This window comes from Papilio xuthus, unplaced genomic scaffold, assembly GCF_000836235.2.
Source record: "Papilio xuthus unplaced genomic scaffold, Pxut_1.1 DF826949.1, whole genome shotgun sequence".
Lineage (NCBI taxonomy): Eukaryota > Metazoa > Arthropoda > Insecta > Lepidoptera > Papilionidae > Papilio > Papilio xuthus.
Window position 1 is genome coordinate 4,019,872 of NW_013531700.1, and position 144,179 is coordinate 4,164,050.

Below are 144,179 nucleotides of genomic sequence, written 5' to 3' on the forward strand. Positions count from 1 at the left end.
AAAAGTGATAAATTGACGTTTTCACTACTATAAAGTTTTTATAAACGCTGTTCTTAGTACTTGTAGAAGGTTTACTTGAAGTTATATTTTTATGCAATTACTAGCTGTCGCCCGCGAATCCGTACGCGTGAAATGAAAAAAATCTTAATTAGTTCCCGAAAATTATTTGAATTTTTCTCACCTTTTAAACCATCCCTAGACCTCTTCGAACATTTCAAGACCAAGATAAAATAAATCCGTTCAGCCAATCTCGAGTTTTAGAGAGACTAACGAAAAATTCACCTCAAAGGCCGGCAACGCATCTGCGGTTCCTCTGGTATTGCTGATGTCCATGGGCGTCGTTGAACACCTCGGTGTTCCCGCTGCTCGTTTGCCCCCTTCTGTTATAAAAAAAATCCCCGTTTTTGCAACATTTCTGATTGACGCTTCGCTCCTATTGGTCGCAGCGTAATGTTATATAGCCTAACGCCTTCCTCTATAAATGGACTATTCAACAAAAAAAATAATTTTTCAAATCGGTTCAGAAGTTTCGTCCTGAGATTAGCGCGTTTAAACAAAAAAACCTCCCGCTTTATATTATAATATTAGTATAGATGTGTTGGCTAAAATCTGGATACATAAGAAAATATAGGAGGATAATACATTGAGAATGTCCTTAAAAATATTACTGGATGAATTCACTATGGTAGTTCAACAGACGCCCAGTGCCACGTTTTTTTCCTATGATAGTTTGATGATTCTGTGGCACTGAACGTGTTAAATCTTAGCAAGAGAGTTATAAACATTTTATATCAGTTTTCAATTCTTTCCCCTGTCTTACACTCGAGTGCAGCACACGATAGTAGCATACTAAATGCTGGCCTAAAATGGTCCGCGCAGGTGTCCGATCGACTATTGGAGATTCACAACAATACCGTTAGCCATATCGGGGGCACAGTTCTTATTGTTCTATAATCTATTCTACGCTGCAACTAAGGGCTATGACCAGGGTTGTCACATGTGAGAAATAACCATTTCTTTTTTTAATTTGTACTTTTCAAGATTTTTGCCTTGTGATAATTTCTCTCACCATGAATTAAATATCCAGGTCCTACAGCTTGCAAGTCAAGTGCTTAATACCTTAAGTGTTAATCACCCCTAACTTGGCTAGGCTCCGAGCCCATCGGTGGGAACTTGTAGTGAGCTAATGCAGAATTAAATACATAGACTTATCGTATAGCAATCATCTTTTATAGTCAGTGTAATAAAATATTTTTTTTAAATAATGTTATTTGGAATTAACTTTACCAATCATTCTTCTGTTGTCTTAATTTTTTTTATATCATAATGTGGCAAACGACCGAGCGGCCACCTGAAATCGCTGAAATAGCGAAGTGACCGTTGCCCGTTTAAATAATTTATTTAAAAGTAACAAAATATTTTATACTTAAGTACAATTTTAAATTACTGTCAACCCTAACGATGCAGCTTCGTATAGCCTGTATGGTGAATAAACAGAACTGTGTTGTAATTTGTTGAAACAGGTTTTGATGTTTACAGCCGACAATACTTTACACTTATAATACAAGTATTTATCAAAAATGTATTATTTACGGAAGGTTTCCACTGTCCAAAACATATACAAAAACATAGAGTTCTCTTTACTTTGTTATAGAGAATGCAAGGGATAATATTTGCGTGTTCTATAATTTTTAATTTATGTCCTAATACGGTCAGCAAAAAGAGATTGTTTTTTAGCTCCGAAAAGGTTCATTGACTCGAGAATTTTTTTAATAATTTTCTAAAAAAAAATATTCTTTTCATAATATATTTTTCATTATTAAGACGATATATTGGTGTACTTTGCTTATTTACTATCTTTTTAATCCGTTATTAACACATTAATTTATTTATTAAATAAACTGACACTACGAAGACTGCATAGTATTTTAAATGCAAAATTATGGATGAAAAAGTCGTGAGTCACCTCTTGTCGTACGTGGAAAAATGTCACTGGACATAATATGATAAATATTATATGCTATGTAGAAATCGTTTTAATTGTTAATTTTTAAAATTATCACATACTGGCTTTTAAATCATAGCTTTCACTTGACCTTTTTATGAGACTCCGCAAGCGCGCAATTAAAAAAAAATTACTAAATAGGCCATGTATTCTTCAAGACTATGTTCTACATCTGTTCCAAATTTAAACAATATCCGTTGAGCTGTTCCGGAGATATCTTTTAACAAATATCCATCTAAACATTCGCATTTATAATATTAGTAATATGAAGTATGAATATTAAGTGTTATATAGGAATAATATACTGTTATTTACATTTATTTTGTGTTATTTCCAATGTGGTCATGTATACCATATTTTATCTTTCTTATGTATTCAGTGGACCTTGACCTATCAAATATCTTTACAAATACAATTGTAAATAATTCACATACTGTATTTGTTTCTTAATTTCAATGAATTCAACCTTTACCCAGTTAACATAACTGCGATATACTCGTGATTTTCCATTAAAATACATATATTTGAAAAAATGTTTTTCTAACAAGTTTTTTTAATGAGAATAAGTATTAAACTGATATATAAACACGGCTAAACACTCACGTATATACGTCCGGTGGCGGCACCGACTAGTTTCGAGCCCATCGGGGGCCCTTCATCAGGATGAGAATGTCTCACGAGAGAATAAGTATGGCAGTATGTTTATATCTGTAATGCCTTTATATGTACCTTATTTTTTTACCATGCCTAGGTTATGTGAGACTGTAATTTGCAGACCTGTGACGCCCCTGGTCGGCCATCCACGCCTTATCCTAACGCCGGCCCTGGTTTATATCAGTATAAACCCACGGCAAACTGTTTACGTTGATGTTAGGATGACATCACGCGATTCAATTGTTTTACCTGGTTATTGATGTCTAGGTATTACAATCTGAATCATGATACCTTGGAACCGGTCTGTTTAGTTTGCTGGACAATGTACAGTCGACAACACAGAGTTAAATTTAAAAAAAAAACTGAAAAGTATTGTGGTTTTTAAGATTTTTATGACATAATTCTTTTCCATTGTCCGTAGAATATTTAATTTGTCATTTAATATTTCACACATATATACAGACACTAGCTGTCGCTCGCGACTCCGTCCGCGCGGAAAAAAAAACATAATTAGTAGCCGATGTGTTCTTCCAGACTATGTTCTATATGTACGCCAAAATTTCCATCCAAACATTCGCATTTATAATACGAGTATTATTAAGATTGATTTTTATCTATGTAGATTATTATCATTATTCGTAAAACTAATGACAAAAACTGTAAAGTTGGCTTAGTAATTAATGATATTTACGTTAACTTTCTTGTACAAGTAACAATCACATTGTGGTCATCATAGTATCGTGGGATAGGATTGTTCTACTTGCATAGTAAAAGCCTTACTGGGAATTGAACCAAATAAAAACGTAACACATTAATCGTCGAGTACCCAGACCTAGCGTAATGTAAGAAAATTGCATTGGAACATGACGATCGATTCTGCAACAATTGAACGTCGCAGATAAAATACACATAAGTATAATACACATACAGACTACCTATATATTGCATACTAGCGGTGGCCCGCGACTTTGTCAGCGCGGAATATAAAAATAGCCTATAACATGCCAGCATACATCATCTACCGTCCCGTTAGAGAAATGTCCAAATCGGTTTAACCGTTCCAAAGATTTCCCGGAACAATCGTGGCTTTGCTGACAGACAGACAATTTTTTTTCGCCGAAGTTACATAGAGACACTAAAATTTTATTAATTTGTTTAGCTAGACGGAACAGCTGATATGTATGAGTGGATAGTAACTTGTTACTCTTTTAATTTAAAAATAAAACAAATGAAGGCTAAGTTTTCCTTATTGTATTGTTCATTTCATAGGTTAAATAACCAGTTATTGTCCATTCTTGTCGTAATTAATTTTAATATTACACGTTAATACTAAAGAATCTATAGTTTTTTTTACTACAACTTCTACAAATAAGATAGCTTTAAATAAACTAAGCCAAATGAACCAAAGTAATTTTACTTCTTACTATTATTATAAATGCGAATGCTTAGATTGATGGATGGATGTTTGTTTGAAGGTATCTCCAGAACGGCTTAACGGATCTCGGTGAAATTTGGCATACATATAGAAAATAGTCTGGAGGAACTCATAAGCTACCAATTACGCTTTTTTTAATCCCTCCGACGGATTCGCGGGCAACAGCTAGTCCTGGAATAAAAAAATACCTTATAAGTATCAAGGCAATTATTTGCAAACAACAATTATATTCCAAGAAAAAAATAAACAAAGGATAAAAATTGGCCTGTAATTCTTACAAAGAATAAAATTACATTTAAGTAGATGCAGTTTACAATGATGCTATTGTTGTTTGTATGTCATTACATTTATGTACAGGGCCGGTTTTAACATTTCCGGCGCCCTGGGCGAGATGTTGTGGCGCCGCGTTGTTGGTGTCTGAGAAAATCTTTCAAAGAAAGGGTCACTTACGGGGAAATGCAGTCGGCCCCTTTTTATCTGGCACTGGCGCCTGCTGCGCCCCCTTATGTCCGGCGCCCTGGGCGGTCGCCCCACCGGACTCTATCGCCCACTTTGGGAAAGACTGCTCTAGAACAACTATCATCTCGTTTATTAACATAGTAGTAGTACATAGTCTGGAAGAACACGTGAGTTTTTTTAGTTCCAGGAAAAATTAAGGGAGAATAACAATATTGAATAAAGAAGTTGTAAATTCTCTTACAAATGATAATAGTCTTAGTTGATGGCGTGTCAGTTACGTGTTTGTTGTCATATAGGATGAGCAAAGAGGCTAAATGACCAAACATTAGTTGACTTACGCCTTCAGCAAAGAAATGAGGTAATGTGCGTAATACACGGACCTTGAAATGCGACCTAAATTACAGTTAACTAGGGTTGCCTACTACAAAGATTTACTTTGTTTTTTAAATAGCACACCCCTACACACATTAGATGTGATTGCTGTAGATTAGTATTATGATAAATAAATAATAGACAGTTTTAACTAACATTAAAACTTACCTTTTATTTTTCCAAAGATATCCGGAATGCATCTTGAGTCAAGCACCTGTCTTTTTCACGTTTTTCGTCCTAGCAACTTCCTCTCTTCTCTTTTCTGGATCGATTCGCTAGCTCTCTTTGATAGTATGTTCTAAAAGTATGTTCTTGCCGCCAATTTCCAGTCTGAAGAATCTGATCAATAGGAAACTTTTCTAGCCAATTGAGAGAGAGGCTACGGCAGAGCGTACTGAGCCTGGCGTGGCATCGACACCCGCTTCCTTTATAACAGATTTAATCCAACCACTGATTACAGTTCTAGAAGCTGGTTTTGGATCACCACTAGCAGTTATAAAAAGTTCCGACAGCATACCTGATTTCCGACGATCTTGTGAAGTACCGATTAATTGACGAGTCCAAAATACACAGTCGAGATTTTTGTTCGGATGTGCTTTTAGTTTCCATCCAGATTGCCTGTTGTTCGCATCATCCGTCTTCGATCCAAAACAAGGCCACATGACAATAGAATTGCCCTCATCTATATATTGGTCGGCATTGATCCTCAGCAGTGTCAGGTCGTGTACTCGTCGTCCTGCCGCTAGCAAAAGTAATATAGCGGCACGTCTGGATACTTGGTACAAATTATTTTCATCTGGTGTATTATTTTCTAAGTATTATAATACATTCCTTACATTCTAAATAGGTGGTTTCATTTTCTTGTCCTTTGCAACTGAAATAGCTTTTAAAATATGTTTTATAAGAAAGTTAGATGCCAATGTAGTATTACTTGATAATTTGGTAAAAGTAGAAATAACAGATTTATGGACTAGTATAGTTCGATAAGCCAGACCTTCGCTGTTGTGTAAATACGCCAGGTAACGAGCAACTTGTTCTGGACTCGCATCTCTGTAAGAAGAATTGTTAGAGGAGCACCATAACTTCCATTTGTTCCATGCTGGCATGTAGGTGTTTATTGTAGATCGCCGCCAACTTGACACTAACAGTGATCTTTCTTCTACTGACCATTCTTTGATTTCGTCTGTCCACCCAAAATCAGCCAGGCTTCCAAATGAATGTCTTGAATCTCTGGCGGGTGCGTTCCGGTTTTCGTGTCGATCAGAAGTTGTGGAAGGCGCAGGATGTGATAAGGTTTTTGAATGACCCGGGCTTGTAGGTCTGCTCGCCAAAATACCATCTTCCACTTCGGAGCGATCAAGATGTACTAACCTTTCGCTGTGTTCAGGTGAGACAATACTTGGGGTATTAGGTTCGGTGGAGGAAATAGCCACGCAAGTTCGTAGTCCCACTGGTGAAGGAATGCGTTGTGAAACAGAGCCTGCTGGTCTTGCGTGTCCAGCGATACATACCTCATTACTACGTGAGCTGTTTCCGACGCAAATAAGTCTACTTGCGGTGTGCCCCACATCTTGAATATGTTGTCCGTTGCTGTAGAGAGTAGGTGCCACTCGGGGCTGACCTTGCCGCGTGATAGGGCATCCACTTTGCAATTGAGTCGGCCCGAAATTGCAGGGTTCGACAATGTAACCTCCCTCTGCGTATTACAAAAGAGGCGAAGTTGAGTCTCCCCAGAAGGGACTGGGCCTGTCTGAGGGACCAACTGCCTCTGGACATCTGACTGAGAAGTGCTTTGCGTAGCGTTTCACACTTCGGTCCCGACAGGGACTTCGTGTTAGTAACTCCAGGCGTTGTGTCGGAACCAGTACAGACTTGTCCATATTGATAGTCCAGCCAAAGTGTCTCATTAGGTTCACCATAAATGTAATGTGTTCGCGTAAAACTTGACAGGACTGATTCACTATTAAAAAATCTTCTAGGTATACCACGCACCTCATATTTCGCCTTCTCAGGAACTCGGCTATCCAGTTCGTCAAGGATGTGAACGTTCGTGGCGCTGATAAAAGGCCGAAAGGAAGGCAAGTCATTTGTAGAAGTTGGCCTTTGTAGCCGAGTCTCAGAAATCGCCTGTGTTCTTCGGCTATGGGAAGGTGAAAATATGCCTGGCTGAGATCTACCTTCACCATCCAATCGTTGCTCTGTAAAAAGTGTAAGCTTGGAACTCGGAAATGACTGAAAATCTGAAAACCTTTTAGTTTGACAAAACGGTTTAGGCTCTTCAAATTGAAGATTGGGCGAAACGATCCGTCCGTTTTCGGAACTAGAAAAAATGTTGATAGGTAGCTGGGATTGATCTCGGCTTTTTCTAGTACATGCGTGTCTATCATATTTTTTATTAGCTGTGTCATATGATAACTCTGCTTTGTCTCGTAATTTATTATGACAGATTGATTTGGATATATAAGGGGCGGCTTCATCACGAAAGGAATACGTATTCCCTTGAGAAGTTTGCATATGTGGTTGGGCGCACCTAAGTTCTCCCATGCATGTATATATTGCTTTAGACAGCCGACCCGAAATGATTGCGAGTCATGATCGATTGTTTCTATTTGATGAGTTGTAATTTGATTTCTTGACGAATTGTGGTGTTTGTTCTTGCCATTGGACGTTTTGTTGCCGGATGCCCTCGAGTGACCCTTAAACTTATCTTTCGACGCTGAAGTATTTTTACGAAAAAAGTTTTCACTCTCTTGCTTGCTTGTCGATGGTTTCGACTGGTTATCGTACGCACGCCTCTGGCCGGTAGCTGTAGCTGCAGCTGCAGTTTGCTGTGTTGGCTGGAAGCAAGTGGTTAGTTTTTCGGACCCCCCCCAATTTTTTGAAGGTAGGCTGCAAGCATATCGTTGTGAAACAAATGTTCAGCACTGGGTGGAATTTTTTGCAACGCCCCACAGTGATATTCCTCCCAAATTTTCTTAATTAATAAATCTCTGCGCATGCTAATGCAGTCGGCTCGACGGCCGCAACATATTTGTAAAATATCATCGGTCACTTTTGTATAGCTCGAATCTTTATAAAACATTTGTTCAATCTTATCGAAAAGAGATCGTGGTGTAAGCGTTGTACTCTTATCATTAGACCAATAGACTAAACCTTGCAAAGTTGTGCGCAATTCGTCTTTCCGAGTCAGTATAGCATTGGATAAAGCTGCAAAAGTTCTCTCTCTATCAAGTACAAACGATCATCGTTAGACTTAGACGCATCATCATCTCAGTTCATCGTTTACATTGAGTTCTACAAAACCCGGAGTAGTGACGTACTTTTTCTGAGCTTCAGAAAAACGAATTGCATGCCAGTCATTACATTTAAAGCGCTGAATTTGGGTTATTTTTTCTTAATGTTTATCATTAGACTTAGGGAATGGCGGATCTTTTAACGTAGTTGATAGCTCCGACAATTGGAGTTGTTGATTATCCGCATCACTCGTGCTTGGCGGTGGGCGTAGACCCAACTCGTTTGTTGTATCATTGTTAGGTCCATTTATTACCTCGGCAACCAACGAAGTACTCGTTTGAGGCTCAGTGTTTTTGCGAAATCAAATTCGTTAGAAAAGCCACTTGATGAGAAAGGATTTCAAACTGTGCGTCACTTACTTGGTTAGACCGCCTGTTTCTCCTCTTATCCGGACTAGAGTCCTCCGATGATGTACTGCTCGACCTTGAAGAACGACTTCTCTTCCGTGACACATGTTCACCATCACTTTGTTTTTTATCAAAATATATTTCGTCTTCCCTTACGAGAGGATTTCACTACGTATTCAATTTACATTAAGTTATTCGATTTATTTAAATGAAAATTAAAATAATGATTGCTAGACGTGTTAACGCTACGAAAAACGACGCTGTAATGAGGTAAAAGTCGAGCGCCATGCGGATCGCCGCCACCCTAACCCATAAAACGAGGCGACAGTGGCGCCGGAAGTCGAAGAGAGGAAGTTGCTAGGACGAAAAACGTGAAAAAGACAGGTGCTTGACTCAAGATGGATTCCGGATATCGTCACGGAACAAATAATATTTGTTTGTTCCGGGTTAACATAGAAAACACTGAACAGAATTAAACACTTATAGATAGCGAGTATCCTGGACTATAGAGTAGGGGTCTTTTAGAACTTTTTTCATTCTATATATTTTCGAGAAGCGAAGGCCTAAAAAAGGCTTTGGAGCTACAAGAAGAATTTTTTGTATGTGCTTAATAAATGAAAATACAGTGGGGTTAATTTTTTTTTGCTGCACTCAATTATTTGTACTTATATCGCAACAGTTTTGTAAAGCAAGAAAACAATAAAGTTTCTCTAACGCTTATAGAATTTGTAAGCAAACATGAGTAAGTTGAGTGAGTCAGGTAAGGCCATGTCAGTCACTTTTCTAGTTTGGTTGGAGACACATCCTTTTGGTTTCTATTATGTTTCGCGTGTTGTGACTTGTGCGTTTGTAATCCGGCCGATTGTATTCATTGTTGATACAGGTGTGAATCGTTAAATAGGTGAGTTTTGTCGGTTTACTATTCATATGCTTATGATACGTGAATCTGTAGGTACTTCGTTTCCTCCTGAGAGTCGCCGCTCTTGACCCTCTCGATGACTCGTTCTTTGCAAGGATGAAATTATATAGTTAGTAATCATTATATGTATTTGATTAAAATTAATTATTTGATTACGATAAATTAAATCATACTTCTTACTATTTGACTTTATATATAAATGCGAATGTTTGAATGGATATTTGTTTGAAGGTATCTCCAGAACAGCTGAACGAATCTCGACGAAATTTGGCATACGTACAAGGTCTGGAAGAACACATAGGCTACTAATTATGTTTTATTTTAATACCGAGCCGACGGTGTCGCTAGCGACTGCTAATCCAAAGTATACAAAAGATTATAGGTAATATTTAATTAAATTGTATAATTGTGCTCCACAAATTCTTCATCATATTACCTCAAACATTCTGGGTAAAATACGAATCTAATGATACCTAACTCTTTGAAATTCGTCCAACCGATAAGGCTATAGGAAGTAACAAAAACGTCGAATAAATCAGTACTGTGGACATTTAGTATTCCGTTCAAAAGCGCCTTGCTGTCTACACTTTTAAGAGTAACGTTGAGAAACAGCATTGACAAATCCGTGTCTCTACTATGAATACCAATTGCTAAACGTTCACGAAAAGATTACCACAAGATCTGTTGCACTTTCTACCACGAAGCGACAACAGACAGACTGAAGACGAAAGTTGTTTGTGAACTTAAGTACTCGTATCTGATAAAACTGTTCGATTATTTTTTATTATAAATGTAAGTAAAGAAATTAATTAAACCTTTAATCAATAAAAAAAACGAATTATGAACCTCCTTATGTGGTTCTCGGTACGTCTGTATTTTTTTTATTTTTTATAGATTTTTTTTTAAACTTGTTCGCTTTTACTTTTTATTGAGACGTAACAACAAGAATATAGTAATGAGTGCTTATAATTTTGGGCGTCCTTCGGATTTACGAAATTTTAAAAGCTTAAATTACGATTGTGCTTACCCTTATCTTACAAAAAATTACTAATCGAGGGTAAACCCCTTTGGTAATATCTTTTATATATATCTAGAGTAGCATAGCTATCCGTAGTGTGCCAACATACAACAATAAAAGCCTGTACTTTTTTAAATCCTAATTAATCTTTTTATTTTTTTATGTCTCATAAATTTATTATTTATTTCCAGCGGCAGTGTACATAGCGGGTGTGGTGGCAGTCATCGGCGTGACTGTACTGGGCGTGTTCTGCATACTGTCAGTACTGCAACTAGCGATGATCTCTTCAAAGGAGAAAGTGGGAATAAAGTACACACATCTCGTCATGATGAAGTTAGCGCTCGCGTTACTGGCAAGTAAGTATTGTAACAGACTAGTTTTATCGTGTAGTTTGACTCGATAGATGAATGTTTGTTAGGAACTCAGCAGCAAGTCTCCAGAACGGCTGAGCGGATCTCGAAGAAATTTGGCATTAATGTAGAAAAGAGTCTGAAAGAACACATAAGCTACTTATTAAGTTTTTTTAATTGAACGCGGACGGAATCGCGGGCAATAGCTAGTGTCTGGTAAAATTGAGAAACTTACCTGTGCAGTTTTGTCGTTCTCGATTAAGTTTTTATATTTTTTCATTACTTTTTGGTCAAATCTTTATAAAAAGTACCCCTATATTCTTCCTCAATAACTATGGGTATATATCTTGTATTGGGGGTGACCAAAAGTTCAAACAACAATATTCCTTGCACTCGTTTGTTCATCAAACCGTTTTAGAATGATTACGTCAATTGCCGATACTTATCACCTTAGAGTGCTTTTCAGTTGTCGACTATTCAACTAATGAATCCGTCTCCGTGGTTGTTTTCACATTTATACCTTCACTCTATACACCAATCCAACGGAACCGGACGTTCGTTCAGTTGTCGTATTAAAATAGTAAATAATTTAGTAACGATTCAACAATATAATCTAAAATCATAAAACCGATTATGATTAATTTACGAATGATTAAAACAATTATGTATTTTCAACTCGATACAAATAAAAGTAAATTATTAAGCTTAAGGAAGCTAATCAATTGCGCAACTAGTCTTGAGTCAATGCAAATACCATTACTACATGAATTACGCCGTCAATGACTATTTAATTATAAGATAGGCACGAAGGACTCACTTGTTACTTTCTAATTATTGAAGGAAATTCGTTTAACAATAAAATACTAAAGTGAATTTTATGTTTATGTGAAGATTATGGTTTACGATTTATTAATCAAAATTAATAAATATTAATTTGAATTTCAGCATTGCTGTCAATAGCAGCGGCGGGTCTGTTCGCTGTCCAAGTCGATGACAGAGGATTTTATCAAACGAGAGGAGAAGCGTTTTATGTTCAGGTAATAACTTTGATATATTATCGTTATATAATAAAGTATCCAGAGCATTCATCAAATGCAAAGCATTTCTCATAAGATTTCGTAGTCTTTTATGTAAGAAAAAAAAGAAAAATTAGTTGAAGATTTTCTTCTAAGTTTTATGTTCTGATATTTCGTGACCTGATTTAATTTCTTTAAAATAACATAACTCTATTTTATTTCAATACTAAATATCTAAAAATTAACCAAATCTATCCATATCAGGAAGTTTACAAAAAACTTGAGCACAATAATTGTAATTATAATATTTTCTCCAACTTTATATCTTAATAATATTATAAATGCGAATGTTTACATGAATGGATGATTGGAAGAAGCTCCAGAACGACTGTATGGATCTCGCTGAAATTAGGCATAGATGTAGAACAAAATTTGGTTTTTATTTTCATTCCGCGTGGACGGAGTCGCGGGCGACAGCTAGTAATATTATAAATGCGAATGTTTTAATGTTTGGATGTTTGTTAGAAGATATCTCCAGAAATTAGGCATAGAAGTACAACATAGTCTGGAAGAACACATAGGCTACTAATTATGTTTTATTTTTTTTTACCGCGCGAACGGAGTCGCAGGCGACAGCTATAATATGGTGTAATTTATATTTTTCCAGATCGTTTCCATAGTAATAAACTCTGTGTTGTTCATAATGTCGCTATACGACACGTTGTTCTCGCGGCGCGCGGGCGGGGACCCGACCAATGCGCACGCGCATCCTGAAGGAGGAACTACTATAAATAATCCAGGATTTAAGGAGGGTAGAGGTTAGTAAAACTAAATACTGTGTTTTTAAAACTGGTCATTCATCACTAGAGCGTCGGTGGCTCAGGGGTTAAGCACTAGGCTTGTGATCTGCAAATCTTAGGTTCGAACCCCACGAAGTACCAATGTGTCTTTCGATTTACATATGTATATTTATCCGACGTTCTTACGGTGAAGGAAAACATAGTGATGCAACCTGCACATATCTGAGAAGAAATTCAAAGATATGTGTGAAGTGAACCCGCACTTGGCCAGCGTGCTAGCCTAATCAAACCTAAATTAAGGTAGGCTCCGAACCCCTCACTGGTACCGTATAGTAAGCTGATGATGATAATTCACTCCTAACTTAATCTGAATTGCATTGAACATTTTTTCTAACTAAGATAAGAATGTTGCTTTAATTGCCTCAAATTCTACCAAAATTTCCTCGAATACAAAATAAATAATACCAGTTTGAATTCAATCTAAAGTTGTAATTTGAAGAATAATATTATATCTTATATCCCTAGGTATATCAATGACGGATGCATCAGGCAAACCGTACAGTACCAACGGTCACGGTAGCGTGGCCTCCATGAATACAACCGCAACCACATTGACTGGTCTCTCTGACGCCAGCACCATCACCAGATCCCCACTAAGGTCCTCGCTAAAGAAGCCCAGGCCAAGAGAAGGGGAACCCGGAGGTCTGGGCATACACAACCCAGGGTACTCTGGACATTCACCACCCTTGAACAGGAATGGTAGCCAGAAAAAAGTACGTATACAAACTCATAGTACTGAAGTATGATTTAAAAAAAAAACATTTGTTAAACTTAAAAAATTATAAGTTTTTCATTTTTTTTAATTAAATGTGAATTTCACTTGTAAAAAAATATTTTTTCGTCTCTAAATGCTGGTTATAGCTTAAAAAATTCTTAAAACTAGTTTTTTGGAATTTCTCGAATAAGAATTGGAAAAAATAAGTGTGACCCTTGATTTACAAACATTGTCTTGATGTAGAATAACTTACAACATATACATAGTGTATATTATTTACTTTCACTTACAAATATATAAATTTTTTAACACATTTAATGCCACTGCCAAAATAGTTATTACATGGACTCGCAGAGCGAGTGAGTAGCATTGAATGTGTTAACAATGACATAAAAAGGATTCCCAAACAATATTACATACTGTGAAATTTCTCTTGAATTTAAATTGTGTAAAAAATAAAATGTGCAACTTAACCTTTCCGCAGCCAACTCAAAAACATATAACTAACAACGATATGTTATTTTAAGTGTTTTGGAAGTGGAAATTACCTTAAGTTTGCCTGAAAATGCAAGTTTGGGGTCCTTAAGTTTAATAATATTAGTAAATAGTAATTTATCTCAAAGTAGATTAAAAAAAATTGTTCAAAAGTACTGTTCGCACATACATTAAGTAAATGGTATATACACCATGTATAGTCAAGTATATAAAATTATATAGTTAATGTTTATTTGAAAATTAAATTTAAAAATGTTTGTTATTGTCTATAACATCACAGTGGTTGTATTTTTTTTTTGTTAAATGTCATAAAATAATTGAAAAAAAAAGGAATTTTTTATAGAATTTTAGAAAAAATTTCTCCATTATTATTTGTTACCAAACTTTGAAAATTATCACAATTTTATAGTAACATTTTATTATTCCTTTACACTATTTTATTTGATTAAATGATTTCATAATAATTTATGACTTAATTGAAAAAAAAATAAAAAATAAGCATCACAAAAAGTTAAATCAATCTATAAATAAAATACAAAAAGAATTCTATAGATTTTTGTGGATTTATTTCTTTACAGAAATTATTTTTTAATTATTTGTATATAAAAATGCCTTCTAAATAAATGTTTGTTTAAGCAAAGTTTAATGCCTTTTTGGCATTTTAATTATATTTTAATGAATTAATAATTTTATTATATTATATATCATTATTTTTAAGCTTGATTTTTTTTTAAAAATTGTAAATTTACATTATATTTTTCTAAGTGCAATTTATCACAATCTTTATGTATATTTTGATTGAACAAAGTTCTTTATTTACATAGTTTGTATATAATCGGCACAAAGTGTTTATCACGAAGAATATTTAAAAAAAAATCAATACATAATTCGTTGTAAATTTTGTGACGCACGATATTTTAATTATTTACCTTAATATTAGTTGCAATATAGAGAAAAGTAAGACTTTATGAATAAGTTTTGTAAATAGATAAAAAAGAATCTTATAGATAGCAGCTATAGTCTCAAAATTGAACGCACACAGAAACTAAAAGCATGTCCTTGGATAATAAAGCCCTGGAAAATTCATAGAATAAAATACAATGATCACACACAAAAAACATGTCTACACACAACAGACTCGCATTTTTAATCACCAATGCTTGTCAGATTTACCTTTGGTTCCGGACATCAAAATCTGTCATGTATACATATAGTTATCCCTGTCATTATCTTTGACAAAATAGAGATAACAATATCTTTGAAACAGAGATTTTGGTCTCAGAAACCTATGGATAGTAGTTTTAATTAAAATTTATACTATCATACATAATAAGAATCTTATAGCTAAAATTCCAATACCATAGTGAAAAATAGTATGTGCTTAAGTCTCCCACCCTAACTATTCTTTACCTAAATTGTCTCAACTTTCAAAATATAAATAATGCCTTAAGAGATGTAACTCTTTTCCTCAGATTGGTCGGTACTGTTAGGAAGAAAATCCGACACTGTGCCGGTGTACTGGCACAACACTAGACTTATTAAAATGTCGACGTTTATTTTCCCTTACTAATCATTCTGACATTTGCTTTGTCTTAAAGGACATATAAAGTTAATGACTTTAATAAATTATACTCTAATCAACTTTGATCACTGCTTATAACATGAAAGTATACATTCCAGTATGAAATATACATTAAAATTTGTATACTATAGCTGTTATCTGTAACGATTTATAATTGTAAATGGAACCCACCAGTTTCTCTTACTCGGAATCATATTTCTTTAGTTGAAAATCAACAATTTATAAATATTAATGTAAAAAAAATATTGTGCCTTCTTCTTTGCATAAAATGTGCCTTAAACATTTCGCCTTTTTATTTAAGTAAAATTGATTTATTTATGTTAACCCTAGTTATTTTTATTTCCGTCCAATATTCTGGTCTTATTTTTTAAGATTTTTCAAATTGCAACAATTTCTATATTATGTCGTTGTTATAGTATTTAGAGATTTTTCTTTAAATCTCATTAAAATTTGTATAATTAGACAATGATTTTCGAATCTCTTTTTAATTATTAAATTTATTTTAACGTTGTTAATAAATTGAGTTGAAATGATGTAATTTGATCCGCTATTGTATACAAAAAGCCATATTTCGCTTTCATGTTTGAAATATAATAATTATAGTAATTCAACGATTATTAATTTAAAAAAAATCCTGGATTATTCTAAAATATTGTTGCAACATAATACCTAAGTATTATATAAAAAAAGAATGTTTATTATTGTTATAAAATGCCTTTTAACCGTGGATTTTCACTGATGTAAGATTACATGTATCCACAAAATGTCAAAGTGTTTTTGTATCAGTATTTCGGCAGTGAAAACTCACGATAAACAAATGTATTTGCCAAGCAACATTATCATTTAGTTGTATTAATTTACTATGATTTTGAGAATTTCATACTTATATGTATTTTTCAGGTATTTAATGATAATAATTTTAATCATTTTAATGACATTTTACTTAATTGGGACCAATGATTTGTTTGAAATGTTTTTTATCTCTGAATCATAGTCATTTCTCTTACCACATCTCCGTCTGATCTATTGTTTTATTTTATATTTGTTTTATTGAAGATTAAAGTTAGAATTTGCTGAGTTTGTGTTTAATTTAACCTTATTCCAATGTTCTTCTAGTACTATGAACCCCATAACAAAACAAAGTAAACTAACCTATTGGTTTCTGAGACCAAAAAAGAGAAAAATATGTTTTAAATAGGGATTTTGGTCTCGGAAGCCCGAAGTAAATGAATTTACTTAATTTTACCAACTAGTTTATGTAAATGTAAAGAAATGTTCAAATACCATTTATTGACATATTTCATTTTTTAATTTATGTTTAGTAAAAATTGTTAAATAATCAAGGAAAAAGAACAAGACATATTTTGTGAAAAATAATTTATTTCTCCCTTTCTCTTTGTCATAAATTCCTTAAATTTGTTTATGCATACATTGTACCAAGTTTTTCAGATTTACAAAATAAAAAGGTAGTCAATATGATTGATAGAAACCAAATATACTAAAAATACTGAATAAAATAATGAATGTGTGGATAATGGATATTATATTGAAACTGCACATTTTTTACAAATATTACATAAACAGTTTTACTGAAAAACTCTTACGCTTAAAATACTGGTCACTAACACAATATTATTTTTAATTGTCCTATAATTACTATTCAATACCTCCTAAATTGTTTTTTAAACCTTTCATAATGATAATCGTCAGTAGCTCGTTCCCCTTTTGCTTTCTTAACAATTTTATCAACATTTTCATCTATTACATTAGTTTCCGTCTTTACTTCAACCTTTTCTACTTTTCTTTTCTTTGAATTATCGTCTATATTAAACCTATTGTGTTGTACAAAATTTACTGCCATGTTAGTTGGGACAAATTGTGATGGGCCATCTTTTTTATTATGACGTTCCCATAATAATTTCATTTTTGCTTCTTCGGTTGCTTCAATGTTTTTAATCTTTGCGTCAATACCTAAATCAACTTCTGGTATACCGCTGAGCATTTGATTTGATAACATCTCCTCCGATCTAGGCATTGAAGATACCCTTAAATGTTCAGGAAGTGAGAGTAAAGCTGCTTCTTCAGGGGATAAGTATTTTAATGTATCATTATTTTCAGATTCCTTTTTGTCATCAATTTTTCCCTCTGAAAAAAAAACAAACTTAAGTTGCTGTTGACCTAAACAAAACTAAAAGAAATAGTTTTGCTTGTATAGTAAATGTGAACTATTAACCTTTTAATGAACCTCAACTGAGATGACAATTTTTTTTTAAGATAGAAAAACAAATTACCTTTTCTTTTAGCTAACTGTTCTTCAATATATTTCATCATTTCTTCATCTTCATCGCGTTTATTAGTTTCTGCTGAAAACTGTGTTCCAATTCCCGTGTCGTATGCATCATCTACTTGTTTCACTTTACCACTTTTTAGCGCTTGCATGTTTACAATTCCACCACTTTTTATTTTGAAGGGATCTTTACAAACTATCTCTTCTTCCAATGTAACTTTTTGACCAGTCGCTAAAGCAACTATGCTGACGCCGTTCGGTCGTTCTCGAAGCTTCTGAGCCTCTTTTGCTTCCTCCAATCTAGCTAGTATCACCTGTTCATCTTCAGAATCATCGTCTTCCACTTTAACTCGTTGCCGTATGTTTCTCCTTTTTTTGGGTTTAAACTTTACTTCCTCGGCAGCTGAAGAGTTTTCTGAAGAATCCTCCATTGTTACTAATATGCAAATAAATAGATTGCAAATTCAAAATTTTATGTCGTGATGCGATTTTGTATTTTGTTTGTTGACGTTGACGTGTGTCAAATGTCAGAAGCCAAAAATTGTGCATCAAAGAGCAAACACACATTGCAGATACAAAAAGTCCCTATACGATCACCCATCAAGATAAAGAATTTTTATTTGTCAATAAAAATTATAAAAAGCCTTATCAAATCTTAGGGATTATTACGACAATAACTTATTATAATCCGTAGTGGTAGTAAAAACGATGTATTTCTTCTTTTTGTTGTTGAATTTAGTGATATAGTAAAAGCAGTCTTATCTAAATCTGCTAAGATTCAAAGTTGAGGGTCTAATATTGTTATCATAAAAAGTCAATGCAACCGTGCAAGAGAAGTGCCTTGTTGACATCGTTATCATTTATCAGTTGCCGTTCGGTTGTGCGTTTCAAGAATTTATTACTTTGAATAAAAAATACCTACCCAGTTTTCTTCTCACGACTTGAGAGTTCATAGTCCACTGTTGCGAACTGATTAAACTGTGAAAATAAAGACGTGTTTAGTAACAAGTGTGGATTTAATATTCCTTTTAAATGCAAATAACATAAAATTTCCTTGTTATAAAAATGACCAAAATAATTTTATTACAATCACCGCCGCCAAAATTAGTAGATGTTCAAAAGTCTGTGTTCTGTCAAGATGCATTAGAATTTGTCTCAAAGTTGCACAGAACTTTTGACTTTGAAATAGAAAAACTTTACAAAGATAGATTTGCAAGAAATGCCGCTATTCAAACTCGGAATTCTCTGGACTTCAAGATATCGCCCGAAAGAAATGATACAACATGGAAAGTGGGACCAATTCCTTCAAGATTACAGTATGTACATGTAATATAAAACGTAATTTTTAAACATAACTTGATAAAAATATTTAAAGAACTTTTACAGAAATCGTCATTTAGATTTAGGTGATGTATCGCCATCGAACGCTGCGCATTTTATTGAAGCGGTAAACTCCGACGTTCAAGGTATCCAAGTTGATTTTGATGATGGTCATTGCCCGACATGGAGAAACCAATTGCTTGCTTATCACAACATCAATTTACTTGTTAATGGAAAACTTCCCGGAGCTCCGCCAAGTATCAGTACATGTCCAGTGTTAATGCTTAGACCAAGGGCTTGGAATATGATAGATCATGATATACTGGTTAGTAAAATATTATGTTAATTGTAAGTACCTCTCTGTATCAATTTGTTCTTATATCTTTAATATTAGTAACTACATACAAAACTGGCCATATTCCACTTATGTGGGTTTGGCTCACAAAGATTTATATATATATATATAAATCTTAATGTTTTGGGCCAATTTTTTATAGCCGGCCGGTGCCTGTTGCTAAACCCTACTTAAGAGGAATGAATTTAAATTAAATATTTTAAATAAATAAAAAAAAAGTGTACCTATTTGGATGACCAGTGTTTGTAACCCTTATTGTATTGTTTCAATTAATTTTGTATTAATTATTTTTACTGTAACATTCAAAATATTAATTTATTTTTAGATAGAAGGTAAAGAAGCAATCGGCCCATTGGTGGACTTTGGTATTTTGATGTATCATAATGCTAAGAAATTATATGAAGCCAACAGTGGACCATACTTTTATCTTTCTAAGTTAGAAGGTTCATCAGAAGCAAAGTTATGGAATGAAATATTTGTATGGGCACAGAATGAACTCAATTTGCCGTACGGTACTATAAAAGCTTGTGTTTTAATTGAGAATATTTTATCTACTTTTGAATTAGAAGAAATTCTATATGCATTAAAGGATCATTCATTAGGCCTTAATTGTGGAATTTGGGATTATTGTGCATCTATAATTTCAAAATTTGGTAAGTTACTTCATAACTTTACATATGGTCAAAGTGCCCAACTGTAAAAAATAACTCTTGTTTGTAGCTTTATAAGAATGGATAACAATAGTATAGTTTAGTTCTTTTAAATCTTTATTTATTTCCAATTTTTTTTCGCTTTCATCAAATCAAAAAAGCTTTTCTTTCATATTTAAAAAGTATATATTCTGTAGGTGATCGAAAAGAGTTTCTACTACCTGACAGGAATAAATATGTGAACATGGACCGTCACTTTCTGAATAGCTACATGAAGCTAGTTGTGAAGACGTGTCACGCGCGGGGCGCTCCGGCCACAGGCGGTATGGCCGCCGCCATGCTGAAGCCAGGCTCTAATGGAACTGATGATGAGTAAGAAACCAAGTAGCCTAATAATTATGGGTACCTATTACCAATATTGGGGTAGTAGATTCGATTTCCGTCAAACTATTGATGTGATAGATATCTGAGCAGTAGCTTCATTTGGACAAGAAAAATTGGTATATAATAAAAAAAAAACTTTTTCTTTTGCTCAAAACATCGATTGATTTTGACCAATTCTAATGTATAAAAAAGTACAGAATATAAAAACCTATTCTTAATTTAAAATTTAATTTTAGATCAAAAATCATCATCAATAAAGTATTGGAGGCAAAGTTAAAGGAAATAAAAATTGGCGTTGATGGATTTATGGTTTATGATGTTAGATTGGTGCCTTACGTAAATGAGGTAGGTAGTTTTATAAATCCAATCCAATCTCACTAATATTAATACTAATGTTTAGATGGATAGATGTTTGTTTAAAGGTATCTCCGGAACCGCTGAACAGATCTCGATGAAATTTGGCATACACATAGAACATACTCTGGAAGAACACATAGGCCAATTATGTTTTTTTTTTATAATTCTGCGCAGAAGGAGTCGCGCTCGACTGCTTGTTCATATATAAAAGCTTTTTGCTACATTTAACATTGCCAGGATAAAAAAATATTGAAACATTTTTTCACTTGATGTTGCTCTTTTAGGGCAATTAATTTCTTTTAAGAGGAAGCTTATAAGTTAAACCGTTTAACTTTTTACTATTCATGAATGGGAGTTAATCATTAGGAAAACAAATCTAAAGAGGTTTTTATGTCAAACTTCGAGACAACTCGGAAGTTTAATTTCAATACAAATGCTGAATAAAAAAGATAATCATTTTACACTAAATTAAATTGCATTATTGCATGCGTATTTGTTTTTCCTTACACTGGATTTCCACTATCGTAAGCCTCGTGAACATTAAGTTTTTTTAAAGATACTAGCTGTCGCCCGCGACTCCGTCCGGGCGGGATTAAAAATAGATGTTGGTCGAATCTCAGACCTACTCAATATACTCAATTCAATGAGAATCGGTCAAACCGTTTCGGAGGAGTATGGGAACGAAAATTGTGACACGAGAATTTTATATATAAGATTGAATGGGATAACAATAGGGTTTTGTATGTCTTTCTCTGTCTAACTTTCAATGCATGAATGCATAAGTAGCTAAGCGATCGTAAGAACGCAATTCTTTATGATAACCTATGACCTTGACACGACAACGACTAGTGTTTTATGGACGTTTTACTGATATTAAACATAACGACACGTAAATTTATAATTTTACCTACAAATGAAGAATACATTTTCACTTTTCGTAATTTTCTTCCCATCTCATATTTCGCAAGTATTTGTAACTTGATAGATTTATAAAAAAACAGAGACAAAGACTAGTTATCGCGTAAATAAAAATAAACTATTTAGTATTATATATCAAAATTCATCCAGATTCGTTCAGCCGTTGTTGCTTAGTGGTAAAAAACATCTATACTAATCATCATACTACCAAATTTTGGCATTCGAAATGTTAAGGTAATGCCTGGTTTACATTTTTCCAGTACAGTAAGACAGTAGCATTCAAAATCGGCGCTGGCATAATGTAAAAACTAACTGGAGGGAGCTTATACTGTCCTACTGCACTGGCATAATGTAAACTTGACATAAATTGTAAAATTTAATTCCTATTCCAGCTTTGGAAAAAGAATGGTACAACGCCTAATCAAATAACACGGCAAATAAACACCAACGTGATTGCATTAGATCTTTTAACAATTCCACAAGGAGGTGTGACTTCACAAGGCATTAAACATAATGTGGCCGTTACTATATTGTTCATATACCACTGGTTGGCTGGTATTGGACATTTCTTTTATAACGGTAATGTTGAAGATTCAGCCACCGCGGAGATATCTAGAGCACAAATATGGCAGTGGATAAGGTTTTCCGTAAGTTTTGTTGACTAAAATAAAATCATATGAGAGGCTCGGAGCTTATCTTAAGTTAGTAATGACTAGGCCTTAGTCAACCACGCTGGCCCAGCGCGGGTGAACTTCACACATATATTTGAATCGATTCTCAGTTCTGTGCAGGTTGCATCACGATGTTTTTGTTCACTGTAAAAACATCGGATAAATGTACATATGTAAATCGAATCATCGGTAAATGACGGGATTCGAACCCAAGACCTGCAGATGATGAGTCAATAGCTTAATCTTTCACTCAAGAGTTCTGTTAACACATTCAAATACAAATTTCTATATTCCAGCCGCCTCTTGAAGATGATCCAAATGAACAAGTCACACCAAACTTAATAGAAAAGACAGCATCCAGTTTCGCTGCGCACGCGCGTAAGAACCTTTGCAGATCTAGTGCGGAACGGAAAAGATTAACCGCTGCTAAATATATGAGCTTGGAAATATTCTATTCACGTAATCCACCTGAATTTATTACAAGTTATTTGAACGACAATCATAAATTCCGTACACTACATAATAAGGAGCTTCTGAGTAACTTATAATATTACCTCTGTCTACCCCATTTGGAAACATCAAGGTAAGTATCAAATGTGAGTTATTTCAGTAGTTATTTGCAAAAGTTACAGAGGAGAGACTGTGAATGGGACGCATCATCATCATCAGCTCACTATACGTCCCCACCGAGGGGCTCGGAGCCTACCCTAAGTTGAGGGTGATTAGTCCATAGTCAATGGGACGCATAGGAAGGGGAAATATGTTGAAGTGCGTCCACTCAGTTGTTGAGTAGGCATGCAGATGTCTATGGGCAATAGTAATTTCATTATATTGATGAATTTAGGTGACCTTTTTCGTTTGCCACATACTATAAAAAAAAAAAGTTAGAAATAAGTTTTGTTTCTTGAAAACATTCCAAAAATAAAAAATGTGATAGCAATTTACTATGTTATATTTACACAAAAATATTTACCTGATTAAGATTTTTATATTGTTATTTACTGAAATGTTTAAAAAAATGTTATGGGATTTTATAGCTTTAATTATTATTGTGTTGTTTGGGATTAAAATAAAACAAATATTTTTAACAATTAATGTGTTTAACATTTCTCAAAAATATTTTTTTATTTTTAAAATTATTAATATTGAAAATATGCACAAGCTATGTGATGTCTTACGCTAAATACTTTTTAAATACCTAATTATCAAAAGCCTTAATAAATTGTTCTTTTTTAAACTAAATCTATACAAATATTAAAATTAGTGTCTGTATGTCATATCGAAAAAAAATTCGCAAACATATTTACGTTGCAAAGACAAAAAGTAAAGGTATTAAAATCGGAATGTTATAAATAATGCCCATCTACATTATTCCAGTCCAGCGACCGAAATTTGCACTGGATTGCTAATGGAAAATTGCACTGTATGTGCCCATTATTCCAGTTGGAATCCAGCGCTTACTCTCATCGCTGGATTGGAATAGTGTAAATAGGATTAATTTTAAAGACAAATTCAGTTAAAATAAGTCTTTTGTGCTATTATAATAGAACTGGACATTACAAGCACCAAAGTTACACAGATTATTACAAAAATAAAGCGCATTTCTACAATGACAATTGTTTGTACGTTCAAAAACACGCTATCTAATAATAAACTTTGTTATAATTAAGTGATAAAGCTTAGGAAAAAAGGCATTTTTATAACTCGTGAACACAATAACGTGATAGTAATGTTAAACATTCTTAATATACCAAAAAACTTTGGTGTCGTCGTGCTGAAAAATAAAAAAAATATATTTTTTTTATTTTCAAAAAAATATACAAATATTTTTTTGAAAATGAACACAAATGAATATAGTTAAACTTCACATGGAACAGATGTTTCACACTTGTCATGTTATTGTGGTCGCGTTGTATATGCTAAGAGACGGAACAACGTGAGTTCTGTTCGCCGCCTACTCTTTGCCGCAGCAGCGCACGCGCAAAATTCGTGTCCCTCGTTTGTATATCATCATTTTGATCTCGCATTGACATCGCTAAAGCGTGGGCTAAAGCTTCGTCTTCAGTCTGGAATAATTAAGTTTTTTTTTATTATAAAAAAAGATAGAATAGCTGAGCGGAAACTATAATTTAAGCTAGACAATAATACTGAAATAATAAATATTTGTCTATATTATCAACCTTTTACATTAAAAAATGATAATCTTTGATCTAAATATTGTCTATAGATAAAAAAAAATTACCATGTTTCCTTGTATTTCCGCAAATGCTGTGACTGGGACTGCAGCGGGCCGAGGAGTGTTTCGATTTAAGTTTACATTATTTGCCTTCATTCTTGCCATTGCAGCTTCACTGGAATTATTTGAAACTATTAAACCTCAATTCATACTAAATATGGAGGGATGGATGGATGGATATTGGATGTCTCCAAAAAGGCTTAACAAATCTTGATGAAATTTGCCATAGGTGTAAAGAAGAAAAGCTAGTTTACTATAAAATCTTGATCAATAAAAAGAAATATTTTTAAACAGTCGTCTAGTAAATTATGTTTTAACTATGTAAAATGTGGTTGACCAGTATCAAATAAAGATGTAATATGTAACTTACGCAGCCTGTCTTCTCTTAGCAGCCAATTTCCCTTCACAAGCATGGTCAGAGATGTGTCTATGCCTTAAGCAGTAGTTAAGTGAACACTCGCTGCACACAAGAGGTACCATTTCTTTTGTTTTACATCCTTTATATGAACATTTGTTTGTAAATACCTGAAAATTATAAAAATTTATATCATTTTAGTAACAATTAGCTGTCACCTGCGACTCAGTCCATGCAGTACTAAAAAAAACATAATTCATAGCCTATGTTTTCTTCCAGACTATGTTCTACATTTATGCCAAATTTCAATGAGATCCATTCATCCTTTTCAGAGATAGTTTCAACCAAAGGTCTCCATCATCCAGCCGTCCATCCATCCAAACATTTAGCATTATTGTTAGTATGATTTACATTATTGTTCAGTATTGTTGCAATTAGACAAAATGTACCTTACAAAATTAAAAGCAAATATGAATAAGACAGCTATTTGTACAGAATATATTAAGGTATGGAAACAATGTGACTAGCAGAGACAAGGGTTTACAAAAATAATTGAATGAATGTTTACTATTTATGCAAAAAGTAGATTTGTTACAAGGTCAATAAAACTGATATGTGTACATATGACTTCAACAATCATAATGTTGATATGTATTCCGTTCTAATTAGTAAATATCTTTTAATTAAACTGTTAACATTTTTTACTCATATAAAATAAACTTGAGTTTATATACAACAAAGAAAAAATAATAGTTCTTTTTATATTTTTTTCCATATTAATAAAAAAAAGAGATCCAAACCAAAACTCAATTCTTCCATCACTTAAAAACTTGGTTTATACAAAGTTTTATCTAACTACCCAACAAGCTTAGCTAAAATATATGAAGTACCTTTTTCCGTCTTTCTTTAGCAGGATCAGAAGTGCACTGGTTGTCTATATGAGCTCCGACTGCAACATCTGGAGGCTCTCCACGTCGGCCAGGCACTGGTGCACCACATAGCGGACAATCAGGCACCTGAACATCCCGTGTATTCGGCTCCGGACACTCATGTTTAACATATCCAAAGTGTTCAGAGCTGTAAGAAATAATTTGTATTAATGGCAAGGTAACTTTGGTAGTGTTTAAGGTGTGTGTGACTCTAAATGATTAGTCAAATGAAAGTAGTAGTGGAAGGATTGATCTAGAAGATGAAAACTTGGTTCACCAACCCCACAGAAGTAGAAGAAGAGATGGAAAGAAGGATGATAGCAATCAAGAAGTATTAAAAGATGTTATTCTTATCTGAAAAATATACTATGTCATTAGAACTTTTACGCAATAACTATTAAAATTTTCTTGTAAGAATATTTATGACTCATTGATTAATAAAAACTGATTACTCACCAGAATATCTCCTTGCAAGCGCCACATTTCATTGGCAGGAAATCTAAAAAGAAAGTTTCTCATCTTAAGCTGATGTTATAGTTTGCTTTTTACTAATATATAAAGTATATCACTACAAGCGTAAGAAATCCTTACGATTTTCCGTATAAGAAAGTTTAACAAAGAAATGTAACAAATAGTTTTACGTCACTTACCCAATTTGTTGCAAGATTTATATGAACAATTCTTCCCAATATGCGGAAATTCCATTGTAAATTGTTTAAGAAGTCTTGACTCGAACTGGCAATATATTCGACTAACTAAAGTTTCCGAATCATTCTCTTATATATATATATTATAATTAAAGTTCAAAACGAAACTTATTCGTCATTTACCAATGATGAAACGTCAAGTTTTTGACATAACATAATTTGTGTTGCAATATAATGGATTAGAAAATTCTGGAATTCGGATTTCATGAGCCTTTGTTGTAACTATAGAGTATATAAAATACAGCATGTAAATACATATTAAAATAACGTCCTAGCTTTTCAGTCGGCGTAAAGGGTAGACCGACAAGCCAAAAGGAAACATCTAGAAGGTAAAATAAAAGAGATGGACATCCTAATAAGAGTTAAGTTTTACCAAGAGATCCGCAATGTCAAAAAAGGACATCAATTTAACCTACCACACAAGTACTACTTAGCAACGAAAGCAATCTTGTAACTCAAAAAGATATGGCGGAAATATTTTCAGGATCTAAGGCTACTTATTAAGTTTTTTTTTAATTTCACGCGGAGAATCGGATACGCTTGATGAAATAAAAATATTATTACTTTACTTAAATAAATAATTAAAAACTGTAGCTTCGAAAAACGAACAAAACGAGTCGTCAATGGCTTGTTTTGTTCGTTTTGCCCTAATAAACGCTAACCTAACCTACAAAGATTTATAATTCAAGAAGATGAAAAACTAACCCACTCATAACTTATCAAAAGTTAGAGAGGGGTTTGTCAAAAATACTTTAATTTCATTAAAAAATTAGAGACTTTAACGGGAAGGTAGATGAGTTCAAATATCATTTAAACTACGACACTAACTGCCGACTGAGTCAAATTAAATCGCGTTATAAAATATGACTAACACCATCTATGAAGTATTTTTACAAACTTTTACATTTAAACGTAATTTCAGAATTTGATGCTCGAGTTACATCTGAAAAGTTGTTCACGGCACAATTGAAAACAATAAGTAATTTGTAAAAATTAGAAAAATAATCCTCGATTCTACTACTAAGGTATGTACCACAAATAATAATACACGTATATATGCACTTGATTTAAGTTGTTAATAAATTAGTTGAATAAAAATATCTTACGAGTTATAATAATTTCATTGTCACTCGTCATATTGCGCTAAATTTCTTATATTTAGGATTTGCTTAGGTTTTTATTATTAAACTATTATCAAACGACATCTTTTATGTATTTCAGGAACTATCTAAGCTTAGTACCACGAGTCGGTTAGACACGTTTGGTTCTTTCAAAAAATATGTAAAACCTACTTGGCTTGCGCTGACTTGGGCTAGCTTGGGTATAGAAAATAGCATAAAAAAAATATGATGTGACAGTGGTCTATACAATGTCAAATAGATTTTTAGTTTCATCTAATTATAAATTGAATCTTAAAAAAATCATTTTATGTAGAAATAAATAATCAATACCATAATAATTGGATAACATTGGACTTGTATTTTTGTGGAAACCGGTGTCTATTTTTATTATTTGATAAAACGTTATAATAGTTTAAATAAACATTCTTTTTTAAGTTGCAAAAAAGCTTTAATTCAGAAAATAACGAAGTGGTATTCATTAAAAATGCATAACTCTAGATACAGTCAGATAAAAAAATTTGCTACGGCAGCAAAAGCTACTTTTAAAATCGAGGTATATGAATGCTTACAAGTAAAAAAAAACTCTAGCGAACTCGTAAAATATTCCATTAATTTACTTTGCAGAAGCCATTCAAACTCCACAAATTAGATAACGGCCCAGCATCCACGGTAACTTTGACTCCAGAAGATGCAATCAAAATTTATGAAAACTTGGTAATGCTAAGACGAATAGAGAATGCGGCGAACACCATGTATAAAGAAAAACTAATTCGGGGATTTTGTCATTTGTATACAGGTCAAAATAATATACAATGTAGTCATTACCGAATTTACTTTTATAAGTATTTCTATCTACCTCTAACTAATAACCAGGTCAAGAAGCAGTAGCCGTGGGCATACGTTCAATGCTTCGGAAAGTGGACACAGTAGTGACGTCATATCGCTGTCACGGCTGGGCGCAGTTGATGAGTGGTGATATGTTCGGTGTGCTCGCTGAAATCGCCGGCTGTAAGTCCGGACGGTCGCGGGGTAAAGGTGGCTCCATGCATATATACGCAAAGAACTTTTATGGCGGGAACGCGATCGTAGGATCTCAGGTTTGACATGTATTTTTTTTTAATTTTAACTTTAAGCTAAGGTAAAGATAATACAGCCATGCGGTTGATTTTATTTCTGTTGGGTCTTTGATGAAAAAAATTAGTTATTGAGTAAAGGTGCCGGAAACTCAGTCTCTTCCCCATTGTTTCCTTACGTTTTTGATGCTTAAAAATGAAAGTATTTCTAACTCTATTCCAATGTATTTTTGGATCCGTTACTGATTTAATCAAGTAATCTATCAATTCAAGATTCCGTTGGGCGCTGGTATTGCATTCGCTCATAAGTATCGCAACGATGGTGGCGTTTGCTTTGCCGTGTACGGTGATGGCGCGGCTAACCAGGGCCAGGCGTTTGAGGCTTACAATATAGCGAAGCTTTGGAATCTGCCGTGTGTGTTTGTTTGTGAAAATAATATATACGGTAAGTAAAAACTTTTTAATAAATCATTATCGTAATGATGACAATATTTTAAGAAAGAACTAATGACTATATGCGAAGAATGTGACAAACTAAAAGATTTTCTTGTGATGTCAAAATTTGGTCAAAACCCTAAGTTTGATTTGATTTTGTTATATTTTGTTTATTATTTTAGACATTTCTGTTCCTGTGTATTAGGTTTTATTGTAGTATGATATAGTTGGGTTATACGTAAACTTTTACACCTATAGTGGAATGAACTATTGTTGTTTATATCTTTGTGTAGGAATGGGCACAAGCATCAAACGATCGTCAGCCAGCACAGAGTTTTATAAACGTGGCGATTATATCCCCGGTGTCTGGGTAGATGGAATGGACGTTTTAGCTAGTAGAGAAGCTGCACGTTATGCTATCGAACACTGTAATAGTGGAAAAGGTTTGTAACAAGCGAATTTTTTTAAATTCTCGAGGTCAAAGGTCAAAATGTAGAGATGACCTGATTTTCGTCCGAACATCGATTTTAACTTTATCAATTATCAGGTCCGTTAATTATGGAGATGGAGACTTATCGGTTCACCGGACATTCTATGTCCGATCCAGGAACGTCGTATCGGACGAGGGAAGAAGTAAAACAAATGCGAGAGAATAGAGATCCTATCAAAGTGTTTAGAGAAAAAGTTACTAGCACAGGACTGGTAACAGCAGCGAAACTTAAGGTACTTTTAAAAATATTTGTATGAATTTCTTCATTCAAACGCAATATTTGGCGTGTTTTGTCCGTTCTAAGCATTCCACTTTTTAGTTTTCTACTTTCCCTATTAAACAAGATGTTAACAATGTTTTAAATTTATTTGTTGATAAATTTACCTTCATTACTTTGTAGGAACTTTCTAATCGCATACGCGAAGAAGTTAATGACGCATTTGAAAGAATAAAAGTTGAAAAAGAAAGCGGTCCAGAAGATCTTGCTGCAGATATTTATCAAAAAAATCTTCATCCATCTATACGTGGCATAATACCTAATGCGCCATTGGCACACGCAAATTTTTATAAACAGGAAAATGATTTTATTCCATTGGAAAAGAAAGAGAAAAAAAATTAAGTTTCGATTTACTACAAAATTTGCATATCCTTAAGAAATAATATTTGATTTTCAAGTAATGAAATATGATTTCTTGAGATAAAATTATGTGATGTAAATAACTTGTGAATAAACAATTTCAGAGACTTGTGGTAAGATTTTTACATTTGTACAAAACCTTATAATGGAACGTATGGTAAGTGGCGAGATGACCTTTTTGTCCTCATGAAAAGCTGTCAACTGTTTGCGTTACTGTCATGTTGTCAAATGTCATTTGCAGTATAAAACGTCCGGGGACGGCTCTACAGAGATTTTAATACATTTCTTTCCAATAAAGTGATCCATATTTTGGATCACAGTTTTAATCTGGGTTTTATTAAAAACATCTTAGAAACAATGAGTAAATTACTGCCATCTGCTGCCAAATTTCTAACTTCTTCCACTATCCCGGTACAGTGTTTGGTTCCTTTTTTAAAAAAAATTGTATGCATTTAAGTGATATTATATGAATGGTGATGATTTTGTTGTAGAAAGCTGCCGCCCCGGTAGTTTCGTCATCAAGCTCGAAATTCAGCACGAAATCTGAAGCTACATTTGAAATTAAGGTTAATATTTGCCTTACAATGGCTTAATTTTTTTTTAATTTTCAACGATAAATTATTAGACTAGCAATATATGAAATAGTTAATTAATTATGCTTCGCTCTAGTTAGTACAAGGAAAGTTTTATGTTTAGCAAATTATGTAACATAACCTTCAAATGTCAAGTGTAAGTTGTTTGATTATCGTATCTATGATTAGTTCAGCAATGTTTACAAATTTTGAAAACTAATCGAGGACTTATATGTCCTAACACGAAAACATATCCATACATTGTACTTAGTAAACAGATTTAACAGGTAAATTAAAAAAAAAAGTTGATCTAGAGTATGACTTTGTTATACTCTTTACGTTCAGTTACAAGGAGATGGGAATACAACTAAATATGTAAGAAATCTATCTGTTTATTTATTCCATTAGTAAAGGTGAATTATATCTAACTCAATGTTCCGTTTACATAAGACAATAGTTGACATAAGCATTGTGAAATTATTCCACATCTCTTAAATGCATTGTTATCTTGTTGTTTATGGTGTAAACTATTTGTTTCTAGCCCTACAAACTCCATAAATTGGAGCAGGGACCAGCAACATCAGCAACTCTTTCCTCTGAAGATGCACTCAAAATGTATGAGAAGCTTGCAATGCTACGAAGAATTGAAACTGCGTCAGGCAATTTGTACAAGGAAAAGATTATTAGAGGCTTCTGTCATTTATATTCAGGTAAATATGATACAAATTTAAAGCTTCTTTGTTTTAAACACAATGTTCATAGGAATTTTTGTAATCAAAATATTCCTATGTATAGTTATTTCATATCAAAGTTGTTCACTAAGCTTTAGTAAACTTCAGTGTAGTTTTTCACTTTCATAGAAAGTTTACTAAAATATGGAAAAATCATAAAGTTATAGAGTGTGTTAAGATTTACAAAAAATTAGACTGTTCATGATGTAAATTGTATCCGTAACCGTGAGTTTCTGAAACCAAAAACTGCATTTAAAACACATTGTTATGTCTGTTTTGTCAAAGATTATGACATGTGTAACAATATGTTTTAAATGGAGTTTTTGGTCTCAGAAAGTCACACTTAATGTTTTATTTAGGCCAAGAAGCCGTAGCTGTTGGTATGAGAGCTGCAATGCGTGATGTAGACTCTGTGATCACTGCCTACCGTTGCCATGGATGGACTCATCTTATGGGTGTCAGCGTTTTGGGAGTACTATCTGAGCTAACTGGACGTAGAACTGGCTGTTCAAGGGGCAAAGGTGGTTCTATGCATTTATACGGAAAGAATTTCTATGGTGGCAACGGTATTGTTGGAGCTCAGGTAAATACCAGTATTTTTTATATATTAGCTGTTTCCCGCGACTGCGTCAGCGCATTATTAAAAAAACTTATGTGATCTTCCAAGCAAAAAATGTGCAAAATTTCATCAAGCTCTGTTGTACTGTTCCATAGATAACTTCAAACAAACATACATCCATCCATCCAAACATTCGCATTTATAATATTAGTAAGATGAGTCGCTTGATACATCTCTGGGATAAAATCTACAATTATTGAACAAATATAAATGGAATTCACCAATGTCTTTCCAACCAAATAGGATGTTCTAAAGAGTACAATAGGTATTTTCTTACCCTTCCAATTGATCTTTATATTTTTAAATAGTTGTATACAAACTGTTTTAGGCTCCTTTGGGTGCTGGTATTGCATTAGCACATAAGTATCGTGCCGATGGAGGTGTTTGCTTCACATTGTATGGAGACGGAGCTGCCAATCAGGGACAGTTGTTTGAAGCGTACAACATGGCCAAGCTATGGGACTTACCTTGTGTGTTTGTCTGCGAGAACAATGGATATGGTAAGTTTTGTATATTTATATACTAGGAGTCACCTGCAATTTCGTCTATGCAGAATTTAAAAAAAAAAACGTAGCCAAAAATATGCCCAAGTGCGTTCTTCCCGTTAATATCCCGTCAAAATTGGTCTATCTGTTCCTGAGTTTGCCCACAATAATTGCGGCTTCCGGATAGACAGACAGACGAACATTTTACTTTTTGTTATCATTTTATTTCTTCTTTCGTTATCAGCAACGCATTATTTGCATAAGATATGAAATTATTTCATCTATGAAAAAATATAGATAAGTTGATAGACATTTTGCTAGTGGAAATGGACACTTATAAATATTTTATGTATTTATTACTTTAAGGTGATGGTCTTGATTTAAAATGGAAGTAAATTAAGTGATCTCATATATTAACTAGTGTTTTTGTGTTTGAATTCATTTAAATGCAACAAAATATATTTTTATTTATTTACAAACATTAATTAATGACTTACTTTAGATATCACAACGGTGATGTTCTTTGTTTCTATTCTTTAAATAAAATATGTTGCTTTTTGCAATTGTTAAAAATATTATTTATTTCTCCATTTTTACCTTGTTGGAAAAGGGTGGGAAAGGCAAAGTAGTAATTGGTTACCAGAATTTGCACCGATCCCAATATGTGGGGTTCTTTAAGATGACAAATATGCAAGTGGCCATCTAGATTCGCTTAAATAGCGCAACGACCACTGCCCATAGACAACTACGAATGCTGATGTGTTGCCTATGTTTATACGAAGGAGGGGTGAATGCAAAGGAAGAGGATATTTCCTATGCATCCTCTTTGTTAAGTCTATGTGTTTTGCCCGCAGTAGTAGATATGTCATTTGTAGAATATTACAATATATGTTTTGATATACATATGTAGATTTATCCAATATTCATTCCGTGAAGGAAAACATCAACCTGATGATGCAACCTGCATATGTCTGAGAGCGGGTTCAAAGATATATAAGTGTGAAATCAACCAATCCCGCCCTTGGCCAGCGTGGTTGACTATGGCCTAATCACCCTTAATTTAGGGTAGGCTCCGAGCCCCTCGGTGGGGACGTATAGTGAGCTGATGATGATGAAGGCAAGCCCCACTGGGCCAATGTGGTTGACTATGACCTAGTCACTGACTTAGGGTAGGCTCCGAGCTACTCATTGGGGACTTATAGTGAGCTGATATCTTTCCAGGTATGGGTACAAGTGTAGACAGATCATCAGCCAGCACAGACTACTACTCCCGCGGGGACTATGTGCCCGGCATCTGGGTTGATGGTATGGATGTTATCGCTACAAGGGAAGCAACGCGTTATGCTATTGACTACTGTAATAGTGGAAAAGGTAAGTCTAAAGAAGATTTTTAATTGATTTTAATAATATATATGGGTATTTGATTTTTTTTGTTTAAAAAAAAATAGTTGTACGGGATTATAGTTTCCTCAACTCCACTATTAGTGTTTATTCTGTTGAATATTTTAAACTTTTTTTTAATAGCATTGTTTTTTTTCTTGTAAAATAATATAAGGATGTATGTTTTTTAAATTTTTTTATCGATAATTTTTTTTTTGTATTATTCGATTATAAGTTTAACTTTTATCATTAGAAAAAAGGTAACTGGATGCTTACAGTGGGGTTTTAAATTTTTTTTAACATTTTTCTGTTTGATTCAATCGTTCCATATAGCAATTCCAATAGCCAATAAAACAGAGTTTATTCGTTAAATAGTCTATTGGATAGCTTATTTTTTTTTCTTTGATGTCTTCTATCAGCTGTTACTTTCTCCAGGTCCATTGGTAATGGAGATGGAGACATACAGATACTCGGGGCACTCTATGTCTGATCCTGGCACATCGTACCGCACACGTGATGAGGTGCAGGAGGTGCGCCAGACTAGAGACCCCATCACCTCCTTCAAGGAGAAGATCCTCAGCAGGGAGCTGGTTACACCTGATCAACTCAAGGTAAGTGGACTTAGCTGCACGTAGGTTCCACAAGGTTTCTTAACCTTTTCCACGAGAAATTTGAAGGAGGAGAAGAATAATAATTTTGACTAGACGGAGAAGGGGAAATATTTTCTTGCTGTACATCCACTCCTCCATCATTTAAGGTAACTGCAAATGTGGATGTCTATGGCAGCGGTCACTTCGCTATTTTAGCGAATCCAGGTGGCCGCTCGCTCGTTTGGCAACCACCAAATGTAAAAAAATTGTAAATTGTTAGGAAATCGACGCGCAAGTCCGTAAAGAGGTGGACGAGGCCACCAAGCAGGCCAAGACGGAGCCCGAGGTGGGAGTGGAGGAGCTCACCGGAGACATCTACAGGAACAACCTGGAGACCCTTATCCGCGGCCTGCACCCCGCCGCACCACTCCAGCACTATGAGGTCGCACCACGAAACTGAACCTTATGGATAAGGTAATAGAGTTCATTTTTACCATTAGTACATTTGTAATACATTAGAATTGTTTATGTCCTGTTTACATTATTCCAGTCCCGTTTAATCCAGTGCTGGATTGTAAAATTGAAAAATGTAAACTCATACTTGAATGCACTATTTGGTTTCAGTGTGGAAATTTTTTGCTATTTTTTTATAATGTTGGGATTCCACTGTCGGAAAAAATGTTACAGATTGTCATCCCTCTCGTTTTCTTTGTAAAAAACAGAGATGGCAATATGTTTTTGTAGACATTTCTACAGTGGAAATTGATTTTTTAATTCATGCAAGAAATAATAAATAAAATCGATTTTTAGAGATATCGATTTAAGCCGTCGATTGATTGATTTTTTTTATTAAATAATTACTATTTACATAGAATAATAAATAAGTATTGTAATTTGGATTAGTAATGTATTACAAATATATTATTGGAAATCTAGTAATTGTTATATATTTAGATATTTTCAAAGGAATTAAATGAATATCATTGTTAGGAATCTTTTAATGTAGATTAATTTAAAAAAAAACTTGTTCAAGGAGTTTTTACACTTTAGCAGCCATTAAATCTAAGAAAAAAGAAGAAATTAAAACTTTTGAATTTAGTAATGTCAGATCAGTTTTCTATGTCTTTCTGTTATTCATGTTCTACAATATTAACACATTTTTCTGCAGACAAGGGTTTTTTTTATTTGTTGTACAAAACTCCTTAAAATTAAATTTTTATTCTTTGATCAGGATATGTTTTTTAATTTCCATATGAGATTTTTTTTAAATATTTGTTTCGTTATAAGGGTAAATGTTGTCTACTTTGAGGTTATCACTTTTAGTAAAATTTCTACATAAACGGATCATGAGAAAATATAATTTATTAAATGGTATTATCAAGAATTTGTTTTATTTATATTTTGTTTAGTTGTAGCATACGACTCCGTTCACGCTGAAATAAAAAAAAACTTTAGTAGCCTATGTGTTCTTCCAAACTATGTTCTACATCTGTGCCAAATTTCATTAAAATCCGTGCATATATTCTGGAGATAACTTCCAACAAACAAACATCCATCCATCCATTATTAAAATTTTAACCAGATTTTGACTGATATAAATGTATACTAAGTTTTTTTCATATCATAAAGTGGCAAACGAGCGAGCGACCACCTGAAATCGCTGAAATAGCGAAGTGACCGTTGCCCATAGACATACGCAATTGCATATGCGTTGCCTACCTTTAATCGACGGAGGAGAGGATGCACAGAAAGAAAATATTTTCCCTTTTCATGCATCTCTTCTCATGCGGAAAGTCCACTTCCGCTTCCCATCCTTTCCCTATAAGAAAAACGGTGGGAAGGGAAAGAGGACTAAATCAGGCCTCCGGAACGCAGTTCCAAAATAAGTACCTAAACTTTGTAAAATGACAGTAATTTTACAATTTGCCGTGTAAATTGTAATAAAATGCTTTTAAAATGGTCACCGCAAATATGATACACCGGCATATTTACATTTTGAAAATAAATTACACATTTTAAGCTTTCGATTTATATTTTGAGCATAACCTAAAATATAATTAACTATACAAATGCTAAATTTACATATAATTACAGCTTTTTTTGATATATCTATAAAAATATTCAATTATACTTTTTTTTATTAGTAAGCACAAAAAACAAAAAAAGGTTACAGGTTAAAACATCGCTTAAGATTAATTTAACAATCATTTACATTATAATTAGCTAACTGTAGGTTTCTGAGAGCAAAACCAACGTTTAGTTTTCTCTGTTTTATCAGAGAATGACAGGTTAAGGGTTTTTATACGAGATTTTGGTTTCAGAAACCAACTGTAAAACAACTATATAATGTTTACAGACTACTTTCGACCTCGGTCGGTCCTTAGAACCTTAGGGAGTGCCTTAGTGTTGTTTTAAAGTAACGTCTAATATGTTATCCATTTTTTCAACAATTTTTTTTTACATTTTACGTGCCTCCGGCTGTGAGAACACTAATGAAATACATTATTAGTCGCCCTTTGTTCAAATTCGATCAAATTAATAATCAAAAATAAAAAAATTGTATTTTTACACTCTTTCACCATAGTCACTTTATTAATTATTATTATTATTTAAATAGGCACACGCGTTAAGGCACGTTTAAAGCGAATTAAAGAGATAAGCTATAAATAGAATTGCCACGCAATAATAAAAATCATATTTTATTTGTCACGTATTACTCCGGCAAAATTTATTACAAAATGACCATTGTTTTGTATCGGAATCTTTAAATAAGGCCAATGAACTTTATACGTGTTAAAAAAGAAAATACGATTTTGTTCTTTGTCTAGTTTTGACATGTCGAATTTTTATAATATTAAAGTCTGGCAACGCATCTGCAAATGCCAATGTCTATGGGCAACGATCGCTTCGAATCCGTATGGTCGCTTGGTCGTTTGCCGCCTTATATTATTAAAAAAAAAACAGATGTTTATCAACTCAAATTGTGTTCAAAAAGGTATTAATACGAAATTAAATAGGTAGACCTTTGAGAATCCTAGTGTTTTTTTTTATATGTCGAATTAAATACTAATAATTAAAAACTATAGCATAAAACTTATATTCTACATAAATTATTTAGTAAGCTACAATTTTCATCAATTAACATATATTGAAAATCCGTAACATTTTATTTACAATAGTTTTTTTACAAATACAAATGAATTTGATTATTTCCTATATTACATTTAATTACAGTGGAGTTGGTAAATAACATGATTATTTTTTTTACATCTACAAACAAATACAAATCTTATATATCTGGATGGCTCGGGACACAGTGCAAGTCGTTCCGAAAAACACAATTTTAGGTACAGCGGGGCGTAGCGGGGGAGGGCACTGCGCAGCGCACCTGATTACCCTGAGCGGGCAAGATATTTGAAAAGAACTATACATTACAACATAGAATAGCTTTTTGTACGAGTGTTTCGGTCTTAAAAATCTGGAGTCAAGGTCAATATTGATATTGACCTTGAGTTGAGTTGAGGTTAGTTAAAAGGTACGTAAGATAAAAAAGGTCTTTTAAAGGGAATGTCGGGATTCGGATAATACAGGTGGGGAATGTTTAAGGAATGTCTAAAAGGATTGGATAAATAAGGTGCTAACAGAAAATTTATATATGTAATATAAAAATATGTTTGTCAGCTTTTTACATTTTAATGATTTGTATTAGTAAAGCAATAATACATAAATATAATAAGTTAATTCTAAAAACACGTCTTAACAAAAAATTTAACACTTATATTTTAAGATTTCATATATAAGTACTGTAATATTCAAACTTTATGGCAACTCGAATTTAGTTGCGAACCCACCCCAATCCAGCCCGCGTATACGAAGTAACATTCTATTCGTGACATCAACAAAATGAGTGAGAATTAATAGATGATAAGCAAATGGTATATCGAGAGTTATTGTCAGTTCCATACATTTTTGATATTTTTAATTACCTTAATCGCTAGAAGAATGTTACGTTTTCTAGTGAGCAGTCTACTACTGGTGGAGATAAACTGTGGGTTCGACACTTATGTTATTATATATTGCTGACTTTGTTTTATCAAAGAGAATGAAAGAGATGACAATATATACTACAAGAGTCATCATTAAGATTGTGCGTATGATAATCCGAGCAGCCATAAAGTTTGGATGGTACTGTAGGTAAATTATTGAAATAATACTTTTGAACTTAATCTAAGCAGCACCACTCTCTCCTGTTTCGTCCACTTCTTCAATAAACCCGCACTGAAGTTCATACAACCGAGCGTAGATTCCTTTTCGCGCCATTAATTCAGCGTGATTTCCCATCTCAGCCACCACGCCTTTGTCTATGACACAGATGATATCTGCGTTCTTTATGGTCGCTAGTCTATGAGCGATTATAAGACACGTGCGCCCCTCACTAGCACGGTCTAGCGCTTCTTGTACTACCTATGAAAATAAAAAAATTAAAGAATTGAATTTCAAAGAGGGGATCCATCAGACACGGCACGTGTGCACGGTTTTAAAACTTGAAGAAAAAATGTAGCAATACTGAAATCAATAAAATTTTGAAAGGAATCTACGAGATAATAAAGTTTGGGAATCTCCGACTTAAAGTAATAATTTTGAGTTACCGTTAGTTTGCACTTGCAGATGTAAACATATAGTCTTCCCACTCATTCCCTTGGAAAAAAAACAGAGATAACAATATGACCGTACTCCGTACCTTTTCGCTGTGTGTATCTAATGCGGAAGTTGCTTCGTCTAGTAGCAACACTCGCGGGTTACGCACGAGGGCGCGCGCGATAGCTATCCGTTGTTTCTGTCCTCCTGACAATTGTGATGCGCGCGCGCCGATACGAGTTTCATATCCCTAGTAAAAAATAAAACACATGAAATCTTATAGAACGAATCCACTGTTAGGATATGGTTCTTAATTTAGTATAATTTCTTACTAATATTATAAATATGAATGTTTGGATGTATGGATGGTTTGATTTTTGTTAGTTTCTCCATAACGGTTGCATGGATCTCGTTGAAATTTGGCATAGATGTATCACATAGTCTGGAATTTTAATTCCGTTTAGGAGTCGCAATCTTAAGCTGCCGAAGATAAAAATTATGTTTTTTTTAAAGGAAACAAGATAATGTTTTTATGTGAATATTTTGATAACTCACAGTGGGCAATGCTGCCACAAAAGAGTGTACGTTCGCTTCTTTCGCTGCTTTGACAATCTCGTCCATAGCCACAGTCCTCGTGTTATCACCGTATGCGATGTTCTCTGCTATGGTGCGGTCAAACAGCACCGGCTCTTGTGACACTATTCCCAGGTTCTTACGTAGCGTCGGTAAATTCATGTCTCCTGCTATACTGTTGTCATCCATGTACTAGGAGGACATAAGACTTAAGTGAATTAAATATTTCGTACAAAGTAATTTGAGTTGAAGCCAATATTTAGGCAAAGGGCGCATTTTTTGTGTTGAAATATGACGCTTATTATGACGCCACGAACCCACATCTGCTCTACGGGACCTCTACGTTATTCTAGGTCTTAATTTTTGAGGTGATTCTGTGGGGCTAGACAAAGTGTATTCGCTCAGAAGCGATTCCATAACAAACTAGAAAATGTATAGAACAACCAACAAGGCAATAACTTTCCATAAGTCAAGTGATTGACTCGCGTCAGTAAAATGTATGGAACATTTTTGAAATTGGTAAAGGAACCGCTTCGGAGCGATTGCATTTTGTCTAGCCACATTAAATTACCAATTTTTGTTAGTAAAAGCAAACCTGTAATTTTTTAAACCACTAATAACCATAGATTTTCTAACACTCTTTAAAGCAATGGAGGTAGCAATGTTTTGGGATGGATATTTTACTAGTAATCTTTGTTTGTACCTACCACATAACCTTCATCTGGATCATAGAGGCGTTGCAACAGTTGTATAAGTGTTGACTTGCCGCAGCCACTTGGTCCCACCAGTGCGATACGTTTCCCACTTGGAATGGCTAGCGATAGTCCGCGTAGGACCTCCACCTCACGCCGCGTTGGGTACCGGAACTTTACGGTTTTGTACTGAATCTTACCAGCTGCTATCTATAGATATAATTTATATTTAGTATTTGATATCAATTGCAATTATATCTTCAAAGCGTTCTTAAAAAGTAAAATTAATTGTTGAAGGTAAATATATATATATATACGTTATTCTACGTCTGCAAATGAATAAAGGAATATTTTTAAACATTTTAAAAAGGTATATTCATTTGTAGATTATGTGTATTATATAAAGGTTAACGTAGGAAAGGAATGTCTCCAGTTTTCTGATAGAGTGTGCGTGAAAGTATACCTTTTGCTGCGTAATATTAAATGGGTCCAATAAATACACCACCTACACTAAGATACTATTAAGTTACCACTCAATGACTGTGAGTGTGTAAGACAGCGACTTACGAAGTCATCAGGCACGGTAGCCAGTGTGGGACTGCAGACGCGAGACTGTCTAGCCAATAGCGTCATCACGCGTCCCGCTGCTAACATGGCCGCGCCGAAGTTAGGCGCGAACGCGAGCGCTTGACCCATCATCCACGCACCGAAGATTAACGCCTCTGATACTCTGCAAAAATAGAAAAATCTATCTATTATCTGTGAATTTTTTTCAGCCTAAAAAATAAGTATCAAACTTCTAGCGGGAAAAATGATAATAGTTCCATAAAAGTATTCATCCCCCATTTAGCTTTCAACCTTTTTTCGCATTTAAAAATAGCCTATGTCCTTTCTCAGGCTCTAGACTATTTGTCAATCAAATTTTATTTAAATCGGTTCAATAGTTATGGCGAGAAAGCGCGACAAACAGACAGAGTTTCTTTACTAACTTGATAACAGATTTGTAGTGCACTTCCTTATTGGCGACCAGCACACCGCCGTACCAGAGCGACAGCGCGTAGCCTGCCACCGGCGCAGTCTGCCCGAACGAGAAGACCGAACCTCGCCACCGCATACTGCGCCGCTCCCGACCAGATGCAACCCGACCTGCTTCTTTGTAGCGGTGAATGACGCCCTCCTCACCACCTAATATAAAGAAAAAAGATTTATATTATCTGTGAGATCCCATCGGATAATATAAATAAAAAGATGTTCACTCTTTAAAATAGGTTAAGCTGTTAGGTTACAGATCACTATGGTGAGATGGATTATGCAAATATACACGTCATCATCAGCTCACTATACGTCCCCACCGAGGGGCTCGGTGCCTACCCTAAGTTAAGGGTGATTAGGCCATAGTCAACCACGCTGGCCAAGTACGGGTTGGTTGACTTCACACATATCTTTGAATTTCTTCTCAGATATGTGCAGGTTACATCACGATGTTTTCCTTCGCTGTAAGAACGTCGGATAAATGTACATATGTAAATCGGAAATGGAAAAACACATTGGTACATGGCGGGATTCGAACCCAGGACCTGCAGATTACAAGTCTAGTGCTTGACCACTGAGCCACCGGCGCTCAAATATACACGTAGATAAAATGAAAACATTACCATTCTTCTCGTCGGACGAATAATCTATAAGTTATTTAAACCACCAATCGTATCTTAATTGTTTTACACATAAATAGTATATTAAAATTAGAGAAACTAAGAGATTTAACAATACAAATATGTATAATATTAAAAACTTACAAAACGCAGATATCGTCCGTATATTAGAGATCGCTTCAGTGGCGATAGTATTTGCTTTATTCGATGCCTCTCTAGATGTTGTAATGCCCTCGGCTAAGACACGTCCTTCGAGCACGACAGCCGCGATGACCATCGGCACAGACACTAGAGACACTAGCGTCATCTGCCACGTGTAGTACAACGATAGGATGATGCCAATTATAATCGTTGCCGATGCCTGCATTAGTGCCCCGATTCTAGTGCCTGTTGCCTGGGAAACACATTAGTAAGTTAATATTCCCTTTTAATGTCTACTACACTATACGGTTCAAATTATGATCCTTACACCATACAAATTTGTTTAGGGTTCTTACGAAAAATATAGTCTTCCTACCTATATCAATTTACCAGACTAAATAGGCAACAAAGTAAACTTACTCCTTGCACCGCGGCTGCGTCGGCTGCTAGCCTGGAGCACAGCGCGCCGATGCCGTTCACAGGGTGATCGAACCAGCCCATCTCTTGCTTCAACATCGCTCTGAACGCTGCCACCCTAAGCAAAGAAAATTTTATTGTTAAATCCACTATCCACAAGAGTGGTCTAGGTATAACTTGTGCTAGCATACTAACCTCAATCTCGCTGTCAACCTGACACCTGTCAAGTTGAATATAAAAATCTGGAAGAATATGCCAATGCCTGTGAACACGCCCACCACCAGGAACAGCACCGCGATTATGTTTGTACCGCCCCTTACGTAGTCCTCGTCCGGGTTCTCTAGCAACTGAAAACAAATTCACCTCATTAATTTGTACTATATCTCATCTAATATATTAATTGCCTAAAAATATCTGGAGTCAGCGAGTGCCTGTGAAGTAAATGACGGGATAAACATCCTTATAATCTTTAAACGTTCTTAAATTTCGATAACAACACCAAGAGAATAGGTAAAAGAAGATAAATATATCCAAAGCAATAGAAGTGGGCTGGAATCTTGCACTAAACTCAGGCACTGCTACGCTCGCAGACAGTAAATGTATACTTACACCATAAGTTTCACCAAACAATATTGCGAAGCATGGAAATGAGGAGCCAACTGTTACGGCTGCTATAACCCCAGCTACCATCAGCCATTTCTCTGGTTCACAGAGCTTCAATATCTGCCAGGTCGTCGGCTTGAATTCCTCATCCTCTTTCTCGTCAAGCACCACACTGTCTTCAGAACAGGAATCCTCTTCGGAAGCTGTTGTACTTTGTATGGAGTCGACTGATGCTAATTTTTGTAACATCGGTCGCCTGATTTTTGCATCTGGAAGAATAATCGTTATTAGTAATTAAAAACTAACAGTTTCTTATAGTCTAAGTTTAATGATGTAGTTACTTCTATATACTATTTTACTCGGGATTCATAGCCTAAGCCGTTGATTACTTTTGAAGGATCTTATATCTTTCTATTAGTATTCATTCCCTTTATTTCAAAGGCATAGGTAGTCATCGCATTTAAGAGACAAGATTCAAATAAGGTAATAATATTAAGGTTAGATAGCTGCCATCGTTCCTCCGAAAACTAAATTTTTGCTCTGCACGAAGTCTCGCGAAAATTGCGAAATTCCAAGGCCCTATAAAGTTTGGATGGCAGTAATTTAAACATTCATTTTCACAGAACTACACCAACATACAGTTACCAATTTAAAGTAGGCTTGAGCTATCGATAGGGACGTATAATAGTTGACAATACAATTTTGACACAATTGTCTCTACATTTGGACAATTCTCAACGTAGCTGACTTACGTTTATGTTTATTTTGGTCACCGCCGGGCGCGATGCTGGGCTCGTTCTCTAGCACTAGCTGGTAGTACCGACCGCGCAGGCTAAGTAGCTCCTCGTGTGTACCTTGCTCCACCACCTCGCCTTTCTCGATGAATACAATGCGAGTCGCGTTGAGTACTGTCGCCAACCTATGTACACGGATAGAGTTATATATATATATATATATATCTATTTCTTTCATTCTCTTTAAAGAAATAGAGATAACAACGGTAGTGTAAAGTTTTAAGGTTGTTAAGTACAAAAATTAAATTCTATGCTCTGTTTAGAAAATTGACTCCGACTTTTATTACTGCTTCATAAACTCTTATTAAGAAAATGTCTAGTTAACGCTATTTGCATTATCGCTTTTATTGTGTGACTAAGACCACCGCTCGTGTGACATCTCTCTAACATTCTAAATGTCGCTTCAAGTACTTCGATTGTGATACTGCAATAAATACAAGTCTTCTGTATTCGTTGGTACCCACCTGTGGCTGACCATAACAGTGGTACGTCCATGCGCGGCTGCATCAAGCGCACGCTGCACTTTAGCCTCGCTGTGGGAGTCCAGCGCTGATGTCGCTTCATCAAGTAATAAGATCTTTGGCCGACGAACTAGCGCACGTGCGATAGCTATACGTTGTTTCTGACCACCAGATAATTGTGCGCCTCTCTCGCCTATCATCGTATCGTAGCCCTGGTTTTATAAATAGTAAATTACAGCAATCAGAGACTTTAACACTAAGAGAGTTGTTTAGTGGTCTTCCTTAGAAATATAGTATAAAATCTTACTAATATTATAAATTCGAATGTTTGGATGGATGGATAGATGTTTGTATGATGATATCTCCAGAACGGCTGCATAGATTTCGCATAGAATACATAGGGTGCTAATTAAGTTTTTGTTAATTCCGCGCGACAACTAGAATAAAATAAGGGGACCAAAGAATTTACTTTCTTAGTTTTAAGCAGAGGGATAGATTCAGATTCCTATGATTACCAAGAACTGATGGGTCAAAGTCCATTAAGCTTCATGAACAGCTGTTGTATAATATTGTTTGATTAATTTATTTTATTTTCCATTTAATATATCTACGCATTTACCTCGGGTAAGTTCTTTATAAAATGATGACAATAAGCCTGTTTCGCTGCGACAATTATTTCTTCGTCTGTACACGACGGATTACTTAATCTAAAAAAAATAATAAAATTTCGTTACAAGGAATGTTTGTTTTTAATAAGGTAAAGGTGCAAAATAGTATCGGGAATGCCAAGGTATTCAACGACGGCCATGGACATCATCAACACCAGAGGATCCGCAGATGCGTTGCCGGCCTTTGAGATGGTGATACGCTCGCTTCTTGAAGGACAGTAAGTCGTAAAGATTTGGAAATACCGCAGACTTAGGGTTATTTCACATCTAATTCTTTATTTGATGACAAGGTGCCTCAGGGGTTAAAGCACTTGACTTGTAATCTGCGGGTCCTGGGTTCGAATACCACCATGTGCCAATGTGTTTTTCGATTTTCATATGTATATTTATCCGACGTTCTTACGGTGAAGGAAAACATCAAGGAAGAAATTCAAAGATGTGTGTGAACTCAACCCGCAATGGGCCAGCGTGGTTGACTATAGCCTCATCACCCTTAAATTAGGATAGGCTCCGTGCCCCTCAGTGGGGATTTAAAGTGAGCTGATGATATGTATGTGATCTTACCTTATATTCTCTCTGATAGAGCCAGCAAATAGCACGGGCTCTTGTCCGACGACTGCTATATGGTTTCTGAGATGTCGGACATTAAGATCCCGAAGGTCATGTCCTGAGGCACGAACACTGCCCTCTTCTGGGTCATACATTCTTTGCAGTAATTGTAGTACTGTAGATTTGCCGCAACCACTGGCGCCCACTAACGCCACCGTCTCGTTACGGTTAATCTTGAGAGATAGACCATTCAGCACCTAAGACAAATTTTACTTCATAGACATGTTGAGATAAATAATAATAACATAAGATAATAACACACCTATATACATAACTAATATATAGTTAACGTCTTTCCAAAGAGGCTTAAACTACCTAGATAGTAAGATGAGTATGCATATTTCAGCAGTGTTCATTTATTTAGCTTCGATTTTTAATGAAAAGAGAATCTTCTACTACACTACTCCTCACCTGAACATCTGGTCTTGCGGGATATCTAAAATACACATCTTTGAGTTCCAAATCCCCGTCTAGTTCTGGTTTACTGCCCTCTGTTGACAGACTGTCTATGACAGGTTTGCGGTCAATGACCCTGAATATCGCACCGGCGGAGGCGCGGGCGCTCGCCATCGCCTCTATGTGTGGTGACGTTAAACCCACGTTCTGAGCGCCTTGTAGCACGCTGAAGAAGACCTGAGTAAACAGAACACAAATAGTACACAGTTGGCACGTCGTTAATAAGAGGTTTTTTTTAGTCGATGTGCCAACTCTACAAGGTGCGTAATTAAAAAGATAATTGTTTTTTTATTAACCAAAACGTCACATTACATTTATATTACAAACAATAATTATAACTTTCCGACATTATCACATTTAATTAAACAGTTACATATTGATTTTAAAAATTATCTAAAAGAATTTGAGCTACAAGTTATGTTTAAAATGAAGGCTACTTACAATCATCAAGACCGCTGGCGTATAAATAGGTATCTCTTCGTGTCTGCTGTCGAGTATGAGACCGACGCCGTACCAGAACGAGAGGGAGTAGGTCATATAAATAATAAGCCACATGAAGCCGCTGCCCATGCCGGAGTACACGCCCTTCCTGGTACCCGTCTTCTTAGCTGGAGCCAAACGTTCTGAATACCTGGTCAATATATTATAAAATATTTAAGAATACTCGTATAACCAGAGGATCCTTGGATTCTTTTAATCTCCAATAGCTTAATGGTTACGAGATAGGTGATCACATGGTCATAGATTCGAATAAGAATAAGATAAGTAAATTTCAAATAACTGACTGTCGACTGATACAGTCGAACCTGGATAAGCCGGAAACTCTTATTAGCGAGAGTCATTGTCCGGTCTGTCTCCAGAAACGAGAAAAATATCGCAGACTTTCATTTATTCAGGTTTCACTGTATATCCAATATTTAACCCTCAGTAGCCTGATTTACATACAAAAGTGATTTATTTTTAATATTACTGTGTTTGCTTGATAAAATAAAACAATAATGATTTTTTTTAAATTTCGTTGGAAAGAATATTATACAACAGTAAAATAGGTACAGCCAACCTATAAGAAAACTATTAGTAATGTGAACATTCGGTTTAAAAGATTGGTATCAAAATTGAAACTCTAGGCTAATAAGGGTTAAAATAGTAAAAAGGGCCTTGTCAGATAAACGAACGGACAAAAAATTGATTCTATAAGGGTTTCCTTTCGAGGTACGTAACCCTAAAAACGATATATATTTTTAAATATACCTTTCTATCTCTTTCTCTTCACCTCCGAACGCGACAACTGTTCGTATTGAAGACAAGACTTCTTCCGCCACAACGCCTGCTATACTGTACGCCTTTAGTTCTTGTGTGGTCAGAGATGATTGAACCTGTATACAAATATTTTTTACGAAGCTTACGATACTGATAACCCTTAATATTACATACTAATCTTATTTCTTATCTTACTAATATTATAAATGCGAAAGTTTAGGTGGATGAATGTTTGTTTAAAAATATCTCCGGAACGGCTAAACGAATCTTGATGAAATTTAGCACAGATTTAGAACATAGACTGGAAAAACACATAGGTAACTTATTATGTCTTTTTTTTAATCCCACGCGGAAAGTCGCGGGCAGCTACTAATTAATTATAAACTATTTTATCAATCTAAACAAACTCCGAATGATGTTTTTTCTTTACTAAGCGCCGTTTATTAGAAAAGGACTTAAATTTACATTAAGGTAATCCCTTATTAGACAATTAACGTCTCTAAGCAGTTGTTCAAGTTTGAAATCGTGCTACCTTTGCGACAACGGCAGTTGTAGCTATGATAACTGGGGCGCAGGACAATATGACAAGCGTGAGTTCCCAGCCGTACACGAGGGAGATGATGACAGCCGTTACGAAGGACATCACGAGGTACACGAACATCGCGACCTTCTCCCCGATACCTTCACGGTATTTCTCCACGTCACTGAAATGAAATACGTTTGTAAGTTATTATTATAGTTCGGTGGACTCTTTTGGATTTTCTTACTAATATTATATGCGAATTTTTGGATGGATGGATGTTTGTTAGAAGGTATCACCAGAACGACTGCATGGATCACTGAAATTTGACATAGATGTAGAACGTAGTGTGGGAAACCAGATAGGCTATTATTTTTTTTAATTTCGCACGGACGGAGTCGCGGTTCACAGCTAGTGTTTTATAATGATGAATAATACTTCTATTAATATTGAATAGATAAATAAATACATTGTTTAACTGTATCTTTAAACGATATATTTAAAAGGATACAAAAGAACAATATATTTTACTAAAATTTAGCTTTAAAAGTAATAACTAAAATGTACCATCGAAAATATTTCTTTACGTACTTGAGGATTTCTCTATTAACTTACATTATCAAATGACTTCAATCTTAATAAGAAAACTTACTCAGATACTTTTGTTGCAAAGTTCATTGTTGTATTGAGATCGTACCACGTAATATCTTGTCGAAGAACTGCCTTCAGAAACGTCTCCTTTACTCTATCAATCTGTCAAACACAACAATCTCAAAAACCAGCTGCTTGCGAGTACTTCAAAGAAAAGAGGAACTCTATATTATTACCCTAACATTTTAAGATAAAAAATTGTCATTTAATTTACGAAAATATCAAACAAATTTACGGGTAGTTTGCTTTGTAAAAGATGTTCAATTATCTTAATGATTCTTAACAAAGACAAATATCTTAAAGAATAAATGGTCAGGGCATTTTATTTTATTTGCATAACTTGGCTTTTCCAGGCGTACAGCACAAAATTCCCTTATAACAATATACTTATATTAATTAAATAAAAACACTTACTGACAATTAAATTATTCAAACTTTCGTGAGACATTATACTAAACTGGTCTGGTGGCAGCACTGACTAATTTCGAGCCCATCGGGTACCCTTCATCAGGATGAGTGGTACTGGTATTATTTCGCGGACGCGGCCCGTCGCTCACTACGCGCCTGCGCTCTTAGGGCGCGTCTTGAGGGGGCGGGGGGCGCGGGTTGCGCCGGCGTCGTCGACGATGTTGATACCAAAGCGTCGGTGGTGTTGTTGTTCAAGTTTCCCGATGGGCTCGAAACTAGTCTTTGCCGCCACCCGACGAATATACGTGAGTGTTTAGCCGTTTTTATATCAGCTTACTGACAATGTTCACAATATACGTAGTGCTAACAATAAGCAGATTATATCACTAAATATGCGTTCGAGTAACCGTCATTTATTTCTTTAGTGTTCGTTGGATAATTATCTCATTTGACGGGTGAACGTGTGACAGCGCACTCTGCCAATAAATCGCGACGCTGATATATTGTTATACCTGGCCTGGACTTTGATGGTATATAAATATCAGAGTTAACACGTCTGTGCTACCGACTAACCCTAGGCTAGTGCGTGAACATCGTAATTAAACAAGAGTCACTAACTCGTAAAACTCGTCAACTTTCAGACGTATCCACAATTCCAGATGTGTTGCCTACTTTTAATCGACACAGATGTTCCTAGGCATCGCCTCCTGCGTCAAATAATCTTCCCCTTTATATGCTTTCCTTAGTGTTTTCCGCAGGCATTGAGCATGGCCAAACATTGACAGAAGGTGACGGAACGTGACGGAACGTTACGGGCAGCGTATTTCACCGCCTACTCACCCGGTATCTTCCAAAATATTTCCAGAGTTATTATATTTAATATTACTGACCTGTCTACTAGCTGCATAATTAAAAAGGTCTACACTGACAGCTCCAAAGATGAATTGAAGGACAGAGAAAACTGTGCAGCCTATACCGAACGCCTGCGAGTCTTCTATTAAAGCTATGCGGTTCTCTTCAGCAGTGGCATTCGTTCTGAAAGATTAACAAAAGAACTCTAAATGTTGGCTAAATTACTTCGCACAGAAATTTGAATACAGAGGTCAAACTTAAAATTAACTTTAAGCTTACAAATACAGTGGAACTTAGATAAGTATCAGTCCAGGGGACCGAGGTATTTCTTTCCTTTATAGAGGTTTGGGTTAGAACAGGTGGTAACCCACCAAATATCGACCAAAAGCAGTAGCCTATAGTTGATCACCATATTAATTGAAAACAAAACAATTGTTCGTCTTGGCAGGGGTACTACCATGTCCCCAGATGTTACGACTACAAATTACGACTGACTACTGCCGATGCAATTTAGCAGAATACCAAAACTTAGAGAATATAGGGGCAAAACAAAATTAAAATGTGTTAGAAAAACGTATTTTTAGACACTATTAGTTAGAATCAATTGGCGCGAATGACGTGCTTTCATTACAACGTCCAATATCAGAATGAATAGTGAGGGGACACAAACGTCGTCATTCTAGTAAGGCTAGAGTTGGGTTACATTGCAACTTTCGGATTTTCTACCTAATAGTATAAAAATTACTTACAGTATTCTACCTCCTCCAAAGATAGATATAGTGATAGTTGGGTTAGAGGTGCCAATCATGACAGTACGGTCGATAAGCAGCGAAGTAAACTCGCCGTAGATAATGACACCTATCGGCACCATCAGACCGTTCATGGTCGCAAGGAACACACCCGCAAACAGCAACAGGAGTTCCCATGGTGTTGCGTATCTGAACTGTTGAATAGATATATTTAATACCGTGTTAGTTCAAATTAAATAGAAAATAATTCGCAAGATTGTTACTCGTTATATACAATAAGTTATATTATCTTTAAAAATAAATTATAGAGTTTATTTTACGTGTTTTTTTTTAATATTTAATAAGCATTGTTTGAAGGGTTTATTCAACAGTAGAGTAGACATCAAACACGTTTAATGGATTACATGTTAGACGCAAAAAATATTTTGAAACATATTTGCAGTGATTTTGGATTGTTATTTTATAACCAATACTGAATTATAGAGAATAGACTATAAATATAACATAACTATAACAAATTTCATAGTTAAAATAAATAGATAAATACTTACTAGATGGAACCACGAAACAGGCGCCCCTTGTTCTTGTTGATCTTCACTGAAAATAAATATTTATCAAACTAACGGAACACTTCCAGATAACAATTCATAACAATTTATAATATATTTCATAAAAACCTTTCTCAGAAGTGGATACCTATTTTATTTGTTCATTGATGTTTAACCTTTTGGACGCCAAGTCCCACGTAAAAAGCGACGCCGAGTTCTGTACGCCAACGACGTGTACACGTAATAAAAACACGACCTATCAAATTATGAGGTTCGGACGTGGCTATAAAAGATAGAAGACAAGTACATGGATAGGCGTTTACTTAAAGATAAATACTGCCCAATATTTGATCAAAATTACATTAAAGTGTAAGTTTTTGTATGTAAAGTTATCAGTATGTATTTTTTACGTTAATATTTATTTATAAGTCTAAAAACTGGGCGTACAAGACATGGCGATGCGATTTTGGCTTGGCGGTCAAAAGGTTAAAATTCTTCAATTGATCAATCTTGTAAAGACGTCAGAATTCGCTCACTTACTAAACCTACTAAATTTCCTACGTAAGCGATTTGCAGAGCAGAGCACTACTGTGATTTAAGAAAAAGAACAATGACGTGAAAATGTCTACGAAATTCATCTAACTATTAAAAAATTACAGGAAAATTACTGGCATTTTGATGATTGTAACATAAATGTATTATAGCTTATATAAAAAATACTAAGTACTTATAAAAACTCACACATCATCCGTATAGAGGCAGCTAAACTGTGAGATCGAGGAATATAAAACATATTTTTCATGTCCATTAAATATGAATATTGAATACATATATTTCCTCAAGATTTTTTTAATATCGATATACCATTATTATTAGTCAAAAATTTGACGAAATTTACTTAATGGATTTTCTTTGAAGAATTTCGATAAGGGTGCGAACAGACATTACTAACGCGCAGCTCGCGAGCCGTCCGCATGACGCGCGTGAACCGCGCGCTTCGTCTATACCCACCCTTATGAATTCCCAATGAGATTTCAATGAGATACAACATGCCTGTAAAACAGAATATGAAGTTGGTTTAAAAAAAAAGTAGTACTAACGCTTCTTTGTTTCGCGCTTTTTCAGCTAAATAAGCGGAGTGCTGAGCGAATGCGCTGATAGTGAGCGAGTTCTGTCGCCAGCCGAGCGCGACGCCGGGCTTCTCGGGCCGGCCGCCGCGGAACTGTTGCAAACTCTTTACCGACTCATTGCGTTTCATTCTCGGGTCAGCCGTTCTGTGAACAGATAAAACATTATTTTTATGTCACCCACCAAAGAACTTCGATAGTTTTTATACGCGAATTAATAACGATCACATCATCAGGATACTAAGCTTCGTGAAAGCGCTGCGAATCAGCGTTGTGACTGCATCGTGTGGCATCTCCCTTGTCCTATTATATTAAAATCATCATTGTATCCTTATCTCACTCTATGTAGGGTCACAAGCACAGTTTTTTGTCTTCCAAATCGATATATTCAGACTAATAATTTCATCTTTTATGCAATCCATCTCTTCTTTTACTAAGTAAAATTCAAAGCACAATTTTTAACTTAATAACTGTATGTACCTTCATATTATTTAAATTCGTTCTGAAGATACCTTCAAACAAACATCCATTCATCCATTCGCAATTTCATAGTAAGATAGTAAGAAGTAAGATTTAAAATGTATTAAATTATTCAAACTTTCGTGAGACATTATACTAAACTGTTATATAAACACGGCTAAACACTCATCCTGATGAAGGGCCCCCGATGGGCTCGAAACTAGTCGGTGCCGCAACCGGACGTATATACGTGAGTGTTTAGCCGTGTTTATATATCAGTTTATTTAAAATGTAATCTTAAAAAAAGGGAAATATGAAAAGATATTAAGAAATAGAATATATTTTTCAAACTTACCTCAATATCCTGATACTAATTTACACATTTACGTCATTTCTGACAGTAAATAAATCTTATATAAGCTATCATAATATTACAAACTTGAATAAATAAAGACCAAATTAACAACACCATTTGTTCAACAATAATAAACATTTAATTCTATTAATCTTGCATATACCTTATACATTAACTTAATGACAGTTATTGACATTTGACACATAAATAAAATAATGACAAAAGTATAGACAATATATAATTAACACTAACTTTTTGAAAATTTCGAATCTTGTCTCAATTAATTGTCTTGTTGGAAAACTGAGAGTTACTTTCATGATAGTTTTGGTCATAAGTATTGTTACGCTTTCATCGTACTAATAATATAAATGCGAAAGTTTAGATGGATGGATGGATCAACGGATCTCGATGAAATTTGGCATAGATGTAGAACTCTCTAGAATTCTGGAGTCACGTAGGCTACTAATTAAGTTTCTTTTTAAATCCGCGCGAGCGGAATCGTTACAGCTAGTTGTTTTATAAAATGTATTTTAACAGTGGTAGAGCCCGCTTTAACATCTTCGTACAAATTGGCCCGGCTCGCCCGGTAAAATACCACGACCACACGGACGACAGGCGTCAAGTGGAAGCAATTCCGCGTTTTATCTGATGAGTGTGCGTCCCGGAGGCCTTATTTAGTCTTCTTTCCCATCCCACCCTTTTTCTTATAAGGAAAGGCTGGGAAGTGGAAGTGGACTTTCCTGATGAGAGGATGCATGGGAAGGGAAAATATTTTCTTACTGTTCATCCTCTCCTCCGTCGATTAAAGGTAGGCAACGCATATGCAATTGCGTATGTCTATGGGCAACGGTCACTTCGCTATTTCAGCGGTTTCAGGTGGCCGATCACTTGCCACCTTATGTTATAAAAAAAAAAATCTTGTTTTATTTTTAAATTACCTACTAATTAATTAGTAATGTAGTATGAAGTTAATTTCGTGACTGTTAAGTTTTTTTTATAATAAATTAAAGCTGGAATCATTCGCGTTGTCCGCAATGCAGTGTAGCCGTGCCTCAATCGATGGCGGGAAACGATTATGTTGTTTCAACTATCCATACTTTGATACAATAAATGTTTGTATAATAAAAGTATATAGAGGTAGAAAATGACCCAATTGAATAATTAATCTTATATAATATATAAAATTATCGTGTCACAATTTTCGTTCCCATACTCCTCCGAAACGGCTTGACCGATTCTCATGAAATTTTGTGACCGTATTGAGTAGGTCTGAGAATCGGCCAACATCTATTTTTTTTTATCCTGCACGGACGAAGTCGCGGGCGACAGCTAGTACGAATACATATTGTCAGGAAGCAATGAAAAGGGACGCTTGCTCTTTGAGAGTGAAAAATTCTAAAACATCTTCGTAACTCTCAAAAAGGTTATGCCTGTCCTTATTATTGAACTATGACTCAATTTGATAATCTATAAGGACTTCGGTGACTTTGGTAATTTTCGTAGTTGTCGTTATGTGCTTTTTTAATTTTCCTCGGAAGAATTTATCCTATGGAATCGAGAACTTTAAATGAAAGGGGTTTTAATCAAATTTTAGGGGGTCTTAATTTGTATACAATGTTGGTTTTCCTAACCTTTTTTCCTTTTTTCTAACACTTTCGTGAATTATTTTTAAGAAAATCAAATACAAAAGGTTATAAAAATAATTAATTAAAATAATGGAAAAGACATAAATGATAAAAGGTGTTCACGTTTTAAAATATACGACTTTAAAAATGGATATCTTCAGATTTACACCTGCAAACTCTAACTATAACAATGACTAACAGTTGTACTATAGCTTTATGTCTCTTCCCTTTTGTTCCATCCCGTATTATGCTTGAACGAGAAACCTACTTTCAGGGGTTTTATACAAACAGGTAAGTAAAAAAGCTTTTAATTCTAAATTAAACCTTAAGTTATAGTCATTAAGTTCATAATTGATGATACTGTTTTACTTATAAATTTAATTTACATAATTAATATGGAAATTAAGGAGTTTATGTAAAATTATGAATTTCATTTTTAATGAAGAGAAACAAATGAACGATTTTTTTATTAATTTATTGATTATCATCTCCGCTTTTGTCGCTTTTACGTAGGGTCAGCGCACCATGTTTTGGTCCACCATTTCAAATATCTTCTCAGACATATCAGACCTTTTTACATTGATCATGATGTCCAACGTATCGCAATTTATTTGTTAAATACGAATATAATGTATGAAACGTTTATATAAATACAAATTTTGTAATATTCTAGAGATTATGTTCAAATATTTACACGAAATGTGGACAATAAATATATTTTATCTGTAAAATAATATTATTGTATCCATAGAACATTCACTAGTTGTTGCCGGCGACTGTGTCTATGTTATTACTATAAGAGACGTATTTGTGAGGTATGTTTTGATTTAAAATCAAATTCATTTTTACTACACATATTAAAAACATTAAAAGTAGTCTATGTGTTCTTCCAATGTTCTATATGTATGCCAAATTTCATCGAGAACCGATCAGCCGTTCTGGTGATACCTTTAAACAAACATCCATCCATCTAAACATTCGCATTTATAATTTTAGTAAGAAGTAAGATGTATCAAAAATGTTAGGTCCTTAATTTAATATAATTTTAATACTTTAGATGTATACTAACAGACAGACAGTCGAAAGTTTACTATTTATAACATGTATAATTGCGGATTGTATAATCTTTGTCAAATACACAAAACACTTAATTCAAGTGTGTTTTAAGAAGATACATAACAACTTGAAATTATATTTAACAATTATTGTTCACAAATTTTGGATAGTATAACTTGACTAGCTGTCGCCCGCTACACCGTACGCGCGATATTTAAAATACTTAATTAGTAGCCTATGTGTTCTTCCAGACTATGTTCTGCATTTATGCTAAATTTCAGCGAGATCCATACAGCCGCTTTAGAGATACTAATCTAATAAACATCCATCCAAACATTCGGATTTATAATATTAGTAAGAAGGTAGATTTATAGTAGATTTTAAAAAATAAGACATCCCATATGAGAAACCCAATAGCCTAAATGTTACAGGGTACGGATATCGGATCAAGTGAACGTGGGTTCGATATAGATTGTAATGAATTGTCTCTCATAAGAACTTGGTCGGTTAATTTCATATAATCTACTAGAATATTTAAAAAAAAATAGGCAATATTTGAAGAATCTTAGTTAGTTAACGTAGTTATATATCTACTTAGTTAACGTTGCCAATATAATACATGTCGTGTGTCCAGACACCACGCGTTATTTTCGATGACAAATTCTAATTGGATCAAGGTCCTGCCAAATCTGAATAGAACTTTTAAAATAGTGTTTAGTTAGAAGCCAAGTGCAACTGCCAGTTACAATGTCTATTATTATATTAATCAAACGATTATGACCCTTATTGCCATTGGAATAAGAGGATGGCGGGAGATACAATCGAGACAAGTGTGTATGCACCGTACATTATAAAGTCAGGTGCGGATTGTTGCGCAACTTGTGTTGACGCGGGTGTTACGTAACGTCTGGTTTCCGCTGTGACGTCACTAGGGGAAAATGCGCAGGGAATTTAGATCTAAGATTTGGCGTACCAGGAAATCTTTTTAATGTTTTTTTTTTATACTTTTTTTATAAATTAATATTGTCGATATGTTACTGGCAGTTACTGCAATAAAGTAAATTGTGTATAACAAAGATAAAATATTTTTCTTTTTACCGATAAAACACGACAGACGAATATTGTCGTCTCTGTTTTTTCACATAGAATAAGAGAGATAACATTATATTTTTGCACAGATTTCGGCAGTGAAAATCAACTTTCAGAAATACTTCTATTTCACCTATCTATTTTAAGGTCGTATATTTTACCAGGAGAGCAAGCTACAAACTTAACTCAGCTCTAACGCGTAAATTTGATATTTTTATCTCTACCACAGATAATTCCATACTATATTAGAAACTGCACTATCTCCGGGTGTTTTTTTTAATAGGCAAGACGAAAAACAAATGGAACCCTTATAGGATTCCTTTGTTGTCAGTCCGTCAGTCAAGACTCTTTTTTTAAACTCCACGAGGACAAAGGCACTAGTAAAATTAATATGGTAATAAAAACTATAACTTTTACACCAACTAGAGTAATTGTGGGCGAATATCGAATATAACTCGATCATAAACCTCGATCGTGGACGAGCTACGAACAGGCGCCGCGTAGACGCCGCTACGCCGGCGCCTTTCGTAGCCCAGAAACGTAGAGTAAATGGACTGTGATCCATTGAATTAATAACACCATTTTTTATTTGGGATGACCTACAATAATTATATACTCTTTATAAATATTTTATAAGTAAAGAAAAGCACCTTTTTTAAAGAAAAGAATATGTATACGAGTAGGTAAATAAGCTTGCATGATTGCTAGTTGTTTTAAACATGTTATCACTATGTAAATGCAATGTTTGAATTTTCCAAGGGAGAATAACTTCGTTTACAATGGCTAAATATACGGATCGTAGATATTTTAATAATTAAATACTTTACGGTGTCAAAGTTTGTGATATACTTGTAATCAAGAGGTAATTTAAAGTTGAAGTAAGAAAATTTAAAGATATTTGTAAAGTTAATTCTTAAGTAGACTTTATCTTTTTAAGTTATCATTAAACGATGATGAGTACAAAAGTTCTTGCCTCTTTGTTAACGAGTTTTATTCAATGTCTCTTATCTATATACAACTGGCAACAAACACAATTTTTATTAGCATACCGGATAATTTGTAAATACCCTTCCTTTTTCTTACTCTACATCTCGGGTATACATATTAATAAAATTGGAATGTCTGTATGTAACATCGAGAAAAAAAATCATATTTCGTACACGCGATGTATTTGCATTGCTGATAGTAAAAACCCAATTTTTTAAAACATTTGTCTGTCTGTCTGTCCGCAAGGCCGCATTTGTTCCTTATAATCTCCGTAACGGCTGGGCAGATTTTGACGGGACTTTCACAGGAAGTTAGATGATGAATGCGAACATATAATACGCTACTTTTTGATACTGCACTGACGAAATAACTGGCGATAGTTATAATTCAAAGTTCAATAAGAGTTTAAGATGTATACGACTACTGACAGTCGCCCGTTCACGCGTAATTAAAAAATATATAATTAGTAGCCTATGTTTCCTTCCACACTATGTTCTATATGTATGCCAATTTTAATCGCGATTCTTTTAGCCATTCTGGAGATACCATCAAACATCCATCCATCTAAACTTTCGCATTTATAACATTCGTAAGATAGGCTAAGATAAATATAACTACAGTAATATTATTAACGATCAGACAAAAACTATCAATTAATCTTAGTTACACAAGATAGGCATCACAAATATATCATTGTATATATAACTTGATACATAAACTAAACGCACACATGTATAACGTAAGTGGAGGGCAAAAACATGATTACTGGATATTTGCCAAGTTTACTTTCATTCAATATAAAAGTAGACTTATTTCTATCGTATTTAGATTGAAAATTAAATGTTTCTTTTTTTTATAACTGAAAATATGTGAAGAAAAGATTAAAGGTTTTTCCGTAAGTTTTTAAAATATCTGCTTTGCAATATTAAAGATTGCGGTTAAAAATTCAAATACACTTTTTTGGTCTTAAAATTAAATATTCAAAGATATCGTTTGCTCAAATCTATTAACTCTTTTTCTACAATTATAAAATTTAACTGTTAATTAATAAATTTTTGGTGGTCAAGACATTTCTTTGCCTCGCACTTATTCTACGAAAAATAAATCTTAATTGTTTTTGTTCAACCCTATACTTAAGTTTCTAATGAAAGTAATCAAGCGCATGAAATAAATGAATTTTTAAACGTTTTTCATATATTCTAAATTTAAAATTATAGCTATAAAAATTATATTTACCTATTATATTGAAGAAATTATTATCACGGGAACACGTAGAGTTACTAAATAAATCACAGTGAAGATGTAATGTTAGTAATTCCTTCATAAGGGCACTACGAATTATCCGTTTGAGAAGCGCGGGAAAACTAACAAAGATGGCGCGGAAAGATGTCTACCGGGACGTCCACCCTGCACGATGGTTGGCAACGAACTGGGTGGTTTTGGCATGAGAGGGGTTTATCAAGTGCAGTAATGCGGTGAAATGCTATATTAAGGGTTTAAGGCTCAAGAATTTAATATTCTAAAGATGTTATTGTTAAATTACTAAAAATAACTATGAATATGCCACATCGTGGGTGTAACTTACGCAATGTATATATTATAAATATACTTTTTAGTGCAGAAAACTTACGATATGTGATAGTAAGATGCACTTTTTTTCAGCTTATATTAATTAAAATCGAATACTACTTAATTTGAAATGGTACAACTCTATTAAAAACACTAGTATGCCATTTATTTTTATTAAAAATTATAAAAGTGTTAAAAATAATAAAATGTTAAAAATACGACATAATATTAACGTCTTTTAAGATTTTCCGTCAACAAATTATCCAGATCTTTACCTCCAACCTTTCAGTCAATTATCTTGTTTTCGCTGCCTTATTCTTATTTTTTTTGAAGAAATAATTTACCCTAACCTGAATACACCGAATCGATTATTTCTCATGTAATTGATTTCTTTCTCCTAAAAGTTGTATGCTAAAAAAAGGAGGGGCCATTAATCTGTCAATACAGGATGAAATGTTTTTAAAATACCCGCATTACAGCCAATGGCCTCCCATAAGATGGACCGGTGACCTGGTCAAGGTTGCATGAATGCACGACAGGGCATTGTGGCACTCAATGGCTCCTCCGTTCAGCAGTGGACGAATTTGGGCTGATAGTGAAGATTTATTTTTTAGATTTTGGAAAATACTTGTAAGGGGTCGCACATTGATCACACGAGTCTAGAAAGAGGAGGAAGCGTTTTCCAGGATTGTCGTCTATCAATATTAGTAATTTAAAAAAAAATCAAATGTTTATATTTTTTTATTATCTATTTAGTATTTAAAAACAATAGCTTACCATTGTTATACTTTTTATTTCGTAATAAATGTGATACGATATTTCTATTCAGAATAATTTAACTATAACTCACGTGCCATCTCACGTCACGTATTTTTTTTTGTTTCAATTTACTTTATAACAATACTAGTTGTCACCCGCGACTCCGTTCAGCCATTCTAGAGATACCCTCTAACAAAAGCCCATCACTTATTCAAATTTATATTTACTTTGTTCAAGAACTAAAATAAAATAGGTCTACAATTAACAAAATAAAAAAAAACTAATTTTGGGTGCTAAAATAGTTGTCAGATATTTTGGAGACGGAACTTATTGTACGTTGCTGTGCAGAACACAATTTGAAGCTTAGTGGGATAGGGGGGGAGGTCACTACGCAGCGCGATGACCTTGAGCCACCAAGATATTTGAAAGGAACTATACTTACCTGTAATGATAAAATCCGTAATGTCCAAAATACCAGCCGTTGTTTTTCCAACATTTTTCATGCGTCTCACTGTGGCAAAACTAAATATTTTTTTAATTTCGGGTACACAAATAAAATACAAAATAAAGAGTAAGATAAGAATGTATTTAAGTGATAAATTTTACAATTTATATTACACATATTATTCGCGATCTAATGCAAAAAAAAAAATAAGCCTACGTCAGTCAAATTCAATGGAAATGAGAAATTATAACAAACCTATCGACACAAGTTTACTTTTAATAATGCTGTATTTAAAGACAAAAATAAATCCATAGACAATAAACATTGTCAGCCAGTGACATTTCAAAATACAATGTTTTTTTATAAGAGAAGGTGGCAAACAAGCAGCGGGAACACCGAGGTGTTCAACGACGCCCATTGACATCAGCAATACCAGATGAATAAAAGCAATACCAATTTCTCATTTCTATTTAAATTTAAATGAACCCTTAAACTAAACTAAACAAATAGTATAGGGCATTTGACAACTAGATAATATTGCACTTAAGTATACAATTTTTTTTTTGGAAAATATCTAAAAATTAAAAACTTATATATGTTTTTTTTTTGGTGCGAAAGTTATTAAAAGCGATAGCATTATAATGCTTTTAACATGGATACTTTTATAACACACTTATATTTACCGCTAGTGATGTAACGAAGTTTAAAAAAACAATTTATTCGAAAAAAAATACCAACTGCTTTATTATTTCCTGAAATTGATTAATTATTCATTGAGAAATGTCAAAGATTAAAATATAGACAGAATTAAATCTATCCAGTTATTTCAGATTGATTTTCAACATTAAAAATAAATATGTAATAGATTTTAAAGGATTTAATAAAATAGAAAACAAAAAAAAATGTTACATCACTTTACACAACTATCTACATAATAACTTCAACAATTTACGAAAGATTTTTTTTAATTACCCACTAATTCTGCAAGTCCGCTAGTACTAACCATAGATAAATTAAGCATAGACACTGTTTGTCTATGTTCTAAAAATGACATATGACACATTCAAATCTATATTCTATGACATTTGACAATAAACAAGATTGACAACAAATGACAGTTAAGAAACTACTTTTTTTTTTAATTATAAGAAAAGTATAAAAGTCTTGGAAAAAGCGTACACCTTCATGACGCAATCAAACTATATTTTCCCAATATTTTTTTTCCAATTTAAGCAAAAATAATATAAATCACAAAGGCTTGCGAAATATTCTTATAGTTGAAAAGTCACAAGACAAGGGTTTTTTTGAAAAAAAAAGACACGTGGAATTTGCTTTAGGCGTCATATAGCGTTATCTCTGTCACACGCTACGATACTTAGTGTGTGAGACAGAGAGAGCGTTCTACGAATTGTCTCTTTCCATAGTTTACAAGGTCAAGATACAGGTTGTTACAACTATGACTAATTACATAGACTATTTATAGGAAAAAAATAAAAATCCTGATATAATTAAATTCCAACAATATTTTAAATAATTCATACACAAAAAAAAACTTTAATGATTAAATTTTATGTATATAAAATATACATAACCCAAACATTCACCTGCATTTAAACACAAACAACCCTAAATACCTACAATAAAATCTAAAATAAATGTCTTTGATTAAAATAATTCATAATAAAACCCTCATTGGATTCACTATATTTTTTTTTCATATAAAATTATCACAAATAATAAATAATGTGATATATTAAAACTATAATTTGGAATTACAATACAGGCTGTTCATAAAATGCTCTTTAACTGTAAAAGTTTATTAATTTATAATTCACTTACTGTAAGCAGTTTGTTTAATAGTAATAATAAACATTTTTGTTTCGTATTTTAAAAAAGAAAAAACAATAGAATTTCAGAAAACGGTAAAAAAAAATTTTATTTGGAAAACTAGAACAACCTGTATATCAAATAAATTAGATTTTATACAATATACGAAAGGTTATAGTAATACAAAATAATGTTACTTCGATATGCTATAAGCAAATAATAGACACCATAAACATTCCATACAAGAAAAAACTCTACTCACTTTGAAAATATCTCAAGTTTCAAGAACCTTAAGGCAAAGTGACAAGAGTTTAGAGAGAGAGGAATCTCACTCGCGCATGTCGCAGTATACAAGGAGGTGTGAGATAGAGAAGTTTAGTAGAAGAAGAGAAGTCTCTCTTGCGCAGTACCGGAGAGGAGACGCCAGCCGCGCTTGATGTTCAGGTACTGGATGACTGCGCGCACGCAGATCAAGATACCTGGAAGATAATTATAGACTATACATAGACTCTCTTTTTTCTTAAATATTTTAAGCCATATTTATTCGGAAATTACATGCATTTTTCCATTAAAAAAATGTTGTATTTATTCCTTTATTATTAATTAAACTGTGCGACTCAAAAAATAACTTAATTAGTAGTCTAAGTATTTTTCTAGACTATATTCTCTATTTTCTTCTACATTTATACCAAATTTCATCAAGATCCATTAAGTCGTCCCAGACATATCTTCAAACAAACATCCAAATATTTCCATTTATAATATAAGTGAGATTTAAATAGTAACAAAAGTCATTCACTGATAAAATAAAAATATCCAACATTAGTACAAAAATCGATATAGTTTTCAGGTTATTTACTAAACTTTGCTTGCTTGTTTTTACAATATTATGTTAGCAGGTAACAGGTAGCAGGCTGAAAAAAAAGAAATGCCTAAGTAACTCACCAAAGGCCATGATAAGCCACCACAGCCATGAGTTCTCATGAGAAGCCAGCTCAGTGGAGTGCTTCACGATGAGGGTCCACTTGGCGAGGGAGAGGCCGAAGCCTGCAAGTGCCCCGTAGCGGCTAGCCACAGTGTGGCAGAAACACATCAGTAGCAGGAACCCAATCCAGTTGAACAGGAATGCAACTAAACACACATTACAATATTATAGAAGACTTATGGACACACCCTATTATAAATTATGTATATGTTCGCTTCTGGAATGTATACAGGGTGTTGTAAAACTTAAAAGATTAAAAAAACTTTCTAATTAACAACTATGAAACATTCCCTGTACACTAAATCATAAGTACAATCGTGTTTCATATATAACAAAGTCCTAATTTGTCTCAAAGATAATAAAAACCATACCAAAGAAGGATGTCAAGAACATGACATCAGTTCCGAGAAGGCTATTCTCTGGGTCAAGATGATCAGTTGAGGACTCAGGGGGCTCCACAGTTACGAAGGCCGTGATCGTCGAGTGACGGGGAGGAGGCGCTGTCATCTGAAATATACATGTACCACAGGAGTCAATATTAAAACCTAGAGATCAATCCAAACTTAATTTTAATCAGTCTTAAAAGCAGTACCAAAATTTGTTCACCTATAACTGACAAAAAGACTATCAAAACACTTTTTGTTTTATCATGACATATAAAATAACCTGATATTTTGCACTACAAATGTGACCATAATCACCTGAATCGGTCCATCCCCTTCCATCTGTTTCTCACGCTGCACCTCCTCGTAAGTGGGCAGCTTGGAGTTAGCAGCCACATCATATGGTGGTGGGGCAGAGAAATCCACTTGTGGGGGTGGGATGTCATGAGAGTTGGAGGCTGGAAACATTATATTTATGAACAAGCGTTAAATTTAATTATAACAGTTAACAGGGCACATAAAAGCAAATTTGTCATCTACATCTTATACTTGTCTCCACAGTAACAAGCCTCCTCCATAATAAAGGTGACTAAAAAGTCAACCATACTGACCCAGCGCAGATATATTGACTTTAGGCACAGGTCTCTATAAATGGATAAACAATTGCTTGGAAATGACAGCTTTAGCTTAGTTGTGATATAAGAGCATCTGTTGAAGTTATGTGAGAGTTAATACTATGTACATTATTAGTTTGAATCCACACCACTGCTACAAACCGTAACAATTCGCATCAAAATGGCGAAAATCAAATCATCATCATCAGCTCACTATACGTCCCCACCGAGGGGCTCAGGGCCTACCCTAAGTTTAGGGTGATTAGGCCATAGTCAACCACACTGGCCAAGTGCGTGTTGGTTGACTTCACACATATCTTTGAATTTCTTCTCAGGTATGTGCAGGTTGCATCACAATGTTTTCTTTCACCATAAGAACGTCGGATAAATGTACATATGTAAATCGGAAATCGAAAAACACATTGGTACATGGCGGGATTCGAACACAGGACCTGCAGATTGCAAATCAAGTGCTTGACCCCTGAGCCACCGACACTCTCAAAAATCTAATAGAAACAAAATACTATATCTATTAGCCTTTCCATTTATATAGGCCAAAGACTTTAGGGCAATTTATGTAATTACAGTGTAATATGAACAACCGAGTGTCCAAGGGAATATTTTTCTCACAAATAGAAGCTTCTTGCTTATCCAGGTTCAACTGTATATATTATCTTACTAATATTATAAAACAAATGTTTGGATGGATGGATGTTTGTTTGTTTGAAGGTATCTCCGGAATGGCTCAACAGATTTTGATGAAATTTGGCACACATATATGACATAGCCTGGAATAACACTTTGGCTACTTATTACGTCTTTTTTTAATTCCGCGCGGACGGAGTCGCGGGTGATAGCTAGTAAATTATAATACCATTTGGGAATACCCTCTATGTCACAAAAACTCATTATAATAGCTATCAATAGATTAATTTATCTTACAAAAGGAATTAGTTGTATATATTTCCACAAACAATGTGTGAATAGCTTGTGTTCCAGTAATAATATATAAATATTATCATTCTTTTATGAATACCACATTTTTATATACAGCAAGTCTGTATTTCTCTTTACAAGTATTAAGAATCTATTGCCTGAGCATAAACATAGAAAAACGATGTTTGCTACATGTTAGAAATAAAATATATAACTACTTATAATATAGTCGTAAAACGAGAGAAATTGAAACATGTGCATTTATCAAAGAAATCAATAAGTCGAAGTTTAAAGGTCAAACATATTGCAATAAGTATAGAACATCTTATGTTTATTTTCCTTCCTGAATTGACATACAGTGACCCTGGAAATAAATCAATAGTTGACAGTTTAAGGCAAATGGTTTTTTACTCCGTTTTTGATAAGAAATGTTATCAACCAAGCCATGACAAATCAACGATTTTCGTCGGTAACGCATAGCTATGAATAGAATAATCAATATTATCTTCACTTGAAACTGTACAATGAATGATTGCCTCACAAGTAAGATAAGAACAATAATATTTCTTACTTATAATATCAATAAACGGTGCGGGCATGTTCATAGTGGCGTCTAAATTCGACGGCAATATCACCCGCAGATGACCCGTCTGGCAAATATTCTCAGCTCGAGACTGGCTCTGTAAAATTTATCAAACACTTTCACACATCACGAAATACCGCATGAAGTTACATAAATAAACAATTAGAACATTGTCACTGATCACATACCATGTTTTTAGACATGAATTATTAGCACTATTTATCACCAATGTTATGAAACGTAATAACTCTCAGATAGTTGAGAAATTCAAGTCTACAAAAGAGACATCATATGGGAGTCCTTTTACAATATTTTTAATTTGTAAGCTATTTTAAATGCAGCAGAGCACCACCCGAGGACCCCAGTTAACACAGATTAAAGAATACGGTAGGAATACCTAATGACGACTAAAATATTGTACTAAATGTATCGATACCAGTCAAATGTATAAAATTATTGCGGATCGACTAAAATTATGATATTAAATGCTAATAACATTTTTTGTAAAACATTTATTAACGAATGACTTAATGTGAATCGTGAAAAGCAATTTTTTTGCGTTATCTATAACTCAAAATCTGTCTTTCCCTGACAGACGTCAAATTTATGTCAACGTCAAGAATAGGAAATTGGGAATGTTTTTCGAAATCCAGATATAAATTAATAAATGATTATAATAACGAACAAGTAAACTTTCAAAGATGAAGGTTGTTTTAATGGTTGCAGAAAAGCCGTCGCTGGCACAAAATTTAGCTAACATACTCAGTAACGGAAAGTGTAATACGACGAAAGGTTAGAATTCGTATAGGAAACTTGTCATTTACGTGTAATTAAAATTTATTTTGTGTATTTACGGTATGTAATATATCGCATTTATTTATTGAAGGTTCTAATGGGGCTTGTTCTGTTCACGAATGGAATGGTACTTTTAAAAATGAACCGGTACGGTTTAGAATGACATCAGTTTGTGGGCATGTGATGAGTCTGGATTTTACTGGAAAATACAATAATTGGGATAAAGTAGATCCCGTGGAGTTATTCTCTTGCCCTACTGAGAAAAAGGAAGCTATGCCTCGTCTAAAAATGCCTGCGTTTTTGGGAATGGAGGCCAGAGGCTGTGATTATCTTGTTTTATGGCTGGATTGTGATAAAGAAGGGGAGAATATATGTTTTGAGGTAAGATATAGATTATTAGTAGTAGACCAATGAATCCTTGCAGGCAAAAAGTCCATTATAGATGTTTATGTACACAAAAGGTTATCTAGAATACCTACATACCAGCAAGACATTACTGAAAAATAATATACAAATTTCAGGTGATGAGCTGTGTCCAACCCTTCATGAATGGTGATGTATGCTCACCTCAAGTGACATACCGTGCTCGCTTCTCTGCCATCACAGACAAAGATATAAAAGCGGCCATGTTGAATCTTGTACGGCCCAATGAGAATGAATCTCGCTCTGTAGATGCAAGACAAGAGTTGGATTTGCGTATTGGATGTGCTTTCACACGTTACCAGACAAAGTATTTTCAAGGTACAGTATTATACAAATAGCTATGCAACATTTTGCAATTTATTCAAATATATTAGAGGCTAAGAACATTGCATGAATCACAACTTGAAATATACAAGTTACTGCACAGAAAACAATGTTTGGTGTTGTGGGACGTAAAGGGATCCTAGAGGTAACCATGCAGTTCTAATTAATCAAATAAAAAGGTTTATTCAGCCTATGCAACTAACAAAGTAGCTTCGGAGTTAATCAAACTTTATTCTCTCATTTTTTGATGTGATGACATTTTTACCACTTTGTTTATATCTTATAGGTAGATATGGTGATTTAGATGCATCATTAATTTCATATGGACCTTGCCAAACTCCAACGTTAGGTTTCTGTGTACAAAGACATGATGAAATACAAACATTTAAACCGGAGACATATTGGGTTTTACGTGTCACTGCTAGTACTGAGGAAGGTCGGGAATTGCCGTTGGAATGGAAACGGGTTAGAAGTTTCGAGAAGGAAATTGCTAATATGTTTCTTCATGGTATTAAAGAGATAAAAGAGGCTGTGTGAGTATGCATTTCTATGCCAATCTTTTTTTTATACCTATAAAGGTTTCTAAAGTGATAAATGCCTATGTTGTCATAAAAAGGTTTGATTCTTTTTGGGTTGTTAAGAAACAAACATGGAAATGGGTTCTAGGTATTTGCTAAACATTTGGTGTATAACCCCAAAAAAAAAAATAGTCACTGTTTAGTTGAATACATGTTTTAACCCTTTGAATGCCGAGGAAGGATATTATAGACATCAAAGTGGTTATATATTTCACTATAAATATCATTATTTGGTCAAGAACTCGTTTTGTAAGCATGTGCGTAATGTTTTCAATAGGTATGAGTCAAAAATCCGCGCAGTGCGTTATAATTATGGTATAAAAAGGTTGATATATGTTTAAACTAAAATGTATTTCAAATACTGTCTAATTGTTTCATAGTAAGGCCCTTAGGCCTTTAAGAATTGTAATTATAAGAATGTTTTTATGTCTATAATAACAGAATGAGATATATTTCTTCAAGCTAACAGTTTTCAACTTATAGAAGTTCTCGTCATCAACCTGCCCTTATCCCTATCGAGGGTCGGCACAGTATGTACTACTCCTCCATACATCTCTATCAGCCGTCATATCCGAATCATTCCTTACTATTTTTGGTCTTCCTCCACCCTTGTAGCCATCCACATTCAATCTCATTACTTTTTAAAGAACTTATAGAAGCTCTAATGTATATAATCTTTGTGTTATAATTTTAAATGCAGTGTTATCAATGTACAAGCAAAGGAGAAATTGAAGTCTCGACCGGTTGCTTTAAATACAGTAGAGCTGATGAGAGTGGCCAGTTCCGGACTTGGTATGGGACCGCATCATGCTATGCAGGTTATGTTAAATTTAATACTTTCATTGTTATATTTTATATGATTTTTGGTTATTTGATGTAATTAGATTATTCTATAATCAAGTAAAAAAAAATCATCAATCTTTTTTTTTATGAGTTTTTTATAAAAGTATAGGATTTAGAAATTAATTATTAAATTTAATTTTTTTTTTTTAGATAGCTGAACGTTTGTATACACAAGGTTATATATCATATCCGAGAACTGAAACAACAAGTTATCCCGAGAATTTTGATTTAATGTAAGTAATATAGTTTAAAATTCAGGTCTTAACAGCAAACACTAGCGTGTGCTGCTGCCATTTTTGATTTCTGTAAAATCGCAAATTTAAATTTACTAATATTATAAATGCGAATGTTTGGATGGATGGATGGATGTTAGAAGGTATCTCCAGAACGGCTGCATGGATCTCGCTTAAGGCCTAGATGTAGAACATAGTCTGGAAGAAGATATAGGCTACTAATTAAGTTTCTTTTTAATTTGCGACAGATAATTTAAGAATAAATAAGTTAGAATTCGATATTATATGTTTTGTTTATAATTTTCAGTGGTGCTCTCCGTCAACAACAAGGGTCGAGCAAGTGGGGTGAAGAAGTGCGTGCTTTGTTAGCTAACGGTATTAACAAGCCTAAGAAAGGACATGATGCAGGCGACCATCCTCCCATCACACCATTACGGCATGCAAGTAAGTACTAGCAGTTGCAATTGGTCAGCAAAAAAAAATAGCCTTAAACATGCCCGTGGTCATCAACTACCTTCTCATCGAAGTCCTGACAAAACTGGTCCATCCGTTCTGGAGTTTAGCTGAAACAAACTCAGTTTGCGGACTGACAGACAGACATATGTATATGCAAAAAATTTAAAAATTTATTTTTTTATATTTCTCTATTACATACAGACATACCAATTTTATTTTATGTATAGATTAGATAATAAAATATAGTTGTTTCTATGTGTTTTTTCATACTATAAATGTGTTAAATTTCAACTCAATCCATACAACTGTTCCGGAGTTATCTGCACAAGATCCATCCAAATGAATGACCAATGACGTGTTTTCGTTACAAAGTCAAATGTCAGAATGATTAGTAAGGGGAAATAAACGTCGACATTTGAGTAAGGCTAGTGTTGCGCCAGTACACCGGCACAGTGTCGGATTTTCTTCCTAACAGTAGTTACAATATAAACTGACTATTGTTAACAGCGGAATCAGAATTGGAAGGTGACATGTGGCGTATCTATGACTACGTGACTCGTCACTTTATCGCGACACTTTGCCGCGACTGTCGCTATCTCTGCACAACCGCAACATTCCAGATCGGCTCAGAAACCTTCTCTTACTCCGGCAATACTTTAGTTGATGCAGGATATACTGAAGTTATGCATTGGCAAGTAAGTGTTACTGAGCTATGACCTTTATTTATGAATTAGTTGTCGCCCACGACTTCGTTGCGCGGAATTAAGTAGCCTATTTGTTCTTCCGGACTATGTTCTACATCTATGCCAAATTTCCCAAAGTGGTTACCAGCGTGAGTTATATTGTTGTAGGCAGGAAATTTATTTCATTTTGTATATTTAATATGTATATTTCAGGCTTTTGGTAAAGACGAGTTTGTGCCGGTACTGAAAGTTGATGATATTCTAAAGGCTCATGATCACAGGCTGGTGGAATGTCAAACCTCACCTCCAGACTATCTCACCGAGGCTGAGGTATGCATCTCTGAAATACATCAAACATTCCTCCCCCAAATCATAATTTATTCTCCAAATTCTAATCTCCTTAAGCATAATTTCTCCTACAATCATAATCATCTCCAAATCTGTGCCGGAGTCCTCATTTTAATGAGAGGATGGGAAGTGGATTTGTTGGAAGAGGACACGCATAGGAAGGGAAAATATTCTTGCCTGTGCATCTCCTCCTTCATTTACAAAGATAGGTAATGTATCTAAAATTGTGTATGTCTATTAGCAGCATCGCTTCGCCGTTTTGGCGAATTCAATTTATGACTAAAAAAACCCTACAAGTCAATTTTTCTACACAACTCATTACTTCCGTCTAACTTTTGACCAAAATTGTGTACTGAATTTTAGGTGATAACACTAATGGAGAAGCACGGCATAGGTACTGACGCGTCTATTCCCGTCCATATAAACAACATTTGTCAGAGGAATTACGTTGCTGTAGGCAATGGCAGGAAACTCATACCTACCAATCTCGGCATTGTCTTAGTGCATGGATATCAGAAGGTAAAAACTAGCTGTAACCTGCAACTCCGTCTGCGCAGAGTTAAAAAAATATAATAAGTAGCCTATGTGTTCTTCCAGACTATGTTCTTTGTATGCCAAATTTCATCAAGATCATTTCAGCCGTTCTTGAGATACCTTGTAATAAACATCTATTCATTCATCCAAACATTTGCATTTTTAATGTCTAGCTGTCTGTCTGTCGCCCGCGATTCCGTCCGCGTGGAATTAAAAAAAATCTTAAACAGTAGCCTATGTGTTCTTCCAGACTATGTTTTACATGTATGCCAAATTACATCAAGATCCATACAGCCGTTGCGGAGATGAACAAACATTTATCCATTTTAAACATTCACATTTATAATATTAGTAAGATAATAAGTTTATATTAAAATCTAGATCTTATAAATGTTCCTAAAATTCCAGATAGATCCAGAATTAGTGTTACCAACAATGAGATCAGCGGTGGAAGAACAATTGAACCTAATAGCAGTAGGTCGCGCTGACTTCCACGCTGTACTTGCACATACAACAGAAATATTCAGAAGAAAGTTCCAATACTTTGTCAGATCTATTGAAGCGATGGATCAATTGTTTGAAGTTAATTTTTCCTCGTTAAAAGCAAGCGGTAAAGCTTTGTCTCGTTGCGGGAAGTGTAGACGGTATATGAGATATATACAGGTATGTATATGTTTATTTTCCTGTGAAAATATTGATTTTGTATGACATTTGTATGTATCCAGGGGTTCACAACATTTGGACCGAATAGGTTTTGGATAAGAATGGATAAGTTTATTTTTAACCATCTTTAGTTCTCAATTCGTCTGTATTTTTTTTTACTTAATTAATTCGTTATTTGTTTTGTAATTTTTGTATAATAATATTTTATTCTAAAATAACTACTAAAAAAAGAATATTTGCATTGATTTTTTTACTCGCAGAGTTATTTGTGGTTTGTTTGTTGATTTTCTAGTATAGTAGTATTCAGATATCTTGACGGCTGTTGAAATCGCTGCGCGAAGACCTTGGATTGTTAAGCTATTTGAAAGAAGCTACACAACTATACCGTCGTTTTCCTTTCGCAAAACATTACAAAAGACGTGTATTCAATATTTAGTTATATAATTTAATATGTAAATAAATATTTCAGGCGAAACCGGCTCGTCTACACTGTTCTCATTGTGACGACACGTACGCGTTGCCTCAGAACGGCACTGTACGTATCTACCGCGAACTGAAGTGTCCGCTCGACGACTTCGAGCTGCTCTCCTGGTCCTCCGGACATCGCGGCAAGAGCTTCCCTCTCTGCCCCTACTGCTACAACCATCCGCCCTTCAGGTTAACTTATCTTTGCCTACTACTTTATATTCTTGTCTCTCTTTTTATCAAAGAGATGGAAAAAGATGGATATATAGTCTCAACTGGTGGCCATATATTAAACTAAGTTTTGACAGCTCACTAGCGCCCCTCTGTCCATGTCGTTGTATTGTCATGTTTTGTTTTTAGGCAACTAATTTTGTTTAAAATACATATTTTTAATTGTTTATCTTTTTTTGTTTTCTATTTAGGGATATGAAGAAAGGTTTCGGTTGTAATTCGTGTACGCATCCCACGTGCGCGTACGGCGTGAACTCCACAGGCGTGTCTGGTTGTGTGGAATGTGAGGCGGGTGTGCTAGTACTGGATCCAGCAGCGCCGCGCTGGAAGCTTACCTGCAACAGGTACGTCAAAATACTCTGCTCTCATATGTATTCCCAAAGAATTACAAATTAGAAGCCAAGAAAAGAGTAAACAATTCTCTCAAAGGCATCTGTGGTTTCTTTACGTGATTATAACGTAGATGTAATGTGTTTGTCTAGATGCGACGTGATAATCAACATATTTGAGGACGCGAGCCGCGTGACTGTATGTGAGCGCGCTTGTGACGCGTGCGGTGCGCAGCTGCTGTGCGTGGAGTACCGCGCTGGTCGCACGCGTCTGCCCGCCGCTCTCACCGAGATGACTGCCTGTCTCTATTGCGAGCCTAGCTTTGCAGCACTGGTGAGTGCATACACACTTACTACATCTACAGTGCCCCCACTACAAATACTCTGATCCTCACTATATCTATAGTGCCCCCACTACAAATACTCTGATCCTCACTACATCTACAGTGTCCCCACTACAAATACTCTGTTCCTCACTACATCTACAATGCCCCCACTACAAATACTCTGATCCTCACTACATCTACAATGCCCCCACTACAAATACTCTGATCCTCACTACATATACAGTGCCCCCACTACAAATACTGTGATCCTCACTACATCTATAGTGTCTACTACATATACTGCGGTTTGAAGTACTTACTACTTGCTTACTTTCGCTCGATGCAATTGACTCGTAGCTTGACAAAACGCAAAAGAATTTACATTAAATGGTATATTTTCTCGGTTCTAAGTAATTATTTTGTGTGTTGTAGGTGGAGAAGCACCGCGCGGTGACGTCACGTGGCGGTGCGATGTCGCGCGGGCGCGGGCGCATGCGCGGCGCGCGGCCCAGCAAGAAGCAGCCCAAGGACAAGATGGCGCAGCTCGCCGCTTACTTTGTATAGCAGGACAAGTAATTCCGACACGATGGACATAAGTGAAACTAGCTCACTAGCGCCCCTGTGTCGGAAAAGTGCCACAAGATTCTTGTCGGACATTCTCTTGTCATTTGTGACAATATTATGCTTTTATACATAGAAAGTAGGTTTTTTCTAATCCAGTGATCATAAGTGAAACCATACGACGGCTCACTAGCGCCCTTTTGTTAATGTCAAGTGTCACAATATCATTGTCAGACTCTATCTTGTCTTTTGTGACATTTATTAGTCTTTTATAGATCTTAAGTAGGTTTTAAAGACCGACAAACTTATTTAATCCGGTGGCTATAAGTGAAACTATGCAATGGCTCACTAGCGCCCCTTTGTCAATGACAAAAGTGTCACAAGATCCTTTTCGGATATAGTTGTCTTGTCATGTGTGACATTTTATATGTCTGTGTAGGTTTTATATATTTTTTTGTCAGATTTGACTGAGATAGGCGCCTTGCACCGGGTCCGATAAGTTTGTCGGGAAGTTGGCACGTCGTGTGAAGTACTACTCTTGTCTTACACGTGCCAAGTATGTTACTATAATTAGTTAAGTTGAAAGGTAACTATACTAAGTTAAGAATAATATTCTAACTTGTTAAGTAAGCTATGTATTAGCTAAGTTGGTTTATTAATTCTAAGTGTGGCTTTTTAGTAAATTCTTCATAGAAAATTAAAAACTATTGTTAAAGTGTTTAAAATAGAATAAACTCTATGATATAAGGTTTTAAGGTATATTTTAGGTTTATTCAACTTTAGTGTAATCTTTTAAATGCATAAGTAAATATTTCACTACTAAGTAATAAGCAAGTAGTTAAGATTATATTTGTTTAAGATATTTAACTTCGTCTCATTAAGATCTTATTAATTTGTTGTTTGTTTTTAATAAAAATTACATATTTACTAACTTACCTCATTTTTTTAAATTTTTTTTTTGCTTATAATCTCCAAACTATCAAGTTTCAAAACAAACACACGTTTTAATGAGGAGAAAAGCTTTCTTTGCTGACTGTACCACTGAACCACAGATATACAGGAAATACTCTATTTTATATACAAAAAGTATTGTGTAGTCTGTGGACTGTTGTCATAGCAACGACTTTTGTCAAATTTCACTCAAAAATTCAAAAATATTCATAGCAAAAAATGGCCCTTTTTTCAGCTATGGATGCATTTCGTCTTCGGAGCTCTTCTTTAATTCCGGCAAAGTTAATTTGGAATATATTTTTAATATTCTTAAATGACGTAAAAAAATCTCTAAAAGATGCCAGCGGATTCTCGCTGCTGGCGCCACCTACTTAGAGCTCTCAGTTTTTGGTTTTCCTCCACATTTAAGAGTTTTTACTAAACCGAATGTTCCACTGACCGTGGGTTATTGACTTCGAAATCTATATGAAATATATCGCCATCCTTGTCGTTCATCTTTGACTAAACAGAGACAACGATATATTTTGCGTAACGATTTGTTAAACGGGGATTTTTGGTGACAGAAACTCATGAATGAGTTTTAGTAATTTAGATAATATTGGTTCAATAAAATAGACAAAAATTTAAGTCTTCATTTTATTGTGAAGGTCACCTAATATAAGATACAGTACGATACAAGCTTACAATGTATTACTGTATTTGTTTTTTTATTACCACTTATTACCGAGTTCACACTGCAGAAATATCTATATAAAAACATATTACCATCTCTTTTATTCACTTCGGATAGACAGAGACAGTAATATTATACATATATTAGAACAGTGAAACATTCAGATTAGGAGCGTAATGTATTATAAACTGGCTATTTGATATTTTAATATTCAATATAAACTGTATTATTACACGAAATATGAATTTATTACAAAGGCTATGAAGTAAGCGTGTAATTTATATAAAAAAAACAACAATAAATTATAGCCAATAACACACAATGTCATCCAGAATTATATCTTTGAGCTTCTATTTTTGAACGAGATTATAAATTGTAACACATTAATAATTAAAATTACAATTTAAAATATTACCAGCCCGTGCCAAATTCTATAGTATATCACAGATAAGCCAACGTGAAATGCATAGCAATATAAAATTTATGTATATATTTATGTATACATATATACAAGGAAAGGACCTGCCCAGGAACGGAAATTTAGGAGAATATAGTAAAGGTTTTTAGTTACCCGGTAAAGAAATAACATATACATATATGTTGATAATTTGGTCACTTGGAGAATAATCTAATGACTTTAATTTCTCTACGTGCAATCTATGTTTTTGGGGAAATTTTCATAAATCGTTATTTTTTGACACCCTGTACGAAAAATTCGAAATAAATTATAATGTATACAAAAATAGGAAAATTATATTCACCTAATATTTAAAAAGCACTGATATGCCTCAAAAATTTCACAACAATCAATAAAAATACAGCCCTCGGGCTTTTTAAAACATTAGAACTTAAATTATTTGTATTTAAAATCATTATACAATAGCGTATGATGAATTACATCGCACAGATGGCGCCATCGGTTTAACAAGATTCGACTGATCCGACTCCAAGGACCAACAAGTCCTTCGAGTCGGATTTTACGAATTTTCAGTTGCCATTTGTCTAATTAAACCGTTAACTCCATATTAAAACGATATTGAAGACTTAGAATTACAAATTAATATGTTTACTGTTGTGCATTTTACATTTATTTTGTCCTATTATCTACGGTTTCAGTATTTAACTAGATGCATAGATTACTAAAGATAACGCAAAACTACTCATCTGTACATTTAACATTTCATATTATAGAGATTCATTTTTATATATTAAATGTACAGATTGCTTTCTCAATTCTATGCTAATTTTAATTTAATCTCACTGACTTTTGATAACATAATTAAATTCTATTATAAATAGCTTTTTATAATATTTATAGCAAATATTTACAATGACAATGAATACGTTTCGTCCAACATTGAACCGCAGATGCGTTTGTCAGAATTATTGATGTTGGATTAGCAGAACATAAAAACACGAATTGTACAGAATTAATTCTAATATAAAATAACGTGTAATCGAATGAACTTCGATACTACAAAAAATTAGAATTTAAGACAGATACTACGAAGTTCCAAAGAAGTTTCTGAAATTGATGTCTACCTAGATATGTATTTGAGAAATTTAATATCAAACTAAGATCCTTAATATGGGATCTAAAAGACAAATAAGTCTAAATGAAATAAAGAAAATAACTAAAAATGAAAAGGGAAAATCGGATAATTTACTTATTTTAAAACTAAAGGATTAATACAATAAATGAAATCTGTACAATTCTTGTTTTATATTTAATTTAAAACTATATATTTGACATTTATATTTATGTGTAGCTGTGAAATAAAATTCTAACATTACATATACTTTTGATTTAATTTGATATATTTTTGCGCTATGTCAACACATAAATAAGAAGGCCATCTAACGTAGGTAATCTGTGAACAATTGTTAAATATACATATACGCAGTTAAAATATTGCATAATCACTTACCCTGGGTTTCTGAGGTCAAAATTCCCGTTTAAAACATATTGCCATCTCTATTTAGCCAAAGATGAAAGTCAGGGATGCTGATATGTTTTATACAGAAATTCTGGCGTCAGAAACCCACCGATGTTAAGACATTTCCGAATTTGTAGAACGCTATCTCTGTCGCACAGTTATTAGGTATGAGAGAGACAACGTTCCACGACTCTGAAACTGTCTCTTTCTAATTGTATGCAATTTTTTCTGCTTGTATTGAGTATTGAAGGATAATATGCATTTGTACTGTTTATTTATATTACAAATTACATATAAGCAGAGTGACTGCAGACTACGATGACTAAAATCTCTAATTTTATTAAATGGTCCGAATTTAGTATGAATAGAAGCGGTAATTTAACAATCGTATGGACCCATACTTCATAAAGTAATTCAAAAGAGGCCAGCTCAACGTAATACTGAAAAATACATTTATATATATAAGTTTTAACTAAAAGTAGTTTTGTGAAACCGAATTATTAATTTATATACATTTAATTTGTGTTTATTTTATTTATAAATCTGAAATATAATATTTTATTAACTAGAAGAATTTAGTGATGCCCTTTCTATATTTGTTATTGTCATAGAATTTTAAAAATTTAGATATTTTACAGTTTCTGTTTTTGAGAATACAAGTAGGTTCGAGAGAATGGTATAATTACAATAACTCCGTAGGTAAATATATAGTACATAAGCTATGAATAGCTTATAATATTTTGAGCCACCGAAGTATATAATATTAATATTAAATTTTCTCTATTTAAAGCTCTTAGTTTTCATTTCATGCGAGTTCTATTATCGCATGGAATACTAAATGCCCGTAATTACGTAGTCGTTCTACGTTCCGGGGCGAATAATATTATGGTTACAGATATAACAACTATTAAATTGGTATAGAGTGACTATTATATGTTAAAAAACAAAAGCTTCGCTTTTGGCATTTGCACAGGTTCGACCATCTCAGGTAACGCTGTAAAGTCAATAGACACGAAGAGTACGTTAGGAAGGTCACTTGTATGTAGACACTGAACAGTCTGAAAGTATACGTCACAAAATATTCGCACTTCAAGAGGAACCACACCACATTAGATCGTCCACACTTGAACTTTCTCCGCCACAACACACCAGCTCGCTTGATCGTAGTACGACGATACGACGTGTAGACTCTCCACGTATTGCTCGATCAACTGATCCAGTTCACCTTTCTTGAAAACATGGTAATACCTATGTAAAGTGACAGCACCTCCTTCGGAAGGTAAACTGTCAGATGCGTCGCTAAGTGATGGCAAAAGAGGTGCATGAGTGACAGCCCTGCAAGTTTCCGCAGGAACCATCGCAGTATCTTCAGAGGATGATCGTTTTTCCAGTAGTTTCTTCTCCCTGGAACATTCGCTGCAAGAAGGCAAAGAGTTGAGACTCGCGCAGCCCAAGGATGCCGTACTACCAGTTTTGTCTCGTCTACTCCAATCGCTACCGGCCGAAGTGTCGCTAGATTCAACCGAGAAACCAGATTTTAAAGGAGCAGTACTTGCACTCGATCTGGATGTTACAGATTCGGGACTTATTTCCATTTTGTCTAAATCACTTGAGTCGGTTGATTGGCCAACTTTCAGAGAAGATCGTTTATCGGTACTGGTACACAGTGAGTCAACACTTATCTCCGACTCCAAAGAGTAGCCAGTTTCTAAAGATTGACTAGTGTCGTATGTTCCTGACTCTATTGTGATTTCCGGGTTGCCGTTGCTGGACGAAATAGCGCTATCTTCGTCTGGATTCTTGGTATCGGTTACTTCAGGCAATTTCTCATCAGCTACTATTTTAGTAACATGGTATTGAACATTGGCACAGTTGTTAAGATAAATGTCTTCATCGCTTGTTACTTTCATGGATTTCTTTAATTCTCTATATTTGTTAATTATTGGATCAACATCCTTTGACCTCTTTTTGCTTTTTGTTTTTGATCCACACTTAGGGAATAATTTGTTTATATCCGTCTCTTGGGTTTCGCTTAGTGATGTTATATATCTTTTTTCATTTGTGCTCATTTTATTTAGGCCGTGCATATCTGTGCCCAATTTATTGGCATAGGGTTCTTCTAGATGTTGCAAACTATCCGAGAGCTCATCAAGTATTTTTTGCGTATTCCTATCCTCTTCTTCCCGCTTAAGTCGGAGAGAAATACTTTTTTCACTACTACTACTGCTAGGCAAATCAAAGTCGTCTTCGTTTATACGTTTGGAATATTCATCAATTTCTTGCAACAATTTTTCGCTAAGTTTCTCAGCAAATTCGGTTAAGTGTTGATTTCGTTCTTGTTCGACAATCCAATCCTCTTCTTTGGCCAACATATCAGATTTACAGGTCACTAGTGGTTCGTTGGCAATATTCCTATTAAAACTTTCAGATTTGGAAATAGATTTTTCTGAATCGGTGCTCGATATGGAGATTGAATCATAAGGAAGTCTTGTCGGACTCCTGTGACTCTTTTCGTCAAGTGAGCGTCCATCCAGTCGGTTCGGGGATAATCTGTTTAAGCTCCACGTAGAATTACTTGTACTTCCTTGTTTAGGCGATCTGTCTTTCGACCGTCGACCGGGAGAGAGTCGTTCTAGACTCGAGGAGCTACCACTGGAGCTAGTGTGTGATTGTGACCTTGATTTGTCCTCTAATATCCTTAAATCCCCTGGCGATAGTTTATTAAGGCTCCAATTACTACTGCTGCTGCTACTTGACGCACCTTGCACTATAGCCATTGCCTCTGCGTTTTCAATCCTGTCCAAATGTTTTCTCTTAGTTCGTGGACTGGATTGTATGACTGTTTCGCAGGTTTCATCTAAAGAATGAGCGACCTCAGCCGCTGCTTCTATCAGACTCTGTGCTGGTGAACACGAATTTGATTTTTCAGGTGTATTAGGGACGTTGTCCTTCTTTTCTTCTGTTGGAATAGGATTGGGCAAATCTGTAAACAGCGAAATATTTTTATGTGTTTTATAATTAACTAACTGTTGCCTGTAATTAAAAAAAAAAACACAATTAGTAGCCTATTTGTTCTTCCAGACTATATGCTATATGTATGCCAAATTTCATAGAGATCCGTTCAGCAGTTCTGGAGATAGCAAACAAACATCCATCCATCTAGATATTCGCATTTATAATATTAGTAAGGAGTACGATTAGTAAGATAAATTAACAAATGTACTTATGTTTTTATGTGAAGTAATAGTTTACCTTTTTCCATAGCAGTTTTCTTCAATTCTTCCGGAATAACGCTGATCACGCTATCTACTGAGTCAGGCGAAGAAACACCACTGGAATCGCTGTCCATGTCGTCTGTAGCTGGATTAAAAAGCTCAAGAGACATAAGCTTGGGGTGACTTTTAGCGATTGGTTCAGGTTTATTTGACCTCACAATAGGGAAAGGTGGCCGTCTAGAAACACTCAAAGGAGGTATGCCCTTGTTAAGCATCTCTTTAATTTGTCTTATTCTTTCTTTTCTTTTCCTATCAGTGAGCCGCGAATCAAGCGTGTCACTAGTTGGCGACTTATTTGGTTCCTTAGGTTTAAACTGTGGGATCTCCGGTAGTTCCGCAACAGTTTGTAAAGTAATTTTAGGGTAAGGCTTAATATCCTGTAAAACCACTCGTGGCTTTAGGTCATTCGTTTCTGCTGTTAATTTATGTATTTCTTCGATATCTTTATTGATTTCTGCTAGAAGTTCCTTGGTTACTTCCGTTGGTGTTTCTTCCTCTTCTTTAATTGGAGGTATAGGATCGGGTTCTTCAAAAACTTCTATAGATATATTTCTAGTGATAACAGGCGGTAGTGGCTCCGGTGGTAAAGTTTTCTCGTCAGATTCAGACTTCGGCGGAGAGTTAGGCTGACTTTTAGACTGAGGTTTTAGTGGAGGAGTGGTCGGTGTGTTGGTCGTTGAATAATTTTTTAAGCTGTATTGTGCCACAAGGATTTTATTTACCGCCCCTGGGCTTTGTGTGGAATTCGGTGAAGATGGTGGTCGAATCAAGGAAAACGATTGTTTTATTCTAGGAGATGGAAGGCCTGGCGAACTTTTCATCCTCGGTGATGTCGGTACGGAAGAAACTTTTAACCGGGGCGATGTGGGTCCAGGAGATAGTGGAGTAGGTGATAAGGGGTCCCCAGATCCATCAGCTTTTGGTACGTATATAACTGAAGCAAAACTGTCCTCTGAATCCACACTCGTGTCGCTTTGAAGACTACTGTCTTTCGAAGAGTCAGAACCATCCTCTTTCGAATGCCGCCTTTCCGGATAACTCTTTTCGCTATTTGCGTTACTGTCGCTTGGTGTAGGTACTTCGGGAACGGGTCCATGGGTCTTCCAGCCTTGAAGCATTCTCACAAAGACCGTCACTTTGTCAATGTTCGTTGTCGAGGTTTTAAATTTATTAGTGAGACCATTCTTTAGCGACTGGAACTTCTTAGCCGTTGTCGCAGATGTAGAGAATATAGAATCTCTTATCGAATCTAATGTTCCCGGTCTGCGATACAAGTATTCTTCATTTAACGATGCCTGTTTTTGTATGTTCTTTCTTAATCGCTCTTTTTCTCTTAAACGTTCGGTCGACATTAATTCTTCGTTGAGAGAAGATTGTTTGAATACGCCAGGCTTTTTTGACTGCAAACGAGGAGTGTGAATTTTAAAGTTGGGCATTTCTTCGACCATACTCTTCATGTCTGTTGGTTTATCTAGATCTTCTTCGGCGTCGTCTTCGTTGATAGACTTCTTTTGTTTTACTAGTTTTGGTTTCTTTCGTGTTTCTGTTGTTTCCACTGACTGTTGGTCTTGTGGTGGTGTTTCTGCTTCATCGCCGCCGAGACTTGGTAGACTGGATCGGGAGCGGACCATAGCTCTCCGTTCGATGTCGGCTATATCGGTTAAGCTTCTTGACTTTAACGTGGTCGTTTCAGATGTTTGGGCGACGAGCCTGCTGGGCAATGCCTCGTCGAGGCGCCTCAGTTCGATAGGCAGATCGGCAGCTGGGGGCTCCGGTCGTAAGCACGGTCTCTGGTTCACTCTCGTGCTGATACTCCATGAAGACAGAAATGACCGTCGACCAGCGAGACGTTGCAATGCTCGTCTTACAAACGAATAGCAAGTTTCATTTGGCGATGAAAGAGACGATGAACCCGGAGATCCATCGCGGCTTTTCCACGACTCATTTCTGAAAAAAAAAATATTGCGTTTACTCTAAATTAAGTATTCAATGAATATGAAAAATGTACAAAGAATCTGTATTTACCGTTCATAATCGACGGAGAGAAATCGTGCCGTGGGTGTTGGTGGACACAGGGTGGCGGGACGATGCCATGGTATGAGGACATCCTGAAATATAAGATTTGAAGTTTAGTTCAGTAAGTTAAGTTAGTTAGTAGTATTGATTTTAAAACTGTTTACCTGTGAATGGAAGTTCCTGCCCTCGTGCTCCATGGCCCAGACGGTGAGGAGTAGACGGCCGCCGATGCGAGTGACCCGGGCCAGCTCACGCAGTGCCCGCGCGCGCCGCTCCGCTGTCGCGAAGTGATGCACCACCGCGATTGACAGCACCGCGTCGAATGACTCGTCGCGGAACGGGAGACATAGGTTGTCGCACAGAACCACCTGTAAACAAATTTACAGAAAAATCAGTAAAAGAAGGAATAGTACTATAATATGTCGGATGTTTTAAAGAGATTAAGAACTTAAATTACCGAAGTGATAGGAAAAACATCGCTTTAAGATATTAACATCATTAGTTTCACCTATTAAAGCTGGAAGAGACTATGATTATTTATAGTAAAGAAATTTTATCACCTCATTGTTATGTTGCCTGGCCTGCGCTGTGAGCCGCGTGCATCTGTCGCCGCCAACCGTGAATACTGACGGGTTTATGTCCAGGTACTTGCCGTTGCCACAACCTGGTCACCAAAAAAAACCTATTTTATATAGAACTACGATAACGGGGGCTTAAACCTACAAAAGAAGCTTTATTTAGATGATAATCTAGGTTCGATGAAGGGGGGGGGGGGGAGTAAATATTTTTTTATTTCAATACTTAGTAGCGAGGAAGTAAGAAAAACTAAAAAGTAGTTTTTGAGTTAACTATGCTCTATAGGGATTGATCATAGTATTTCGAAGTTGTTTTATATATTTATTTAACTTTTTTGGTTATATTTAGCTGCCCTTGTCACCCCTGGTGGCGCCAATAGTAAGTACAACCAGTAACAAATACATTGTAATGAATTGTACCTGATCATAAATTTTCTATATTCCGACCAATGACATAGACATGGTTACAATATTTCAGGGTCGGTTGTGACGATAGAAATATAATCGATTTGTTTTTATATATTCGTATTGATGCGAAGCGAACTTTATTACGTAATAACTTTATATGGAATAGCAATGGAAATCCACTTTAACACGAACATTTGAAACGAAGTTTTAGTTTGTAAATATTTTTGTTATGGTAACATAGTAACTTTTAAGTTAAATTGGATTCAAGTACCCAGTTTTTATCGTTGCCTATCAGATTTGCTATTTAGCGGAAATTCACTGTTAGACATGACAAATCTACCGTTTAATATTTTAAAAGAAATAATACTTTGTGTAATGTTTTCTTTTTGTCTGGAAAATACAAATTACAAAGAACTGCTTTTAATATATTGTATTACAGATAAAAGCACGTTTCGTAAAAACGCCCACGTATTGACATTTACCTCGGGGAATGCGAGTAAAGGAGAATTTGCTAATTATTTGCCGATGTTACATAGTTGAACGCGTGGGTAGTTGCTATGGCTCATTGAGGTGATCTTTTCAATGAATATTTGCTCTCTTATTTAAATACCCTGTCGAAAATGTAGCCGTTTATTTTTCTTTATCAAAATACGTAGAACATTATTAAGATAGCTTCAATTTGTTTTTGACCATCAAGGAGGGTTTAGTGGGATAATCCTATATACTGTGTACCTTTAAGGAGGTAGTTTTTTTCTAGGGTAGAGTTGTGAACTTACCGACGTCACAAACCAGACTCCCGGGTTCTAGATCCTTGAGGAAGGAGCTGACGGCGGGGCGCGGTGCATCTCCCGCTTCCGCAACCTCCCCAGCGTCGCCTGCTTCCTCGTACACATCGTGCACGTAGGCGTGCTCTAGCGCCGCACCGCGCCCCGCCGCCTCTGCCCCGACGCCCCCGCCCCGCCCGCACACGGCCGACATCACCGCACCGACGTCGCCATCACCGCACACTGCAAAATAAACATGCAAAATTAGTATACCATACCATACATATATAACTGTTATCTAAAGGTACTGTAGGACTACAAGATACATCGACATGAGAGAAAACACATCCCTACTTTTGCTCATTAATAAAGGAAATCTATCTATAAAACATAACCACGATCGATAATACGTATAAGTAATTTTTTATATATCATAAGGGCAAATAGCGAAGCGATCGTTGCCTAAAACTAAAATCAGGCCTCCGGCACGCACACATGTCAGGCGAAACGCGGAATTGCTTCCATTTCACGCCTATCTTCTATGTCCTCGTGGTATTGCACCGAGCGAAGTACTTAACGGTTAGTTATAATAATACACCTTCGTTATTAAATCAGTGGTGACATTTGATTAGAAACTTAAGAAACATAGGTAATAGTAATTTTATTTGGAAATAAAAACATAAGCTTAATGTACTGATAGGCAGGATGGGATATTTTCATATAGAGTATGTTGGGAACCGGGACAAAGGGCATTATCCGCGCACGTGGCGACCCGCTGACCCGCGCGGACCCGCCATCCCGGCCCGGGTACCCTCTACTACATATATGTACATACATATACGAACATATTTGCAAATTTTGTTAAGGATAAAATATTTGAGCCTACATTACTTTAAGATATGACTATAAGTAGTACGGAAGACCGAAGAAAATGACTAAAAAATTTACGGAAAAGATATACATATGGGATACTCGTAAATGGGAAAAGGCAAGATAATGATGAAGCTGTGATAACTTGATAAGGGATATCACTTAACAAATGCCACAATTGATTCAATTTATTTAGTGCTATAAATTGTTTTTATTGGGTAATGCTATCAACGATGATTGAACATCATAATAATTACTACTGCAAATCGAATATCACCACCTTATTCTATCACTTTGCTTTTATTCTAAAGTAATAAATTTCTCGATACGTAAACGTGCCTATAATACTCGTCGACTGTTAAATTTACGTTCCCCGCTTTGCAACGGAATTTGGAACTGCATTGAAATTCCTTAAAGGTAGTCGCGAGTGTAATCGATTTTATTGCTATTTTGGATAATTTTGTCACGTATTTTATTCTTAACTTAAATTTAGTATAGGGTTGTAACCCATAAGTAATTTTTATTTATTAAATTGTAACTTTTCAATAAAGTAAATTTTAGTTTCAAGTGTAAGCGTTTCTTTTTAAATTTTAAATTCGGGTTTATCCACATTGTTAAAAAAATATGTTACATATAAAATTGAAATATTTTATTAGTATGAAGCCAGTTAAAACGCGACTGTTCAGATGCTGACGTCTCAAATGTAACTTTTTATTATATAGGGTCCACAAAGTTTCGGGTCGTTGGTAAACAACTACGGTGACCATATCACAAGGATTTTACGAAGACGTTTTTAGCTAACCGTTTTGTTTTATTTCCTTTATAGCGAGAAATGGCGACCAGTAAGCGGCCACATGAATTCTTCAAAATAGGGAAGTAATTGTTGCTTAGTCATCAACCGAGAAGGGGACGTAAAAGGAAGTATCTCCTTACTGTGCGTAATCTTCTCTGATAAATTCTCTTCTTTCCATCCGTACCTTATAGGAAAAGAAAAGGAAAAAGGATTAGTTAGACCTGTGGCACGCACACTCACCAGACAAAACGCGGAATCGCCTCCACTTCACGCTACGCCTACGAATGTATTATAAAATAGAACAGTAAGTAATAAAAAAAAACTTACTCATTCAACATGATTTTAATGTAAATAAATGCTAATTATTTCACTGGTGAATTACTAAGCAAATAATGTTTCATAATTCAAGACAATCCCACGCCAATAGAGATGATTGGTCACAGAATGTTGATAGGATAAAGGGCGTGTGGGTCGACGCCGCGTGGGCACAAACATTTTTATTAACAAAGTTCAGCTGAAACCCGACCGTACGAACACGATACGTACTCATTTCTTGTGGTTCCTTTTACATCACTAAAATAATAGCTGTCGCTGTTGGCTTTGTACAAGAGTATGTTTCTTCGTTTAGAATTTTTGCAACTAGATTGCTTACAATAACTTTGAATAATGTTAATATGTAGAAACATACGTACGGACGTACGAAATTGTATAGTACGTAATAAGAGGGCTCACATATTTTATAAAGTTCTTTCGGAAATGAAATCACAGTCCAAAAATTTTGTCAAATAGACTGTCTGTCAGTTTAAAGTTGTTTTTTTTTTAAATCGAATGCGAAAAACAGTATACGATAACGAATTGAGTACTCCAACAACATTACTAATTAATTTTAAACGATTTTACTATTATTATATAACTATTTGGACTATATTTTAAGTAAATGGTGACTTGACCCTCGGAAGAACTAATTGAAGCAACTAATACAGTTACATAGTAATCTGATGGTATAGGTCGCAAGGGGCGGGTGGGGAGAGTTGGTAACGTTGCCGCGGCGACGCATCTAGGACGAAGTCGGGTCACCGGGCAACCTTCACCCCTTTTCCCCCGGGCCAACCTGGATGTCACTATGTACTGATAACTCGCATTTAATTTATAATTGCAAAGCTTATCGGGTACAGTATATTGCATTAAGTTACAGTTTTGTAGTGAAGTTTTTTTTTTAATTAGTGTAATTTTTATGCCATCAATTAGTAGTTTCTAGTACCTAGGAAATACATGTTACAGCCACTATCATAATCGTTTAAGGGTTTTAAACATTCACTTAGCGAAGATTTCTCTTCATTAACATAATTTTTCTAAAAGTAAATGTTCACGTCAACAAACTTTCTTTACAAAATAATATAATTTGAATACCTAAATACTATATGTGCGGAAAATACATAGATGTATGCATGTGTGGTGAGCACTTCAAAAAGCTTCCAATGCAGTTTATTGGATGTCGCATTTGTGGTGAGCAAATATTGCCTTCTCCGTTCTTTATTGGGAATTTGTAGTTTGTGTATATAGGGATATTTGAGTACACTTTATTAAGTTCGTGTCTGTATCTTCGTGTTTTTTCGTTGACTTTTTATCTATTCTTAATTTTTAAATATCATAATAAAAAAAGTTAAAGTCAAGTCATTATTACAGTTAATTCAATAATTTCCAAAGCTTCCAAAACATTATTTTAATTGGTCAAAAAACATATAAACATTGTAAAACAATGATAGGAAATTTTCTTTCATACCTTACATTGTAACAAACGCTTTTCGTAAAACTTCGTATATTTCTCGTGACATAAGAATAGATGTAAATAAAGGTTGTGCATCAAGAGATGTATACAATAGGAGAATGCAACCGCATTCAGGTGCAAACTGAACACAAGTGAAAATTAAGATTTGGAATGTTAAAAGTAAAACAGAGATTCTTAACCTTTTTATCTAACCTTTCAAAATTTCACTCGTTGGAAAAATTTATATTCGGCAGTCGTACACGTCTCATAGATCTTCCGTGGGCCTCATGGCGCTTGAACAAATTCGGGAAGCACTGGACTATAGTTGTAAGGCATTCGAGAAACAAATTTCAGTAGTAGGTTCGCCGCAGTCTTCAAGGTTCCGACATCAAGCAAAGCCTCGTCACCAAGCGAGCAAGCAAGATTTGTCATATTCCAGTGTTGAGAAGTTTCGATACACCATAGTTGTATCCTTAAACGTTACATAGCTATTTGATAATTTTGCTCATGTTTTTAACTAATTATTAATTTTCATTCAGATTATAATCTAAACTGATATATAAACACGGCTAAACACTCTCGTATATACGTCCGGTGGCGGCACCAGGATGAGTGGCACTGGTATTATTATTATTATTATATTGCTCAGTGAGCGACGGGCCGCGTCCGCGAAATAATACCAGTGCCACTCATCCTGATGAAGGGCCCCCAATGGGCTCGAAACTAGTCGGTGCCGCCACCGGACGAATATACGTGAGTGTTTAGCCGTGTTTATATATCAGTTTAGTATAATGTCTCACGAAAGTTTGAATAATTTAAGATTATAATCTGTAACAAAGTCGAAATCGATTTATCAAGTTGTAATAAGGACCATGTCACAGCGACAGCCAGCCTCGCATTTAAAAATAGATTAAAATCATTGCTTATCAAGATCTGTATTCATATAAAGATTTTTTTTTCAGTGATTTTTTTTTAAATCGCTCTTATGACCTGTAATTTAAACATTACCCATAAATTGTATTGTGTTGTAATACAGACCGATTCCGTAAATTGTAATCACAAGTTAAGCAATAAGTTAAGCAAATAAGAATTTAATAGTGAAATTAAATTGAAAATTCTCGTACGACTAAAAATCCGTTTATTTTTAGTCGTACGAGAATTTTTCAAAAAGATTTTGCAATTAAAAGAGAAACATTTTTAAATTTATTTATAGAACAACTTGTCTAGCTAATTGGAGAAATACTAAAGAGCATCACTTTAATGAGCTTATAAATTATATTCATTAAAATAAAATTGCACTTTACAATATTTTAATATATCTTATACTTGAAATGATTTTCATATGGGTACCTCTTTTACTAAATGAAGTGTTTATGTTTACAACGTTAAGTTGTTTATTGGATCTAATAAATTTAAAATATCTTTAAATAAGCAATTCTATCGGTAAGATCAAAAAATATTATTCATATTTCATCATTTTATTAGTAATTTGTACTTAAATATAATATCCAAAAAACACAATTAAAAAATATATATATATACCGAGCAGAGCTCGGTCATCCAGGTATATAAATTTAAATATAATAAAAATATTTTTTTTCCAACGAGTGAAATGTTGAAAGGTTAGATAAAAAGGTTGAGAATCTCTGTTCTAGTTTTGACATTCTAAATCTTAATATTCACTTGTTTTCAGTTCCCAACTGAATGCGGTTGCATTCTCCTATTATATGTATGTATGTTATTCACTTAGGGTAGGCTTCGAGCCCTTCGGTGGAGACATATAGTGAGCTGATGATATTATCTATAGATATTAGATTGTAATTCTGCCTAGTTTAAATACAGTTGGTTTCTGAGATCTTTCTGTATGAAACATATCGTCATCCCTGTCATTGTCCTTGACGAAATAGAGATAACAATATGTTTCCAACGGGGATTTTGAATACTGCGCTTAGTCTGTTTCGTTTCGATTGCATTATCTTGTAAACATATATTAACTAGGTCAATTAAGTTCGCACGGGGTTAGATATCATGCGGACAATTTTTATCAGTTCACAGATGATAATGTGTTTATGTACAGATAATAAACTAAAGCACAGTTTTATATATAAATTATTAGCCGATTCTTGTTTAATTACTAATATTTCTTGTACCATTCCAAGTAAGCTCCTTGCTTGTGATAGGGTATGGTTTACGACAATAGTCGTATTGCGGGATTCGAACTCTCAACCACGTGATCGGAAATCCGTACTGTTAACCATTGAGCTATTGGCGCTCTAAATAATTATGATGATAATCAAACTAATAAAAAACATATGCAACAATTATGTTATCTCAATATTTCTCAAAGAGAATGAATGAGACAAAAACTATCTTCAGATAAAAGTATCGGTAGTTAAAACATTTAACACGTTACCTTCCACCAACCAACATTTTGATATTTGAAAATCGTAGTGGCATTGAATGTGTTAAGGTAACGAATGAAAACTGATATTAGCTACAAGTAAACAGTGCCCATGAAAAGATGAAATGTAATCTTTTATGTATGGAGGTATCTGTTTCACTCTCACCGTCCTCAAGACTCATAAAAGATCTCATAATGAAAGCAAATATAAACAGTTTGTTGGATATTTTTATGATATTTAAATAGCGATGAAACTGTTCGATATTAAGTACTATTAGATCTAAAAATGGTACTTGATGAAGTGGATACAGCTATTAAATATAGTTCCATGTTCGTGTTATTGTGAAAAGAAAAAACTCAAGACCGCCCCTTGAAGAAAACCCCACAAGAAAAAACAAAAAGACCATATTGTCTTAAGTTATTTACATGTGAAACTATTGTAGAAACAATCCATTTATACAATCATATCAGTGGTTTTAGCACTGACCTCTAAAAATGGACTGGCTATAACACATAGTTTTTTGTGACTATTTAATATTCCACATTGTAACAGTGGTATGGATTCGAATTAATAATGTAGATGGATTATATATCACGTAACAAAACAAAAGCTATCATTTCCAAGTAAGTCTATATGTGGTTAGGCCTACTTTAGTCCTCTTTCCCTTCCCATCCTTTTTCTTATAAGGAAAGGATGGGAAGTGGAAGTGGACTTTCCGGATGAGAGGATGCATGGGAAAGAAAAATATTTTCTTTCTGTGCGTCCTCTCTTCCGTCGATTAAAGGTAGGCAACGCATATGCAATTGCGTATGTCAATGGACAACGGTCACTTCGCTATTTCAGTGATTTCAGATGACCGCTCGCTCCTTTGCCACCTTATGATCTAAAAAAAAATCGGTTTTTGAGTTGAAACAAAAAAAAACAAAAAAAATGAAATAGTCTCGCAAAGAATGTCATACAGTTTGTCTTGTCTATTTAATTATATTGTAGTATAAATAAAGTTGTAACGTCACAATATATGTCATATCTCAAGTAATACGCTTTCACACCTCACGATAACATGATTACGACAAGGGTGCATCACAATTTAGATATAATTACATCGCTCGAGTGCTCCATTAGCGAATATCTTTCTTTTAGATATATAGTAGCTATGACAATGTTCTACTAAAATGTAACATCTGTAATTTTTATATTATAACTAGTTATTGACCGGGACTACGTCCGCGTGGTTTAAAAAATAATTGCCTATTTGTTTTTCCAGATTATGTTCCATATATGCCAAATTTCAGCGAGATGTATTTAGTCGTTCTGGAGATGCCTTCTAACAAACATTCATGCACCCATCTATACATCTCATTATTCTCATTTATAAGTATGAAGTATGATAATTAATTGAGAATTATTTGTAAGTTATAATTTCAGTTACAAATAGTTTATAAGTAAGCAATTAATTTCATTATTATTGGAAAAATTCTTAAGTGATTTCAGAAATTACACAATAAATAAAATAAATGAAACTTAACTTACTTAAAGTTTTTTACAAACAAAACTTCATAAAACGTTCAAGTTCAGAAGGATACGAATAAGGATTATTTAGAAATACTTTACAACTTGAAGTTACATAATAGTTCGATAAATACTTATAAGAAAACTTTTGAATATAAAAGTCCAAAATCGGTTAAATCTGTTTGAGATTATATACCTTATTTGCATCAGTTACTTTATTTTCAAGATTATATACAAGAAGCTATTTATTATTTATTGATTTCGTCTCCAGTTCGAACAATTTATCCAGTCACGAGGATTAATATTGAAATCAGTAATAGTCTTATACATTTATGTGGATTTAGTTTAGATTCAAACTAGAACACGCCTGCGGCGTTTACTAAAATACAGATGGAAGAATAGAGTTTAATATTATGTATATTTTAAAATGTAGAGCTACAAAACTTTGGTTCACTCATCATCAGCTCATTATACATCCCCACCGAGGGGCTCGGAGCCTACCCTAAATTAGAGGTGACTAGGCCATAGTTAACCACGCTGGCCAAGTGAGGGTTGGTTGACTTCACACATCTTTGAATTTCTTCTCAGAAGTTCGGTTATCCTTGTACATTTAAATGGGGTTGGCGCAATGATTTTCTTCCTTCTTACTGTAATTCATTTCAGTAGTTACTTATGTTTACATATAGTGATGAAATCTTTCAGGCGTTGTAAAGAAAAACAAAAGACGGAAATAACGTGTCGCTGAAGGCAACGTGCTTAAGTCCTGTATGGACATGATATTGCATATTCTGCAGAGGCACTTCAAAGGGCTTGGCAACAAGTTTGAATGTACAAGGAATCTTGTTAGCTATGCCTGGACCTTTGTGCGACGGGGGTTTAGTGTCCTTTAGTCCTCTACAATTTATGTCGTCTATTCAGTTTTTAAAACACTGGCAGCAAAGAAGTGTACGATTTTCATACTGTAATTTTTTTTTCAAACCAGCAAAAAAGCTATGAATAAATCCTAATAAATGCATGTAATGAAATAAATAAATAAATATATAAATATAGAAATAAATTTGATAAAATTACATCGTCATTTATAGCAAAAGTACTAAAGGAAATAAAAGAAGATTAAATATTATTTTTAAAACCAAATAAACAAAACTAAAGATAAATTTACAAAAAAAAACATATGCCATGAGCCTAGCTTAATAATCATATTGCTTGCAACAGACTATGTTACTAACAAGGATATAATTTGATAGATTAGTGCACGCTCCGGGGAGACGAGAGCAAACGGAATTAGATCGAAGATTAAAAACCAGTAAGTATCGGGGTCATCGGCCGCGCGGCCTACTTGCCCGACCAGTGCTACAGAGCAACACTGCTACAAAGCTACAGTGCTACAGTGCTACAGCGCTACAGATGCCGACCATCGATTTAACACTAGCTTTGCTTGCGCTTAAATTATGCACCACTCAACTTTATGCAAATATTTCCGGCGTAACTTCACAGTCTTTACCGACCTCTGTCTAAACAGTTTTGTTGGTTTCATTTTATTGTTAAATCTTACTAATATTATACATGCGAATGTTTGGATGGATGTATGGATGTTTGTTTGAATGTATCTTCCAAAATGCTTGCATGGATCTTGTTGAAATTTGGCATAGATATAGAACATGATCGTGTAGAACTCATAGGTTACTAATTAAGTTTTTTAATACTACGCGGACGGAGTCGCGGGCGACAGCTAGTTTGATATAAAATTGATATGGAGAAAAGTGCATAAAGGTATTTGAATCAAAAAGCAAATCAAAACATTACTTTGAATATGAATTACGGCTGAATTTCGGCAAATGGTGACCACTTGTTAAAATAAAACAAAGCACGATAACCCGACCAAGATATAGACCCCTAGTAGGTTATATTGGTACGGTGGTATGATCATACAAACATACATATTCGCTTAAATCATAACTCCACTATCAGTTGTAAAAAAGCAATTTGTCATCAACGTCCAGTTGCTGCGTTATTGTATCATATTTACGTTATACGTATTCATATTTGAGTTAGTTGTGTAATCGGGATATTAAAAAAATATTTTAGTGCTGGCCCAGCTGCGTCGGACAAAAACGGCACAAAGCAAAACATGTCACTTCTTTGACAACGGATTACGTTGCCGACTGCAAAGCTTTGTGCCACAATAAACATTATAACAGCTTTTTTGCCATATTTTAAGTATGAACTTACTGTATAGTGAAACTAACGACGCTATTGTCGATTTGTTTTTTTTTTAACTAGATAATGCTCTTAATTTCGTATTAATAATCTGTAGTCTTTAACCGCCTTCAGCCAGGAGTTTATCGCAGGTTTTGGATCTAAGACCAATTCTTTGTTAATCAGACTCTTTGTTTCTTGATATCGGAAAGAGGGGCTAATCTTTTTGACTCCTTAAAACCTTGCCGGTAGCCATCTTCGAATAAATAGAGTGCTAGGATCTCTGAAGAAACGCATGAAGAATATACCTATATAAGTTTTGGTATCATTGCTAGTAATTTGACGCAATTATGAAATATATAAAATAATGAAGACCATTTTAAAAAAATTGACTCACAATTTTTATAATTCACAAAAGTTAAAAAAGAAAAAGGCCGTCTCTAAGAAGTTTTCATATCTGATATGTATGCGCTTGGCCTAGATAGTATATGTTGTGCGGGTGGGCCTGCCAAGTAGATAATTTTAAAGTAGCTAAGCGGGCGTTACCGCAGGGTGAATGACCCCTTCCGGCCACGGCACGCGCAATGCGACGCCCCGGCGCAGCCGATGCAGTTGCTTTATCATCAAGAGCTTGTCTACATAAGCTACTTGATTAATAGTTCTGCAAATTTGAAAATGGTTTATAAAATTGCATTCTTAATTGTTTTCTACTTCAGATTGACGAAACGGTTGACTTAAAAACTTCTTGATCAAAGATAAACAGGACGGCAAGAAAAACTCTATCTTTTGAAGGAAATGAAATTAAAAATATAAACGATGTCAATTTGAACTAAAACGTACGTGCATAGGTAGATAGGTAGTCAACATTTTAGGGTCTACTCAATATTTACCCTTGGGACCTATTGGGAAGTTATCATAATAGTACATTTAGTTCGTGAATGTTTGTGATAAAAAATTTAATTATTGATATTTTGAGATATATTAATGAAAATCTCTATTACACTTTTTCTTATCGTCATTTTTAATTATTTCGATACAAAATATCAAGGTTTAGACCTTGTCCAATATCAATGTCTCTACTTATAACCTAACGAGGTATTGACCGATGGCACGAGAGTTTTCAAGCCGCGCTCTTCAATTTGCTCTAACGACCGTCTATCAAGTGGCTTCAAGAACGAGCTTATTGTGTACACAGCGTGCTTTGAGCACATAGAAGTATTTAAGAGCTGGGAGATTACATATTTACATACAGTTCTACCTACTTTTGGTGTACTTTTATGAAGTACCATTGATAAAACAAAGGAGCATAACGTATTATTATTGCTTATCATACTAATATCATAAATGCAAATGTTTAGATGGATGTTTGTTTGTCTGATCTCCAAAACCGCTCAACGGATCTCGATGAAATTTAGCATACATATAGAACATAGTCTGGAAGAAGACATAAGCTAGTAATTGTTTTTTTTACAATTCCGCGGGCGACAGCTAGTTCACTTACAAAGAAAGAAAACTATACAATTGAACACTTAATCATATTATCAGATCGTATGACTTAGCAATGCGCATAACCATGTTTATTACATTATAGTTAAGTAATATTAAGTACCAAGTTCAGTAGTTTAAGTGAACAAAGTAAACTGGGACATAAAAAAAGTAAAGATATCATTTAAATGTATCATTTCCTTATTTCCACAATATTTTCTCAATTAAAATCATTGTAATTATTAAATTTATAATTTCAAAAGTTTTATAAGATTTTCTGTTAAATGCGGGCTGGGCTGGCTATCTATAAAGAGTATCTAAGATAAAAGACACTCAGCTTTGTAGCCAAGCGCTGTGGACGACAGAGCTTAAATTTGGGCGTGCTTCGGACATGGAATTTTAAAAGCCTTGTACAACTTTCCGGATATTTCCGATAAAACATTATTAAATGGCAAAGTGTGTTGTACCTTTTCGTCGTTCTATTTATAGTATTAAAATATAATTGAAAATTTCCTTATAAGCATATTGAAGTTTGACATTGTATTCATATTAATTGTCTAATTCATCTTTACGCATTTTATAAATATGCAATACAGTTTATTCCGATAGAGTACTACAATGATGAACAACCAACTATTCTTCCTATCAAACTACTCTACCTACTGTTAGGAAGAAAATCCGACACTATGCCGGTGTACTGTCGCAACACTAGCCTTACTAAAATGTTGACGTTTATGTCCCCTCACTTATCATTCTCACACTTGACTTGGTAATGAAAGCGCGCCATTCGCGCCAAAGGGCTCTAATTAATAATGTCTAAAACATAGAGACACTTCGATGTATACACTTAGTAATCTTAAATCAACAAAAAAAAACTTAACATATAGCCACACATCTATGCCAAATTTCATAGAGATTCATTCAGTGGTTTTGGAGATACCTTCTAACAAACATATGTCCATACATTTATTCAGATAATAATCACCGACAATAGCATAGACTGGTATATAAAATAAGGTTATGTACTGTGCAGGTCACAAATGGATTATCCGGGCATTATCTCGACGTTGCCGTGTGTTATATATGTATAATACATATGTACTTGTGTTGTAAAATACGGTTAAATTATTTAATTTACAATAGCATCGTTTTATCTTACTAATATAAATGCGAATATTTAGATGGTGGATGGATGAATGTTTGTTCGAAGTTATTTCCAAAACAACTACATGGATCTTGATGTAATTTGACATAGAGGTGAAGCATAATCTGGAAGAACACATAAGCTAATAATTAAGTTTAATTCCGCTCGGATGCAGTCGCGGACGACAGCTATATATCATAAACAAAATTCATAATCAAAAAATTGTTAACGTAACTATCACGATACCAGAGATTTATGTGCATTTAAATTTATGGTTATGGTAATTAAAATATTTCATTTAATCAATTTTATTATTTCATCGAAATGTTTTCTTATAATTATAGTTAATTATAGATAATAATTGCCTTTTATTCAGGAATAAATACTTCAAGGTTACTATTCACATCCAAATCTACTTTATAATTCAATCTTTTATAAGAATTAACTTTCATGCAATACCGATTTCTTTGTGCGACTTTACGAAAGGCGTCAACTTTTTCAAATACATAAACAAGTATTTCATAACTAGCAAAGTTCTTAAATAAATTGTAACTAGGTTGGTTAAGTTTGTAAGAAATGTATTGCACTTCAGTGTTTACAGAATTGTTAAGCCACAAACTTAACGGCATAAATGAAAAATAAGAAAAGAAATAAGTAATAACAAAGTTATCTACGTAGCGTACATAACTCTATTAAGATATGCGCTACACAAACTACAAAACTTCTATTTTTCAAAGAAATAGATACGACAATATGTTCCACAGTAGAAGAACTTAGTAGCTAGTCTAAAAGACATAAAACGTTGTACAGAGTTACTGATGGTTGGTTGTATCTACAAAAAACATCTGAGATAAATAAATACTGTTCTTTGACACCGCACTGCCTTCAACATTGAGCTTTTTCGAAGCATTATGACCTCTTTAAAAGCTTTTCAACTTACGTAATGTTTTTCTTGAATATTTTCAAATGAACTTTGAAATTAGCTATAACATGTTTAAGAACACTTTTTCTATTAGACATTCTTTATACATTCTCACAAGTACTATACAATATAAAGTACTAGTACTATGCAACGCATATGCAATTACGCATGTCTATGGGCAACGGTCACTTCGCTATTTCAGTGATTTCAGGTGACTACTAGCTCGTTTGCCATCTTCTTATATATAAAATGCTCGTGTTATAATACAATTTTCGTTCCCATACTCCTCCGAAACGGCTTGACCGATTCTCATGAAATTTTGTGAGCATATTGAGTAGGTCTGAGAATCGGTCAACATCTATTTTAAATCCCGCGCGGACGGAGTCGCGGGCGAAAGCTGGTATGATATAATATAATAAAATATTTCGACAAGTTTTAGTCTGCCATTTGATTTAGCATAGTTGTGTGTGTTTTAAACGTATATTATAAACATAAATAATCCGAAAAAAATTTTATTCACCTTGTTTTTTCTGTATATTAGATATTATTGTTATAAATAATCTTAACTCTATAAAAATGTATGTATTAAAAAGATATGTTAACCAGGTTTATTATTCATGCATGAGATGAATATGAGGTTGAATGTGGATGGCTACAAGGGTAGGAGAAGACCAAAAAAAGTATGGAATGACTGTGTGAAAGAGGATATGCGTAAGAAGGGGGTAGACTCGGATATGACGGCTGAAAGAGATGTATGGAGGAGTAGTACATACTGTGCCGACCCTCGATAGGGATAAGGGCAGGTTGATGATGATGATTTATTAAAAGGTAAAACATATTATAGATTTACCACTAAAATAGATACGCGTCTTGAAACTAAGTTCCATGAATAGAGTTATTTTTAAATTAATTTTATATGAAAAGCAATAGAAGGTCATTCATATTATTCTTAGGGCTTGTTATCAATGTCCAAGTAAATCCTGAATAACTACTCGGATGTTTTTTTTTATAAGAGAAGGGGGCAAAAGAGCAGCGGGAACACCGAGGTGTTCATCGACGCTCATGGACATCAGCAATACCAGAGGAACCGCAGATACGGATGTTATTTGTCATATAAAGTCGTTGCTGTTTCACAATCTCTAATCAATAAGCTGTGTAACACAAACTATTGAAACAGTATTACGTATCACTTAATTTATTTGCTAGTTTTCTTCTATTTAGTTGTTTTACTTGGACATTGTGATTCAGGCCTTTATTCATAAAGTTTTTATTAAATGTAACTCTCTGTTTTTATGGAATAAACAGGCAAAGTATTAAGTACACAATAAGTGATTGTTGTCTATAAACCACTACAGAGAGACTAACAGACAGACTTCTTATCTGTTTTTGATTCATCATTATCAGCTCACTATACGTCTCCACCGAGGGGCTCAGAGCCTACCCTAAGTTAAGGGTGATTAGGCCATAGTCAACCACGCTGGCCAAGTGCGGATTGGTTGACTTTACACACATCTTTAAATTTCTTTCCAGATATGTGCATGTTGCATCACGATGTTTTCCTTCACCGTAACGTCGGATAAATGTACATATGTAAATCGGAAATCGAAAAACACACTGGTACATGGCGGGATTCGAACCCAGGACCTGTAGATTGCAAGTCAAGTGCTTGACCCCTGAGCCACCTGATTAACAAGAAATAATAAATAAAAATCGACTATTTACGTTTCCTATTCGTCCTTTACCGACATGCAGCATTTCGCTTTTAGTTAAGGGTGGAAGATATTAAGATTGCGTATATAAAATTTATAAAAACATTTAAGAAATAAATGATTAAAAGAATATTATTTATAAATAGTACATACGTAAAATAGTTATACTATATGCATAGAGATGGTTACAGTATAGGGCAATGGCGGATAATCCATCTTTAATCCTACCGATAGCGCGATGGCATATGCAAACTGAATTACTGATTTGTTCCATATGTATATAATATATATGTATGTAAATCTTACTAATATTATAAATGCGAATGTTTAGATGGATGTTTGTTAGAAGGTATCTCCAGAACGGCTGAACGGATCTTGGTTATTTGGCATACATAAAGTAAGTACTCTGGAAGAACACATTGGCTACCAATTATGTTTTTTTTATTTCGCGCGGACGGAGTCGAGGGGGACGGCTAGTCTTTTATCTTATAGCAGGACAAATTTGATTTATACTAATCTCTTATACTTATCTATAACTTTTTCATACAATTTTATAATGGGCTAGCTATTGCCTTTATCTGTACCAATTAAAAAAGATATCTAGTAATTAATTACTATAGCGTATGTTACTCAGTGATAATGTAGCTTCCAAATGGTAAGAAAATTTCTGAAATCGGTCAAGTAGTTTTTGAGTTTATTTGTTACATACTTTATAAATCTTTCATATTTATAATATTAAGTATAGACATGGAAGAATTCACCGTTGATTCTTAAAATGAGAGAAAAAAATGTACACAATCTTTTTATGTGAATGTTTTGCGAGTGAAAAGTCAAGTTACAACATTAAGCATACAATGTTTTCACCTTTGAGAAACTATACCACTATAAAGAAAGTAGAATTAAGAGGTCACCCTTATAACAAACAACGAAAATAAAACAAACGCCAAGATTGCATAATTTTCTATTTCGAGCCAGACGTTGTCAACTTTTACAAGACTGCGCCAACAAGTTTGGCAAACATGCATAAAACTGGCGCCGATAAGGGTATTACAAGATGGTGCTCGAACAAGCACTCGATGGCAGCCGCTGCCGTGCTTTGGCTACAAGCCTAATGATGAAATGTCCAAATATACAGTTTAGTTATAACGTGGTTCTAATTTAACGCTTCTAATATATTCCTTAGACTTCTACAGTATGATGTTGACAAAAGACATAATATTTCACAGGAAGCTTATTTTGCACAATAATTCTAAATGTCACAGAACTATCATTGTACTTATTTTAATAATTTAAGTAGACTTTTTACCATATTATGTTGTTTGTCAAATTTTGTTGACACACATATTTGAGATGTTTGATGAAACAAACATGATTGTTAACTTAAAGAATTTTTAAACATGACAATTACTTTTCAGAGCGTCGGTGGCTCAGTGGTCAAGCACTTGACTTGCAATCTGCAGGTCCTGGGTTCGAATCCCATGTACCAATGTGTTTTTCGATTTCCGATTTACATATGTACATTTATCCAACGTTCTTACGGTGAAGGAAAACATCGTGATGCAACCTGCACATATCTGAGAAGTAATTCAAAGATATGTATGAAGTAAACCAAAACGCAATTGGCCAGTGTGGTTGACTATGGCCTAATCACCCTTAACTTAGGGTAGGCTCCGAGCCCCTCGGTGGGGACGTATAGTGAGCTGATGATGATGCTTACTTTTCAGAGTCCAATTTTTAATGCTATTTTAGGCAACATGGTTTGAATATCGTAATTTAATTAAAATATTATCTAACAATAAATTAATTGTTATATATATATATATATATGTAATGTTGAAGGACGAGCCAGTAAATAGAGTCGCAATGCGAGCCGGCGACGTCGCGTACGCCATGAATAAAGCCAGAAGCTACCCAAGGCTGTCTAAAAAAAGCTTTTACGTAATTATACCACTATACTTGGATAGATTTGCAAACAAGACAACTCTATATATATAAACTTTGAACAGCAAAAATGTGGTACAGTAGAGAATTAATAGTAGGTTTTGTGATCTCACTAGATGTTTATCGCGACTCCGTCCGCGCAGGATTAAAAAATATATTAGTAGCCTATGTGTTTTTCCAGACTACACATGTTCTCCGTGTGTGTTTAATTTCATCAAAACCCACTGAGCGGTTCACGAGATACCTTCTTACAAGCATCCATCCATCCATCTATCTCAGCTTTAGCATTTATAATATAAGTATAATAACATGTCAAATCGGTTATAGAGGAAAAGGATCATGTCTTATAAAATAAATCGAGTATAAAATAAACTTATAGCTAACGTTTGCTTTAGAGTTAAGGTTTCTCCAAATTTGTGGAACCATTTCCATACTAATCTATTTTCTTGAGCTTCTTATCTCTTATTGAGAACGTTCATTAATTATAGAATTCATTTTTGGCATCAAAAAATTTTGACTAAAGTTATGGAACATTAAAACTTACAATATACACAATATAAAGAAATTTTGGCAACGTTAGTATGACACAAAATTACTTTAGTTAGTGAAAATAGTAATTTATCAAACCAAAGGCGAGATATGAAGGGGGTCTGCCCATTGAAGCCTCTCCGTGTTGGCAACACTCCCAGACTAGTTGTCGACAGTTTGAGCTCCTTGTGCTTTTGCCAATATGTATATAAGTATAATAACTTAGTAACTTAACTTGCGTTGCAACGAATGATAATGAGAAAAATATTTAAGCATCTAGTACACTACTGCGAAAGCTAAATGGAACCTTAAAAAGCCCTTGAAACCTAAATTAGTTTGTCCTTATTTCGTTCTAGTGAACTATCTTGCATTTAAGCTAAAGTAAAGTATGAAATGTTTATGTTCGATATAATTATTTATTTACTTAACAAATATAGTTTTTAATTTAAAATAATAAATCTTTTATTTTAATTTAATCCTCTTAAGTAGGGTTGGCGATAGGCAGGATGCAGCCGTAAAAAAATAAGCAGAAAACATTAAGATTTTAATAAAGCCAGAGACATTATGAGTACTTTATGAGTTACTTGGAACAAAGAATAAAATCTTTTTATCCGCTAAATAAATATTTTATGGATATGTCTTATTATTTATGCATGTATCTTTTTTTACGTTTGATATGCCAGCGCTTGACCACGATCCCACCTGGTGTCTATTGTGACTACCTGTAGCCTTATGATGTGATTCCAATTCTTTCTCGTTGTTTTTTGTACATAACCAAAGTTCATCGTATGTTTAAAACTGTTGTTTCTATATTTGCCTATTTTTCAGCCTATGTCAAAGCAGTTCTTACTGTAAAATAAATAAAATAAAAAATAAGAAACTTACCTTTATCATTTTGTTCAGTCACTTTTTCTTCTAAGCTTTTAAGTCATAGAATGTCAGTTGTCTTGAGTCGCGGCATATTCTTTGATCTTAATTACTGTTAATGCACCGTTCCACTAATACACTATTAACTAACGAAAATTACATAGCTCATAAAATTAGTATAATCTAGAAATCATATGTATTTATGTAGATTTATTCATTCACTTGTCCATTCACGTAGCACTTTATTTTATTACCTGGAACAAAATAACTTAGAATTAATTAATAGTTTTTATATCTATAAAACCATAAGGGAATAGATGTCAATTTTATGGAATTGTTAAATGAAATTAAGAGCTTAGCTTAATTTAGCGGATAACTAGGTTTCTGAGACTACAATCCCTGTTTAAAACATATTGTTATTTCTGTTTTGTAAATGATAATGACACTTATGACGATATATTTTGGATATTCTGGACTCAGAAAACAACGGTAAGTTATACTAAGCAACGGTTAAATATAGCAATTACATAGACGATTATCACTTTAGTAGCATAGGTCTAGAACGTAGACGCAATTAGATGGTTGAAGCAATTTACGATGTATGTAGACCGAGGTGGAAAAAGTTACTGGACCAAGCCAAAGCCCACAAAGGGCTGTAGAGCTAGAAGAAGAAGGAAAGCCAGTGAAGTTAATATTTTTGAATTTCCTGGTATTAAATGATCGTATCATTCTTGAAAAAAAAAGTTAGTTTGAATAGAAGAAACAATTGAAGATACGTAGATCTTCCATAATATACTAGCTTTGAAAGGCGACTCCATCTGCGCGGAAATAAAAAAATGTAGTGGGTAAAGTAGTAATGGGTTCTTCTAGACCATGTTATACATCTATGTCAAATATTAGCGAGATCCAAGCAGCCGTTGTAAAGATATCTCCTAACAAACATCCATACAAACATTCGCATTTATAATACGAGTATTAATAAGACTAAGTTAGGATTTCAAATTGTTTGTTACGATATGCGATCATTTCCTGAATTTGATTTGTTAATACAATTCTAACAAGCCTAGAATTTCCACATTTAGACAGGTATTTTAAACCGTTTTAAAATCTTTGTTTATTTTTAATTTATCTCGACAAATATAATGATGACCTCTTTTCACGTATATTTTGATTCACTCGCTTGTTATTCCCACAAGGTTGCAATATTGATTCGAGAACATCGCGGTGAACCAGCTTTATAACGAGAAATGTAGAGCAAAAGTCCATTTAAATATAACTAACTTAAAACTAAAATTATATAAAAATAATATGTATTTCAAAACATAAATAGTTATCTATCTATTGATACATTCGTATCGTTACATTCGAATCGCGCAACTGAAATATTGACGTAAAATATCCGTGCGATCTAAAAATAATAGATGAGTAGGAGTCGGGTCGTTCTATAGCTATTAAGGATACAGTTGTGCGGTAGGAGCGTTATCAAATACACATTAGCCGGGAACAACCCACGTCATCGTCATTCATCGAATTCGATCGGACGCACACACGCGCACCTGCATATTGGTACGCACCACACCCACTAGCACTCGACCACAGAACTAGCAACAACCATGCCCCGACAACCCACCATAAATGACCATTAAACTTATACAAGAAGTCTTCACACCCGCGCACCGACGTCCACCATCTTAAATTCATTCACAAAAATCGCTACAGCAATCGCCTTATTTGTTTACCGTTTCACGCCCCCTCAGTCGCTTGTGTCCATCAAATTATGTCGAAGTCAACTTATATCAACAGCATATACACTTTAAACACTATTTTATATAACTAAAACACAAAATTATGATAATTTTTGATGGAAAACCGATGAGAACGATTAGCGCGGATTGACACATCCGATTCGCACGGATGACTGAGTGCAACTAAAGAATGGTGGCAGGACTGCGGACGGCCGCGGGACGCGCATGCGCGCTGACTACCCGCCAAAATACACCTACGCGCATGTATGGAACTTATAAATTGTAACCTTATTAAAACTTCAATTAATACTTCTAGTGCATATATTTTACGCATTCAAATACATAACATGAATTAAAATTGTGTTAAGAAAAAAAGGTATTTCAATATTTATCTTTCAGGTTTAGAGTCTATCTTTATCCTTATCGATCTTAGTAGGTGTGAGAAGGTGGACCGATGTAGCGGCAGTGCTATAACGGGCGGACACATCAAGTGAAACGACAGTCTATTTATACTCCGCGTAGTGACACAGGATCGTAGAGGGCTACGGGCTTCGGACTTCTACGCCGTAGCATCACTATTCAAGTTCAGCTTTAGAGCTTTTCGAAATACATTAATTTTATTTCTTTGATGTAACATCAGTTACTTATATACATATTTTTGAATCCTTTTTAAGGAAAACAATTGATAGAATATTTATAATATTAAATATATAATAAACTTATATGAGTAAGCTGTATTTTGTTTTGTACATTATGTATTAAAAGTTTCAAAGTAAATATGACTCATTCATCAGACATTTTACCACAGCATAAAGTATAAAAGAAGGTGAGACAACTAGACATCCTTTTATAAACACAAACGTGATAGCACATATTTTATAAGGTTCTAGTATTCTGGCTGTATAAATTCTTGCAATTAATGCTGAAACATGAGCCTGAAGCACTTCAATTTCTTAACTTAATATCCTGAAAAGTCCAGACATTTCCTAAGTTGTTAAAGCTAGACGCATTTTCTCATGGTTAGCGGTTCTTATTTCAAACTTATGGCTTCGAATAATCTTCGTGATTCACTAAAAACCTTCATATCTTAGTTTAAAAAAAAAAGTATTATACGTAGTCATATTTTCACTTACACTGCACGTAAGATTTGGTTTAAAAATATTAAATTTTAATATAATAATAACATTATGTTGTGTTCTATTAATAAGTGGGAAAACTTTAAGTAACTGAAAAAAAAAACGGAATAGAGAACAATAATATTTAAGGACACGAATTTCGCATATTTTTTTTAATAAGTTATATAACATAACTGCAAAATAAAAAATATCTTGCAACTCTTTATTCAACAAAATAGATGAATTGACTTCGAATACTTGAATGTGACTTCGTCGCGCTACGAGCACCACAGTGTAGCGATAACGGTAGTACCACGACAAGATATTTTAATTATTTTATTTTTTATCATCATTATTAATTATCAAATAATGGACCATGTTTTAAAGAACATCATAAAAGACTTCTTGAATTTATGTATATTTTTACTTTAAAATTTACGTAAGTTTTTCGTAATTAAATATAAAAGGATAGAGAGATATAACATAAAATAAGAAAAATTAAAACTAATTTTAAAAAAAAATGTATAATTTTAGAATAAATCACATAGATGTTTTACAAACGTTTACAAAACTACTTTTTTTTAATAAAAATCCAAATTTTTTAACCAGCATAATTTCCTGTATAAAAACAATAAATATTTTACCAATATACTAACTTTATAACATTAATGTTAGTGGTGAATATGAGTGGATATGTCAAAATTAGTATGAGATTTTAGTATACCTTACGCCAGATAGGCTGAAGAAATTTTAATACAAATTTTGGTCGAAGACGAAACGATGGCGTTTGTGAAAATTATTCATGCAATGCCCAATAAGACAACAAACAAGTCTTGCAAGTAAATCTTGATAGTTCAATGATACATCTGTTTATTATCTACCCTACATTTACGTGGGACGCATTGATAGAAATGGGGTTTAGTATAGTCACTTCGGCGCCGTGCTGGCGAGACCGAGGTCAGACGAGACCTGCGTCGCAGCCAAAAAATAAGAATATTTCCCCATATATATCTTTTAACAAATACGAGTATTGCGTAGGTGCATCAACAAATCGATGATGTCTACGTCACTATTTATGGCTTCGAGTATACACTTTAATATAATCTATGGTCATATAGTGATTGATGACGTCATCGAAAATGAAAAGTTCGTAAGTTGACAAGTCGAGCTTATACGAAACAATCGACTTTTCTTGACTATTAACAAAAGGATAATGGACGAAAGTCCTAAAAATTAAATAAATTCTAGCTTGATACCTTCATGCGTTCCCGAGAAAATGTGTCTTGTCAGACAGACGGACGGACAACAAAGTGATCCTATAAGGGTTCCGTCTTTTTCCCTTTGAGGTATGGAACCCTAAAAATCAAAAAAAGCATAACATATTCATAATTTAGTATGATATTTCCTTTTATCTTATGACAAACCTAAAATTAAATTAAAGGAAAATCTTATTCTGCATTCTAATAATAATAAAGTTTGTTTTACAAAATTATGTCAAAACCCTAAAATTTTTCTTTTTTCTCAAGTTACCTCGGTAGTTTAGCTACTGATTACTAGTCTGTCGTTCAAACTCATTCATTATTCTGCAACTTTTAATATAAACAAAAAAAATCCTTTCTTTCAATTTTTTACCAATTCCAGTGATATTGTTCGCTATAAATTGTGTATAAGTTTGAATGAATACAATCACATATATTTTTGTTCTCTGAAGTATTTATATAATATTAAAAATGTAAAAAAAAAACCGAAAACAATTCTCTAAATTCTGTTCACAACATCTTCCTATAACGTTAATGGCACGTTATTTTTAGAAATTCATCGAATACGTGATAAATAAATTATAGGTTCGTTATTTCGGATGTCATTATTCATATGTCAAAGCGAATAAATTTGATGTAACAAAAATAAACAAGAGTTATTTACAAAACAAAGCTGATATAAATAAACCAATATCACAGATATCCCGGGCACGATCCCTACATTCACATCCAGGCTTGTCTACGCACAAGACGCCTACGGATTTGAGTTTCGAAGGCATTCATGTTAGAAAGAATAAGAATGTGTACTATTGAACGAGTTCGAAAGAGATAAATATATGTATCGATCGACTTGCGTCACACGGAACGCGTGGGCGCGATGACGTCACGCCGCTCCCACCAATCCCGTTACAGGAAAAAGGCGCCACAAATTAATGAAAAATGGCGGAAGACACTATGGGAATATATCCTTGCTACTACGTCAATTGTTCTGCGTCTGTATAGTTTAAAATACTGCAAGTTCAGTTTTATAGTTAAGATTTCTGTATTATAGGTATCCTTGAAGAAAAGAAGTAAAATAAATGTTTACGGACCAAACAGGTTTTATTTTGCATCCATTTAGACCTTTAAATACTTTATAGGAAGCAAATGCTCAGCCCGTCAAATAATTTAAGGACTCAAAGCTTGAAACTACTATTTAAATGGATTAAGCTGCCTAATTTTACTGCTTGCCATTGCTATTAATAATATTTTTTTACTCTTAAAAAATTCTGTTTTTTATAAGACCAAATGTAATAAAATTAAGACTTATTTAAATAAAAAATGTATATATTTTATCGTAATGACAATTCATGATCCATTGAACCATACAGCGACATCTATGATTGAAAACTATAATTGCAGACGTTTTATCACTTTAAGTATAGATGGCGTTATATTAATTTACTTTTGAATGTTTTACTTCAACTTTTTTTAGTTGTCAAAGTTTGTGTTATAAGATAGTTATTTTTTTTGTATTTTATTGCATTTATTTCCAAAATTAACGTTTTCTATATTGACAATAATATATTTGTTAGTTGAGAAACTTGAAAATAAACACTTTTATACACATTTTTTTTGTATATTTAAAATAGAAGATTTATTGAAGTATGCAAGAACTCGATCAGAATAGACATAAATTTAGGCATTTAAAATAAAACTCCAAGTGAAATATTGCTAACGTCTTCTATGTTAATTTCCGAGGTGAAAAACCGAGGCAACTATATTTTTATAATGGTACAAAACAGAATCCGTATATAATTTGTCTTTTTATATGTCATTGACCTCATTTATTAGAAGGTGGAAGTTCTAATTAAGTATGAACTTTGTAGTGGGTTTTTACGTTATGTTTCTATTCATTAAGCATAAAAGGACGGATTCAAAGACAATATTTTTTTATTATTTAATATGCTAATTAAAATCTTAGCTACATTTGTAGAAATTATGAGATGCTTCTTTTACGTACATTTTTATGATAAAAAAATAAGTAAATCAGCTAGCAGGAATTTTTCCAGCATAAAATGCTGGAAAAACTTCCCCACGCAATTATTTGCACCAAAATGTTTGTCTTTTTTCTATTAGGCACCCAATTAAACAATGAGGTAATTAAATAATAAATTTTCATAAATATATTTTTTGAATTTTGATTATACATTTCATCATCATCATCATCATCATCCAACTCACTATATATCCCCACCGAGGGGCTCGGAGCCTACCCTAAATTAAGGGTGATTAGGCCATAGTCAACCACGTCAATTATACATTTACTTACAGTTAATACTATTATACTTGCGAAAATTTATATGGATGTATTATAGAAGGTATCTACAGTAATGATTAACGGATCTCGATGAATTTGTCATGACTGTATATCATATGGAAGAACACAATGGCTACTGTTTTCTATAATTCCTCGCGGACGTCGTCGCAGGCAATAACTAGTTTAATTTAAATTTTAAACGACATCAAGTTTATTGGTATATGAAATATCTAAAGCGGATCTATTTCTGATGATTTTCAATTAACATAAATTATTGGATATTTGATATGAGCTCGTAATTTAAAATTGTTTACAACCTTTTTTTTCTTTGATATAAAACGGTCATCAACCTATAGGAAGGCGTGGTTAAACATGTTCTTATATGAATTTAAAACGTGCCAATCTGATAAAATGAGTTATGTTGAAGATAACTTGATAAGAGGTTTATCGTACATTAAAATAAACTTTATTTGTAAAAGGATAGATAAATAAATACAAAAATAAAAATAAAATAAAATCGAATATTTGATAAAAAAAATGCTCTTTTTTTGTTTACAAAAAATTAAAAATGTAAAATTAATTTAAAAATATTTTTGTACATTACTTTCTAGTTTCAATGTCAATCCTCGGTAGTATAGTGGTAAGTATCCCCGCCTGTCACGCGGGAGACCGGGGTTCGATTCCCCGCCGGGGAGACTTTTTGTCCAATCATGTAAAATCGTCACAATAAATTTTGCCGGAATTATATTATTTATTCCTCAATTTAAATTATTCATGTTAAACAAACTCAAAATACAATGAAAACTAATTTTTGAACAAGTAGATGTATTTATGACCGTTTTAACTTTGACCTGTTGCTTAAATGTCAAGTAAGAGGTATCAGTAACACGCCCATTTAATCAAATTTAAAGTTCTCTTTGTAACGGTCGTTAACCGAATGTTAGGGTGACTACAAATTCCTTGGTATTATTAAATACGCATTATTACGATATAACGAGGTTACTTTTTTAAATCAATCCTTGACAAATAACGTGTTTACTAATTATACTTTGTAGCTCTTTGACACATTCAGTATTAAAATATTAGAGTAGCGAAGGATAAAATTGAATATATCAAAATTTAATTCAACTTAAATAAATTCGTTTAGCTCCTATAAAGCAGTAAAGAACACAACAGATTTTGTTAATTAAATATAAAATCAAAGGATAACGTTTGTTTTATGGTCACCCTAATTTAACCTTAAGTCTATCCTTCACCTTTGGGCGCGGTAGTGGAAACCAGGTCAATTCACGTTAATATTACATTTACGTTGTTTTTGTCCATTCACTTCCTTGAACACAAAACTAAATTTAACCTTCATTATAAATGAATTTATATTTGCAGGATGAATAAAATTTATTGCAAATGTATAAAATAACATTCTATGTATTTCCAACGTATATGAAATAAATCACCTGATTACTAATAAAAATAATCAGCCTGTCCTTTTCACCCTATTCTTACACATATCCTCTTTCACAAAATCCATCCATGCTTTCTTTAGTCTTCCTGTACCAATCATTTTTTTTAATATAACCTAAGGGGGCCAACGAGTAGCGGGAATACCGAGGTGTTCATCGTCGCCCATGGACATCAGTAACAACAGAGGATCCGCAGATGCGTTGCCGGTCTTTGAGATGGTGATACGCTCGCTTCTTGATTTTCCCCAATCTTCCTTTCACAGTGAACGATAAAATTTTTGTATTATTGCCCTTCGTATCAACAATTGGATATGAAAGTTTCGCAACCGTATTTCGTCAAACAATAGTATTGTTAAAGTATTTCTTTCAATCACCCTCGGCTATGGGAAAATTACTATAAAATGCCGTCTATTGTCTTGTCCAATCATGACAGTGTTTTTTTTCAAGAGCAAAGATTTATGGTATAGTATTTTTATTATTTAAGCTAACTAACTGCAGCACTCCCATCTTTAAGTGTAATTCGGCGATAGTAATTTACACTAAGGGCTTTGATTATAACAATGACAAATAAACCCAATTGAAAAATAAATTTTCTACATACTTTTTATTATTCTAACTGTCGCCCTCGGGGAATTAAAAAAAAACTTAATAAGTAGCCTATGTGTTCTACATCTTTGCCAAATTACACCGAGATCCATTAGCCATTCCGGAGATACCTTCTAACAAACATCCATCCATCTATCCATTAGCATTTATAATATTAATAAGATTTTTGTTATTTATTATATACTGTTGTAAAATATAAGTAACAATTATTACATAAGTATGTCTATATAAAGGGTATTGAAGTATGTACTAAACAGTAATGGTATAGTTCAGTTCCCACGGCCTTTAATTTGTATGCGTAACATCGCCCACGTATTACGAAATGCTCTATATAACAAGATATTTAATAGAACACGCCCGTCTATGGTATCCTTATTTAAAGGTCACACACAATGTGTAGCGTTTCATTCTTATAATTTATAACCTTGTTGGAATTGCTAGTAATGTTTTGATTGGTGAGAGAGAGAGAGAGAGAGAAGAGATTGGTGTGATTTTATAAAGATAATAAATTCTCAGTTAATGTTTTTTACGAAATTAATATTTTTATACTTTCTAAAAGAACGTTTGGTTAGAACTTTATAGCTTCGTATGAGAAAAAGAAAAAATATTTAAAGATAATTTTAACGTTATGCTATTGTAGTGCCTTTTTTCATACCTAGATGGCGTTGTGCTTGTATTGACGGAAAAAGGAATATTATTTTTAACTATATTAATAGTATCAACTAGATTTAAGATAATGAAATTCCAAAAATTTATTTCAGTAACTGTAAAAATATTATTTTAATCGGAAATATTTCCATTATTTCAAATATATATTACATTTTTTCGCCAATTACGTCTTCTCTAATTTCGATTTCCTGGACATCTGCCTCCGTGGCGCAATTGGCTAGCGCGTTCGGCTGTTAACCGAAAGGTTGGTGGTTCGAGCCCACCCGGGGGCGTGTACAACATTTTGCATTTTGTTATTTTTTTTTCGCAAATGCTTTTTTACTAACAATGTTAAATTAACATTACTACACTCATTATTTGTATTCTGCATCACTAGTAATAATTAAAATTAAATAAGTACTTCAATATTTAGATTATTTCTATGTTTACTTATTTTCTGCGTAAGAATTTAAAGAAATTATTTCAATAGGAAAGTTACGACCATGTTCATTTTTACAAAGAATTAAAAATATAGCTATTTTAAACAATAAACATACTACTATTTCGTTACTGCATCCATACCTTCGATAGCTCAGTTGGTAGAGCGGTGGACTGTAGAAGTATCCGATATTGACATCCATAGGTCGCTGGTTCAAATCCGGCTCGAAGGAACTTTTTTGTCAATTTTTTTTACAAGAATAACATAATATTTGCTTTTGTTTTAAAAAATAACTCATTTCATTGGCACTTATAAATGTCAACAGTCAACTACCGTTAAAAATTAGCATTTAACTAATAAAATAAACATGTTATTTATTTAAATTGGCAGACAAGAAAAAGAGGATACCGTTTAATGGCAAATCTTTAATTTATTAGTTACATAAATAAGTAACATTTAGAATCCATTAATACAGACTTGTTAAATTATTTTAGTGATAATTTGTTTGTATACTGAACCCGGATACCATCTTTAAAACCATGACTAAATATCCTACTATATGTGTACCTTTTTTTTTGTTTCAGAGGGGAATGCTTTAGGCGTACTCCGTGCCTCGGGATGTGTGATTCTCTCCCCGAATGGGAGCATACCCACTAAACCCCTCTGTTCCCTCATAGCCATAACGTGGGACGCCACGGGATCGTACTATATGTGTACCTAACTCTAGTAAAGGATAAAACAAACCCCATCTTTGAGAGTCATTGTCGTCTACTCACTACAAGTCCCTACCGAGGGGCTCTAGCCTAACATACGTTTGGTTGACTCCACGCACATTTTTGGATTTCTTTGCAGATATGTAACCCTTTACAGTAAGTATATATTTTTGATTTTCATATTTCAAATGTACAGTCAGGGCCTATCGCGGTGTTCCGCATATAAAAAATGGTAGATTGTGTAGTTGTTACATTTTCAGCGTTCTTTTATTGTTTTAACATCGCCTCAATGATTAAAAAAAACTTTCAAAAGACTGTCGCATTTAAAGTGGAATACTACTGCAAGATATTCCTGTAGTGAAAATTACACTTTTTGTAAAAATTAAATGACAGACAGACGGACAGACAACAAAGTGATCCTATAAGGGTTTCATTTTTTTCCTATGAGGTACGAAATTCTTAAAATAATGAATTTAACAAAGTTGCAATCGCAAAATCGATGCTTTTTAAATGACAAACCCCTTATTAAAATATCAAACTGATATATTTTGAGTGTCGCATAATTAGTGTTATATAATATATATTAATTAAACAAAAGACGGGAAGATGATTTTAAGAAAATAGCTGGACCGTTATGGATCCGCTTAGAAAGAGATGGGAGTATTTGGAAATCTTTAGAGGAGGCCTTTGTCAATTGACAAGCTTTTCAATACAAACAAGTTGCCGATCATTTAAATACTAGTAGAATTGTTTAAATTAATTTAGTTTTTTAGTTAATAGGCATGTATAACTATCATAAATTGTAAAAATTGTAAAGCAATGAAGGCTATTTTATTTTATTTTATTTTATTAATTAAAGTATTTGATGTCTTAAAATGATGGAGGTCAATACTCGTAGCCAATAATCAATTGTTAACTATTCAGTGATAATTATTTATACAATATTGATTTTATTACGACTCATTTGAATTGCTAAAATGCTTAAACAACTGTCTAGTAAAGAATTAACGGTTTATTTTATTTAATAATATGCATTAGAATATTTATTGGTTATATATGGTATTATTTTAGTCATTTTTCATTGTAGACGAGGTAAACGAGCAATGCACTTGATATTATGTAAAATTTAGATATGTAAACGTGAACTTCCATAGAGAGATCATCTGTATAATAATTTACTGTCATCTCTTTCATTCATTTGGAAGAAACAGAGATATCTATATTAACTATTGCAGATATTCCGACAATGGAAGCCTACGGTTATGTTAGAAGTTCAAGAGCAAATTTATATTAGTAATATCGTGTTAAATGCAATCCACTTAATATATATCTTTCTTGTATATCAATAATAAGCAATAATGATGACCTCATCTATAAATATTATCGATGCTAATTTAATCGATTTATAATATGACGATTTTGTTTCGACAGATTATAACGTGCACAATGATAGGATGATGATTGTTAGGATGTTCAATTAACACTTTACAATATGACTAGTAAGATTATAAAGTGGTAAAATTCGTAATCTATAAGTAACATGACAGAAAATGAGAAGGAACTCCGACAATCTACATAAGCGTGATCTTCGTTACACGTCTTTTTTACATACACAAAGATATTTGAAGCCTGTTTTCGGAGGTTTTTGACCGCATATTTTAAGTGTGTTCATCTAATTTGAGCCGTTTTGTTCGCGCTTCAATATTTGAACAGCTATTTAAAAAACACAACACTTTAGCGAAAAATTATACTGCAATTTTATTTTGCTTTACATACCGTTAAGCAAACATGATTTTAAACCGACGATGAATGAATTTAACTGATATTGTACTGGAAGGCATTTTTTAAAGCTTCTTGAACAAGAAATAACAATGGTCAATACAAATTTTGAACCTTTATTCGTAAAATCCTTTCTTGTCTATACATTGTAACAAAAACACGCAACGTTACGATAAGTCTAATTTGTATAAAACTTACTTCTTACTAATATTATAACTGCGATTGTTTGTATGGATGGATGGATGTTTGTTTGAAGTCTGTCAAAAACAGCTGCATGGATCTCGTTGAAATTTGTTATAAATATAGAACATAGTCTAGAAGAACACATAAGCTACTAATTAAGTTTTTATTCCACGCGGACGGAGTCACGGTATGCTAGTATTGTTTACAGTAAATATACATTGCAACTGGTTGCCATATGCTGTCGATTATACAGAATATAGATTGATTAATGATACATTACAGCGAGCGTTCTGTTTATCTATATCAAGGTCTTGCAAACTGTACATTCACTACTCATCTGGACTACGGTACTCGGATTGCAAATCGATTACACGATTAATATAATCGATAATTTTTATCGATAGACTCTAGTACGCACAAACCGAGTTCCGATTGCTCGGAATGGAGATCTTAAAACCGTTGTTAGTAAAAGTAAGTAATTGAGAATTACATATTTTTAAGTAATTTTTGGACAGTATCAGGATTGCAAACAGTTTTTACAAAACAAATATTGAAAATCAGTTTTTTTATTATCTTAATGGAGTCTAATAAAAATAAAATGTCTCCAGTTTTCTTCGATCAAAATGGCGGAGGTCAGACACCTCTAAAAACAGGATTCAAATGTTAAAAATTAAATTCTATATACCACCGCTACAAAATAATATATATTACTAGCTGCTGTCCCCGACTACGTTCGCGTAGGATTAAAAAAAGATAGCCGATTCTCAGACCTACTGGATATGCGTATAAAATTTCATAAAAATCGGTCTAGCGGTTTTGAAGGAGTACGGTAACTATTATTGTGACACGAGAATTTTATACATAAGATTAGTAAAGATATAGTAAATAAAAATATGTTTATATGCTTGACATTATATTAGTTACGTATTGGAAGATAGGAGAGTTTATCGTTTGACCTTATATTGGGAAGATAACATTTTGCAATTTCTATTGATAATGTTTAATTGTTTGTTTCCACGGCTAAAAACTTGTACAAAAACATACTTTTATCTAGAATGTTTACATAGAGAATAAGAGAGATAAATGCGTTCTAAATTTTCGTGAAATATGACTTTAAAATATTAAAACATAGCAAATTTTATGAGCAACATGTTTTCCGTTTTGAGTTCGCTTACGTAACACACCGACGGTGATGTTATTAATATATTTACGATACACTTTCATGTCTGTTGAAATTACAGTTCATACAAAAATAACACTGTGAACGTTGGTTAACCGTACATTTGCCTTGGCACGCAGGGATGAAGAGTACTGTTTACACCACGTGCCAACTTGCGTTTTAAATACTAAGATTGTTGCGCATATCCGTAGCCTAATTGTCTTCACTGATGCTCAACTTTGAGGTTTTATTCAATTTGTACGGTTAACATCACACTGTAATGTGTCAGATTTTTTACTATTCTTTTTTTAAATATACAGAACAGCTTGAATCCCGCTCTCGTGATCGTTAATTAGTATTAAAAAACATAACATGTCCTCTAGATGAAAGTGATGATGGCTGTAGTCGTGAAACGGTATGCGATATTAAGATAACTTCACTTGTACAGAAGTCTGTAAATATTTGATATTAACACATAAATAATAAATGTATCATTCAAAATTGAGTTAATGAATGTACTAACTTAAAGATGCCTCATTGACACAACTAACATATTTTCTTCGATGTTCCTTATAGAATTAAAAATAAAACTATGGATTTACTGATAGTGCCTGACGGAGACGGATCTTATTATGTATCTACCTAAAAATTTAATGGATTTTATTACGACGACTTTATACTAATTTTAATTTAATCTTCTGACTAAAGCGAACAATGTCAATCATTTTTATTAATTATTTACATCCTTATACATATATATACTTATAATACATAAACTCTTAAATCTATGATATAAAATAAAATTTAAAAAAAAAACCGAATAATTAACTAAAATATGTTAATAAAAGGAGTCCCTTTAGGCAAGGTCCCGAAGATACTGGCAGCGTTCCCCCTCTGTACAGCTAAACTAAAATTTAATTAAAAACATTATTTAAAGTAAAACTATAAAGTAATCTATAAAAAGAAGTAACGCTATTTTTTATATATCATAAGGTGGCAAACGAGCGAGCGGCCACCTGAAATCGCTAAAATAGCGAAGTAACCGTTGCCCATAGACATATATACGCAATTGCATATGCGTTGCCTACCTTTATTCTACGGCGGAAAGGATGCATAGAAAGAAAACATTTCCATGCATCCTCTCATCCGGAAAGTCCACTTCCACTTTCCATCCTTTCCTTATAAGAAAAAGGGTAGGAATGGAAAGAGGACTAAGTTAGGCTTCCGGGACGCACACTCATCATACTGTACGTGGAATTGCTTCCACTTCACGCCTGTCTTCTGTGTGGTCGTGGTATTTCACCGGGCGAGCCGGGCCAATTCGTGCAAAGATGTTAAAGCGGGTTCTACCACTGTTAAAAATACACTGTTAAAATATATAAGTTAGCTGATATTTTCACAACATACTTTTGGAAAACTATTTAATCATCTATTCGTCGAAGTGCAGTAACCAGTGGTCAATAACTATGCGTGTATTTGTTTGATATATAATGCTAATAACTGTTATGAATTAACAACAACTACATGTATTAATTAATAATGGATTCAATAAAAAAGCGCTAATCTCATTTCCCAGTAGCGTTTATCGCTCGTTCAACGTATACGTAATATAAAACGGGATACTCACAACCGCGTCATTATACTATCTCTTTGCTACAAATACATGGCATCGTAACTATGACTGTTTCAATCTCTCCTTGAAATAAAAGCAGCAATGTATTCCGAAGTACGTGAATAACAGTGAAAAGTGTTGCGACAATGGGTACATTTTCGACCCACGTTGACCGTACTGCGGGGGAACGAACGCAACAGAATCGAACGTTCAATCTCTCAGTCGCCGCCCAGCTTTGGACGCGGCAACTCGTTCCCAAGGCTTCGTTACAGCTTTTAAATATCGAATACGTTATTCGAACTTTAAAGTGACCCCGTGTTTAAGTTTGATCGGTGTTGCTGTAAAAGTTGCACGGATTTTTTTTCGGTAGGAAATTAAGATTTGATCAACATCGACTACCTTGCGGTAAGTGATTGAAATATAGATTAAAAATTAACTTTTTATTTTAAATTTAATTTTAAAATATTGCATTGTACTGATAATTTTTTTGCGCATTGTCATTAATGTCGTATCATTATTAAAAGTATAATACAACGGCTATGAGATAATGTCACGACATAGCGTGACGAGCAAAAGTGTTTTTTTTCGACGTGATTCGATTTCATTGCACTCTAGTGGGTATAATATCAAATATTTCGTTTCTAAGTTATAAATAAAAATTAACGAACTTGCTTTTTTTTAATTAGATTTACTAAATTATAATGAATAATTAAAATGAATGATTTTGTATTTGAAATAAAGAAACATTTTACATAAATTAATTCTAAATTAATTTCCTTATATTTAATATCTCGTTTGGATAAAATACATTAGATAAGGATAATTAAGTATGCTGTATTTACTTCTTTTGGAGTGAAAAGAAGGAAATAAATATAATCAAATTGCTTGTGTAAAATTTCACATATTATGTTTGATTATGGTTACACCTAACTCCGTTACTCGTCTAGCTTCTTGCTCGGGACGTATATGACCTTATATTATGTAATTAATAAACTTATATAATTTGTTTGTCAATAGTTTTTGATAATTATTATCGACGCCAAAAAGATTTACCAAACTAATGTTCACACTTATTTGGTGAGATTAATTTCTTCCTATTATGTTTAAAGAGTTGCATAAATAAAATACAGATAGGATAAGCATTCCGGCTACTATTTACGTAAATACAGGTCCATAAAAGTGGTCATTACGAGTTTCCTCGTGTTTTAAAGCGTTGACATAATCGCGGTAGAAAAGACATCAACGGGTGCGAAGATTACCTAATCGTTATACGACGTTAAACTTGTGTACTCAGCTTATAGACCTTGGTGTACTTAGCTCTAATTTTACTCTACTAGGGTTTTCATCGGTGTCGATAAAAAAATAGCGTAAGTTACTCTCGTACATATAAGCTACCTTCCAGAAAAAGTCTCGTCAAAACCGATTCATCCGATTCGGAAATTACCAGAAATAAACGCCAGGAACTTACGGACAGACAGACAAAAATAGAAAAAAATATTTTTCGTTATAAGTAAAGTAAATTCAAGATGTTAACGAAATTTTATTTTATTTTTTAGATAATATGGTACATACAGACACGTTAGCTTTATTAATTAGTATAGATAGATATTATCCCGACCTTATTATTTTTAATACGAGACGTTGTTATTGTTACGTAATAAAATAACATAAGTATTTTTATTTGAATAAACAACATATTTTTCGTGATTAACTTTGTAGATGTGATAATTTTTTTTTATATCACAAGGTGGCAAACGAGCGAGCGGCCACCTGAAATCGCTGAAATAGCGAAGTGACCGTTGGCCATTTGTTTTTTATGTTATTCATTTGTTTCACTATTTAAAGTATTATTATACTTGAACGAATTGTTTTGAAGTTAATTATCTCCATATAAGCCGTGATAATTCATAAAAGGTTAAAATTTGAATGTGCATTAAGGTTAGCAACATTTTTTTTAATGGGAATGCGGAAAATGACTTCATAAATTTTATGTTATCATAAATTTACACAAATTTTTCAATATCGGTTTTGTCGTAAAATGTTGTTTTTTTTAATTAATTTTAAACTTATATTATGTACCATTTTTTTGATAAGTACTAGTTCTGTTAAATCATTTAGTGTCGGATCTATATCTATTTAATTATATTTTTTCTATATTAAAGTCTTTTTAAATGAATGCTAATATACATCTTTATTTCTATGATTACATAAAGTCTTAAATCTATGATATAAAATAAAATATAACTAGAAAAAAAAGAATAATTCACTTAAATATGTTATTAAAAGGAGTCCCTTTAGGCACGGTCCCGAAGATACTGGCAGCGTTCCCCCTCTGTACAGCTAAACTAATTCTTTGACCGAGGTAGCTGCCAGCTCTTCGGTCCCCTGTGATGTCGATTAATTTTTTGGAAATGTCCTTAAAAAGTCTTAAAGCGCTAAATTCTTTTATATAAATAAATGGTAAATTGCTACATACAACATGATGATAGATTCTTAACAATCAAATCAATAAAACTTTTAAACTTTTACAAACTAACGATAAAACCATTGTCAGTTAAACTATAAAATTTACTGTCCTTTTTATTGACAGTAAAAATATATGTTACGCCTATAAAATGAAACAAAACAGGAAAATTATAACTTAAAATACTATATAAGATTAACTTGTAATTTATATAAAAATAAAAAAAAACTTATTTACATATTTTAACATTGTTCATTTAATTTCAACACCAGAATTTTTAAACATCCTGTTTGTCTTACAAAATAATTGAGTTGAAACATGTACTTTGGTAATGAAACATTCAATTACTAACACAGCGTGCTCTACTTTCTAAACTTACGTTCATATCAAAATTATTCGTGTAGGCGTTACTTGAGTTGTATACTTCAAATCAGTTCATAATCTCAAAAGGTAATATAGCAAACTAAACCTAATTTGCAGGTCAGTTTTATTTTACATTATTCATTAATTGACTAGATTTTTACTGAAAAATTAGTGCAAAGCTCTAAAGTGGTAACAAATGCTCATCCTATGATCCATGTGAAACTTTAGCCTTTAGAAAATAACGCATCAATCCGGTTCAAAAAATGTTCATTTTTACTGCACATCTAAAATTTTCTCGTCCTAAATGAAGAGCGTCGGTGGCTCAGGGGTTTAAGTACTTGATTTGTGATCCGCAGGTCCTGGGTTCGAATCCCTCCATGTACCAATGAGTTTTTCCATTTTCGATTTACATATGTACATTTGTTCGACGTTTTTACGATGAAGGAAAATATCGTGATGCAACCTGCACATATCTGAGAAGAAATTCAATGATATGTGTGAAGTTAACTAACCCGCACTTGGTCAGTGTGGTTGAATATGGCCTAATCACCCTTAACTTAGGGTAGGCTCCGAGCCCCTCGGACGGAGTCGCGGGCGACAGCTACTCACTACATAACAATGTTTACTTATGATGATGGATTTCGACAATAATTAATTCTAAGTATAGATTAGTAGAATCAATTCTTTTTTAAGAAATAAAATACAATATTGCAGTGTTTTTCGTGATGATATTTTTGAAACATTTGATTTTCCTGTAACCAATATTTCATCATCAGCTCACTATACGTCCCCACCGAGGGGCTCGTAGCCAACCAATATTTACTAACTACCAATTATTAATAGAATAAGGAAAGAAATTTTGATATGATATTAGTTTAAAATTAATAATTATTTTTGTTCAATAATCGTCTAATAAATTAAATATAAACGAGCTCCGTAAATATAACAAGAATTATTTCGCCAAATGTGTTTATGTTAAAAATATATTTATATAATACCAAATGTTCTAGTAACTTTTATCATAGTTAATTAATTATAATAAGTGTTTGGAAAATCCTAAGCGTAAATTTATTTATAAAAATAAAAGAGGTCAAAAGTTTTTGCCATTATCAATGTATAACATAAATATTTGCATCTCAATCCCGCGGGGTACTAGATTGCTTGTTCGCGCTGTAACTAAGTACATATATTTTTTCGCTATATAAAATCTTTTAACAATAACAACACCAGTATGAATTTAAATCTAAACAACTTTTTTTATATATTTTACGACATCGTCTCGACAACAGACGCATTAAATATCTAATACAAACATAATAAAGTAGCAATAATTAATTTTCGACACTTAAAAGGAAGCGAATTATTTAAAATGAAGAGTGGATATTAATCTGATAAGTTTTTTTTAACAAACCCGGATCTTATTTTAGAATTTTTACTTGAAATGACCTTATTCACGTGTTTATTTATAAGAAAATAATAACGCAAAGTAAAAATTAATCTACATATATGATGTCAGAATTCGCGTTGTCAGTTTCTTGAAATTTGATTATAAAAAAAACTTGTTATACTCCCCACGCTCGTGTTACTATTGTTACCATGCTACCGTGGGAATAACAAATGATAAAGACATTGAAACTTTTGATTAAATTAAAACAGATATATCTGTTTACTTATACCATTCTATGTGTGAATAAGTTCTACATCATCAAAAGATTTATTTATTTCGTCGTCGTCGTTTCGTTATAGTCGTCATTGACTTATGCATGTCACCTTTTATTCAAACCATCTATTATTATGCTTATTCCTTATTCATATTTGAAGTTTCCCTTGTCACATCCAATTTTTCCCCACTATCTCCTTGTTAATAAACGTTTTTAAATATACCCGTTTTGGAAATACCTTCATACAAACGTCCAGCCATCCAAACATTCGCATTTATAATATTAGTTTAAAGTAAGATAGACATTTCGAATTTACTTTATTGGATTAAAATATTTAAATATAGAAAATGATCTGTATGAAAACGAAACCAGAATCTTTTAAGATAATAGTACAAATCCTTTCTGAATGATTGGTAAACGAGCAGCTCCACTAAACTGATTGCTTGAACCAGTCCATATTGATGTTCTTATTTATTATATTATTCTTTTGCAATATTATAAAGCTGGTATTAGCCTTGACTTCACTTTTCTCACTTACTTGTTTTGAAAACCGTATTACGTATCACGGAAGATGGTCGTTTGTCAAAATTACTTTAACGCCTGTCATCGCAATCATAAGTAGGCGTAACTTGAGCAATATACTTAGTGTTTGTATTAGTCTATACGTGAGTTTACACTGCCCAAATACATGTATGAAAACAAATTGTTATCTATACTCTTTCATTTCATCATCAGCTTACTATACGTCCCCACCGAGGGGCTCGGAGCCTACCTTAAGTTTAAGTTATTAGGCCATAGTCAACCACGTTGGCCAAGTGCGGGTTGGTTGACTTCACACATATCATTGAATTTCTTCTCAGATATGTGCAGGTTGCATCACGATGTTTTCCTTCACCGTAAGAACGTCGGATAAATGTACATATGTAAATCGGGAATCGAAAAACACATTGGTACATGGCGGGATTCGAACCCAGGACCTGCAGATTGCAAGTCAAGTGCTTGACCCCTGAGCCACCGACGCTCCGAAAGAACACATAGACTACACTAATTAAGTTATTTTATATATCCCTGACGGAGTCGCGGGCGACAGCTAGTTATGAAATATTTTACAGTTCGAATCATAATTATATATCAAAAGAGGATTCAAATTATGTTTCATTGTAACTCTTGTTGTTTATACAATAATTTTTATTTATAATACTCATAAAATAAAACGATATTAGCCTGTCAATTAATATCATAATATTGTGTAATAAAAGTTTTATCTAGTTGAACTGTACAAAAAACAGATTTACAATATCTCGTTTTCTAATTAATTTTATCATTGATCTTGCTAACTTTAATGTATTTTATCTACTTTGTTTTTTTATAACTTTTATATTATTTTATTATTTACGATTGAATTTTAGTAGTTATTGAAGTTATCGGTTTTATATTTTCCTGTTACCCAAATAATTTATGGATTATTAAAAATAATCAGACAGAACAGAATTAATCAAAGGAAAATCAGATATTAAAAAACAACATGTAAATTTAATATAATATTAGTTAGAACAAAATAGTAGTTTTATTAAAAATAAAATTAATTACTACGTGGTGAAAACTGAACGACTTTTATCCTCCTATCACAATTTATGTATGTACAACATAAACTTCGAGTAACGGTGTCGATCGTAACGGAGCTTAATTACTTTAGAATTTAAACTATTTTACAATATAGGATAGTTATAATTTTTTACTGGGAAGTCCGTCATTTCTATCTGGTTGTAACAAGTCGATTTCATTTGCTGACTTCTTCAATCGCCGTGACTGGATTTCTATGTTTACGAGTTAATTTTACGCTCAACTTTCACGCGGAACTTGGCTTGTTTGTGCGTGGAAATGAATAAATGGACAATTGTGTTTACTCTTGGACAAAATTGTTTTAAAATGTTTTTTATAGTTTAAATATGCTATGGAAATATTATATTACATTAAGAGTAAACAGTACCATTTAACCATTCGGTGTTTTACCATTATAACGAACAAGCTGTCGGCCGCGACTCTGTCCGCACGGAATCGGAATAAAAAACTGAAATTGTAACCTATGTATTCTTCCAGACTATGTTCTACATTTATGCCAAATTTCTGCGATATCCATGCAGCCGTCATACTTTCAAAGAAACATTCGCATTTATAATATTAGTAAAATAAACAGAAAGGGCAAAATGTTATCGCGATAATAAATCATCAGTTATTTTAAATGATAAATGTCGGACTAAAGATAATTCGTGAATATTTTGATTAACAAGGAAAAGAGTTAAAAAAACAACATAAAAACATTTATTATAACTGAAAAATTATCTTCTGTGATAAATTTTAAACCGCTCTTCTTGAATATTTTTAGCTAGTTATTCTGACGTGCTATCATTTTAAGATAATACTTTAATAAATAACTATTAGTCGCCCGCGACACCGTCTGCATTTGATTGAAAAATAGATAGTAGCCGATGCTCAGATCTACTGAATATGCATATAAAATTTCATAAAAATCGGTCAAGTAGTTTCGGAGTAGTATGGTAATTAACATTGTGACACGAGAATTTCATATAAGACTAGCTTTCGCACGCGACTCCGTGCGCGCGTTTAAAAATAGATGTTGGCCGATTCTCAGAGCTACTCAATATGCTCACAAAATTTCATGAGAATCGGTCAAGCCGTTTCGGAGGAGTATGGTAACTAACATTGTGAAACGTGAATTTCAATATAAGATTGCTTAAATAATTACTTTTAATTTGTATTTATGAAAGTAATCGTTTATGATCTTTTACAAAAAAAAACGTTGTCCTTTTGCCGGAACAATTTGTAAGGATGATCCTTCATAAACAAAGGTCTTGACAGTTGAGATAATGCAAATGGCGACGACCCCACACGGTCGTTGAACCGGAAAGCTTTAGACAGGGTAAAGATTCGGAGAATTCGAAACACGTTTTAAATTTTAAACAATAATTTTACGGAAATATCTTTTCTTTTTAATCATGTTGACATTGATCTGAGATATTTAATTTCTTTGACTTTTAACTTCCCTGTATTAAATTAATCATTTTCTTCCAATTGCCTGTACTTTTATCGATATGCAGTGCCGGAAGACTTGTACAAAATATATTTTGTACGCACTCCTGTACAATTTTCCTCGAAAAAAGCAACAAAATATAATTTTATTGCAAATTTTTAAAAGTCTATAATTTCACTAATGTGTCTGAAAATTCCATCATTGAAGTGAAATGGATGGATATAGTGTCTTGACGACTATATCCATACATATAATAACTGTTGCACCTACCCTACATAAGCAGGAGATGATAACTGTCCTGAATACTAACTTATTTTATCCAAAGCAATTAACCGTTGGTTTCTGAGACCAAAATGCCTGTATAAAACATGTCGTCATCCCTGTCATCATCTTTGACAAAACAGATATATGTTTTAAACAGAGATTTGGTCTCAGAAACCCATGATGAATCATACAATTGTAATAACGTCTAGATATATAGAACTCATTAATATATAGCTTATGTAATTATATAGCAGTTATGTGTCTCCTTGCAGAATATATAATGATGTTGAGATCATACCGCGTGGTCTTAATTAATGATTGCATGTTACAACACAATCTAGGGCTGTCAATAACAATTTATTTATTTTGTTTTTACAAATGTGACAACCCTTATCACTGAGCTTATTTGAAGGATTTTTTTTCTTCTGTTTTAAGATGCTATTCTAAAAACTAAGATAACATATTTTGTTTGCCTATTTTTCATTTATTTAACAGTAATAGTAACTAAAATAAAATGCCCTTAACTGATATATAAACACGGCTAAACACTCACGTATATTCGTCCGGTGGCGGCACCGACTAGTTTCGAGCCCATCGGGGGCCCTTCATCAGGATGAGTGGTACTGGTATTATTTCGCGGACGCGCCCCTTCGCTCACTGTTTATATATCAGTTTAGTATAATGTCTCACGAAAGTTTGAATAATTTAAAATGCCCTTGTTTATTTTTGTATTGTTCGTTAGTATAACCCTTTACGTACTAAACAAATATTTACAAAGTTGTCCCTTGTTTAGCAGTTTAGGAGCTTGCATGTTTACGAACAACTTCCTAAAATAGCTTCGAATTCTGTTAACTTACAATGTTAAAGCTTTATTGATGAAGTAAATATAAGCTTGAGTTATATCAGCGAATGGCCAGAATTAAAAAAAAACACTTAATTAATAGCCTATATATTACGAATTTTATCAAGATACGTTAAGTAGTTCCGGAGATACCTTCTAACAAACATCCATCCATCAATTTACTAAAGATTCAACGTTTTACGTTGAATTTGCATTCATAGTGACGTATAATGGTAAAAAAAAATGTCACGATCAGTGAGATAAGTCTCGTCATGTAAACGGTTGAATGGTTGAATGCTTTAACGGCATTTATTTATTGTTTTTGCTTCAATCATAAGGCCGGTAAAGCCTTGAAGCGGGTCGCAGAATCTTTTTGTAATGTTTCGATGAGCAAACGTTGCGATGACTTTTTATTGTCAAGTCTATAATTTATATTATTTCTTGATATGAACACGCACTTCTCACTATAATATGTCTATTTACTTATTCCAATGTCAAAACACTAAAGCATATTGGTACATTTTTTTTCAAACATAATCTGAGATAGCTTACTAAATAATTCTTTCAACAGTTCAAATTGATATCTTACTAATATTATAAATGCGAATGTTTAGATGGATGTTTGTTTGAAGATATCTCCTTAGCAGGTGTGTGTATCTCGTTCAAATTTAGCATAGATATAGAACATAGTCTGGAAGAACACATAGACTTCTAATTAATGTTTTTTTAAATCTGCGCGGACGGAGTCGAGGGCTGTAACTAGTTAGTAATAAATGAAAAGGTATTACAACTCGTAACGTACATAAGTACCATGTTTGACAGAAATAAGTGATCTATAAATTAAGACACGATATATCGATTTAAAGATGAAAACCCTTTGCGCCGTATTGCAGGTATAGAAAAAGCAATAAGATGATTTCACAATTTAAAACGAAGCTGAATTAATAACTACAGCGTCTGTTAATTACCAGGAAACAACAATACCTTTGTTGAATTCTTTATTGATTTGACCTAATTAAAAACTCTAGGATAATTGCATTAAGTTGTTAGTTACCTTCAGGTGTCTTCTGATCTTCGACCTTCCTGTTGATTGAAGTAACTCTATACAATGCATGCAAATCAAACACGTCATTGAACAATTTTACATTTCTTATAATTGCAAATGCACTAAGTTTGGTTATATGGATGGACGGATGTTTGTTAGAAGGTATCTCCGGAAAGGTTCCATGAATCTTGATTAAATTTGGCACAGATTAGATTAGTCTGGAAGAACACATAGGCAATTTTTTTATATATTAAGTTTTTTTATATATCCACGCGGAGGGAGTCGCGGGCGACAGCTAGATAATTATATATTGATAATTATTCTGTTGCTACGAAAGATATTAATATACATTTTTATATCAGGATATCATCATCATCAGCTCACTATACGTCCCCACCGAGGGACTCGGAGCCTACCTTAAGTTAAGGGTGATTAGGCCATAGTTTCAGGATATAATAGTACATATAAAATTTTATTAAAGTTGTTGATTAGTGTATTAAAAATCGAATAAACCTTATACATGATGATATTGAAAATTGTTCACGGTCACAAATTCGTTCTGCAAAATGTTACTGAATACATTCACTTGTTCGAAAACCTTGAATTAGTTCGGAACGAGTCTAAACATGGGCGTTATATTTATTCTGCATAGTAAATTCGATTGTATATCTATATTACTGTATAATACACACACGAACAAAGTAAAGAGATCACACAAACAAAGTAATTAGATTGAATTTGGATTACAACAAAGGTAGAGGAAGAGCAAATAGGGTGTCAATTCAAATATGACCGCTGACAGAAATGTATGGAAGACACGCCGGTCTTCCGTTGGCCAAATGCTTTTATCGTATCATTATCTAGTGCAAATTAGCATAATTTAGTAACAATAAAGAAATATAAGACAACTTAACCACATTCCGATAGATTCCTTTGCGGTTTGTAAAAGCTGACCCAGTATTTGTTCCACTTTGTTTGCGGTTGTATTATAATATCTATTCGTATTGAGTAAATGAACTAGATTACGAGTATATAGTAATCAAGTCGTACTTTTACTATGTCTCGTATTTTTAAGTAGTCAAAATACTTTTATTAAATGTGGGGGGAAGAAGATAGGTATACAGCCGGGAAAGTTTTTCCAATTTTGTACTAAAAAAAATCACAATTTAAATTACTGTTTCGTATCAAATTATATCTATAGTTTTGAAAGCCATTTAATTAATAACTAGATGATTAAAGGTTATTGAATATTTAATTTAATAATCATAGTTTGTTTTACGAAAATAAGTATGAAAATTTGGTCGTTGACATCGATATAATTTTAATTTTAAACATGTTAAACAAACTATTCAAATATTTTATTTGCTTACTGTATTTGATTCTATAGTTATGTTTGCCTTCACAATAATAACTTGCTAACCGTTCCCAGTTTGTTTTTCATTCACAAATATACTACTACTACTGTAACTCACTCTATTCTCACTCTCAATTATGAAGTAATATTCATAAAATAGAAGCATATGTACTTATTTATATAATGTTTGAATAAACTAAACGAAATACATATCGTATTAAAATTAACTTATATAGAGGCAATCAAGATCCAAATGTTCTTTTACAAATGTAAAATAAAGTTAAATTAGACTTATAATGAAACTAGCTGTCGTCCGAGTCTCCGTCAGTGCGGGATAAAAAAACTTTATTAGTAACCTATGTGTTCTTTCAGACTATGTTCTACATGTGCCAAATTTCATCAAGATCCGTTAAGCTGTTCTAAAGATACCTTCAAACAAACATCCATCTAACCATTCGCATTTATAATATTAGTAAGATGCATAAAAGATTTGATTCGTCTCAGTAGTGAGTGAGTTCACATAGTAGGTGCCGTGTCTGTGTCGTAAGCTGTGAATAATCGCTTTGTGCGAGTTATTATATTCACACTTTTTGTAGATGCGAACTCCTTTGTTGTATGTTTTTGCTTAATTTACAAGTTACTATTCAATGCATTGTACAATGTCCATACATTACTCATGTTTGAGAAAGTTCATTTGGTTCTGTAAGAAATTTTTAGAGTATTAGTGTAGAAATTAGATACAAAATTAGTTCCTATACGTGTGGCTACTACGATAGAGTTGAAACTTCTTCAAATGATTTATGAAATAATTTCAAAAATGACTTTACCATTTGTATAATGCTTAACATATTGAGCCAGTCCTTTTATACTTAACGTAACGTTTTTGATAAACATCTATGAATATATACGTTATGGAATAAAATCGCCATGAGGTTTTTTATTTATGTTTTTTTTTAGTTTAGAGACTTACCATAAGACGCTACAATCTTTATGGTAATGTTATGAAACGAAGTTACGATTTCTGTCACGTCCCACATGTAAAATAACTTATTATAATGAGACTTAACAAAGCCTGAATGAGTCGGTACCTTTTAAGATTATTTTGGCTTTGTAAAATAATTTAAAGTTATTATGCCTTGGTTATTCTGAAGGTAAAGTAACTAACGTCCTTACATGAGTTTGACATATGTTTTGGTAGTATTTATAATATAAGATTTAGTGTACAGAATTAATCTTATCATTGTTTCCTAATTTTTTTTTCTGTAGACCCCATTTAAAATTGTCCATGACTGTATATTTTATTCAATCTGTGAACCCTAAATGTTTCTCATCATTGTAAAACCTCGCCGGCTCTGCAATACCGTGGATATCTTTAGAAATCATTGGTATTTATAATCTTTATATAATCAAGATATAGAAATAACTAGCTGACGCACATGACTTAGTCCGCGCGAAATTAAAAAAAATGAATAGCCTATGTGTTCTTCCAGACTATGTTCTACATTTATGGTTTTTATGGAAATCTATACAGCTGTTCATGAGGTACCTTCTAACAAACATCCATACGTACATTCGCATTTATAATATTAGTAAGATTTACGTAACGCAAAGTATTATACAGAGACGTATAAAAGTGAAAATCATTTATTGTGGCCGCTGCATTGTGTAGACAGTGTTCTCACAGGGGTAAGTGACAGATAGAATTGCATGTCAGCATGCGACTATATTTAAACATACGTTGATATTCTGTATCTTATGTAAACTAAGAATTTGCTAAATATGTAACTTATAAACATGCGATTGACTGACTCTTAAAACTTGTGAGTTGGTAGACTTTTTATCATCATCATCATCATCAGCTCACTATACGTCTCCACCGAGGGGCTCGGAGCCTACCATAAATTAAGGGTGATTAGGCCATAGTCAACCACGCTGGCCAAGTGCGAGTTGGTTGACTTCACACATATCTTTGAATTTCTTCTCACATATGTACAGGTTGCATCACGATGTTTTCCTTCACCGTCCGATTTTCTATACCTTACTAATATTATGAATGCAAATGTTTGGATGGATGTTTTTGGGAACGGATCGCTGGATCTCAATGAAATTTGGTACAAATGTAGAACATAATCTGGAAGAACACATAACTTACTAATAAAGATTTTTTTTTAATTCTCACAGACGGAGCTGCGGGCGTCTGCTTATTTAATTATAACCCTAAAGTATTAACAACTATAGTTTTCTGTTATCAGGGAAAAGCAATGAATACGTAATTAAGAATATTAATGTGATGAAAAATTGCAAAATGATTTATTAAATTGTTTAAATGCACTGTAGAATATTATGCTATATTTTTATTTCACTTTTTAATTCTCAATATTTTCAATACGAAAAATTTCCACTACATCTTTCAAATTACTTCCTAATTCAATTAATAATATTTATAACATTTAATCCTTAATTAGTCTTCAATTAACGTAAGTGGAGTTACATTGAATTGCGTCATCGCTTGCTTTGTTTTCTCCAACGCTTTCATTTCACGTCCGATACCCAGCGACTTGTTAGCGAACTACCGGTTCAAGATTACATTTATAATTATAACGTTTTTGCCCGACTGATAGAAGTGTAGTTAATGTATACGAGACAGGATGTAGGGTGCACATAGAAAGGGGAAATATTCTCTTTCTGAGCGACCCCTACTAAAAAAGACAGATAATATTTTATACATTTGTAGCGGCAATGTAAACCCACTGTATATTTCTGTATAGATAGACGCGTAAATAATGGTTAAAACAAAACAGTTTTGCAATGCAAAGTGCTAAAAGTTGTTAGAACTAAGTAAAGATAAATCGTTCTACTTAGTAGCACAAATTCTAAGCCGTGTTATGGGAATTGTAAACGCTCATTCGGCTTCTACTAAAAGTGCTAAGATACGAAATATTATAAATGAGAATGTTTGGATCGATGTTTGTTCGAAGACATCTCCAAAACGGCTTCATGGATCTCGTGTAATTTGTCATAGATATATAAAGTAGTCTGGAAGAACACATAGACTAATCAAGTCTTTTTTTAATTCCAATATCTAGTTAATTAATAAAATTCGGACATCACCAAATAACGATTACCACTTAATGATAAATTTGGTATGAGAAGGATTTCGTGTTGAAATATTAATGCAACATACATTAGCACAACCTTAATGCATCTTAACTAGAAACGAGTAACAAAATATATTACCCATTGCATTACAACATCGATCTACCTTCATAGTCTGAATATAATGTGTTCAAATTAAATATACAAACTACATATTTGGCAGGTATAAGTAATTTTTCATTAAATTCAGACAAGATCAGACTGTCAAGCAGTATATATGCCACAATCTTAGTCGTAAATGGAACGTTTAACAAAAGAAGACTTTGGTGTAGATTCAATGAGAAAATCATTCCTTTGAACTCCCTTGAAGTGTCCTTGTCAATAAGTGTACTATCAAGGCAAGTCAAAGGCAGACAAGTGCGTAGCTTTTTTGTTTACTAAACTGTTGCATTTCGTTACGTTAAAACGAATTACTAAGCATCAACTAGTTTTGGGTACAAATTCAGTCTTTTAAAGCAAACGAACATACCCTATCATCATAAAGAAGGGTCACCGTTGGATCTGAGTAAAGTCGGTACCGAACTAAGGAGTTAAAGCTTTTATTTGTTTCATCATCATCAGCTCACTATACCCTAAGTTAGGGGTGACTAGGCCGTAGTCAATCGTCAATCGGCCATAGTCGTTATTTGATTAGTTTAGTTAAATCCCTACGCTTATGAAATATACTTGAACCGATTCAAATTGAACTGTGATTGCGACATTTGATTGTGCGCAAAGGGCGGTAAGTGTTGGAGTGCGGTCGCGACGGAAAGCGCAAGGAGACCGGTTTCCGTTGACACATAAACGAGATACGCAAACTGTATTACTGTAATATGACCTGCCTTAAAATGACCAGTACAGTCGACAAAACAAATCAGAACACAAAATTTATTTAAAAAAAACGACTTTAAAATTGATGACATAAAGATCTTACACTTTTTTTGTAACATTAACACAAAAAAGAATAATTTAAACTAAATCTGCACGTCAAGTAATACATTAAATACAAGATAATAATACAAGTTATTCAAATAACAGTTTTCATTTAAATAAAAATTCCGACCTTCACATTTGCTGTAATATACATTTTCAAAACATTAAAATTCAAAAATCAAAGCACTATATCAGAATACAGTTATTTAAAGATAGGATACGTTCCAAATGTTTGTCATTAAACGCTTAAGACGTGCGGTATTGTCAATGTAAGTAGCCGACTATTAAGATATAATTCAAGTCACACAGTCTCACGAATGCAACGCACGAATCCGCCACCTGTTTAAAACGTTTTAATGCCGACCACGAACGAGAAAGCTCCTTTGACCATTCAATTTTAATAAACAAATGATTCACTAGACCATAAAAAAGTTTATGTAACAAATCATCAATCGACTACGTTATGCACTGTTGAGTAATCGAATATTTTTAAAGTTATTTTTATGAAGCATTTTTACGGTGACTGTACATACGAGTTAGGGTTGTGTCACACTCGAAGTGAATAAAACGAAATATTTTTATTTACTAAATCTTACTATCATAGTATAATATAAATGCGAATGGATGAATGGATGGACGGATGAATGTTTGTTTCAATTTATCTCTAGAACGGCTGCGTGGATTTTGCTGAAATTTGGCATAAGTAGAACATAATCTGGAAGAACACATTGGCTTATAGTAGTTAGATCTGTAAATAATATAATGCCTATATATCTATTGTTTGAAGGTGAAATGGATTCCAAAATGACGACTAAAACTTTAAAAGATGATTTATTACAAGTAATATCCCGTAAACAACATAGAAAGCGGCTTCACATAAATATAAAACAAGTTTTTGTTAAATTAATCGATAGGCCTACATTCTTCAACTCCATATTAGCATATTATTGTCATACTAATCATGAACTGTCAAGTCGTAACGTGCCTTGGAAGCGGAAGTTACTGGATTATACATTCCACATTGATATGTTGTGTTTTTCGTCATAAATTATTTTTACAACTTAATTATATGTTATTTTCCTTCTTTGACATATTATTGTTGCTAGCATTATTGTCGTGTAGCTTTTTTTCATATCAAGACGAACACGCGGCCACTTGTATTCACCAAAATAGCAAGTGTAAACAGACATTCGCATTTACAGATTTGTTAGCTACCTTTAATTGTTAGAGCAGAAGACAGAGAGGGGATATTTCCTCTGCAAAATCCAACTCCCTTATAAGAAAAGGGTGGGTAGAGAAACAGAACTTAAGTATGAATTAATTTTGATTCTAAGGTTATTGAATGATATGAAATTATTTGGATATGATAAATAATTAATAATGAACTATAAAAACTACACAAGTGTATCAAGGGCCTTATGAAAAGCACGTAATAAATTGGTCCGCATTACATTTGGTCCGGTTTCTTATATAAAAATTACGTAAAGCTCAGACGCTTACGGACTTGGCATGGCCACTCGGCTGATATACTAGTCACGTGTTTTGCTATTTATATTGTAATGAAGTTGAGGCCTTTTAGGCCCTTTAGCGTTTTAAAGGTTAATGTTCGGTAAGTTAACGACTCTTGAGATTGAAGTCAAATGTTATTTAAGTTCTCAATAAAACAGTATTATAAAGTAATATAATAGTTTCTTAGTAAATATGCAATAATTTATTTCTAACTACTGACATTAGTAGAACTGTAATATTAAATTGTTATTATAATAGTTCTATTAAAAGAATAAAAAAACTTAATGTACATACAATCTGTGTAATTTCGTTACTTAACTTTTAATATGATAATGGAACTTAGATAGGTAAATGTTCATATGCATACTAGCTGTCGCCCGCGGCTCCGTCCGCGCGGGATTAAAAATAGATGTTGGCCGATTCTCAGATATTCAATATGCTCACAAAATTTCATGAGAATCGGTCAAGCCGTTTCGGAGGAGTATGGGAACGAAAATTGTGGCACGATAATTTTATATATATGACTAGCTGTAAAAAAAACTTATTTGTCTATGTGTTCTTCCAGGCTATGTGTTGTACCAAATTTCAGTGAGATTTATGCAGCCAATGCGCGGAGCTGCCTTCTAACATACTTCCAACAAACATCCATCCATCTATGCAATAGAATAATTTCGAATGACATGTATAAAATAATATTCACTGATGATTATATTGATTTCATTTAAAAGATTTTTAAGTATAAAAGAGAAATCTTTTTTTATAAAAACTATGTATATTAATGTATCTTTGTATGATAAACGTGGGAAACATAATTGTCTCAATTAACATTTACCGGTCACTCACTTAAATCATTATATTTTTTGTTAATATATAATTCAATACATAATTAAATTAACCGAGCATTTCAAAAGATAATAAAATAATATTGAAATTACTCTAAAAAAATCTTTATAGCACTGTGTGAATTTCGAGTGTCATTTATTCGTATTCTTCCTCCGAATGCGATCAGCGGGGTTAGAAGTGCATTCGCTTGGAAGCGATTCAATAACTAACTTAGTAAATGTATTGACCTGATTGTCGCCCATCAGTTCCATACATTTTTAAATTCTTTATGAAAGCGCATCGAAGCGAATGCACTTTGTCTAGCATCCCTGGCTTATTGTTTATTAATTGGATAATCGTGAGTTTCTAAGACCGAAACCCCCAATATAAAAAATATTTTTATCTCTGTTTTGTAAAAGATATATTTTATACAGGGATTATAATCCCAGAAACCAAGGATAAATGGTATAAACTTTCAAGTAAATATCATTTGGTATGCTGTAAAAACTCAAAAATTAATCATCAACAATGAAGTCACGTAGCTGCACGAAATTGTAATTTGCTTTCAGTTAACAAAGCAAATGCAAACATACCGAGTAATTTTTACATTACCTATGATTATGACAATTGCTCTATATGCTCTGATTATCTATGATATCCCATGTCAACGTAAACGTTGAATTAAAATCACACGGATCCATTAAATTTAATAACTAGTATGTTCTTTTGTCCCTCATAAAAGCACCAACGTTAAACGATGACCCCTGTCTATAAACGTAACAACGTAACATAACTATGATGTAACCTTCATTGCGGTTCCCTCAAATAAATAATTATTTATGTATTTTACCCTTTCAATTTAACTATGTAAAGATTTTGAGAGTATTACGCAGCTGAGCTCGATTCTCGCAAAAAAACTCTAACTGTCAGTATGGCAGAAAGAGGAAAGACTCATCATTTCGGAAAACTCAAATAAATGCTAAAAGATTGCTAGTAATTTTGGCTAAATTTTACGTTCTTCATTTGTTTCTCGAGTAAATCTAAACGTAGCTAATTGTAATATAAGCGTATCATAAGTTAAGAATGTCCAACATCTTAACACACTTTTAATTTAATGAACAGAAAATCTTTTACTTAAAAAAGATATATTTTAAAAAAAACGTCGGATAAATGTACGTATGTAAATCGGAAATCGAAAAACACATTGGTACAAGGCGAGATTCGAACCCAGGACCTGCAGATTGCAAGTCAAGTGCGGTAAGCACCGACGCTCTGTATATCTTTAATATGTATATATTTGTAAACTGCGACGTTATTGCATTTTAAATACATTTACGTGTGTCGGAAGCAGCTCGACATTTTGCAATGAATAGCAATTACTTGCATTACACACTCTTCTGTGTTGCAGCGTCATTAACTATCCAATTTGGAAGGCAACTCTTAACAAATACTGCAGTTAGTGTTTCATTTTGTAATACAGAAAGGCATAGTTTATATCTGTCAAGATCAACCTAATTAGTCAGTTGAACTTTACATGAAATCGAATATTCAATACGAGTCAATAATCAATAACTTTACGTGAATATTTTTAATAGTCTACCAAATACAAGGTCGCTAAGCTTTGGTTTTCGAGAATAAAATCTCTGTATAGAACATATCGTCACCCCTGTCATCCTTGACAAAACAATGATAACAATATGTTGTTTGTAGTCTCAGAAACTCATGATTAGAGTCGTAAATATGTTCTTAATCGAATGTTTATTAAATTTACTCTTGAATATATGGTAATTATGACACTAAAATGCATCTAAAATTCACTTAATGATTTAAATTCAATGTCATGAAACAATAACACCTTTGTTAATGTTAAGTTCTCTTCACAAAAATCTAGGTCAATGTTGTGTCAACTATAATATGCATATTTGATTATCTGTAACATTTTCCTGAGGTTATCGTTGTTATAAACATATGCAATTATTATATTTAATAAAATAAATAGTCTGCTGTCCGGAATTACATTTATTCTATATAATACATAAACATAACGTCTGATATATATAATTCCTTTACTTATATAAAAAAGACTTTAGGTCGGTAGTCGGTATGTTATTGTACATTTAAAAAATCTTTAAAATTTATTTATTTCGTTAAGAATATGTCAAACCACTTATTTTCTCTAGCAGAATAAAATAAAGCAAAAGTAATATACTATGATAATTTACATTTACTTTTCTTTAACTTACAACAAAGAAGATAGAAAAAGGAATCAAAGAACTAGCACTTTTTATCTTAGCTAGTCAAAACATCAGTAGTAAACATGTTGGCGTGTCGAGATGGCCACTAGATCGTAGACAGTTAATTGGCAAACGCACCGTGTAATTATACATAACTTGTTTCGACATTGAAAACGAACGCAACAATGTTGCGATGCACCAGTGATATTGAAGCAACAATACAACGTTTTTTTCATAGTATAAGACGGTAAATGAACAAACGGTCAATCAATTTTCAAAAAGCGAAGTAACCGCTGGGCATAGATAATGTACAATGGACAGATCAAGAAACTATCCCTCCCTCAAGTCTCTACGATATTACTAGCTTTCGCCCACGACTCTGTCCGCACGGGATTTAAAAAAAATAGCCTATGTGTTCTTCCAGATTATGATCTACATATATACCAAATTTCAGTGAGACCTGTTCAGTCGTTCTGGAGATACTTTCAAACATCCATCCATCTAAATATTCGCATTTATAATATTAGTAAGATACTAAAGAATAACGCGTTATCGTAAAATCATAACTATTTTGTGTTGAATATAATTTCGACAAATCTACTTTCTCGTATAAAATTTAGTAACAATACTAAGACAAATCTGTAATTGTTTTTATTTATTAACACGAAACTGCAATCGTATGTCTAAATTTGATATGAAATACATAAATCTGAAACGCAACACTCGATAATTTATGTGGGCGTTCGTGTTTTAATTGCCATTTAAAATTTCATCATACAAAATATATTATAGACTAACACTATAAAATAACATTGCTAAAAAGATCGTTATAAGACCGAAATAAATTTATTCATAATTTTAAATGTGTAGTCAAAGAAAAGTGAGGTTAAGTTTTTATGTTTATGCTTTGGCAGTGCAAACGCTGTTAGATATTTGTGAATTGATTACGATGAAACTAATTATGCATAGCAGTTCTTTGACAACCGTAAATAAATAGGATTTATATCGAAAATTTGCGTATAAACTTGTATTAACATTTCAAAATGTTCACGTATCAAGACGTATCAAATCGATTAATAAACTTTTAATTTACATAGCATTTTTGTGTGAATATTAAATAAATATCAATTGATATAGAAAATAATAGATTTATACAATTTTCTTAATAATTTTCTACTTAACAAATAATTAATCTACGTAACGTATTACACACTATTACAATACAAATGTAGAGATACACAAATAACTTATTTTGTGTTTGTTTCATGTATTTTATTCTCTACTAATATTATAAAGAGGAAAGATTTGATTGTCTGTTGACATTGAAAATACTTTAGAACTGCTGAACCGATTTGAAAAATGTTTTCACTGTTGAGAAGCTACACTATCCCTGGGTGATAAAGGCTATATTTATTACTAGTTTTTAAACTCCGCCTAGACAAAGTCGTGGGCAACTGCTAGTGCTTAATAAGTGTGGGCTACACTGACAGGCGTGACAAAGTGTTATTACTGTCATTTCCAACATATAATTACTGTAACGTGTGATAAAGCATAAAGCGTCATTATTATGAGATGTTTGACGCATTTGACCCCTAGATCCCGTCAGATATGACTTAATTACTGGGTCATATGAACAATAACATATTTCTAACGGTATGCACGTTGCATGTTTTATGGGTTTACTAGCTGTCGCCCGCGACTAAGTACGCGCGGGATAAAAAAATTAGCCTAGTAGCCTATGTGTTCTTCCAGGCTATGTTCTATATGTGTGCCAAATTTTGTCGAGATCTGTTTAGCCGTTCTAGAGATACCTTCAAACAAACATCCATCTAAACATTCGCATTTATGATATTAGTAAGAAGTAAGATTTATTTTGTTATATTTTCTTTACATAACATAACAGTATCTGCATGAAGTTTTTGTTAATTTGAATCCTCAAATATCCATAACATCAAAAATATGAAAATAATAATTTTTCAACAAAAAAAAAATCAACTTGTATGTATTATTGACAATATTTGGAAACCATTTCAATCGCTAAATGAGTAGGATTTTAAACCTACCCTTAATAACGACCAAAGTAGCACATAGAGTTAGTAGCCTTGTTATTGTTTACTACAAGTTTGTTTAACATCTACATTGCATTAGACATAAATAGGAAGCACCTTTCGATCTTATATTGCATTATCAATAATAATTAATAACAATATTATCTCTATTTGTTACAGATATAATCTGGATCGGATCAAGAACTACGAACTCCTTTACGCAAAACTCCTTCCTCGACATAACCTCAAAAGTGACGCTGTCATTTTGACGTTTACAACTTGTTGGTGAAATCGTGAAGTAAACAATAAACAAAAGGACTATGCGGATAGGATTTTTAAAAAGATAACATTAGAAATTTCTCTTGCAACTTCTATTCATAATGGCGTCTTGGAAGTCTTGTTTTTGGACAGTGTTTGTGCTATGCCTGTTGGGAAAGATATCCGGATTGGATAATGGATTGGCTTTAACCCCACCGATGGGTTGGTTGGCGTGGGAACGGTTTAGATGTAACACTGATTGCAAAAATGATCCCGATAATTGTATAAGGTTTGTATTATTTTGTGTTTAAAGTTGTTAGTTTCAATTTTACTGTGTATCCAAGATTCACATACGAGAATGTACGTTCAACTAAAAAAGAAAGAGAACTATGGTCATGTAACTAATACGATGAACGATTGCTTGCGTTTCTTTTCTTTTTATGTTATAGAAGTAAAGACTTATAAACTCTATATTTTATTTTGATACTGTACCGACCCTCTGCAGGGACATCCTGCTCTTTGTTGTCTTGCAGCCTAAACGCCTTCAACGATTTAAAGCCTGAGTTATCAACAGAGTCGTATTATTCTGTACTGTCTTATGGGTATAGATGGGATATTATTTACTTTTTAAAATAATCAACCAGTTAAGTTAATTAAATATAAACGATGAATGTGTAAGAGAAGGGAAAGGCGCGAAAGGGAAATCCGTAATCTTTTCCTATCCACGTGGGTTACGTGTGTTGTTGCTAACTACTATTGTACCAGCACTTTCTTACAGCGACCGACTATTCCGTACTATGACGGATATCCTGGTCAACGAGGGGTACGCGGCGGTTGGCTACGAATACATCAACGTTGACGACTGCTGGCCGGAACGGGAACGTGACGCGCGCGGCAGACTGGTGCCCGATAGAGAAAGATTCCCGTACGGAATGAAGAGCTTATCTGATTACGTGAGTACTCGCTTTGTTATTTTTTACACTTTGTTTGCCATGGTTGGACGGCCCTGATTGGTATACTTATTAAGGGTTGAGGACGTGGTTTTAATATTCCGTTTATTAAATAGTAAAATGGTTACGGTTTTGAAGTTTGTTGATATTTAAAATTTAAATGTTACGGCCGCTATTGAGCAAAAATACAGTTTAGAAACATTACCAATTTAGTAAAAATTAATTGCTATTTAAATTTCTTCAGTAGAATTTAAATTTACATTAATTACATATTTCGTGTTTTGTGGTTAATTTTTTGCATTTGAAATTATGCAAAGGAGTGTTATAAATTTCATTAAATACCTAATTAACATCACATAAATTCTTCTCATTTAGATGGAAAAATAGTGTTTATGCGATAAATTTATATTTTGTAACATGTCTTAGTAAGGGAAAGATAAAATTTATCCGGTCTGTTTTCTAAAAAAGGTAATAAAATCTCATCAAAATTACTATGAGTTAAGTTATCGCACTTTAGTCCCATTTATAGATATGTTTTCTTCAATAAAACTAATTAAAACAAGATATATAAGTAACATGTTATGCGTTATTTTAACTTTATCGTTGATGATTAAATGACATCGATATATTTTAACCTTTAAACAAGATAAATAGAAAACAATGTAGCTATAATGGCGTGTAACCATCGAACCATTTGAAAGACATAAACACGTGATTTCGTTACGTCAAGTGATGTACCACGGAATTGACATTTCGTGTCGCATCACTCATGACAAATGCATACCACGTGTAGGAATTAAATCGATTGCGTACAAGTTCATGAATCTTATTATTTCGTGATTTACTTACTAAATAAATGTGTTGATTTGTTATTTTAAAGTGGCTGGCAAAAAAGTACAAAAAGAAGAAATAAAAATAGAGAATTAAATCATACAAAAAAGGAAAAAAAACAAAACCTTTCAAGACTGTTTTTTGATTAGACACCAATTCTATCAAAAGTAATAATGAAATTGCATAATCGGTCTTTAACAAAGTGCATCCGATCTCTATCGTTGTTTATGGCAGATGTCTTTATTTACTGCGAACTCCTGCCAATCATAGACAAATTGAAACTTCCTGCATAAAAGTGCACTTGTTTGACTTTGTCAACTGTATCATGAACAATAAGCATTGTGTTTTGTAACAGGTTATAAAAAGCAATGTGGTATTACCAACAAAAAGATTTGAATACTAGTGGATTGGTCAATTTAATTCTAATCATATAGATTATTGTTTCCAAGTTTCCGTGAGTTTCTACTGCTGAAACATTCGTAAAGAAATATTATTAACCTTCTACAACTTGACGTAGACATAAATATGTTTTAAACACCAACAAACTTATCAGACCCAGTGTCAGTCAAATTAATTATGATAGCTCACTAGCGCCCCCATGACAAAGCTAAAAAAGTGTCACAAGATTCTTTTCTTAGCTGTCTTGTCATTTTTAATGTTATTTTCTATGACTATATTAAGATTTAGTTGTTGGGAAAGATATTGTGATGTTATGTACATTAAAAATTGTGTTACGACCTTCTTTTTAAGTGACGTATGTTTTTTTACGAAGTTCAAGATTGTATTTGGAACAGAGTATAAAATGTAAATTAAATTATATTAAGCAAATACAGATTAAATGAACAGCAATTGTATCTAGGTCGATCAGTATATCAATGTCGTATTGTGAATGTATTGTACTTGTACACGCAATAGTATGTGAATGGAAGATTTATGTACTTGTATGTTTCGTTTTTATATTTATGTATGCACTTTTTTTATTATCAAAATGATTCAGAATTTTTATTCGTGTATTTTGTGCTCATATGATAGTCTGAGCGGTCTTGATAAAACTGGATCAAAATTCGTTTGTACTTGACCTTAATTTAATTTATCAAGTTCTCACGAAATATTATCGTTATAATCATAATAACGAAAATATTAATTATTGCTATTGTATAATATTTTTAATTCCTACGATTGTATTCAATTGTAACTATTCTGTAGCATCTTTGTAAGTAAATTTTTTAATTTAGTAACATTTCCTTGTTTATAATTCCACGCGATTTACGAGTTGCAAGAGTTTACTAATCAATTTCGTAATAGGCTATTGCTTCCATACGAAATAGACGTAACATTTTCTATGTTAAACGAGGTTCAGGCTAAGCGCCATCTGCGCTCGGCCACAGTGCAAACAGTGACTACTCAGTCACAAAAAAACAATTCTATGCATAGAGTCTTAAACGCTAATTAATTACACTTTCATAACCGTACTATCTTACTAATCTTATTTTTTACTAATATTATAAATGCGAATGTTTAGATGGTTGGATGTTTGTTTGACGGTATCTCCGACACTGCCCAACGAATATCGCTGAAATTTGGCATAAATGTAGAACATAGTCTGGAAGAACACATAACCACTTAAGGTTTTTTTTTAACTTAGCGCGGACTGAGTTGCGGGCAACAGCTTGTTATAAGTCTGATAAATAAATAAAGTTATCTTTGTACATCGCAATGCTTTTTAGATAAAGATATATCGGAGTTTATACGTTGGATATTTTTATATCCATTTGAATATCTGCAAAAACAACTAACAGAAGTTATAAGTTATTTAATTGTTATTTTTCTTGCTTTTTAAAAGTTTTTTTTTTTAGTTTTGCACACTTATCACTACAAATACTAGTATATTTCCAACTATTATAATTATAGTAGATTTAGAGTATACGTAATTGAAGAAATTCTCAAAGAATAGACTACATTTTTATGATATGTTTAATGCACTTTATATTATATTATATTTTCGTTTGTGATTTCTTTTTTTTTTTACGTGAAGATTGAAAGATTAACTCAACTTTCACCATTAAAAGTTAAAGAAAGTAGATCAATTTTCTTTCCACTTCAATAATTGATGTACTGTCTTACACGTACTACTCGTGCGCTATAATATAAGAGCATAATGTCATGACGTCATTACCTATGTAACCTATGTAATAAAATTAACTCAATTGATCATAATCCTATGTAAAATTTATTCATATGTACGTACACCATATTTAATTTCAGAGCCTTGAACCACACACAACGTTTTTCCGACTGGAAACAGAGCACATGTTAACCATTGATCTTTAATGTAAAAAGACGCTTTATTTAAAATTCCTTGAAGCATGTCGTTCGTTGTCTGCATTTTAAATATACAACAACAACCGACGAATATATCACTATAATATCACTTTAAATATGCACGTGACTGTTATTAATTCGAATTCATTTATAAAATAAATATAAGTTTAATAATATTTATTTTATGCGCATATTTAAAATAGGAATAACTCTGTATGTTATCCTAATAGGATA

At 33.6% G+C, this 144,179-nt stretch overlaps 11 protein-coding genes and 3 non-coding genes across 17 annotated transcripts in view; 9 read left to right on the forward strand and 5 right to left on the reverse strand.

Moving 5' to 3' along the window:
- The window catches only part of LOC106120797 (uncharacterized), a 38,920-nt gene extending 24,725 nt beyond the window's left edge, over positions 1 to 14,195 (forward strand). For both annotated transcript variants that reach the window (XM_013316231.1, XM_013316232.1), the window contains 4 exons: positions 10,695 to 10,859; positions 11,799 to 11,890; positions 12,537 to 12,687; positions 13,195 to 14,195. In XM_013316231.1, the coding sequence (XP_013171685.1) occupies positions 10,695 to 10,859; positions 11,799 to 11,890; positions 12,537 to 12,687; positions 13,195 to 13,475 (689 nt within the window). In that variant the 3' untranslated portion in view covers positions 13,476 to 14,195. The remainder of the gene's footprint in view (positions 1 to 10,694; positions 10,860 to 11,798; positions 11,891 to 12,536; positions 12,688 to 13,194) is intronic.
- A 2,854-nt stretch (positions 14,196 to 17,049) lies between these two features.
- On the reverse strand, positions 17,050 to 18,342 carry LOC106120633 (uncharacterized protein C9orf78). The gene is made up of 2 exons (XM_013315995.1): positions 17,813 to 18,342; positions 17,050 to 17,666 (listed from the first exon to the last, which is right to left on the reverse strand). Exons 1-2 carry the CDS (start codon positions 18,237 to 18,239, stop codon positions 17,182 to 17,184), a joined length of 912 nt encoding a protein of 303 aa, XP_013171449.1. The 5' UTR covers positions 18,240 to 18,342; the 3' UTR covers positions 17,050 to 17,181.
- A 250-nt stretch (positions 18,343 to 18,592) lies between these two features.
- On the forward strand, positions 18,593 to 23,396 carry LOC106120843 (malate synthase, glyoxysomal). Its single transcript, XM_013316307.1, has 7 exons — positions 18,593 to 19,124; positions 19,195 to 19,453; positions 19,809 to 20,136; positions 20,331 to 20,505; positions 20,754 to 20,862; positions 22,185 to 22,439; positions 22,760 to 23,396. The coding sequence occupies exons 1-7, from the start codon at positions 18,874 to 18,876 to the stop codon at positions 23,009 to 23,011; spliced, it is 1,629 nt and encodes a 542-aa protein (XP_013171761.1). The 5' UTR covers positions 18,593 to 18,873; the 3' UTR covers positions 23,012 to 23,396.
- Positions 23,397 to 23,605: 209 nt separating this feature from the next.
- LOC106120747 (AN1-type zinc finger protein 2A) lies at positions 23,606 to 26,851 on the reverse strand. The gene is made up of 6 exons (XM_013316161.1): positions 26,634 to 26,851; positions 26,440 to 26,482; positions 25,945 to 26,131; positions 25,070 to 25,224; positions 24,706 to 24,814; positions 23,606 to 24,529 (listed from the first exon to the last, which is right to left on the reverse strand). The coding sequence occupies exons 1-6, from the start codon at positions 26,686 to 26,688 to the stop codon at positions 24,383 to 24,385; spliced, it is 696 nt and encodes a 231-aa protein (XP_013171615.1). The 5' UTR covers positions 26,689 to 26,851; the 3' UTR covers positions 23,606 to 24,382.
- Positions 26,852 to 27,272: 421 nt separating this feature from the next.
- LOC106120746 (probable pyruvate dehydrogenase E1 component subunit alpha, mitochondrial) lies at positions 27,273 to 30,545 on the forward strand. Of its 3 annotated transcripts, none has more exons than XM_013316158.1 (7): positions 27,273 to 27,715; positions 28,436 to 28,607; positions 28,685 to 28,908; positions 29,158 to 29,329; positions 29,613 to 29,762; positions 29,867 to 30,042; positions 30,210 to 30,545. In XM_013316158.1, exons 2-7 carry the CDS (start codon positions 28,529 to 28,531, stop codon positions 30,426 to 30,428), a joined length of 1,020 nt encoding a protein of 339 aa, XP_013171612.1. In that variant the 5' UTR covers positions 27,273 to 27,715; positions 28,436 to 28,528; the 3' UTR covers positions 30,429 to 30,545. The 3 variants fall into 3 exon arrangements, with proteins under 3 accessions (XP_013171612.1, XP_013171613.1, XP_013171611.1); XM_013316159.1 differs by lacking the exon at positions 27,273 to 27,715 and adding an exon at positions 27,909 to 28,185; XM_013316157.1 differs by lacking the exon at positions 27,273 to 27,715 and adding an exon at positions 28,196 to 28,364.
- A 136-nt stretch (positions 30,546 to 30,681) lies between these two features.
- LOC106120745 (probable pyruvate dehydrogenase E1 component subunit alpha, mitochondrial) lies at positions 30,682 to 36,002 on the forward strand. Its single transcript, XM_013316156.1, has 8 exons — positions 30,682 to 30,857; positions 30,938 to 31,012; positions 31,560 to 31,728; positions 32,109 to 32,332; positions 32,697 to 32,868; positions 34,075 to 34,224; positions 34,669 to 34,844; positions 35,104 to 36,002. Exons 1-8 carry the CDS (start codon positions 30,804 to 30,806, stop codon positions 35,281 to 35,283), a joined length of 1,200 nt encoding a protein of 399 aa, XP_013171610.1. The 5' UTR covers positions 30,682 to 30,803; the 3' UTR covers positions 35,284 to 36,002.
- A 2,625-nt stretch (positions 36,003 to 38,627) lies between these two features.
- Positions 38,628 to 59,628, reverse strand: LOC106120862 (multidrug resistance protein homolog 49). The gene is made up of 24 exons (XM_013316330.1): positions 59,450 to 59,628; positions 52,616 to 52,789; positions 51,519 to 51,564; positions 50,968 to 51,161; positions 50,257 to 50,401; positions 48,960 to 49,060; positions 48,320 to 48,491; positions 47,779 to 47,903; positions 46,969 to 47,158; positions 46,483 to 46,704; positions 46,027 to 46,268; positions 45,414 to 45,501; positions 44,798 to 45,006; positions 44,292 to 44,458; positions 43,546 to 43,808; positions 43,132 to 43,283; positions 42,940 to 43,054; positions 42,523 to 42,772; positions 41,716 to 41,911; positions 41,294 to 41,456; positions 40,742 to 40,936; positions 40,017 to 40,226; positions 39,565 to 39,711; positions 38,628 to 39,287 (listed from the first exon to the last, which is right to left on the reverse strand). The coding sequence occupies exons 2-24, from the start codon at positions 52,771 to 52,773 to the stop codon at positions 39,051 to 39,053; spliced, it is 3,987 nt and encodes a 1,328-aa protein (XP_013171784.1). The 5' UTR covers positions 52,774 to 52,789; positions 59,450 to 59,628; the 3' UTR covers positions 38,628 to 39,050.
- Positions 59,629 to 62,935: 3,307 nt separating this feature from the next.
- Positions 62,936 to 66,709, reverse strand: Ndfip (Nedd4 family interacting protein). Its single transcript, XM_013315988.1, has 6 exons — positions 66,503 to 66,709; positions 66,303 to 66,411; positions 64,500 to 64,639; positions 64,170 to 64,305; positions 63,759 to 63,944; positions 62,936 to 63,292 (listed from the first exon to the last, which is right to left on the reverse strand). The coding sequence occupies exons 1-6, from the start codon at positions 66,515 to 66,517 to the stop codon at positions 63,189 to 63,191; spliced, it is 690 nt and encodes a 229-aa protein (XP_013171442.1). The 5' UTR covers positions 66,518 to 66,709; the 3' UTR covers positions 62,936 to 63,188.
- Positions 66,710 to 66,913: 204 nt separating this feature from the next.
- Top3beta (DNA topoisomerase 3-beta) lies at positions 66,914 to 74,959 on the forward strand. The gene is made up of 15 exons (XM_013316239.1): positions 66,914 to 67,106; positions 67,201 to 67,490; positions 67,631 to 67,850; positions 68,143 to 68,389; positions 69,135 to 69,252; positions 69,428 to 69,510; positions 69,818 to 69,954; positions 70,474 to 70,661; positions 70,863 to 70,979; positions 71,361 to 71,516; positions 71,940 to 72,194; positions 72,664 to 72,851; positions 73,082 to 73,234; positions 73,373 to 73,553; positions 73,978 to 74,959. The coding sequence occupies exons 1-15, from the start codon at positions 67,016 to 67,018 to the stop codon at positions 74,107 to 74,109; spliced, it is 2,556 nt and encodes an 851-aa protein (XP_013171693.1). The 5' UTR covers positions 66,914 to 67,015; the 3' UTR covers positions 74,110 to 74,959.
- Positions 74,960 to 78,291: 3,332 nt separating this feature from the next.
- fid (class I SAM-dependent methyltransferase fire dancer) lies at positions 78,292 to 85,053 on the reverse strand. The gene is made up of 7 exons (XM_013315943.1): positions 85,032 to 85,053; positions 84,718 to 84,948; positions 83,519 to 83,622; positions 83,123 to 83,326; positions 82,968 to 83,050; positions 80,920 to 82,889; positions 78,292 to 80,650 (listed from the first exon to the last, which is right to left on the reverse strand). The coding sequence occupies exons 1-7, from the start codon at positions 85,051 to 85,053 to the stop codon at positions 78,777 to 78,779; spliced, it is 4,488 nt and encodes a 1,495-aa protein (XP_013171397.1). The 3' UTR covers positions 78,292 to 78,776.
- A 24,830-nt stretch (positions 85,054 to 109,883) lies between these two features.
- Positions 109,884 to 109,955, forward strand: TRNAD-GUC (transfer RNA aspartic acid (anticodon GUC)). Its single transcript has one exon. It is a non-coding gene; the product is annotated as a tRNA-Asp (tRNA).
- Positions 109,956 to 112,193: 2,238 nt separating this feature from the next.
- TRNAN-GUU (transfer RNA asparagine (anticodon GUU)) lies at positions 112,194 to 112,267 on the forward strand. The gene has a single exon. It is a non-coding gene; the product is annotated as a tRNA-Asn (tRNA).
- A 288-nt stretch (positions 112,268 to 112,555) lies between these two features.
- On the forward strand, positions 112,556 to 112,645 carry TRNAY-GUA (transfer RNA tyrosine (anticodon GUA)). Its single transcript is given in 2 exon segments — positions 112,556 to 112,592; positions 112,610 to 112,645. It is a non-coding gene; the product is annotated as a tRNA-Tyr (tRNA).
- A 5,602-nt stretch (positions 112,646 to 118,247) lies between these two features.
- The window catches only part of LOC106120756 (alpha-N-acetylgalactosaminidase), a 38,685-nt gene continuing 12,753 nt past the window's right edge, over positions 118,248 to 144,179 (forward strand). The window contains 3 exon segments of the mRNA NM_001311996.1: positions 118,248 to 118,264; positions 139,765 to 140,131; positions 140,621 to 140,795. Coding sequence (NP_001298925.1) covers positions 139,965 to 140,131; positions 140,621 to 140,795 — 342 coding nt within the window. The 5' untranslated portion in view covers positions 118,248 to 118,264; positions 139,765 to 139,964.

What these genes read in the sequence shown, in the direction of transcription:
- LOC106120633 (XM_013315995.1), bottom strand. Translation starts at nt 18,239, where the DNA reads ATGGAGGATTCTTCAGAAAACTCTTCAGCTGCCGAGGAAGTAAAGTTT. An exon ending in ACAGTTAGCTAAAAGAAAAG is followed by an intron (nt 17,667 to 17,812) that starts GTAATTTGTTTT and finishes TTTTTTTTTCAG; the next exon opens with AGGGAAAAATTGATGACAAA.
- LOC106120843 (XM_013316307.1), top strand. Translation starts at nt 18,874, where the DNA reads ATGACCAAAATAATTTTATTACAATCACCGCCGCCAAAATTAGTAGAT. An exon ending in ATCTATAATTTCAAAATTTG is followed by an intron (nt 20,137 to 20,330) that starts GTAAGTTACTTC and finishes TATATTCTGTAG; the next exon opens with GTGATCGAAAAGAGTTTCTA. An exon ending in GGCAGTGGATAAGGTTTTCC is followed by an intron (nt 22,440 to 22,759) that starts GTAAGTTTTGTT and finishes TCTATATTCCAG; the next exon opens with CCGCCTCTTGAAGATGATCC.
- LOC106120747 (XM_013316161.1), bottom strand. Translation starts at nt 26,688, where the DNA reads ATGGAATTTCCGCATATTGGGAAGAATTGTTCATATAAATCTTGCAAC. An exon ending in CTAAAGAAAGACGGAAAAAG is followed by an intron (nt 25,225 to 25,944) that starts GTACTTCATATA and finishes TATAATTTTCAG; the next exon opens with GTATTTACAAACAAATGTTC. An exon ending in CGGAAATACAAGGAAACATG is followed by an intron (nt 24,530 to 24,705) that starts GTAATTTTTTTT and finishes TAATTATTCCAG; the next exon opens with ACTGAAGACGAAGCTTTAGC.
- LOC106120746 (XM_013316157.1), top strand. Translation starts at nt 28,296, where the DNA reads ATGCATAACTCTAGATACAGTCAGATAAAAAAATTTGCTACGGCAGCA. An exon ending in ACGCGATCGTAGGATCTCAG is followed by an intron (nt 28,909 to 29,157) that starts GTTTGACATGTA and finishes TATCAATTCAAG; the next exon opens with ATTCCGTTGGGCGCTGGTAT. An exon ending in TTGTGAAAATAATATATACG is followed by an intron (nt 29,330 to 29,612) that starts GTAAGTAAAAAC and finishes ATCTTTGTGTAG; the next exon opens with GAATGGGCACAAGCATCAAA.
- LOC106120745 (XM_013316156.1), top strand. Translation starts at nt 30,804, where the DNA reads ATGAGTAAATTACTGCCATCTGCTGCCAAATTTCTAACTTCTTCCACT. An exon ending in TAACTTCTTCCACTATCCCG is followed by an intron (nt 30,858 to 30,937) that starts GTACAGTGTTTG and finishes ATTTTGTTGTAG; the next exon opens with AAAGCTGCCGCCCCGGTAGT. An exon ending in CTGCGAGAACAATGGATATG is followed by an intron (nt 32,869 to 34,074) that starts GTAAGTTTTGTA and finishes ATATCTTTCCAG; the next exon opens with GTATGGGTACAAGTGTAGAC.
- LOC106120862 (XM_013316330.1), bottom strand. Translation starts at nt 52,773, where the DNA reads ATGAAACGCAATGAGTCGGTAAAGAGTTTGCAACAGTTCCGCGGCGGC. An exon ending in TTTGGAGGAGGTAGAATACT is followed by an intron (nt 50,402 to 50,967) that starts GTAAGTAATTTT and finishes TTAATCTTTCAG; the next exon opens with AACGAATGCCACTGCTGAAG. An exon ending in CCGCAAGACCAGATGTTCAG is followed by an intron (nt 46,269 to 46,482) that starts GTGAGGAGTAGT and finishes AATTTGTCTTAG; the next exon opens with GTGCTGAATGGTCTATCTCT.
- Ndfip (XM_013315988.1), bottom strand. An exon ending in ACCGTTTATTGATATTATAA is followed by an intron (nt 64,640 to 66,302) that starts GTAAGAAATATT and finishes TAATGTTTCCAG; the next exon opens with CCTCCAACTCTCATGACATC. An exon ending in AAGGGGATGGACCGATTCAG is followed by an intron (nt 64,306 to 64,499) that starts GTGATTATGGTC and finishes TGTATATTTCAG; the next exon opens with ATGACAGCGCCTCCTCCCCG.
- Top3beta (XM_013316239.1), top strand. Translation starts at nt 67,016, where the DNA reads ATGAAGGTTGTTTTAATGGTTGCAGAAAAGCCGTCGCTGGCACAAAAT. An exon ending in CCCGAGAATTTTGATTTAAT is followed by an intron (nt 69,511 to 69,817) that starts GTAAGTAATATA and finishes TATAATTTTCAG; the next exon opens with TGGTGCTCTCCGTCAACAAC. An exon ending in ACTATCTCACCGAGGCTGAG is followed by an intron (nt 70,980 to 71,360) that starts GTATGCATCTCT and finishes ACTGAATTTTAG; the next exon opens with GTGATAACACTAATGGAGAA.
- fid (XM_013315943.1), bottom strand. Translation starts at nt 85,053, where the DNA reads ATGTGTTTTCTCTCATGTCGAT. An exon ending in GCAGGAACTTCCATTCACAG is followed by an intron (nt 83,051 to 83,122) that starts GTAAACAGTTTT and finishes CTTATATTTCAG; the next exon opens with GATGTCCTCATACCATGGCA. An exon ending in GAAAACTGCTATGGAAAAAG is followed by an intron (nt 80,651 to 80,919) that starts GTAAACTATTAC and finishes CGCTGTTTACAG; the next exon opens with ATTTGCCCAATCCTATTCCA.